At 43.9% G+C, this 144179-nt stretch overlaps 4 protein-coding genes across 13 annotated transcripts in view; 1 reads left to right on the plus strand and 3 right to left on the minus strand.

Moving 5' to 3' along the window:
* Positions 1-980: 980 nt before the first annotated feature.
* On the minus strand, positions 981-73744 carry LOC115480684 (phospholipase D3-like). Of its 5 annotated transcripts, none has more exons than XM_030219516.1 (13): positions 57929-58406; positions 55729-55974; positions 55370-55510; positions 48516-48620; positions 43554-43750; positions 38177-38360; positions 32319-32433; positions 23014-23141; positions 21823-22023; positions 21421-21560; positions 17599-17764; positions 10257-10356; positions 981-2489 (listed from the first exon to the last, which is right to left on the minus strand). In XM_030219516.1, the coding sequence occupies exons 1-13, from the start codon at positions 57986-57988 to the stop codon at positions 2482-2484; spliced, it is 1791 nt and encodes a 596-aa protein (XP_030075376.1). In that variant the 5' UTR covers positions 57989-58406; the 3' UTR covers positions 981-2481. The 5 variants fall into 5 exon arrangements, with proteins under 5 accessions (XP_030075376.1, XP_030075378.1, XP_030075375.1 ...); XM_030219515.1 differs by lacking the exons at positions 981-2489; positions 57929-58406 and adding exons at positions 7647-8747; positions 73707-73744; XM_030219514.1 differs by lacking the exon at positions 981-2489 and adding an exon at positions 7647-8747.
* ZBTB3 (zinc finger and BTB domain containing 3) lies at positions 58539-79019 on the plus strand. 3 transcript variants are annotated; one of them, XR_003943855.1, is made up of 3 exons: positions 58539-58641; positions 66185-68929; positions 79009-79019. XR_003943855.1 is itself a non-coding variant. In XM_030219519.1 (2 exons), exon 2 carries the CDS (start codon positions 66231-66233, stop codon positions 67602-67604), a length of 1374 nt encoding a protein of 457 aa, XP_030075379.1. In that variant the 5' UTR covers positions 58539-58641; positions 66185-66230; the 3' UTR covers positions 67605-69883. The 3 variants fall into 3 exon arrangements, 2 of the variants coding, with proteins under 2 accessions (XP_030075379.1, XP_030075380.1); XM_030219519.1 differs by lacking the exon at positions 79009-79019 and having other exon boundaries at positions 66185-69883; XM_030219520.1 differs by lacking the exon at positions 79009-79019 and having other exon boundaries at positions 58539-58636; positions 66185-69883.
* Positions 79020-79327: 308 nt separating this feature from the next.
* Positions 79328-112791, minus strand: TMEM179B (transmembrane protein 179B). Its single transcript, XM_030219521.1, has 5 exons — positions 112609-112791; positions 111834-112027; positions 98589-98723; positions 81904-81982; positions 79328-81281 (listed from the first exon to the last, which is right to left on the minus strand). Exons 1-5 carry the CDS (start codon positions 112702-112704, stop codon positions 81117-81119), a joined length of 669 nt encoding a protein of 222 aa, XP_030075381.1. The 5' UTR covers positions 112705-112791; the 3' UTR covers positions 79328-81116.
* A 27603-nt stretch (positions 112792-140394) lies between these two features.
* TAF6L (TATA-box binding protein associated factor 6 like) overlaps positions 140395-144179 on the minus strand; it is a 13330-nt gene continuing 9545 nt past the window's right edge. For all 4 annotated transcript variants that reach the window (XM_030219448.1, XM_030219445.1, XM_030219446.1 and 1 more), the window contains exons 5-11: positions 143914-143964; positions 143724-143818; positions 143411-143485; positions 142946-143166; positions 142588-142720; positions 142356-142484; positions 140395-142018 (exon numbers count right to left, since the gene is read on the minus strand). In XM_030219448.1, the coding sequence (XP_030075308.1) occupies positions 141275-142018; positions 142356-142484; positions 142588-142720; positions 142946-143166; positions 143411-143485; positions 143724-143818; positions 143914-143964 (1448 nt within the window). In that variant the 3' untranslated portion in view covers positions 140395-141274. The remainder of the gene's footprint in view (positions 142019-142355; positions 142485-142587; positions 142721-142945; positions 143167-143410; positions 143486-143723; positions 143819-143913; positions 143965-144179) is intronic.

Below are 144179 nucleotides of genomic sequence, written 5' to 3' on the forward strand. Positions count from 1 at the left end.
TTCACATATCGAAAGGACCCATCCTGTTTAGCACTTGAGGGCAATTCGATAATAGTGTGCCTGGTACGAACCTATTCTATAATGGAATGTGAGAAACATTTAGGTATGAGGACTTGCACCAGCCAAAGAGCTGGTGGAAGTGTTCTTACCTAAGTGTCAGAGATATGCAAGTAACGAACAGTATTATATAAGTTATTCAAGTGAGTAGGAGCCCTTTTCAGGCTCTGCTTCTATGTGCGCCCTCTTGCAAATGCATGCTGTGTAAAAATGTGCATATTTACAGAATAAGTCACACATATTCACATAAAGCAAAGTTGCTTACCTGTAGTGGGTTCTCCATAGTCGACACAAGAACCAGTCACACTCCATGTGACATCGCTAATGGAGCCTGTGTGCCCAGTGCACTCCACTAGCTCTGAAAAGCCTGTGTTGTTTTGGTGTGCTCTCTCCCCCTCAGTCTATAACATAGCTAAAGATAGCTGCCTTCCTTTTTTTTTTTTCAGGATCTGCATTTCCCTGTTGACTGCAAAACCCGTTACAGATAAGCAACCTTGCTTTCTCCATAGCAGCTGGAGGAACGCAGGCACACTCCAGACAAGCCCCAAGCTGAGGGTCTCTCTGATGTGATTTTGTGTGTATGTATATATGTATATATATTGTTTGTAATAATTTTTATTGAATTTTGCAGCAAAGAATAAACAAAACATTGATGACATCAGAATATCCAGAGACAAATGATTATAAGCATAATTGTACAATCGTATGTATTCCTTTATGTAAAGACATATAACTAACATGTAACCAACTAACAAAACTGCTGGTGAAAATCTGCCCAATATGAGATATCCAAAGAGTGTTGCATCGCCTTCAAGATTCTGTTTCAAGTAATAATTTATAGTAAAGAGCTATGGATGGGCTGGAGTGTAATTTTAAGGGGTTTCGACGTTAGCTTCAGAACTTAGTGTACAGACCTTTATCTGCCATCATTTACTCTGTTACTATGTTAGAGTGAAACTATACTATTGACATAACGTTTTGAGTACAACCATCCAATGTTACAAAACAGGAAGCAAAGTTCACATTTAAAATTTATGATGTCATTTTCAACATTATTTTTGCACTAGAAATTATGAAGGATAATTTTTAATAAAAGGGTTCCATATTTCCTCAAACCTTTTAATATTATCTTTCAAAGAATAGGTCAGTTTTTCCATTTTTATTGTATCTCATACTTCTTGTAGCCATTCATCCTGAGTAGGTTCCCATCCATGTTTCCAGTGTATATTTTTGCTCTGGGTGGCCCAATGTTTGAAGATGGGTGGAGGAAAGTGAATCTTTACTAGGCAAAAAGGTTATGAAGGACTGCCTGTCCGAAGGCTGCATATCAAGCTGAAACTGAGTTAAGACAATAATGGTTGGTGAAAGTATGTACTGAAGCCCATATTGTGGCTTTGCAGATGTCTGTGACAGAGGCAGACGAAGTTTACAACTGAGATGGTTTTTGTGTGGAGTTGATGTGGGCCAATGTGATTTGGGGAAGGGAGGTTTGAAAGGGTATAACATTGTGAAATATAGTCTGAAATCCAATTAGCCAGGGTTAGCTTGGAAGCGGGAGCGCCTGCATTTCTTGGTTGGAAAGAGACAAAAAGCTGGGAAGATTTTCTGATGTCTTTAGTGCAATGAAAGTAGTAGAGCAGAGCTTGTTTGCAATTTAAGGTATGTAAAGAACCCTCTGCCAGAAAACGTAGACAGAATCATATTTTGATTTAAAAAGAATTCTGATACTACTTTTGGAAGGAATTTAGGATGAGTTTATTTAAAAGATTTATAGCTCACAGTATCCATCGTCATAAGCATACTCAGTAGCACTCTGTTGTAGAAAAATTGAGTATACTGAGGATAATGAACTAGCTCTTGTAATTCACTACTACAACGTGCAATTGTAATTGTTATCAGGAAAATAGGTTTTCTGTGTTAGGTGTTGCATGGATGCCGTTGCTAGGGGTTCAAATGGTTGTTCCATGAGTGGGTAGTACAACATTGAGATCCCATTCTGGAGAGAGGACTTGGATGGGAGGTTTTGTGTTCATGAGGCCTCTCATTAAACAAGCCCCTAATTGACATTTAGTAATAGATTTCCCATGAAGTAAAGTATGGTAGGCTGCTATTGGACCACCCAGAAGAAAAATATATACACATAAAAGGTGACTCTCAGCTTGGGGCTCACCCTACTCTCTGCTGGGGATATCACTTCCCCTCCAGGCCCTCTAAATAAACTCTCATCCTACCTGTGCAGGTCACACTGCAGCATCTTCAGTCTTATTTCTGTACCTATTTTCTTCTCCTGTTCCTTTCTCACATGCCTTGTGAAATGCCTGCACTGTCTCCAACAAGCTTGCCTTCATTCATGACCTCTTTATCTTTCATACTGTCCATCTGCTTGCTCTGAGTCTTTGCTTTTCCCTGAAGACTTTGCTTCAGTTACTGTCCTGTGCCATGGAGGTACAAAAAAAAAAACAGAGGTAGAGAAAAAAAGATCTCAGAACTGTAATGCTCAACAGTCTTCCATAGCATATATCATACACCATGGGTTTTTTAAAAACTCCACTTAAAATTTCAACATTATATAATTGCAAGATTCCAAATGAGTTTTATTGTTTTGTTTTTTTAAGACCCAGAGACCAAAATCAGTTTACTAGTAGGAGAAATACCACTTAGGCAAATGCACCTGCTGCAAAGTTCAAGCATGAACCCCCACCTAAAAAAACAAAATGCACAATGTTTCACTATAGATACTTATCCAATGGATCTTTCATGCAAACTACTCCATCCTCTACAATCAATAGATTATTTAATACATCCCAACAGAAGCTCTATTTTCCCTTAATACTGCATTGGTGAGTGCTTCAAAATGGCTGCTGTTGGCTTAAAAGACACCAGCCTTTTAAACATTACCTTCCTTCCTTCCTTCCTTCTTTCTTCCTTTACTTAATCTCTGTACAATACTAAGTGTTTTTGTTATCATGAAATGACTACCATAACAAACTATGTAAGCCACATTGAGCCTGCAAATAGGTGGGAAAATGTGGGATACAAATGCAATAAATAAATAAATTACATCAAAACCAGGCTCTGCCTACAAAGCACAGCATTTGCCAAAAGGATGAAAAAGGGTTAGTAAAAAAACTCCATTTTATACTCATATTTAGACAACAAAAAAGCAGATCAGTAGTGGGTATAAATGAAATTTATTGATGTTGTAAAAAAATTGCCCGACACAGGCCGTGTTTATGTGATAATTGGAGATGGATAGCTTCAGTAATTCGGATCCTGGCACCAGTTAGGCTGCACAGCAACATGCAGCCATTCAGAAGCCTTCCTGCCTGCTTTTTTAACATTCTTGCTGCTATGCTTGGGGAATCGGGCCTAGAACCTGGAATCCCACGTGCACACTCATTAGGACCCCGTCGGGGGCAATAGATCTCTATAGGAAGCTCAAGACCACGTAACAAAAATGTTTTAATTTGTGTAATACCAGGTTTAAACAAAAATGTTGTGTATTTAATGTTGATGGGTTTCTGGGTGGGGGTGGGCTCTGTAGTGCCAAGGCCGTTAAAAAAATGTTCATATATAAAACTTTTTTTTTTAAACTTGGGCACTGCAGAGACCACCTCCTACCGAGAAACCCATCAACATTAAATATAAATGTTGGTGGGTTTTATATTTAATGCTGGTATGCATCAGGGTGGGGGGGGGGGGAGATTGCGAAGGGTAGGGGAGATGGCTACAGGGATGACGTGATGGGGGAAGGGTAGGGCTGATGCTGGGCTACAGGGATGAATGGGGGTAGGGAAGGGCAGGGCTGATGCCAGGCTACAGAGAGGGATGGGGGTAGGGAAGGGCAGGGCTGATACTGAGCTACAGGCCAATTTCAAAATTTTGGTCCTCTATTCTCAATTGATGAGGGTTAATCTGTGTTCTGCATGTAACCCAGGTGAGAGATTCTGCTTGCATATAGTTTGTATGGGATCTGTATCAATCTGACTTGTCTGTTTTGTTCCAATGGAACACATTGCTGTTGTGTATATTCACTGCTGCCTTTTTAAAGGTGCTGTTATTGGTATTTGTGTGTTCAGAACTGGTGGTATTAAGGTTTGCAACATAGGTTCTAAGTATGTATGTGGTTTATGTTGATGCAGGACAACTGCTGGGCAGACTGTTTATTAAAAATCTGTCATCAAGTGCACTCTAAGGCATTATTTAAGAGTGTCCCAAGAAACACTACTCACACCCATATACATAGTGCCCACCGAAAATGTTAGGTCTAGCTACGCCACTGAGCCAAGGCAGCCGATTCCAGCAGAGAGAGAAAAAAAATTGTTTGACCCTCAGCACTTTAAGCAAGACTGAGCAAAAGGGCTAACAGGCTTTTCTCTGTAGATTTTTCTTTTTTTAATTGGCTGCCAGTTGCACAAAGTGAGAGGAGAGATTTTTTTTTTTTTTTTTTTTGCAGCAAAGAGGGAGGCCACAGAAAGAGAGGGGTAGGACAGGGACCTGCAGCACAAGCATGTCCTTAAGGTGGCACCCTCAGCCAGACACCCCCACACTCAAATGGCCAAAGGACCCAGGAGAACCCCAAGAATCCAGGAGCTGGTAAGGATTCATCCACCACCTGCTAGAGATAGAGATATACTGAGGAGACAGGGAGCTGCGCGTCCAGGGTCACTGCTTTCAGTGTTCTCTATCTCCACCTGCTGGTAGGCGGATACAACCCACCAGTTCTTGGATTCATCTGCTGCTAATGCTAAGGAACAGAAAGACATTGGCACACTCAGGGTGATAGGGCTATAAAGCAGGAAAGCTCCTGGAGCTATAGCTTGGATTAGAGAATGGATGGATTCTATCCTAAAGTAACTAATTTTGCAAGGCAATTTAAGTCTAAGACTACTACTACTATTTAACATTTCTAAAGCGCTACTAGGGTTACGCAGCGCTGTACAGCTTAACATAGAAGGACAGTCCCTGCTCAAAGAGCTTACAATCTAAAGGACAAGTGTACAGTCAATCAAGAAGGGACAAAATGGTACCATCTTGATTCCCTAACAAAATTGGACTATAAGAGCCAAAACCTCTCTCTGTGATACAAGTTCCTGCTCACATCATCAAGTACTGTAAACCAGAATTCAGCATGCCTAAGCTAATCTTATGGGACTCTGTAACCCCAGAAGATATGGGGGAGGATGCGAGGACTGAAATTCTGTCAGGTAACTGTTCTGGAAGGTATCCAAAGCCTAAATCTTATGTTGATCTGTAGCAAAACATGAAAGTAGTACTTTAGTCTCTTGGCTTCACCACTGCAGGTTAATGATTTTTTTTTTAAAACTTTGAAAGCTGATCAAGTCCTAGTGACTGCCCTTACACTTGAACCATAGCAGGAGTTTAAACAAGTAGATCTCCACTGCATTGCTGATTCAGCTACTCAGCCATCCAGAAACCCCTCCAACACCATCCATGGCCCTGGCCATCAGCACAGTATCTAAGTGGGCCATGAATGCTTCATTTTCACTCTCCTCTGCTCTTGCAGTATGATCATTGTTGAAAGAGCTATGAAAAAAAGCCTTGGGGGAAAATATAGCAGCTACTGCACAGAGTAGCAAAAACACAATATATCTGCATTAAGACCAGCACAATCACTTGAGAAGCTGAACTATGAGTCACATGGTGGTGCAGCAGAAGTCAAGAGTTCTATATTTTAGTACAGGTCCTGTTGTTATTGCACCCCAAACTGACCTACCCAACAGGCCTGAGTAGAGGTGTAAAAGAAGTCACTTTTACCTGTTCTTTCTGGTGTTTGAGATGCAAACCTAACGCTTTGCGTTTCTTTGCCATCATTACCTTTGCAATGGCTAAAGATTCACTACAAAACATTCAATTGACATCGCATGAAAAAACAAACTCTTTATTCAAAAGATTTAAAATAGAAAAATACACTTTGAGCAATAAGACACACAAAAGGCAATTTTAAGCCAGGCTCCAGGATACAAGTCAGTTTTAAAATTCAGTGGACCAGCCAGTGTCACAGGGACCTCTTATCTTACATACTTTGCAGATGGAAGACGTTGGAATGCACCAGCTAAAAAAAGCAGGAACAGGGATTTCATGAGCCTGTATCAGCTAGGCCTGTTTTCCCTACAAGGAAAACTACCTGCACTGTTCACAGTGAAGAGGCAAGACAGTTTTCAAAGGGCCCTTCTCCACTCCAACAGAATGAGGCTAAAAAAAAAAAAAAAAAGTAGTAACCTCCTAGAGTTTATTGCTGTTTTCTCAACAACCACTTGTAATTTGAATGTGAAGTTTTACAGCTTTATTTGTTCTTACTATCTACATTTATGTGCCAAGTGGAATGAGGTTATCTTTGAACACAGCAAAGTTAGACTTTTTAGTGTAACCATCTAGCAATTTTCACACATTCAAAAATGTTTCTACTGTAAAACCACCATTATTTGAAGAAGAAGAAAAAAAAGAGAGGTACAAGCTAACTTTTAATGACATCACTGTGATGTAGACTTTTGTCTGGGGAGCAAAGTTGGAGGTCTATCACAAACTCCACCCAAAGTTGCAAATAATCACCAAACTCAAGGAAGCGCTGCATGTGATTATGGGACAGCTTGCCACAGGGACAAATTGACAAGGCTGTTAAGAACTTCCCAAAGTGACTGAAGGCCTGTGTTAAAGCTGGGGTAGACTTAGCATTCACAGCAACTGCAAAATTCTAACACATTGTTAATTGTATGGTTTGTAGAGATTGGCACTGGGACAAAATTTGACCCTATCCCCGTGGGCTCTGTTCTCATCTGCAGAAGCCTCAAACACTTATGATTTTATATAAAATCTTTTTATTAAATTATAAAAAGGATCAATATGCTGTGCAACTGTTATTATTGTTTTCTATTTGTAATTTATACATAACAACGAGCAGCTATAATAACCCTCCCACCACCACCATCTACCCTTCCAACCCCATTAATAGCTGACTTCTACTACCCCAAGGAATCCTAATCCACCCTGTTAAAATGTCCAGGGGTACAAAACACAACCCATTCTGTATGCCTTAGAGGGGAGAAATATGCCCTATGAAGCACTGTTATGATTTGTTAATCTGTGGATAAATAAGAAGTCATCAACAATCTCAGAATTCAGTCTAGCTCTCCTGTCTTCCACAGTCCCTCCTGCAATAGAACAGGTCTTCTTAGAAGATGTGCTGGTAGCAGGATGCACAGGATCGCCCATGCAAAGTTTGCTAGCTGTGGCCAGCATGTTTTCCAAAAAAATACAAATATTGTCATCTGCAAACATAAATAACAGTTCAGTTCATTAACAGACTTCAAAGTAGAAAGTGACACAGGGACAAAGCTTGTCCCTGTCCTCACAGGCTCTATGCCCATCCCCGCCCCGTGGATCTGTCCCCGTCCCCATGTCATTCTCTAGTTTGAATGACATTAATTTACTGTGTTTTAGCTCAAACATTTTTAATGCACAAAAATCACTAGGTAGTAGCACTAAAATGTCAGTAACATCAACATACCTTAAGATAATTAAATATTGTTTAATAGTAATACGTAAATATGAAAACAGAAAAGAAAAACCCTCTAGGGATGACTTTTTTTTTGCCTCACCCTGTACTTGCTGACAGAGAATCCCTTTGAAAATTGCCCTGTTTGAGGTTAATTTTATAGCAGGGAACCTACTAAAAGCACTATTTAAGGCACCTATCTTAAGCCTACTCTAAAAAGAAAAGCAGGCACCTACTTTTCTTTACTAGGGTATTAGCATAACTGGCCAAAAACACAAATTGATTTAAGGTGCACTGGTATAAATGCCCTTCATTGTAAATGATAGTAATTTACAATTTATGTTTGTACACGTATGTTCCACCCGAACATATCCATGTGCATGCCCATGTACCACCAGCAGGCAAACAAGGTATGCTTGTTGGTATTTTATAAGAGGTCATTTATACGTCGATTGAAATACCACCATAAACGTGCATCTTCCTGTGTAAAACAAGGCAGCTCCTTATAAAATCACTTTATGTACAACAATAATAGGAAGGCTTCTTTCATTTGTATGGCTTTGGCACATAAAATGTAGCTTTGGTTTTCGCTAGACATTTCTTGTATTTTTCTTCTCTGTTTTGAACATCTCAGTTATTCTCGACTCCTTTTCTAGAAATGCTGTGGCATTTCCCTTGTTGTACAATTAGAAAAAGTATTGTTTTATGGCATAACAATCTTTTCATTCCTATCACTGACAAATATGGAGAAAAATCTTTTACAGTTGCAAAGTATTGTTTTTTGTTAGGCTTCTAAAAAAAGGTATTCTCCATTCAGCTCTTTTGTTGGATTTATTTTACTAAAATATTAGGAAGATTTTTCTCTGCTTTATGAGAACTTCCTTTAATGTGCCCTTGTACTGACCCCCCTCCCCCCCACTCTCTGTAGCTTCTGAGAAACCACAGTTAACAGGATTTTAGGTTGGTAATGACAGTCATGGGCTTCAGGATTCAGTGTTACAGCTCATCTTGCTGTGCAGGTTTTGTGTGTAACTTGAGTCCCAGTCCCTGTGGAATACAGTCTCTAGTTCCTTCCGCACCAAGGTACTATCCCCAGTGTTGGCTGCTGTCTGGTTTATAATTAATCCAATCCCAGCTGATTTTGTAAAATAATCCTCTGACCAGTTGGATGTTCCTAGAACAAGAAATTGCAGAAAGGTTTAAGTTTAAACCACAATAGAGGTGATGATTTAGACTAGGAACTGGCATAGTCGGTGTGAATCTGGACGAGGTACTAGAGCAAACTGGCAAACTAAATAATAGCAAATCCCCAGGCCCTCAGAAAGAAATGAAATATGAAATTGGAGACCTGATCCTGGTTGTCTGTAACCTTGCAGTTCCTAAAGAAGTCACAAAATTTGTATTTGGTGTTGCGACTACATCAGCAGTACAGGCATTGTTGGAAGGTGGTAAGGGCTGGGGTCATGTAAAAGTTTTAAATGCTAGAAAAGGACTGCAGTCTAGAAAAGCATTTCTTTGGTTGTTCATTAAAATTTAACACAGTATGTGTGCATGCCAGCTTATCTCATGCATATTCATTGCAGATATGCTGAAACCAGATTGCCTGGATGTGTCCTTGGAACCCCTGTATTAAACATACACTTACATTTGCAAGTGCAAGATCCCTCATACAATCAATGTAAAATATCCTAACAAGCATCAAGTTTATAAAAAGGAAAAGGACAGAAGGCCAAAAAGAAAAACACCAGCCATATGCTAACCCAGTGGTTCTAAACCTAGTCCTTGAGCACACCCAGACAGGTTGGGTTCAGGATATCCATAATATGTATGGGACAGTTACATACACTGGAGGCAGTACATGCAGATTTATCTCATGGATATTCATGATCAGGAAAACTGTTTGAAAAGTGGATAAATATCACAAAATGATACTAACCATAAAGAAACTAAGGAGAAGCAGAAGTGCTGGCACTTTTACGTGGAGTGGTGATTAAGTGCCGCCAAATTTCTTTCTGCATTTTGGAGGCAGAAATAAACAATGGAGGACGAAAGAAAACGACTCCCTTAATACCTTGTGTAAAGCCCTGGCTTAAACTGGCACTTTTTATTGTTCTATGTGTGTAGAAACCTGACAGCAAAAATTTTCCCCCATTAAAATGTATTTCCTTAATAAAATGGGAAATATAGGACTAGATTTTTGGCCTGCTTAAAGCAGGCCCAAACCACACCCCCACTATGCCCCCCCTGTGTGGCAAATGTATACAATCTGTATGTGTAAATACCACATGTACAATATTACCAAAGCTGCCAAGGGAGCCAGATCGCCGAGAGAGAGATTTTAGCCATACCCCCAATATCCACCCACTGTACCTCCTGGCTTCAGCCCCAAGCCACCTCCCTCTTAATAAAACATCATCTCTTGCTGCCATGGGACCAGTCTCGCAGCTGTTATTAGGAGACTGACATCTTATTAACATATCTCCTTTCCTGCTCCCAATGGAAGGGGAGGCTGCTCAGCAGGAATGCAAGAGATGTCCTGCAAAAGTGGGAGACTTGGAAGGTCTGATTAGCTGCCAAACAAACAAAACTAAAAAAGTGAAAAAGATGCATCATCTGAGCTTCAGGCTGGTGCCACTTGTGCCTTATTACAGACCCTCCTAGACCATCTGCCCTTTCACCTTACCAATGTATGCAATGCGGTCTGTCACCATGTATTTGTTGTGATTGACTCGGGCGAAAGGAATCTTTTTCTGCTCCTCATCTGCAGGTACCACAAACACTTTCTGAAACACAGGAATGAAATATTTAAACCAGAACATTTTGAGAATTTCTTTGCCATGCAGTTCTGACAGCAAACACTAGTACCTGAGGGACCTTTTTACAAAGTGGCGGTAAGCCCAATGCATGCTGCCTGGTTACCGCCAGGTTAGCGAAGGAGCGCTTACCGCCACCTCAATGGTGGCAGTAAGGGCTCCCCTCAAAATGGCCACATGGCAAGTGCTTCACTTGCTGCACGCCATTTCCTGAAGAAAAGAAAGACCTACCTTTTACCCGCTGTGGTAAAAGGGGGCCTTGGTGCACGTCAAAAACACGCGCTGATGCTAGTACAGGCCCCCTTTTGCCACAGCTTGGTAAAAGGGGCCCTGAGTGACTCGCAAACTGCAACCAAGAGTTACTGGATCAGATGCAGGGACTAGCGAAACTATTTCTTGTGCTTCCAAGGTCCTTGATCTGCCCTGCATATTACTACATGTATTACTTAACAATAGACAATAATTATTAAGGGATATAGAAAATTTCTTAAATATCAGATATTAAACACTTGTATAGAATAAATTTACCCTGGTATTTTACACACACACACATGTATCTTTATTAATCAAAATTAAAAATTTCAAATACACACGTTAAGAGCCACATGTACCACAATCACAAATATCCCCCCCAAAAAATATTTTTTAATCCCTACAGGAGAAAAATCACTCGGTCAATATATACTCCTCCTACAATTCGACATGTCCAGCGCCTTAGACATGGTTAATCATGGAATACTATTGTATATACTAGAATACTTCGGAGTATGAGGAACAGTTCTCAAATGGTTCAAAGGATTCCTGACCACAAGATCTTACCAAGTGACAATGAATGCGGATATATCTCCCATGGACACCCGAATGTGGAGTTCCCCAAGGATCCCCCCTATCACCAACTCTCTTCAACCTAATGATGATACCTTTAGCCAAACTTCTAGCCAACCAAAACCTTAATCCCTACATATATGCAGACGACGTCACAATTTACATCCCATTCAAACATGACTTAAACGAAATCACCAACGAGATCAACCAAAGCCTCAAAATCATGCACTCCTGGGCGGATGCATTCCAGCTGAAACTCAACGCAGAGAAAACACAATGTCTTGTACTCACCTCACAACACAAGAAAAACCACTCCTCCACAATAACCACATCATACTGTTCTCTTCCCGTCGCACAAAATCTAAAAATTCTCGGAGTCACCATTGATCGAAACCTCATACTAGATGCTCACGTGAAAAACACAACAAAAAAAATGTTCCACTCCATGTGGAAACTCAAAAGAGTAAAACCTTTCTTCCCGAGATATATCTTCCATACTCTGGTACAATCAATGGTAATAAGCCATCTGGACTACTGTAACGCACTGTACGCCGGCTGCAAAGAACAAACCATCAAAAAACTCCAAACAGCCCAGAATACCACCGCCAGACCCATATTTGGAAAAACTAAATATGAAAGTGCAAAACCCCTAAGAGAGAAACTTCACTGGCTCCCACTCAAGGAACGCGTCGCGTTCAAGATTTGCACGATTGTACACAAAATCATTCATGCAGATGCCCCAAGCTACATGCTAAACCTTGTGGACCTGCCTCCCAGAAATGCCATAAGATCATCCCGCAAATTTCTTAATTTGCACTTCCCCAGCTGCAAAGGACTAAAATACAAGCTAATACACGCCACCACCTACTCTTACATGAGCACGCAGCTGTGGAATGCACTACCTACATCCCTGAAAGCTATTGACGAAATAAATAACTTCCGCAAATCTCTGAAAACACATCTCTTCCATAAGGCTTACAAAGAGAACCCATAGCCTTACAAAACTACCTTACCTTCCATCCTAACACCTGCCATCTCTCTTCCCTTACTTAATCTTTGCACACCACTAAATGTATCTGGTATAATGGAATGATTATGTCATAACCATACTCTGTAAGCCACATTGAGCCTGCAAATAGGTGGGAAAATGTGGGATACAAATGCAATAAAATAAATAAATAAAAGTTGCTGGGCTTATTAATAAGATTTTCAATTCAAAATTATTGAAGGCTTTACAATCCTTTGAAATCATTCGTCTCCATTTTAACCCAACTCCAAAACATTTATTGAAGACTTTTCAGATCATATACCAGTTTTACCAGCGGTATTGGCCAGCCTCCAACAGTTATTCACTTCACTTGGGTAACCACCGACGTGATGAATATCATCTGCTCTCCTAAACTGTGATAGTAGGGCAGGCATCTCTCCTTATGCTTAAAGCAGAGGTAAAATGCAATCAACGCTCCCAACAACAACCCTGTTGTCCTCATACAGTCTGTATTTTGCCAAGGGCTTCCTCAGGAGGACAAATCATTTAGCCGAAAAACAAATATACAAAAAAAAAAAAAATTCTACAAATAATCCCTGCACAATTCCCCACAAAATTCCCTTTAAATACTCCATAAATCATATTTAAATCGAACATTAATCATACTAACTTTCTGCAGCTTACTGGAAGAGATCGTGACCCCAAGTCATTGTTAATCTATAACCACCACAAAACGCTGTGAATCCGCAGCTTCACTGCACAAATGCCAAAAAACGCTGTGGATCCACAGCTTCACTGCGTATGTTTAAAACTTACTCCAGCCTAGCCTTTGTTGCTGCTTATGGGTACTTTTTGACTAAACTCTCCAATCATATCCCATTTAGAACAGCTGCTTCATCGCATTGTTTAGACACCCCGGGGCCACTGTTCTCCATAAATAAATTGCTGTTCTCTTTATAACAATGCTTTAGATACATCTCCTCCTCTGTTCAACTCCACTTCAATTAGCACCACGTAACGTAAGTCACCTAAAGAATATCCTGCTTTCAACCAATATGCAACCAGAAGATTATAAAGCAGAAGCTGGGGGCACTGTTTGATAGATCTGCCCAAAGGGGTTATCTTCTTAAAGTCATTAAACAAGTATATAAGTGAGCTATGCATGCACATAGATCATGGTTATTTTTATCTCAACCAAAGCAGTGTGAAAATGCACCAGTGTGTTCTCCCATATTCTCAGAATTCATCTATTGTAAGAAAATTAATTTTAAAGTACTGGCATGTTCTGGGCCTGTGGTCACTAAGTATTGTCAGTATTCTACGATAGTTTCCAAAATCCCGATACCACACTCTACATCAATGTTTTATTTGAAGTCTAGTACGAATTGTGCGAGTGACCAGGTGGTTTATTGTGTATTATGTCCTTGTGGCCTCTACTATATAGGCCAGACTTGTAGGAAAATTAAACAGTGACTAGCAGAACACCTGAGTCACATCACATTGCAAAAAAAATGAGGCACCGCTGGCTGCATATTGGTTAAAAGCAGGACACTCTTTAGGTGACTTACATTGCATGGTGCTAATTCAAGTGGAGTTGAGCAGAGGAGGGGATGTATCTAAAGCATTGCTACAAAGAGAACAGAGATTTATTTATTTATGGAGAACAGGACCCAAACGGCAGGCAGAGCTCCGAAGTCTCAATGCGTGGTTGAGACGATGGTGCAGGGATGAGGGATTTAGATTTGTTAGGAACTGGGCGACATTCTTGGAAAGGGGAAGACGGTTCCAAAAGGATGGGCTCCACCTTAGCCGGGATGGAACCAGGCTGCTGGCGCTAAATTTTTAAAAAGGAGATAGATCAACTTTTAAACTAGAATGGGGGGGGGGGGGGGGGGAGCAGTCTTCCAGAAATGCATGGTTCGGTGTGGAGTATCCGCTAAGGATACTACTGAAACAGGACATTTAGGGAACCCCAGTAGAGAGGTTTCAACAATGCTGAAAGTAGGCCAGGTGTGCTTAATGAGAGAGAAGGATAAAGGATGCACATTATCCCCTTCAGCTTCTAAGTAGCTTGTAGATCAAAGGAAAAAACAATCTGAAGTGCCTGAATACAAATGCTAGAAGCCTAAAAAAATTAGATAGGAGAGTTAAAGTATGTAACACTAAATGATGAGGTAGATATAACTGTCCTCCTTCCTCCAAGTCTCTGAGATGCCTATCAATGGAACACCGTGTTAACAGGTTACAAATTGTATCACAACAATAGAGAGCATAAAATTGGGGGGGGGGGGGGGGGGGGGTTGCGCTATATGTTAAAAAGGGAATTGAATAAAATAAAATAACATTCCACATGAAACAAATAGCAGTGTGGAATTATCATGGATAGAAATTCCATGTGTGAAGGGAAGGAGTATTCTTGTAGGGCTGTACTACCGTCCACCGGGACAGAACGAACAGACAGATGAAGAAATGTTTACAGAGATCAGGAAAGCTGGCAAATTGGGCAACACTATAATGGGTGATTTCAATTACCCCAATATTGACTGGATAAATGTTACATCAGGGAGTGCCAGAGAGATAAAATTTCCATATCAACTATTGCTTCTTGGAGCAACTGGTCCAGGAACCGAGGAGAGGGGAAGCCATTTTGTATCTGGTCCTTGGTGGTGTGCAGGGCATAGTGCAAGAGGTTGCGGTGTTGGGTCACCTGGGAAACTGATCATAACATGATCAAGTTTGAGCTACAATCTGGGATGAACCCGCAAAGGACATCTACTGTAGCTGCATTTAATTTTCGAAAGGGCGACGATAACAAAATGAGGAAAATGGTTAAAAATAAGCTAAAAGGATTAGGACACTAAATCAGGCAAGGACGTTATTCAAAAATACCATCTTTGAAACCCAGACCAGATGCATTCCATGTATTTGCAAAGGTGGAAAAAAAGAGAAAACGACAGCCAGCATGGTTAAAAGGTGAAGTAAAGGAGGCTATTACAGCCAAAAGACTGTCCTTCAAAAAATGAAAAAAAAAAAAAAAAAAGACACAAATAATGAAAATAAGAATCATCATAAGCACTGGTAAGTCAGATGCAAAGCATTAATAAAGAAGGCTAAGACAGAATATGAAGAGAAACTTGCCACAGAGGCTAAAACTCACAGTAACTACTTTTTTAGGTACATTAGAAGCAGAAATCCTGCAAGAGAATTAAATTATGAAGGAGCAAAAGGGGCCCTCGGAGGACAAAGCCATAGCGGAGAAACTGAATGAATTCTTTGCTTCAGTCTTTACGAAAGAAAATGTAAGAGAACTGCCTGTACCTTTTCAAAGGTGATGATGCGGAGGAACTGAAAGAAATCTCGGTGAAACTGGAAGATGTACTGAGCCAAACTGACAAATTAAAAAGTAATAAATCACCCAGACCGGATGGCATAGATCCAAGGGTGCTCAAAGAACTCAAGCATGAAATTGCTGATCTGCTGTTAATATGTAACCTGTCTTTAAAATCATCCATAGTACCTGAAGATTGGAGGGTGGCAAACAGGAAGCTAGGAATTATTAGGAAAGGGATGGTGAATAAGACTGAAAATATAATGTCTCTGTATCGCTCCATGGTGCAACCATATCTTGAATACTGCATTCAGTTCTGGTCGCCGTATCTCAAAAAAGATATAGCGGAATTAGAAAAGGTTCAAAGAAGAGCAAGCACAATAATAAAGAGGATGGAACTCCTCCTCTTGTATGAGGGCAGGGAAAGGGAAGGGAAATGGGACTTGATATACCGCCTTTCTGAGGTTTTTTGCAACTATATTCAAAGCGGTTTACATATATTCAGGTACTTATTTTGTACCAGGGGCAATGGAGGATTAAAGTGACTTGCCCAGAGTCACAAGGAGCTGCAGGGGGAATCGAACTTAGTTCCCCAAGATCAAAGTCTACTGCACTAACCACTAGGCTACTCCTCCACTCCTAAAGAGGTTAGGGCTCTTCAGCTTGGAAAAAGAGATGGATGAGGGGAAATATGAGGTCTACAAAATCCAATGAGTAGAAGTAAATCAATTTTTTACTCGTTCCAAAAGTACAAAGACTAGGGGACACTCAAGGAAGTTACATGGAAATACTTTTAAAACAAATAGGAGGAAATATATTTTCACTCAATAAATAGTTAAGCTCTGGAACTCTTTGCCGAAGGTTGTGGTAACAGCAGTTAGCATATCTGGGTTTAAAAATGGTTTGGACAAGTTAATGGAGGAAAAGTCCATAGTCTGCTATTGAAACAGACATGGGGAAGCAACTGCTTGCCCTGGGATTTATAGTATGGAATGTTGCCACGATTTGAGTTTCTGCCAGTTACTTGTGACCTGGGCTTGGCCACTGTTGGAAACAGGATACTGGGCTAGATGGACCATTGGTCTGACCCAGTATGGCTACTCTTATGTTCTTAAGCATTTATGCCATACTCTGTGCAGAGGTAAGTGTGCAGAGTTAAAGATGGAAAAACACAAATGTCCCTAGCTACTTAACTGTGTTAGGTGTTTAATGTGTGCCTTAACACATGTGAACAGTTAACACAGAGTTCCAAGAAATATTTGGAAGTGTGTGAAATACCTACAGGGAATTTCATAATAGGAGGCAGCAAGCGAGCATATGACACACTCAGCATGTCAACTGCTAATTTATTTATTTATTACATTTGTACCCCGCTCTTTCCCCACATACAGCAGGTCCAGTGCGGCTTACATAGTAAAAGAAAGCATCTTACATGTTAAAGAATACAGTAAAAACAAGGAAATGTAGGAATGCAGCACATAATGTGAAACAGTTAAGGACATTGCCAGACTGTGCATTAAGGACATGGCCAATGCACAGTAGCAACTAGTGTCTCCTGTTAGTGGCACAGCTACCTTTCTCTGGGCCTTAATGAGGTCACAGACAACTAACACTGGTACTCATGATCATTACCAAGGAGATGTGCTACTAAAACATGGAATGGGGTGGGGGGAAGCAAACATTTTCAGTAGTACTAACTACATAAAATGTCTTAAGAAAAAAATGACCCTCTATGGCACTTATATGGCTAACTTTGGTCTTTTAAAATTAGTAAATGGCAAAAGTTATCCATTTTAAAATGGGGTATGGTTTGGGGAGGCATTCACAATCATTCTTTCAGCAGTGAATTCAGCAACCGAATGGGTAACGTGTTTATCCCCAAATACATGAATGTCAGGAATAAATATAACTCTTATGTTTTGACTGCTGAAAAAACAGTTAAACCATTTAAAGTTGTACTGCAAATTGACCTCTTTGTAACTTTCTGCTGCTCTCTCATCTGTGACATTTCAATAAATTTCTCCTGGCCCACAGATGTACTGTTTTCTAACATGAGCCAATCATGTCTTACCACTTGGATGGGGCATCCTAAGGGCTCCCGGCTGAGTAAGCTGAGGGACTCTAGAAAGACAAACACTGACATGTCTGAGTGCGACCAGCAGCTAACCAGGAGTCTCACCACAACTCCCCGATCACAGGCTGCGGCACGCAGCCGATCATCAATAGCTGGCCAGAACCTGCAGAGAGACAGAATTAAAAAACACTGGCAGAAGAACATAGCTTTACCTCTATGAAGGACTCCCAACATGTCTTGTGTAAATAGAGAAATTAGGTCTTACCTGATAATTTTCTTTTTGATTAGTCCTTCCCATTATTGTGTCCATCAACCAGCAGGTAGAGATGGAGAACTGAAATTTGAGTTGAGACATCTCTCATAGCATCCAGTCCAGCTCCTCAGTATTTATGTAGACAAAAGCAGCAAGGAGAAACTCAGAACAAAACACAACAATCTTAACTCACTAACCTAACACTAATCAGATGAGCAAACAGGTGTGGACCTCTCTTATCTCTGGACAACTTGTAGAGAACAAGAGATATGCAGGAAGCACCATGCAAGGTGACAGTATTTATTTGACCCATTAGTGTGCACCAACCAAACATCTCAGAAACCTTGACAGGCCTCTGGAATAGTAGGAAGGGTTAATGGAAAGAAAGTTAATAGGTAAGACCTAATTTCTCCTTCCATTACGTAACTTCCCACTATTCCAGAAACCGTGGGATGTCATAAATAGAATCCACCAAGGCCAACCCCACCTCCAGCTGGACATTATGGCTCCCGTCTTGTGTTGCTGACTGCTAACAACACTTCAGGCTTGCTCTTGCCATGAACGTTTGAAGGCCCAAAGAAACTGCTTCAAAGTCTTGTTTCAGCAAGCCTTCTAGCTTCCTATCCTGTAGGTCTTTTAGGGCAATGCCCCCTTCCACTGGCAAGGTCAACTTCTTAGTCACTGCCATAACCAGGGAACCCATCCTAAGAAGCTGCAATTTATCTTTCTCCTCAGGAGGTAATGGGTAGACGCAAGCCATGGCTTTTCCTACTCAGCCCCGCATCCAGCGAGACCCATTCTGCTGTAAATCATAACAATGCATCAGGAAGGCATTAGAAGGACCTCCAAGTCACCTCATGATTGACAATGATAGAACTCCTGACTCTGAAGCAGGAGGCTCCTCAAATAGAAAGCATCACCAGTGCCTCAGAAATAAGAGTACTGGGCTCCTCACTAAGAAACAACCTCAGTACTTTCAGATCATCTCCCTTGTCTAACAGCTCCTTCAATAATGGCTGTTCTGAATAGACTGAGGCCACATCAGATAAGGAGGGAGAAGCAGAGATAGCCTCATCTGCCCACTCCTGGAGGTCTAAATGAGATCTCTTAGGAGCTGTAGGGGCAGCGGGGCAAGAAACTGAAGAACCTTCCCTGCTTCAGTAAATAGGCCTGGTGTAAGAACAATATAAACTCCAGAGAAAACAAACATCCTGACGCAGCTGAATGCCTTGAGGCTGTAAAGTTGCGGCTGTGTCCTATGAGTGATCAGCCAGAGATGGTCCTTACTGCCAGTCGGCCCCGAAAAAATGGCACCCATTCTCCTGTATCAAACCGTGCACTGGCCCTGCTGGAGAGCTCGAAGAACCCAGTATATATGGATGCTGCACCAAATCCAAAGATGTGCTGCCGCCAACCGCTTCATCTGCACCCCACAGGATTCCCAGCTTACACACACTGCAACTTCCTGACACCAGCTGGCAGGTCCCACTGGGAGATCATCACTTAACTGCCTCCACAGGAGTCACCACTCACCCCGTCACCAGCGCAGCACGTGTCCCAAGTGATGAGTTAGGATCCCTCCCCTGCACCAAGTAGAACTTGCAGCCCTCCAAGTGGTTTTGAGACAAAGTTTAGTCGGACTTACCACTGCCAGCTGCTCCACTCCCCTCCCCCCCACCCCCAAAGCTCACAATCTCCAAAGGTCTTACCACAGATTAAAAAGGCTATGCCACGCTCTCCAGCAAACCTCTTTCCTTTTTTTTTTTTTTTAATATTGTTGTGATTGAAAAGGAGAGCGCCACAGGAAACAAGGGAGAGATGAAGGGAGGGAAGAAGTAAATTTGAAGGGCACCAAAGACAGGGATCTGAAAACCTCTAGATATGACTTTGCAGACACCTGCAAAGCTCAACTGGGGACAAGGAGCAAAGCACTCAGAACCAGAATTTGAAAAGTACGTCCATCTACCTGTTGGAGATAGAAAATACTGAGGAGATGGTCTGGATGCCAAGAGAGATAATGTCTCATCTGTTTTCAGGTCTCTATCTCCACCTGCTGGTTGATGGACACAACTATCCCACAGGTTCTGGAATAGTGGGAAGCTATGTAATGGAAAAACTAATTCCCAAAATAGACTACACTGCAGTGTTTCCCAAGTTTGTACTAGAAAATCCCCTTGCCAGTCAGGTTTTTAGGAGGATATCCAAAATGAACACAAATCAAGGTAAGGTATACACAAAGAGTAGCACATGTGAGTTTATCTTGTTGGGCAGACTGGATGGACCGTGCAGATCTTTTTCTGCCGTCATCTACTATGTTACTATGAACCTGCATGAAATTGATTTGCACACACAGCCTCCATTATATGCAAATCTCTTTCATGCTTATTCATTGTGGACATCCTGAAAACCTGACTGACAAGGGGGTACTCCAGGGCTGACTTGGGAAACCCTGGACTACAACAATCATTCATTACAAGTAATCCATCACATAATCCAATTAAATCAACTACTGTCAGCCAGCCAACAACCCCACTGCAAGTATAAAAACTAAGTCATCTCTTAAAACAGTGGTTCCCAAACCTGGTCCTGGAGGCACCTCAGCCAGTCAGGTTTTCAGGATATCCACAATGAATATTCATGAGATGGATCTGCATACAGTTACATGCAAATCCATCTCATGAATATTCATTGTGGATATCCTGAAAACCTGACTGGCCAGGACCGGGTTTGGGAATCACTGTCTTAAACATTTCATCCACTAATCTGTCATTTATGAAATAATAAACGTGTCCAGATGAACAAAATAGAAGGCACAAGGACAAACCAAAATGTTCAGTTTATTTCTTCAAACCAATAAAAGTATTCACAATACAATCTTTGCATGTAAACTGCATGCAAAGATTTTATTGTAAATATGTTTATTGGTTTGAAGAAATAAACTGAACATTTTGGTTTATCTTGGACTTTGTCCTGGTGCCTTCCACTCCTTTTGTTCATCTAGTTATTTTTTTTATGGAAATGTGTTTCCTTTGTTTTGTTTTTGCTAATAAATATGTCCACTATCCAAATCTATCACTTGGTCAGTTTACCAATAAATCATTATTATCAACTAGTAAGGTTACTCTTAATAAATACCTCCATTAACCAATAACAAATCAAGCAGGCCATGTACTAATGCCATAGATCCATCATCTAAGTCATGCACATATGAAGCAATCCAGCTCATCAGTCAGTGAATACATCCATGTATCCATATGTCCAATGCATTCCTTTAACCTACCAAATATACTCACTCATTGATTAAACTTTCATTAGCTAATATAATCTTTCATAAACCAATCCAATCTACCCTCAGCCAACGGCATTCACTCAACAACCCACTGACCAATCTAAACTAACAGAGTAGATACATTTCCTCTGTCTCTTCCCCCCCCCCCCCCCCCCAAAAAAAAAAAAAAAAGTCAGAATCAAGGCGATTTCCTTAGTTTTGTTTCTGGTTTTTTCCCTGGCAGCATCCTTTGCACTCCTAAGCCATTCATGTCCAGCAGTCCATCACCAGGTCCTACCTCACAGGGTTACAGGACTGACACCGGGGCACATAATCCATGACAGAGATGTATATAAACTGCTCAGCATCATCAATAATGCTCAGAATAGCTGCCAGATCATAGGTTCGACCCTCGGAGCACAGTGCAAATGGTGAACTCTGCAAATCAAAAAACAAAATACATCACAAAATTATTCTGGCACCATCTATTCACATCTATTTAACTTTATGTTTCTGTTCTGTCATTCTCCAATGAACTCACTGCTTCAACCAAACTCCAACCCATGTCCTGTGTAATTACTTCCCTGTCAATAATATGAAATAAATATTATAGATACAAACTGTTTAAAACCCCCTTCTGCAGTCCTCTTACTTCCCCCAAAAATCTTGTGCATGAAGGGAAATAAGCAGCCATGCTTACTGAAATGTAAACTTCTGCAGTGTTGTTATTCAGCATCACATGCAGTGGATGAGTGTGGCTTGAATCTGCAGAAAAGGCTCTGGGCCAAGGGTGGGGTATTGACACCCCCTCCTCTCCCAGGTAGCGGTACATCTGGAAGACCTTGTGCAAGTCCTGAGCCAAACAGCTACAGTTATACAGCACCACTCCTAGCTCCTTCATCTGCAAAGCAAAGGCAAATGGCAAAATGTTTTGTGCTATTTCATTAAAGACTTGCTTAACTGCTTTTCACAAGTGAACAAGCAAAGCAATGTATAAATAAAAAAATCAACATTAAGAAAAAAACCCCACAAAATAACAATGTATAAATGTAAAATAAAACAACCCAATAAAAATAAGGGAAATCAAAGCAGGAACAAAATAAAAAGTTAAACGAAACAAAGAACAAACAGCAAGGGGCAGCAGATAACGTGGAACAATAAAGGACACCGCCAGCTTGAGTACTGTGTGGATTAAAGCCAATATGGGTTACAATTAAGACATATTATTTTACCACAAATTCATGCTATTTTAGCATGGGTCCTATTTTACGCAATGAGACTTACTTATCAATAACTGGGGTTAACACTCAAGCATGTCTTAATGGTAGCCCACATTGATAACTCCCCCACCCCTTCATAACATTCAATGACAATAAAAATCAATCACAAAAGGATAGATATTTATACAAACACATCAAAAAAGAAATACAAGAGAGACCACGAGAAGGGAAATACATATACAATAAGCCCCAACATCAGCCCTATATCAAAACCTGTGCAAGGGTGTGTCCACATTCCCAACGCATCATCTTCTCTCATTCGCAGTGGCGAAGCAGAAAGGGTGGAGAAGTGCTAGCAAGCAAGTCCACATGGAACAACTATAGCTCAATACATTCCCGGGCCAACCACCGTAGCCATCAATATCTCTACAGGTTTCAGTGAAGGAAGGTTAACATAGTACTTGTATGGGAGAATATTCAAAACAACTTTGGTCACTAAGAAGGAAAAGACCCTTCTTATCCAACAGAAGTTTGCAGCATCTCCTGAAATACAACCAGTTGGGGCCTGAATTAAAGTGCCAGAGTATAGTAACACCGCCAGCCTGTGCCAGTGTTGACAGCAATTCCTCAAGTCAGTGCAAGCCCCTGTTACTGCTGCTCATCATCATTACCTGGGTTAGAGAGCGCCAATCCATATTGGCACTGCCAATGTAAATATGCTTCTTATCCACTATCCATAGTTTGGTGTGCAGTACTCCACCTGTCAAACGCTGAAAGTCCAAATATTTCACATCAGCACCTACAAAAAATAATATTAATATTGAGAATTAAAATCAAGGTAAGGACAGCACTATTCTTAGCCCTCCCTGTAGAAAGGGAGCCCCAGGCCTGGTTTCCTCAAGGATATTGGATCATGCTAATCACACTCAGCTGAGTTTGGATTTTAGATTTTGTTACTCCCCTTTCTAAATCCAGACTCAAAGTGAGTTGCATGCAGTTACAGAGCTTACAATCTAAGGGTTACATGTACTAATCTATATTAGTGCTATGTAATGCAGGTTATTACTAAACAGTCAATAGTACAAAGAAGGATAAAACCCCAGTGAGGTAGTGAAAAAACAAACAAGCATAAAACCAGTCCAAAATGTCAATAGGCCTTTAATACTCAATTCATCAATCAGCGTTCATGGCACAGATAAAAGAAGTTGACACAGCTGTATTTTGGCAAACAATGCCTGCGTCAGGAGTCATGCAATTCTATGGACAAAAATACATTAACAAATAAGTATAAGAATTAAAATGTACAATTCAATAAAAGAGCGCTGACACTAAAACAAACACAAACTAAATTTATATAACATTAAAAATATATAAAGTGAAACTTAAAGAACTAAAAAGGCATAAATAGCCTTAAATTTAAAAGGCCATTTATATACAGCCATATATGATGTAAATCTGTGAACACCCAAGTTAGATAACTTTCAGAATAATAAAAAAATAAGAAAAAGGGAAGTGACATCAGCGCTGGAAGATGGACGCATGAATACCTTGCTCTGTCGGAGCCGACTGTAAACTGCATATAATCCCAATCCTCCGTGGGTTTTAATCCTCCTCCACTGCACCTCTGTTCGTGCACCGCGATGGCAGCTGGAAAACAACTTGAGAAATACAAGATTCCCGAGATCGCACATCAGGGTCCATGACCGGAGGATTCGGGATCCGATACGGAGGACTATGTGGAGTCTGCAGAAAGTGATGGGGAACTTACAAAGAATGATGTGGTAAGATGGTTCAAGGCATTGAAAGCGGAAATGTCCGAGGTCAGGAAGACCATTCAAGCAGCAGTGTTGGACCTACAGAGAGAGGTACGCAAGATTAGAAATCAAGTGGAACAGGCCGAGGAGAAACTCAAGGGTGTGGAGGAAGAGTTACAAACGCTCCATGCTGAGCTCCAAAAAGAGAAACAAGAACGGGCGACTTTGCAAGTAGCACTGGAGGACTTAGAAAATCAGTCCCAGTGCTGTAATTTGCATTTTAAAGGAATCGCGGAGTTGGTCCAAAATAAAACCTGTGCCTACGTGGTCCAGGAGATATGTACTTTTATTCTGATCCTGGTAAATGGGGAAGTGGTAAATGGGGCTGCGATTGTGGCCACCATTAAGTTGGATAGGGCCCATAGAAGCTTGGGGCCCCAACATGAAGGCCTCCCAAGGGATGTAATTGCCTGCTTTCATGATTTTTCAGTGAAGGAAGCAGTGTAGAAGAGGGCGAGGTCCCTTGGAGAGCTACAGTGGGATAATTGTAAGATCACTGTGTTCCAGGATTTGACCAAGGCCACTCTCCAGCGAACCAGGGAACTCCGGGACGTTACCAAATATTTACAACAATCTGGACTTCATTATCGTTGGCTCTACGGGTTTGGGCTTTTACTAACTGTGGCAGGTCAATCATAGAGGAAAGCTCTATCAAATTCAGGATGCAAGGACCTCTCAAACATGCGTGTCACCAGAGACATCAGCTCCAGAGAAACAAAGACAGAAATCCACATGGCAGAAAGCCCGCCCTAGTCGGGAACTCTCAGTGCAGCTGCGTTCCACTGTGTCAAATGCAACCACCTAAGATTTTGGGCTGTTTTTGGGTCTGCAGATTGCTATACTTTATCATGGTATTTTCTGAAGGGACTTTGAAAGGTGGCCTTTGATAGACATAAGGAATGAATGCATATGTGGCTGCAGTGTGTACGAGTATGGATGGGGGTATGGTTATACATGTGAATGGGAAAATTGGATTATGAATGGTGGGAAGGATGATATGTGGAGTATGAAAGGGGTGGGGGGATGGGGTCAGGGTACTTTTGTTTTCTGTGTCTGTTCTGGCGGCGACGCTCTTCCACAGGGAATTCGCTGGCAAGTGGGGGTGATGGTCAGACAGTACGAGGGATGAGGAGGGGGGGGGATTATGGGAGGGTTGGATCAGGCAGGGATTCGGGTGTGATCAAGGAATATTAATGGGTTAAATTCTTCAGGAAAGCTTAGCATTGTTCATCAAGAGTTGCAACACCTTAAGTAGGATATTCTTTTGCTCTAGGAGACACATATTCGCAAACAGGATGTCTCCCTACTTCACTATAGAGCGTCTCTTTGCCTGTTGCCGCCCAAGTATAACAGTCTGCAATTTGCTCAGTGACCAATTTAAAATTCCCCAGAAGCAGGTTCATCTGAACTGAAACACCATGCTCTCCTCATAGTAGGTGTCAGGAGCTTTGCTTGACCTTCAGCACTGTGCCATTGCAGCATTACTAAGTATTAGGTCACTGACCTTTGATTTTATTGCATAATTTATTTGTAAAAGTCATTAAAATTTAATTATTAATTAAATAATATAAAACATTTACTCCAGTATGGAAGGCAGATACATATAATATGCTGCATATCTGGAATAGCTTAGCGCTATAGGAGATCACATAGCCTATTTGCTTTATGATGCCTCCCTTCTGGTCTATTCTTGTTAAGCTTATTTGGTATTTTTTGATTATCCAAACTTTGTCTCTCACCACTCTTCTTCGGGTTTGTTCACTCCCTTTGCTGTCTTATATTCCCTTTTGAGGAGTGACAGTTGTTCCCTTATATATTTTGTACAGTCTCCATGTTTACTGCTAGCTGATTTCTACCGTGAGGTAAAAATCGCTACCATGGCTGAGTAAAAGACCCCCTTAGCCAGAAGTATGTGACATTATTCATATTTTTAATGCACTTCAAAACTGTTAAGTTTATATTGCCATTTTTGGTGCAATGTTGGAAATTTTTTTAGCCGCCTCCTTTCATGTATAATGGTCTATTCATGTTATATCTGAGGAACATATCTTTTCTTATTATTCTTTAATTACCTAACTTGGTTCACAGGTTTACATTAGGTATGGCTGAATATGTATTGTCTTTTAAATTTAAAGCTATTTATGCCCTTTTAATTATTTAAGTTTTACTTTATATATTTTTAATGTTATACTTATATAAAATTAGTGTTTGTCAGCATTTTATTTTTTTAATTTATACATTTTTATTAATCAAACAGGTTGACAACATTCCGGAACCACAGGTTCCCTCAACATTTCAACTTACAAATATATAAACATTTTTCCACAAGCCTCTTTTTCTCCCCCTCCCCCCTCCCCTCCCCCCCCCCCCCCCCACCCACCCTCCTTCTCTTATTTCTTTGGTTTATCCCACCCTCTTCATTAAATTTCCCCAGCCAAAAAAAAACTTTTCCAAATGTATCCATTCCTCTGCATTGGGATTAAGACGTCCCTTGCGTCTATCTGTCATCTTTTCCATAGCAGCTACCAATCTAAGTTTCTCTACCCATTCTGTCTTTGTGGGTCCCCCGGTTTGTTTCCATTTTAGTGCCACAATTGTTTTTGCAGCGGCCAGACCCATACACATTATTCTGCTTTGCCACTTCTTCCCCCCTCTATTTCCCCAACCCAAGAGACACCATTTTGGATCACAGGGGAACAAGATACCCACCATCTTGGTTAATGAGTTTATTACTTCTTTCCAGAACACCTGTAAAACTGGACATTCCCACCAAATATGAAAATAGGTGCCCTTCTCCTTCTCACATCTCCAAGAGGTGTCTGAAGCATTGGGAAACATTGCCTTTATTTTATCTGGCGTATAATACCATCTACTCAATATTTTATATGCATTTTCCTTGATAAGGACACAAATGGATGCTCTCTTAACTTCCATACATATTTTCCGCCATTCTGCTTCTGTAAATTCGGTCTCCAAGTCCCGCTCCCATGCATACATAAATGGCAATTTTACAAGATCCCTTCCCCTGATATAGTCGTAGAGTTTAGTGATCCCTTTCCCTCTAAGGTATATATCCCCCCACAGATTTTCAAACTTTTCACTTTTAATTGGGCCCTCTTTCATCCCCTTCTCTTTTGTAATACAATCTTTCACCTGAAGATATGCATACATGTCCGTCTCAGGCAGGTCATATTCCCTTCTAAGGTCTGTAAAATTTTTAATTAAACCATTGTCCAGGAAATCCCGGAATCTAATCAAACCCTTTTGGAACCATATAGAAAATTCCCTACAGTCCCTCCCACCTGGGAATCCAGGTTCCTGGATAACCCAAGCATAAGTAGATTTGTGCTGGGTTCCCCGTAACCTTTTCTTGAGCATTCCCCACAGCGTAAGCAGATGAGAAACAAAAGGGTTTAACGCCATCTTCTTATAATTAACTTCTGGAGTAGAGCCCCACAGAAGGGCGTCAAGCCGCCCCCCCCCCCCCGAACAAAAATCTGTTCCAACCTAGTGATAGGCGACAGATCCACTTTGCTCCATACTCCAATTTGTTTCAGCTGAGCTGCCCAGTAATACCAAAGTATATTTGGCATACCCCTTCCTCCTTGCTCCACCGCCCTCCATTGGGTCCTCCGGGACAGTCTAGCCTGCTGCCCTCCCCAAACAAACCCACCCAGCTCTGTTTGTATCTTCTGTAGCTCCCCCTTTGGGACTGGAATTGGTAGGGTTTGGAACAAGAACAATAATCTAGGTAAAATATTCATCTATATGGCTGCTATCCTACCCTACCAGGATAGCCAGCCCATCTTCCATCTACTTAGGTCCTTTCATATTTCTCTGATTAGGGGAACATAATTCTACATACAAGCTGTCTAGGTCACACGGAATCCAGATACCCAAGTATTTAAAACTAGTGGTTACTACCCTGAATGCAAAGTGTCTCCCCATCTGCTCTTTTTCATGTTCTGATATTGTTATTCCCATTATTTCAGATTTGTCGAAATTTACTTTGAATCCCGACAATGCTCCAAATGAATCTAATTCCCGCACAATTATAGGTAATGTCAGCAGTGGTGCTCCCACATAGAATAAAAATGTCGTCTGTAAATAATGCCATTTTGTGATCCCTCCCCCCATCCTAACCCCTTTAACATCCCTTAATTCTCTAATTCTTTGGGCCAGCGGCTCTATCGAGATCGCAAATAGTAGTGGGGACAAGGGGCACCCCTGCCTAGTTCCCCTTTGAATAGCAAATTGATTTGACCAGCCCCTATTCACTTTAATCCTGGCCACCGGTGTTGAGTACAAGCCTTTTACCCATCCCACAAAAACACTTCCTAATCCCATCTCCAGCATTACATCCCATAAATACTCCCATTCGACCCGGTCAAACGCCTTTTCAGCGTCGACCGTGAGGAGTGCTAGGGAGTCGCCCCTTTTCTGTGCCCCCCAGATGATATTTAGAGTGCGTCTAATGTTGTCTGCTACTTCTCGTCGTGCTATAAAGCCTGGCTGATCCTCATGTATCAGGGCGGGAAGTATCTCCTTCAGCCTCTCAGCCATAATTTTAGCTAAGATCTTAACGTCTATATTAATGAGGGAGATCGGTCTATAGGATCCACACACTGTTGGGTCTCGGCCAGGTTTTAACAATACTGAGATCCCTGCTTCTCGCATACTTAATGGCGGATTGCCCTCTACAAAGCAAGCGTTCCCAATCCTCACCAATAATGGCCCTAACTCCTGCTGAAAAACCTTATAAAATTTTGCCATGTACCCATCTAAACCAGGTGATTTCCCTCCCTTTAGGCCTTTTATGACAGACAGCACTTCTTGTAAATCAATCGGAGCTTTCAGCGCCTCCCTTTGCTCCGGTGTAATCCTTTGCAATTCTAAGTCCTGCAAGTACTCTCGTGTTACCTCTTTCTGATGCTCTTTTCCTTTAGTATACAATTTTGTATAGTATTTCACAAATTGCTCTCTAATGTCTTCATCCCTATAGAACATTGCATGTTTTGCTCCTTTTATTTTAACAATTGTGTTTTTCACCCTTTTCTCACGCAACCTCCTAGCGAGCATACTTCCCGCCCTGTTACTAAATTCAAAAAATCGCTGTTGCATCAGGCGCCTCTGAAATTCCATCTTTTTCACCTGTATAGTTTGCAACTCTGATCTCCACTTGAGGAGTTCCTGTAACAGTTGTGTTTCCCCTTCCCGTTGGTGCCTAGCTTCTTGCCTCACCAATTCTCTGCGCACCACCATTTCGTGTTGTTCCCGTACCCTTTTCTGATAAGTCCCCTTTCGAATAAGGTGTCACCCGATCACCGCCTTTAAGGCATCCCATAGGGTCCCCTCCCTCACCTCCCCGTTATCATTGATTTCTAAATACTCTTTAATAGTTGTTCGGATCTCCTGACAGTCCCCCTCCTGATCCAGTAAGGCTTCGTCAAGCCGCCAGACCTGTCTGCCAACACGGCAGCCCATACCCCCCAATGAGATCCATACTGGGGCGTGATCAGATGCATGTATACTTTCGATTTCCGCATTATTCACCACTCCCCATAACTCCCTACTACACCAAATCGCGTCGATCCGGGAATAAGAGCTTTGGGCATGTGAATAGTGAGTGAATGTTTTTTGGGCTGGATGGTGAAGTCGCCACACGTCAATTAGATCTAATTCCCTCATCAATTTTAGTAATAGACGTCTACTATTCCCTCCCCCTCCCATCCGTCCTTTGGAATGATCCAATTCATCGACCGGGAAGTTAAAGTCCCCCCCTCCCCAAAATGACCCTGCCTTCCACAAAGTTCATCAATTCTACTCTGATATGCTCATAAAACTTTCCCTGACCCACATTAGGGGCATAAACATTTATTAATGTGAGCGGACCACTGTTAGTCCTCCCCTTAATTGCAATACATCTTCCTTCCCCATCTTTATAGATGGCCTCTTTGACAAATTGCAAGTGTTCTTTCACGTAAATGACCAAACCTCCTGTTTTACTCCCCCTGGGATCAGCCAGTGTAAAGCCTTCTCCCATACCCTTGTTCAAAATTAGTGGTGTGTCCTGTGTCCTAATATGGGTTTCTTGCAACATAGCTATGTCCCATTTCATTCTGCGTAGTTCTCTAAAGATAATACTTCTCTTTTTTGGGCAGTTTAAACCATTTATATTCCACAACCCCACCCTTAACCCCCCTCCCGCCCCTCCCCGGAATCCCCCCTCCCCCCTCCCATCCATGGGCCTGTCCCGCAACTGGCTGCCACCCTCTCCAGCCAGTTTGCCCTTAAGGAAGTGAATCCCTCCCAGATCCCGGCCATGCAACCTTTGAAATGAAAACAAGCTCTATTCAGCACTTCCCCTCAGATTTCCCCTCAAACCAGAGTCACAAGTGTTCCCCCCTTCCTTACCCTTCCAGCTTTCCCTCTAACCAAAATTATGTCCTTAAAGTCTGTATTCTATACTGTTCAGGTTCCATCTTCAGTCTCAGGGTCCGGTCTCTCCTCACGCTGCGAAAGACGCTCTCGCCGCCCCTGCACCTTCTGCCAGCCATTCTGCTCCCTTCTGACTGGGCTTCGTTGCTGCTGCTGCTGCTGCTGCTGTGTCCCAGCCGCCTCTTTCGGGAGATCCATACATCCCATTTCACTCAGTACTTTCCAGGCCCCCACGTGCGAGTGCAGCCTCCGGGTGATATTGCCCGCTGTTATTTGTATTCCAAACGGATGCAGCCACCGGTACCGCAGCCCTGCTTTCTGCAAATAGGTCGTGATTTCTTTAAAGTCTCTGCGCCTTTGTAAAGTTTTTCGAGCCAAATCCTGGAATACTGTAATTTTCCCTTTTTTCCACTTGACTTCTCCCATGGATCTCGCCTTCCGCCATACTGCCTCTTTAGTTGGGAATTTGTGGAAACAAGCTACAATGAGGCATATTTTCAAAGCACTTAGCCTTCCAAAGTTCCATAGGTTTCTATGGAACTTTGGAAGGCTAAGTGCTTTGAAAATATGCCTCTATGTCTCTCAGTGTTCCACCTCTCTGAGGGCCTAAACTTCTATGCGCCCTTTCTATTGCCACAGTTTCCATATCCACAGCTCCGCTAGAGCTACTGTCCTGCTGGAACAGAAATGTGCAAAAGTCCTTAACTGTTTGCACTGCTTCCTTAAATTGGTCTTCCTCTGGCACTCCCTTAAAGCGCAGGTTGCATCATCGTGTGCGATTTTCTAGATCTTCCAATAGCACCTCCATCTCTTTTGTTGTTTGCTTCTCTGCTTTTAAAGACTTCTGCAGCTCCCTTCACCTCCTCCGATAAGGCCTCCGCCTTTTCCTCCGTCTCTGCCAGCCTGTTCCCGATCTCCCGCATCTCCTCCTGCAGCTCCGCAACTGCTGTGTGAATACTGCGTCTCGTCGTTACCAGCTCCGTTTTGAGTTCTTTGAACCAACGTACAAAATCTTGCTTACTGATCTCTGTATCGCTAATCGCGTTCTCCTCGAGGTCTGGCTCCAAGTCGTATTCCTCGGCCACCATCTTGGTCCCTCGTGTTACCGCCTGAGAACCTGCTGCTTTGCTTGCATTCGGGGCCTCGGATGCGAATTTAAATTTAGCTAATTTTTTCTTTGCTGCCATCGCTTCCGCGATTGTCGTGTTTGAGGGGTTTTCGCTTCGTTTTAGCGGGGAAGCGCTTAAAATCGTCCCGGAGTGGACGGAGCTCTGCAGTTAGGCAGCCATCTCCAGGAGCTAACGTCACTTCCTCCCAGTCAGCATTTTTTTTTATTGAATTGTATGTTTTAATTCTTATACTTATTTGTTTGTTAATATATTTTTGTCCATAGAACTGCATGACTCCTGACACAGGCATTGTTTGCCGAAACATGGCCGTGTCAAGTCCTTTTATCTGTGCCACAAACGCTGGTTGATGAATTGAGTATTAAAGGCCTATTGACATTTTAGACTGGTTCTATTTGGGTTTTTTTTTTCAATACCTCATTGCTTGACCTTATTACTAAATAGTCCCCACTGACAATAATGGGGCCTGCATTAAAGCAATAACAATGGAGAGTGAAGTGACTTGCCCAACGACACAAGGAGAAGCAGTAGGAGAACTGGGATTTGTGTGTGTGGAAGCCAATCACTTTCACTCCCTCTGCTAAACATGTTTTCTACCTTTCTTTGTGAGATCTTCAGTGTCACTCTGGGACTTCTGGGAACTGTTGACAGCAATGCTGAGCTTCACGCCCCTGGACGGCAACTCCAGAAGTTTTTCTAGCACATTCTTTCCCTGTAATACACAGGTAAATTATTGCTACAATATCACTATCTCTGAAGCATTTTCAATAAAATATATCACAGTAATTTAGCTCCATCTTTTCCTCACTTTTCACATTTTCACCAAGAGTGTGGTGGGCACCTGAAATCAATTTTTAGCAACTGTAGTAAAAGCCAAAACCATGGCAGAATTCAAGCACAAACTAAGGATGAAGGGATCACAGTGGCATGAGGAGACCATAGATGGCAAAAGACCTTGGACAGTGTACGTAAAGGCTGAGTGGACCCAGAGCTCCTTTCCTTAGCTAGACACCTTTCCTGTTCCTAACTTCATCAGAAACGAACGCACCTTCATAGTAAATTGATTGGGGTCCTCATGTTATTTCTGCAGCTCTCCAATGAATAACAGTTGAACTGGATCAGGTTGAAGATTCATATCATCCAGCATCATCTGATGAAGTGGGAACAGGCAGCAGGAGCTCCAAGGAGGGCACTTGTAGAGCTAGCCATCCTAACCCTTACCCTTCTGTTTCTGACATTTTTGTTTTGTTTTTTGTATCCCGCGCTTTCCCACTCATGGCAGGCTCAATGCGGCTTAGGTACTTATTTGTACCTGGGGCAATGGAGGGTTACGTGACTTGCCCAGAGTCACAAGGAGCTGCCTGTGCCTGCAGTGGGAATCGAACCCAGTTCCCCAGGACCAAAGTCCACCACTCTAACCACTAGGCCACTCCTCCACTCACAAGGTCTTCTCATTTGCGGAGGCCTTCTGTTAAGTCCTGTGAGTTTGGCTATGACTATTTTGACAGCACACAGTATTTTTTAGTTTAGTAATGACAAATTAACTTGTGTACAATGTTATTGTGACAGAACAGTGTGTTTTAAACCTGTAAAATTGCCTGTATTAACTCAAAGTGCATTTCTCTAGTTTGGCCAGCAGATGGTGCATGTTTTATGTTAAAGCTGTTAAAGAAAAGTGATGCCCTCTTTTAGTTTCATTTAGTGAAGAAATGAATGTACAGTACTGTGAGCAGTATACTTTTAAAACTTGTTGACTGGGCTCTGACTGGCCTGGAGTTTGAAATTACCCAGCAGTTGTTGCTTCAGTCTCAGCCCAGGAGAGACAGATCTCTCAGTGAATTATATGTCCTGATTTCCCAGGTACTGTTTAGACAGTATGCAAATGTTTAGTTAGCATTATAATTGATCCATAATTCAGTTACCTGTTATTGTTTGCTGCTTGCACTATTTTGTTCCACTGTTCAATATTTTTTTTAAGAGAATAAACATAATTGTTTGTTTGCCCTGCTTGTTTGGACTGATAAAGAATCCTGGTAGTTTGTGTGTTGGGTCTGTGAGTGCTTTCTGGGAACTGTGGGACCACTGGGAGTGTGGCCCCAGTAACCTAGAAATAGGGAATAGTTTGAGAGTGGGAGACTCGCCCAGAGGCGGTTATGACCCAGTTGGTGGGAGGAGGGTACGAGTGTAGAGTGGCAGGTGCAGGCTGACCTGAGCTGTGATGGTAACGCCAGATGGGTGACTAAACGTTTTGTGACAGTTATGTTCTTTGTCTGCTCTTGGATTGTGTACATTGGTTGTTTAACACAGATAGAGAGGATAATACAGCATACACAGAAAGTATACAAACAAAAAGAGCAACACTGGGCCTTCAAGACTGGGACAATTGAAGTTCTTTATTGATGACCCGAAAGCACATGAGAGGGTTCTCCATAGAGCTGCGTTTTCGCGATTGCTGCGAACAGCAATTTTCTTTATATCATACGCTGGGGCATTGAATTTGACTTCAAGTACATCTTACTGTGTCCCTTTTTGACCCCTGAAGCAGGCGCTGTTTAGCGCCGAAACACGGCCCGTGTCGGGTCATCAATAAAGAACTTCAATTGTCCCAGTCTTGAAGGCCCAGTGTTGCTCTTTTTGTTTGTGTATGTTGGTTGTTTGCCACATAGGATGACCTAGTGGGATATAAATAATTTAAATTAGATTTAGGGTGCTCCAAACCTGGGGGGTTAAACTGCAGTCTCTTTCTTACCCCACCACCATCCAGTTGCAGCAAGTCTCCCATGTTAATCAAGCCCTCCCCCCAATTTTATTTATGGAAATTTATGTAAGATACAGGAAATAAATGTAACAATTCTATAAGTTAAAAATAACATAGTGGCTAAAGGCCAACTGTAACAAAAGTGTAACTAACATGTGTGTGAGAAAGCTCACTTCAGCTTGACGAGACTAACATAGATAAGGTAGTCTGCGAGGTAATTTAGCTAACTTAACTGGTGTCCAGTATGTTTTATGCAGGTTAACCAGTACTAGTTAACCAGCTTTTGACTTTAGACTTGATTCCCGTTGGCTTTATCAACTGCCCCCTAACTCCCTCTCTCCTTTTTTCTCACGTTTCTGATTTGTATATCTCTAGCATATCTCCCATGAGTCCCCTCATCTGCAAGCTTTTCACACCTAATTTTCCAATGCCATTCTAGAGCCTTAACTATCTTGTTGCCTTCTCTCATTTTAGTGGCTATTTTCTAACTGCCACTGCATACTGGGACAATCATTTAATAGAACAATCCAGGATATCTTCCTTAGCATCCTCACCAGACCAGTCCAGAACTTGTGCATTATGTCCATTGACCAATGGATGGAGAGAAAAAAAGAAATTGTGTGTAAACTGCCCAACAAGTGTGCGTGTATGTAAAAGAAAGAGGTAGGGGATCCACACCAGTAGAACACCACTAAAGAGGATCCTATGCAGACAACAGGATGTGCAAAAAAAGTTTAATAGCTTATACATTCAATAAAAACCACCTAGAATTTTGTCTTGCTTTTCTATCATTTTGTTTTGAAAATAATACAAAACATAGTACGTCATTGACATTTTCTTAGGGTCCTCACCAGACCAGTCCACAACCAACAGGTTGTGCCCCTCAACCAGCAGATGGAGAGAGAAGAAAAAAAAAAGGCCTGCTTGCTTTGCCCAATAAGAGCATTATGCAGCTGAGAGTTCAAATCTTGGCAGCCATCTTAAACAAGCAGCAGTGGCGAAAGTATCAGCGGCAGAGGGTGAGAAAGCATGGGGACTGTTCCTGCACTGAAGTAAGCCACTAGACCACCAGGGTGATGCGAGGTATGTGTGGGGAGGACATCCAGGGCTGGAGGAGAGGTGGATGGGAGGGAGGGAGTTGAAGACAGGGTAGTCTGTTTCCCCTTCCGTTCGTGGGAACCCTGCAGGACCCAGGTCCATCCCCACAGGATCTCTGTGGACCTTGGTCTATCCCCATGGGATCCCCACGGTATCCACAGGAATCCAGCTATCTCAGTTCAGCTCTCTACTGTGAAGTTGGTACTCCAAACCTTCAGCTCAGACTCCTCTATTTTTCTATGGTCCAACTCAGACTCCTACTGCTATTAGGCTTTAAATTTTTTGTTCTGAATCTAAAAGTACTGGTAAATATATCTTTAGATCCAAGACAAAGAAATATATATAAAAAAATAATTATATATATATATATATATATATATATATATATATATATAAATTTACTGTATATTGTGTTTTTATTTTGGAGTTGGAGTCAGTACATTTTTACTGATTCCATCCAAAATTGCTGCTGACTCCGACTCCTTAGCCCTGTTGGTAAGGACACTAATGAAAGAGAAATTAGGTCTTACCTGATTTTCTTTCCTTTAGTCCCACCAGATCAGTCCAGAGGCCCTCCCTAAGGTATTTAACCACTTTAGTATACTTTAATATTGCTATTTTCACCCTTTTATCAACAAGCTGTTTTCAGGTTCAATGTTCAATTTTCTCTAACAGTTCAACTGTAAGGATTGTTTTTGTTTGTTTGTTTTTTTAAACAACGAGGTTATGATAAGTGTTTAGTACAATGACTTAAGTGAAATAAAAACGAAAGGTCCATTGCTTTATCATTCAAAATACTGAGCATCTAAGGATGCACAATTCCCGTAAATAAGCAAAGCAGGTAGGAATTGTTTTCTTCACCATCTCCACCTACTCTTCGACCAGCACAACCCACAGGTTCTGGAACTGGTCTGGTGAGACTAAAGGAAAGAAAATTAGCAGCTAAGACCTAATCAGGCTTATTTTCAAAAGAGAAGGGCACATCTTTCGACACAAATCGAGAGATGGGCGTCCTTCTCCCAGGGTCGCCCAAATCAGCATAATTGAAAGCCGATTTTGGGCGTCCTCAACTGCTTTCCATCGCGGGCACGACCAAAGTTCACGGGGGCGCGTCGGAAGCGCAGTGAAGGTGGGACTGGGGCGTGCCTAACACATGGGTGTCCTCGATCCATAATGGAAAAAAGAAGGGCATCCCTGACGAGCACTTGGGCGACTTTACTTGGTCCTTTTTTTGTTACGACCATGCCTCAAAAAGGTACCCGAACTGACCAGATGACCACCGGAGGGAATCGGGGATGACCTCCCCTTACTCCCCCAGTGGTCACTAACCCACTCCGACCCTCAAAAAAAAAAAACTTTTAAAAATATTTTTTGCCAGCCTCAAATGTCATAACCAGCTCCATCACAGCAGTATGCAGCTCCTTGGAGCAGTTTTAGTGGGTGCAGTGCACTTCAGGCAGGCGGACCCAGGCCCATCCCCCCCTACCTGTTACACTTGTGGTGGTAAGTGTGAGCCCTTCAAGACCCACTAGAAAACCACTGTACCCACATGTAGGTGCCCCCCTTCACCCCTTAGGTCTATGGTAGTGGTTGGGGGGGGGGGGGGGTTGGGGGCTGAGCACACAAGGTAAGGGAGCTATGTTCCTAGGAGCAATTTATGAAGTCCGCTGCAGTGCCCCCTAGGGTGCCCGGTTGGTGTCTCGGCATGTCAGGGGGACCAGTGCACTACGAATGCTGGCTCCTCCCACAACCAAATGGCTTGGATTTGGTCGTTTCTGAGATGAGCGTCCTCGGTTTCCATTATTACCGAAAATCGGGGATGACCATCTCTAAGGTCGACCTAAATTTCACGATTTGGGCGTCCCCGACTGTATTATCAAAACGAAAGATGGATGCCCATCTTGTTTCGATAATACAGGTTTCCCTGCCCCTTCTCGGGGACGTCCTCAGGAAAACTTGGGCGCCCCTTTTGATTATGCCCCTCAATGTCTTCTTTGTAGTTCATCAGCAAGCTTTGTTTTGATAAGTCATACAAATTGTGTTTTGTCTGTAGATTCTGCCCCCATATCATTTCTGAATACCTTGAGTAGCATTTCCTTAGCCCTGATCCTTGTGGAACTCCACTATTTATATTCCACCATTGGGAGAAATTACCATTAATTCCTGCATTTCTCTCTCCCCCCCCCCCCCCCCCCCCCATCTTTCCCATGTTTTATCAGTTGCAAATTCTGGGCCACTCTTTTCCTCAACACCATAATTCTGCTCTCCATGATCTACCCCCAACAGCCAGCAGGGACAACCCCTCAGTAGTAGTTATGTAGAGAACTCCAGTTCACTAGTGCCAATCATACAAGAATGTTTAATCAATATGCTAGATTTTAAAACTTGTTTCATTTAAAGACATTTTATGATAGGGATAGAAGGCTCCAGGACTTGGCAGTTAAGAGGAATACTGGGACATGAGCCCTTCAGCTTTGTGTAGATCTTACCCTTTTAGTCCTGTATCATCCTCCCCCCCTTCCCCCACCACCCAAAAGAAGAGGGAACGAGAGAATGGCAACACTGTAATAATAGTCTTACTGGCGCTGTGCACATTTACCTGATGGGATGAGGGTGTTTCTACCTTAAGGTCTGTGTCTCGGAGGGTAAAGTAAAATGCTGCAATGTCAACACTGCTGTTTGCCCCTTCCAGAAGCTCCATCCAAGCCCGATACACTGAAAGGTGGTGTACTGCTTCCTGCTCATACTGCAAATTCTCTGGAATACTCTCCACCAGCAGGAACCTAGAAAAGGGGGAAAGGCATTCAGGAGACACATATAACATGCAGGAGATTTGCCCTCTCAGAAAGGGTTCCACTCTCTAATTCTGCAGAAAAAGAGAGAGACAGACAAGGGTATTCAAGTTTACTAATCACTTGATATACCACTCGGGGAACAGACCATCGGAGCAGTTTACATCTTAATCTATAACAATCAACCAGAGCGGAGAAGAACTCCATAATATAGGAAAGAAATGGGGATACGGAGAAGGAAAAGAAAGCCAACAGGTGCCAATGAGAGAAAGTAAGCAACAGTAATTTGTGGGAACAGTCAGCTGTATCAAAGGTCACCAAGTCTTTAATGAGAAGAATCAAAGGCCTGAGAATAAAAGTAGGCACTGAATAAGCTCTGCCTCCATGGAATCTTCTCCCCCATGATAGGAGGAAATGAGTCACCCATCAAAAACAGACAAGTAGTTTTTAATGGAACATGGAATCCCACATGCCAAGACTGGCTCATGACTATGCAAACTGTACTACTGATTAATCAGTCAAAAATATGGGAAGACAGCAAATTAACAAAAGAGACAAGTTTGACAGTTTCTGTTCTTTTGAAGATGAGAGAGAATTTACCAGATGCACTGGAAAACAGTACAAAGCAAGAATTAGATCTTGCCTGCTAATTTTATTTCCTTCAGTCTCAATAGACCAGTTCAGAACTTGCAGGTTTGCAGTCATGAACCAGCAGACAGAGATTGAAAATACAGAACTATGTGCACTGCCATAAAAGCAGCTGTTGTGTAGCTCCCACAGCCCAGTATTTCATTAACAAAGCGGTGGAAGTTACTGAAGGATTACCAAATATGAAATGTCCCTCTTTCTTCCCTATACCTCTGTGAAGTAAAAAAGTTGCAATCTTCTTCTCGCTTGCATATCACTTTTTTTAAACTGCTGTTAGAAGAACTTGAAATCTGAACATAGAAGATAAAATAGCTGAAGCTGAACACAGCATTGTATACTAAAGCAGGGTGGGTATCTAGACTGGTTTGTTGAGACTAAAAGGAAAGAACATTAGCAGGTAAGATCTAATTTTTTCTTCTTTAGTATCCCTAACAGACAGGATGTATTAAAGCAGTTCTCAAGTTGAGCGGAATTCAGAAACTCATGCTATCAGCTCCAAGGCTCTTAAGGAAACCTCCTGTCTAGCTTTTATAGCCAGTCTGTAATATTTAGCAAATGTGCGAAGTGAGGACTGTATTGCCGACCTACAGATTTCTGCCAGTGTGACAGCTCGCAACTCTGCCTAAGAAGTCGTAACCCTACTTTCAAAATAAGATTTTATAATGGAAGGTTGTTGTTTCCCCTGCAAGATGATATGTGAGTGTCTATAATTAAGTTTTATTTCAGGTATACTGCACTATTTCCCATCCACCAAAACTCTCTTTTTCCTATCAGCCACATGAAGGAATTTCTGGCTGGTCACATGCTCTGATGGGGGTCTCATGTTGCTAAAGCAACTCAGATACCTGGTATATCCTGTTACAAAAGTTATAAGGTGTGGCAAGGACAAATTGCAAGCTTCCAGTACATAGGAAAGTCCCAATTACAAGTCTCCAGCCCATGTGCAGCACCTATGATTGGTCCAGGGTAGAGGAGAGGTGGATGCTCACAACAGCCTATAAAACCCTGCTGCAGACAAAGGAACTCTGAAAAACCAGGCATGCTTGGAGAGAGAGTTTCAGATCCGTCCAATGGCCTATGGTTTTTCCCAAGGGGGTTTTACTCCCCCCCCCCCCCCCCCCCCCCCCCCCTTGATAGAAACTAATTCTCTATAGCTATGAATCTTTCTTTCATTCATTCATTCTTTCTGTCTCTGCCTTCTCCCTGCTTTCTCTCTGTTCTGTGACCTTTGTATGAGGAACAAACTCTTCTTCCTTCTTTATCTAATTAGTCTAATTACTTATAATTACCAGAGGTACTAATGTTAAATTGTTGTAAGTTTGTTATAACTTGAAACTGATGTCTGATGCTGTGCTGGTGGGTGAGTAATTAAAAAGACTTTTAATTCTCTCTAATTCCTGTAAATTATTTCTGTTTTATTTTGTGATATTTCATAAGTGTTTTAGCAAGTAGCAAACCAAACGCAGCCTAGAACAATATGGTGACCCACAACGGCTACTGAAACTTCTATCTGCTCGTCAGAGAGAAGATTGTAGTTTAATTTATAGAAATCTATTTTTAATGATTATCCCAGGTCTTGCATTTCTAGATAACAATTTTGGTTTCCTGATAAACTTGCTAAGAATTCTACAAAATTTATTTTCAGGATATTTAAAATATTAGGAATATTCCAGTATGAAAATTTATGGTATTTTTCCCCTACTTCTTTTGAGAAACTATAATGAAACATGTACATGTGTGTCTTAAAAATGACGTAGCTAGACCAGTGGAATATAAAGAAATATTTTCTTTTTTAATTATTTCAATGCACTCCACTGAGATTTCTGATCAGCTGCAGAGATACAAAATCTCAATGGAGCATTTAAACAGTACTACTGTACATTTTTTTCCTACTTCTGGGGTAGCTGTGCCATGTCCTATATAATAATTCTCACCTCCAACGTTCTAATCTTGCTGCCTGTGTCTGTGGCTCCTTCGGAGTTGCTGAGCTAGGCTCCGTAATCAGGCTGATCCATGTTCAGCGACCCTCCTCTCTCCCCTGCCCCCCCTGCAGCCACTCATGTCCAGCGACCCTCCTCTCCCCCTGCCCCCCCACTGCAGCCACCCATGTCCAACGACCCTCCTCTCCCCCTGTCCCCCCACTGTAGCCACCCATGTCCAACGACCCTGCTCTCTCACCTGCCTCCCCTCCAGCCACCCAGGTTGTGTAGCGAATTCTTCGGGGCAGGCAGGAAAGATCCCCGGTCCTGCCTGCCCGCTGCTGGCGTGGACCCTCCACCGTTACTGGATCACTGTTCAAAATGGCCACCGACACTTACAAGGGCGGCCTCCAAGACTACAGCAGAAGTCTCGCAAGTCCGCCATTGGAAGTCTCGGTGGCCATTTTGAACAGCGATCCGGCAGCAGGGGAGTGTCAGCGCCAGCAGTGGGCAGGCAGGATCAGGGATCTTTCCTGCCTGCCCCAAAGAATTCGCTACACAACCTGGGTGGCTGGAGGGGAGGCAGGTGAGAGAGCAGGGTTGCTGGACATGGGTGGCTGGAGGGGGAGCAGGGGAGAGAGGAGGGTCGCTGGACATGGGTGGCTACAGGGGGAGAGGAGGGTCGCTGGACATGGGTGGCTGCAGGGGGGGCAGGGGAGAGGGAGGGGGTGAGGGGGGTCCTGAGAGAGGGGGGATGGGGGCATACACTCACTCACTGTCTCTCACATACAATCTCTCTGACACACCCTCTGTCTATCACAGTCTGTCACACACACACACAGTCTCTCACACAAACACACACACACTCTGTCTGTCTCTCTCATTCTCTCTCTGACACACACACACTCCATCTCTCACACACACTCCCTCTCTCAAACATACACTCAGAGGAAAACCTTGCTAGCGCCCATTTCATTTCTGGCAGAAACGGGCCTTTTTTTACTAGTTATTACATAAGAAGTACTTCTAGCCGTAGGACACTGTTTTGGTAATTTATCATACATACTTGTGAATAACACCATGTTTAATTTAAAGGTTATGCCCAGTACTGAATTCCAATACATGATCTGATTTACAACCTCTTAATTCTTTGTCTTTTATTTGTTAGTCTGTCTTTATATTACCCCCTTATTGTATTGTATTGTAACATTTATACCCCGCGCTTTCCCACTTAATCAGTATAAGTGATCACTTTTGTCTTTTTTCCAATTTTGTGGGTAATACAATCAGTACATATAAAATGTTTCTCTCGAGTACAAATCAGTTGTATATGCAATATAACAAAAGATTTATTTTCTGCATTCCATCGTAGGCATGTTAACTACTTATATTCTGTCTCTTAATATTTTTAAATGCATTAGTTACATCTAAAGTGTAATGTTTTCACATTCAGTACAGAATTGCGGTCTCTTTTTAAGAATAAACTTTTCTTTAGAGATTACTTTTACTTGGAAGATATCTTTGCCCCATCTTGATTGTACAGACATGTGTGCTATATTTCTTGCCTAATCTATGTGAATCTTCGTAAAGGTCAGTCAAGGATGCAGCTTTTGTCTTTCTCATTAGGATTTTTCTTTTTTTTTAAGCTGATTTTTGTTGCATTGCATTCAAAACGTAACATGTTTTCATACAAGGATAAATCTTACATTAACTGAGATTTACTGTAAGGTTCCTGCCAAACTTTTTCTGTTATGTCTACATGCTACATACTTTTACACTTTAAACTTTGTGATGCAGTTTTATTGTTCCCATATGGTTGCATTCTATTCCTCCCTAATATCCCTGAGCAATCAGCTGTACTTTGTAAGTGAGATTCATCAACACAGGATTTACCACAGTCCTGCTGAAACTTGTGTTTTCCTAATGTGATTTCTGCAAGGAAACTTTTGTCTACTGATTTACTTAAGCTGTTTAGTTCATTACTCTTACGATTAAAAAAAAAAAAATATATATATATATATATATATATATATAATTTCTATGGGGACAAACTTCGGTTTAGTGCACCACTGATAAGTGCAAGATTCGCTTATATGCATGGTTTAAGTCCGCTCCTCTGCAGGAAAGATGCCGCATAAGCGCGCACACTGAATATGGAAGCCGATTGGCGCGTGACAACCAATGAGATTTCAAATTTACCGCCCCTTTAACTGCCCCAGGCAGAATAAGCAAAAGAATGTTAAGAGTGTACACTGGAGTCGTCGTCCTCACTCAACTGTAAGACTTTAACACTGGCTGAACAAATAGAAATTCTTCAAAAATTAGAAAACAAACAAAGTCAAGCATCTATTGCTAAAGAATATGGTGTCAACTCCAGTCAAATTTCACGTATCTTGAAGCAGAAAGACCAGCTTCTGAAAGACTGGAAAAACAATACAAATCCACACCGGAAATGAAAACGGGCGGGAAAAGCTGAGGAGGTAGAAGATGCTCTTCTTCGGTGGTTTCTGGTCACCCTAAACGTTTAAAAAAAAAATAAATCTATGCCTACATGTGATTATGGAGGCTGCAAGCCAACACAATCACAGTCCAGGAATTTGCTTATAAAACCACTTACCTGCAATGAGAACTACACCCTTCCTTCCGCTGCCACTTTCTCCAGAGCAGAGCAAAGGCACTCCAACCCTGATGCATCTTTGCAGGGACCGCCAAGAGGCTTCTGGGAGTGCCAAATTCCCACAGGTACCAGCTGGCACCTCCCAAAATCAGCAAACAGGGGAGGAGGTAAGTGCAGACTGAAGTCCATAAGACACGCTAATAAGAAAAAAATAAAATAAAAGTGTTAAGGAAAGTCCCCAGACCTAAGAGTGAACCCAAGGTGGCACAGAAATCTTTTCAAAACTAACATTTCTACCTTCACAGAGTCAAACCTCTTGCACTCCAGAGACTAATTCAGAATATTACAATTTAACTTGACCCATAAACTTGATGATGTTACATCACTGCTAAAGATGCTCACTGGCTCCGTGTTTAGTTTAACATTTTACTCCTGGAGGAATTATGTGCACAATTTTTGAAAACTCTGCATTGTTTACTTGTAGTGTTTTTGCACAGAATTTCTCCATCATAGGGCCTGAAATTCCCTCTTGCCTTTTCCCTCCTCGAGCTGCAGCCTCCCTTGTTACATCTCTCCCTCTAACTCCCAGCAAGACCCCTAACTCTATTCCCAAAGTCTTTTCCCATATGCAGTACCCCACCTTTTATTCTCCCACCCTCCCCATGCTCTGCCTCCCCACAACACACTCATCTCGCTGGAGGAGGAGGAAGTTCATATACACAGTTCATATACACAGGTGGGTGTAAGCTGGAGGAGGAAGAAGTGACCCAATGCGCAGTGGTTCACTTCTACCTCCTCCTGCCACATGATCTCTGTGGAGGAGGGAAAGAGAGAGAGCAGCTGATGCTGGCAGCTTCACAGAATTTTGCATAGCATGTTCAGAATTCTATACATTCCGTGGAGGTGGAAAATTCTGCACAAATTCTGCAGTGTGCAGAATTCCCCTAGAAGTAACATTTGATATACCACCTTTCATAGTTGGTTAAAATACAATAAAATGATTTACAACACAATGAGGTAAAAGGAGCATCACATTTAAAATATCAATGCTGACTCAAAGCATTCTATAGTGCCTTTCCTAACTATTTATTTGATCTTCTTATGCCTTCTGAACTGGGCTTCCAAGATGGTAATTTCAAACAATGTCCACGCCCGATTTAAAATCCTAACCTTTCCAGATGCTCCTTTTTGCTTTTTATTTTTTTTTACCATTTTTATCATAGTTACTCTTTCAAAAGTTAAATGCTGCTACAGTAGATTTCCTCAGTGTCTTCACTCCAGTTATTAACTCAAATTTGATCATATTATGATCACTATTCCCCAGCGGGCCCAGCACCGTGAAGGCAGAAATTTTCAAAATTGTCCTGGGGGAACCTCAGCCAGTCAGGTTCTCGGAATATCCACAATAAATATGTACGAGATTCATTTGCATACCAAGGAGGCAGTGCATGCCAATTGATCTCATGGTTATTCATTGTAGATATCCTGAAAACCTGACTGGCTGAAGTTCCTCCAGGAAAGGTTTAGGAATCACTGCACTAAGGGCTAGATCTAAAATAGCTCCCTCTCTTGTTGCTCCAAGAAGCAGTTATTTATTTCATCTAAGAATTTCACCTCCCTAGCATTTCCCAACATGAAATTTATCCAATCAATATTTTTATTTTCCTCATATTTTTATTGAGATTTATATCCAATCAATATTGGTGTAATTGAAGTGACCTATTATTATACTGTTGCCAAATCTGCTAGATTCCCTAATTTCTGTTAACATTTCTTCATCTGCTCATTCTGCCCTGGCGGATGGTAGTATAACCCTACCAGTATTGTCTTTCCCTTCACATATGGAATAAGGATTCCATGTTGCTATCTGTTTCCTTTTTCTTTTAAGGCTCAATTCCCTCTCTAACATATAGTGCCACCCCCCTCCAATTTGATCCACTCTATCATTGCGATATAATTTGTACCCTAGTAACAGAGGGGCATTTTCGATATGACATCTAAGTCCGACTTTGGATACTTTGCTTAAAACTTTCAGAATCCAAATGGCGAATATTGCAATTTATGAAACAGCAAAACATTTTTTTTCCCGAAAATGGCCGCTTGCTAGATTTTGTGCTCTGTGCATTTATCTTTTTGGTTCATCTTCGGGAGAAAAAAAAAAAACCATCAAAAGTGAAAAACACACAAAATCAAGCCATTGGGATGTAGGGGAAGCCAACTGGCCACACAGAAATTCCAACAAAGCAGTGGGACACCCTAGGGGGCACAGCAGTGGACATCACATAAGAGCTCCCAGGTACACATCTCACCGTTACTCCCTTATATTGTATGGGGAGCCCTCCAAAACCCACTTTACCCAACTATACACCACTACAATAAGCCCTTAAAACTGCAAATGTCACCTTATTGGTGTACAGTAGGTTTTTGGTGGGTTTTAGGGAACTGATACTTTTCCACAAGTGTTAACAGCTACAGTAGGATATGGGCCTGGGTCTGCTTTGCCACAGTGCACTGCACCAACCACTAGGCTACACCAGGGATCTGCTTGCTGCTCTAATAGGATTGGCCATAAATCTGAACCTGTCAGAGGCTGGTATGTACGGTTTCTTTCATATCTTTGAGGGGTGGGGGGGGGGGGGTCATTCCTCTATTCCTCCCATGGTTATCTGATCATTTAGGGTACTTTTTTGAGGCTTAGTCATAAGAACATAAGAATAGACATACTGGGTTAGACCAATGATCCATCTAGCCGTTTCCAACAGTGGCCAAGCCAGGTCACAAGTACTTGGGAGAAACCCAAATAGTGGCAACATTCCATTCTACCAATTCCAGGACAAGCAGTAGCTTCCCCCATGTCTGTTTCAATAGCAGACTATGGGATTTTCCTCCAGGAACTTGTCCAAACCTTTTTTAAACTCAGATACACTAACCGCTGGTACTACATCCTCCAGCAACGAGTTCCAGAGATTAACTATTTGTTGAGTGAAAAAATATTTCCTCCTATTTGTTTTAAAAGTATTTCCATGTAACTTCCTTGAGTGTCCCTGAGTCTTTGTACTTTTGGAACAAAAAAAATAATAATAATAATTTCACTTCTATTCATTCTACATCACTCAAGATTTTGTAGACCTCAATCATATCTCCCCTCAGCCGCCTCTTTTCCAAGCTGAATAGCCCTAGCCTCTTTAACCTTTACTCATATGAGAGGCGTTCCATCCCCTTTATCATTTGGGTCACTCTTCTTTGAACCTTTTCTAATTCCGCTATAAATTTTTTGAGATACAGCGACCAGAACTGAATGCAATACTCACAGTGAGGCCGCACCATTGATACAGAGACAAATTATTTTTGGTCTTATTTACCATCCCTTTCCTAATAATTTCTAGCATCCTGTTTCCTTTTTTGGCCACCACCGCACACTGAGCAGAAGATTTTAGCATATTACGACATTTAAATCTTTTTCTTGGGTGCTGACCCTCCAAGGTGAACTCAGGTAACTATGATTCAGATTATTCTTTCCAATGTGCATCACTTTGCATTTGTCCACATTAAATTTCATCTGCTATTTGGATGCCCAGTCGTTCAATTTCCTATTAAAACAATAGGTCTAACTCAAAACGTCTTAGCTTTAGTCCTGGACGTTTTTGTTTTGTTCCATTATGGCAGAAAGATGTCTAAGTGTTATAAACGCCCTAATCCCACCCCCAACCTGCCCCCTTGTGATGTGGGTGCACTGCAGATAAAATACATAGATAAAATGTTTGCAAAATAGGTTTTGAAAATAGCAATTTGAACATTTTGGCAAGCAAAACATCCAAATGCTGCTTTATGCCACTTATTAAACATTTTTCTCTTTTGAAAATGAGCCCCACAGTGTCCCATTGGTTGTCCTCCTTCCACCAGGTCTCTGAGATGCTTATTCTATCTACCTATCTTTTCATTTAGTGCTATATACTCAACGCCCCCAATCACATTTTTTAGGCTTCTAGCATTTGTATACAGATATTTTAAATTGTGTTTTTTCTTTGTTTCTACAAGCTGCTTAGAAGTTGACAGAGAATTTGCAATCTTTACTCTGCTCTCCCCTTAAGGGTTCCTGGTCTTTTTTCACCTTTGTTGCAACCTCGCTGTCGGGATTCCCTAACTTCCCTGTTTTGATAATATCCTTCAAAAGATAACTCACTCCAAACCATGTGCTTCTGAGCAACTGTCAGCCCCCCCCCCCCCCAATTCTAGTTTAAAAGTTGCTTTATCTCCTTTTTAAATATTAGCATCAGTAGCCCGATTACATCCTAAGGCAGAGCCCATCCTTTTGGAATACGGTCCCCCTTAACCAGAATGTTTCCCAGTTCACTATCGATAAGAATGTAAACCACTTTGATTGGTGGACACAAAAAGCAGTATAGCAAATCTCTAAACATGGAACTGCCCAAAATAGTAATGAAATAGCTTATCCATGATATCCATCCAGAGTACATGAAATGCCTTTGAAACATCGTTAACAATAATAACCTGAGACTTATCCACTTGTACAAACAGGGCTGGCCCAACCTTTAGGCAAAACTAAGCATTCGTCTACGGCAACATCTTCTACTGGGGGGGGGGGGGGGGGGGGGGGGGGGGTGCAAAGAGCCTGTCAATCAAAACAAAACAGATCCTGACAATCACACAAACTAAAAGAAAGAACAGGAGGTACCCTTATTAGAGCCAGTTTAACCAGATTATTTTGGGATGGATGGTACTGGAGTGATCTTGATTGATGGAGGGGTCCAAGAGGCCTAAAACTTAATTGCAAAATTGAAGTTTTGCCTAGGACACCTAATATTCTTGGCACTGGCTTTGTGTGCATCCCACATATATGTGCATATATGCATAGGCTTCCAGAGCCTACCACTGAACAGATTTTTTAAAAATGGTTCCACAATGCATATAAGCTGAGCAATCCATCACTCCCACATTTACCTTCTGTCCATCTCCAAGCATCCTCTTCCTGGAGGCTGCAGTGTCCAGAGGCTTCAGGATTCTTCTTTCTCGCAGCATGCGCCAGTCAGTACCTGGGGTTAGCAACTGAAACATGCCCAAGGACAAGTTTTAGCATCGATACTTACAGAATTATTCATCACAAGCAAGACACAATTCATAAGTGAACTCAGAACCAAGAACAGCAGCTATTAGGCGGTGATGGCAAACATATTTCAGGTCATCTGGGTACCTTGGGTTAAAATATTGCACAAAGCCTGGCATTCAGGTATGTGTATATCCAAAGAGGCACAACAAACGGAGAGAATTGTACATCGTCTGTCAATAAGCTTAGCCCTACCCAGTACCACAACCCCTCAGGTCCCACACACTCACTGCCAACAAACTGAATCCCCTCTAGTGCTACAGCTCCACACTGGTAGCAGCCCGAGTCCTTCCAAATGCTAGTTCCACTTTCAGGGTCAGCATTACAGGGGGGGGGGGGGGGGGGGTGTGCAAACAGGACAGTTGCCCTGGCCCCCTCATGCCACAGGGGGCCTAAAACTGAAGGAGATAAAGGCTTTGAGGCTCCCTTCTAAATTTCTGCCAGGGCCCGAGCATGCTCAACACTGGTCCTACCCACACGCCTACAAAATGGAGTCTTCCCTAGTCTTATAGCCACACTGGTCTCACACTCACTGGCTCCAAGCTGGGTCTTCCCTAGTGCTACCGTCTCTCAGGTCCCACATTCACTTCCCCAGTGTTGCACTCTCCTCAGATACAAGGGTTTAGAAAATTAGAATATGAAAGCAGATAAATGGTAGCAAGCTATTCAGCTGTGTAATCTGGCCTTTGTCCTTCCTGATGTAATAATATAGATTCAAAGTAATTTCTGGTCTTCACTTCTTCTTAAGGAGAAATTAGGTCTTTCCTGATATTTTTCTTTCGATTAGTTCTTCATACTATTCCAGAATGAGTGGGATAGTCATGTCCATCGACCAGCAGGTGCAGATAGAGAATACAGAGTTGAGCTGTAGCCTATATACTCAGACCCAGCTCCTCAGTAAATACTACCCATGCATGAGACCTCCGCCATGGAGCCCACTGAACAACTGAGACCATTAAAGAAAACAACCACTGGGCTGAAACACCAAGGGGCCTGCCAACAGCGCTGCCCCTCTGGTTGGGCTACCGACCCACAGACACTTCCAGCTGACCCAACACCAGCCCTACTGGCAACCTGCCCACAGCGCAGTCCCTTCCAGAAACAAGGGTGGGCTTCTGGAATAGTGTGAAGAATAGAAAGAAAATTATCAGGCAAGACCTAATTTCTCCTTCCATTATGTATCTTCCCACTATTCCAGGACAAATGGATATCAGAGCCAGTCACACTCAGAACCGCAGCACCGAAGGCAGCGTCTCTGCATGCCGCCACATCCACCCAATAGTGTCTTGTGAAGGTATGCAGTGTAGCCTACGTTGCCACCCAGCAAATGTCCGACGGAGTGGCACACAAGACCTCAGCCCATGAAGCCACCATCCGGTGTCGAATGCGCCTGCACCACTGGCAGAGGCTGCCTGCCTGCCTGCCAGCAAATACGCTGTTACCACCGTCTCCTTAATCCAATGCACTATCGAAGTCTTAAGAGACCACCAGGGCAAATTCTGCTTGCCAAACAGAACAACCTGTCCGACCTCCGGAAGTCATTTGTGACCTCGAGATACTGCAAGAGCACCCTGTGCACGTCCAACAGCCTCAATGAAGCTATCTGAACCCACGTGCTCCTTCCTAAAGGACAGACATGGAAATGGGACTTGATATACTGCCTTTCTGAGGTTTTTGCAACTACATTCAAAGTGGTTTACATATATTCAGGTACTTATTTTGTACCAGAGGCAATGGAGGGTTAAGTGACTTGCCCAGAGTCACAAGGAGCTGCAGTGGGAATTGAACTCAGTTCCCCAGGATCAAAGTCCACTGCACTAACCACTACGCTACTCCTCCACAGAAAACTAAAATAGAACAGAAAACAAAAATGAGAATGTTATAATGCCTTTGTATCGCTCCATGGTGCTACTACACCTCGAATACTGTATGCAATTCTGGTCACTGCATTAAAAAAAAAAAAATATATATATATATATATATATATATATATATATATATTGAATTAGAAAAGGTACAGAGAAGGGCAACAAAAATGATAAAGGGGACAGGATGACTTCCCTATAAGGAAAGGCCAAAGCGGCTAGGGCTCTTCAGCTTGGAGAAGAGATGGCTGAGGGAGACATGATAGAGGTCTGTAAAATAAAGAGAGGAAAGGAATGGGTGGATGTGAATCACTTGTTAACTTTTTCCAAAAATATTAGGACTAGGGGCATGCAATGAAGCTATTAAGTAGCAATTTAAAAATATATATTTATTCACTCAATGTGCAATTAAACTCTGGAATTCATTGCCAGAGAATGTGGTAAAAGCAGTTAGCTTAGCAGGGTTTAAAAAAGATTTGGATAACTTCCTAAAAGTCCATAAGCCATTATTAAGATGGACTTGGGGAAAGTCCACGGCTTATTTCTAGGATAAGCAGCATAAAATCTATTTTACTGTTTTGGGATCTGGCCAGGTACTTGCAACCTGAATTGGCCACCGTTGGGAAACCGAATACTGGGCTTGATAGATCTTCGATCTCTCCCAGTATGGCAACACTTGTGTTCTTATGATTTCCATTTTGCCTGGGAAGGACCTGGTAGAACTAGTCTGTGGTAATTTAAGGAATGTAAGATCCGGGGAGAGGAATGTAAGGGATTATAAAGAGAAGATAGATAGGTTGGTGGGCCTGAATGAAGTGTCTTAACAGTCAGGATTAGTATTTTGAACTCTGTCCTATAATGGATAGCAAACTAATGCAATTGACAAAAGAGTGGAGTAACATAGTCATACCTTGTTTATCTTATGCATAATCATTACCCCACATAACTCAAGGTTGACTCAAAAACTAGTTGTATTAATATCTAAATCGTTAACTGTATTAATGTTACAAATTAGTTTCCTTTATTAATTCAATTACAAAATACCTATAAATTTGCATCAAATGTATTACATTGTTATAAAATACAATCAACTCTTCCCAAACAATCAGCTCATCCCAAACATACATTCACATCCATAATACTCATCCATACCTGTAAACCACATTAACTACACACAAAAAGGGCTAATATCACTGTGAACATCTAAAACATATAGCCTACGCACTATATGTGGGGTCAGGTGTGCAGGGACAGGAGGGAGAGGTGTGGCATGGAGGAAGACAATTAATACACTGACTAAATTAGGGTATGAGAACATTTACTTAGAGAAGAAATATCCTCACCGTGTACGTGTATCACTCCTCCCTCCAAACACAAATTTATTGGGGGGGGGGGGGTCAAGGCCCAAAGCTCCCCCCCCCCCTTAGGCTATGCTTCATCCTGCTTGAAGTAGGCTTGGAGCCCTCTGTGGCATGAGGGCCTAGGGTAACTGCCCTGGCTGCCACCTCCTATCAATGTCCCTGCAGGAGGAGGGGTAGCAGTTGAAAGTACAAGAAAATCCAGAAGGAATTTTAGATTTCCCAAGTGCCAATTTAGGTGGCCCTTCTCTAGCCCACTTTTACTGTCTCTATCCTTTTGAAGGTACCAGGTCCAGAACGGAACAAAATGACAAAGCCTCTTCTGAGACCTTATTTGGAGTAGTCTCTCTATTCATTGTGAGAATATCCTCAGTCAAGATGAAATTGTGCAATGTTAACACAGGCTCATGAGAAACTAAGACCTAGGACTGACCCTAACGGAAGGTAAGTCTGGAATAAGGTTTCCAACTGGATCCAGATTTGCCCAACAGGGTTCGAGTCCCTTCACCCATTGTGGGTGGCCAATCTCTTCCCTTCAAAAGATTCACTTAAGATTCTGGGCATTTTTTAACGCCAAGGTTCTATTGTTAGCTCATTTTTTGCTATGCATAGCATTTGCTGTTCACCCTTTTCTCTCTTGTCCTTTAATTTGCACACTTCTCCTTGCCTTGGAAATAACTCACCTGGATTACTGCAACTCTCTCTATGCCAGAATTCCTCTCTACTCCTTCAAACGTCTTCTTGTACAATCAATTACTATTAAGCTTCATTATTCACATCGCTGTGATCATACTACACCTCTTCTCCATACAGAACACTGGCTGTTTCTGCTCGCATAAAATTCAAGGTCCTTTTCTCTGTGTACACTATTAACATTCAAAGTTGGTAAGATTCTCATTCCGTATACTCCCTCCTGCTCTCGCTGCTCCTCCAACAGCAATCTTCCTACTCTCCCTTCCCCACTTCTATTCACCTTAATATCTCGCACGAAACCGCATTCAGCTATCTGGGTCCTATGTTATAGGACAGTCTCCCTCCCCACGTGGACTCAAACCTCTATTACAACATCCATGTCATCACTCAAGACATATCTCGTCTACATAAACCGCACCTTTTCCTTGGTTCCATCCATTCTCCCTTCTTTATTTCTCTCTCTCCCTTTATTATGATTGTCAACTGCATAGATTTATTTATTTATTTGGTTCACTTGTATCCCACATTTTCCCAGCTTATGCAGGCTCAATGTGGCTAACAAAGTTACTGGAAAATTACATAACACAACAGGATAAATTTGGTCCAGTATACAAAGGTTACAAATTTAAGTACAAAGTGGCTAAAATAAGAGAATACGGATGGGAATACAGGAGCAGCAAAAGGGAAGCTGACAGAGGGTGAAATGCGGGTAAACTAACAAAACGGGAAAAAGGGGGTTAAGCAGCATTGTTGACTTTGGGGTAGGCTTTACTAAACAAATAAGTTTTTAGTAATTTTTAAAATGTTTGATGATCCAGTGTTTCTTTCAGGAGCCTCGGCAAAGCATTCCAGGTTTGCAGGCTGATGAACGAAAAGGAAGAGTCTTGAATTTTAAATTCCTGCATGAAGGGTAGTGCAGATTTAGATAAGTTCAAGATGACACCAAGGAATTTCTAGCAGGTAAATCAATCAAATCACACAATTAGATGCCATTTCTTGTCCCTTGAGGTATGTACGTACATAAATACAGTAGACCCAGGACTGGGTCAACCTTTTTGAGTGAATCTGGATTTAGTCTGAATTGAGTCTTAATGCTATGAAATCACAATGGCAGCAACAGGAACTAGAATGAGGGAGAATAGCAGGATCAACATAGATTGAATTAATAACCTGAGGTCACTTACCCCTCAGAAACTCATACTCAAGTTGCAACAGAGTCTATCAATCCCAAAACAGCTTCATTGGTCATCTTTCTTTAAATCCACAGATAAAACAATCATCTTTGACCATAAGGGGCTGCCAGAGAGCAACAGCCTTCTCTCCCTATATGCCCAGCAGGGAGCAGCCCTGTTTAGCAACCTCATAATTATCAGTGATCACCTCAATAAGTTACCTCCTATTTGAGACACATCCCATCATGTACTGCTCCCATGGAGTTCTGCACCAATTTGCACTGCATCTTAGCTACAGTTAAGAACATAAGCCTAGCCATACTGGGACAAACCAAAGGTCCATCAAGCACAGTATTCCGTTTCCAACAGTGGTCAATCCAGGTCACAAGTACCTGGCAAGATCCCAAAAGAGTAAAACGGATTCTATGCTGCTTATTCTAGAAAAAAAAAAAAAAGTAGTGAATTTTCGAAAGTCCCATCTTAATAATGAATCTAAGAACATCACTCCAAGTTTTATTATCTTCATTGTAATGATATTAATATTGATATGTTACACGCTCATGACTGTATATCTAGTGGCACACAGTGGACATACAAAAGACAATACAGTAAACCCCATCCCACCTAGAACTGTTGTAACCCCCTTTTCTTAAAGGGGCAACAAAGTCAATCGTCATAAACTATATCCACAGCACCTAAACCCCACTTGGAGTATGGTGTTCGGTGTGGAGGTCATATCTCACTAAAGACATAAAAAGACTAAAAGCAAACAAGCTACCCCATGTGTCAAATTGCAGGAGTTCTCTGCTGGGAGGGAAGGATGTAGGATATGTTTCAGTACACTCCAAAGATGGCCAGAGGTCATCATATTTACATTTTGAGCACCAGTTTATAGAGAGGTTTGAGTGGGATATGGGAGAAGTAAGATAGCTGTAAAATCAGGATCATAGATCGGTTTGTTCATGACAATCTAAATACACTTGACTGTTCACTGCACGATTGTGTATGTTGTAATGTTGTGTTGCTATAAAGCTTGTTCTTGTACAAGTTTGATCCTGAATAAAAACTGTTTGAAATTAAAAATGACTAGAAGCAGTTCAGAGAAAGGCAATAAAAATGCTACACGGTTTGTGCCCAAAGACACATGAAGAAGACCTGAATATAATATACCGGAGAGATGATACAGATGTTTACTTGAAAGGTATTAATATACAAGCAAATCTTTTCCAGAGATGGGGAAGCAGGAGGACACAAATTGAGGTTTCAGGGTGGTAGACTTAGGAGTATCGTCAGGAAGTACTTTTTCCACAGAGAGGCTGGTGAATGCCTGGAATAACCGCCCTGCAACCACTGAATTGAAGATGCTTCACTATCCTTTAGTAGTGGCATTGTCAAATTCTGTAATTACCAGCCCTGATCACTGATTTTATTTTATGAAAAGGCATGACATTAGCCTGTCTCCAGAATGCTGGATTAAACAGATCCATCGGCAGATCTGCCAGAACCTCTGTGCTCCCTAAACATATCCCTGCCTGATCCCCATACTCTGTGTGAACCCTCTCTTTTGTAAATGGTGTGGCATTTACTCCTCTGACAGTTTTACCTTCTCTTTCATTCTGAGGTTACCGCTATAAACTGGAGTCGATTGCGCAATGACTTTTCTCTCTTCCACCACATCCTTTTTCTTCTCTTCCTCCTCTCCTTTTTCTGGAACCTCCAGCCGTTTCAGCACCACACGAGGAAACTAGATGATGAAAATGAATGCCCTTGTTAAATATCCTTTGTCTCCTTAAAGCTCAGGCAGAGACTGGTGTGTCAGTCTCTTCTCCCCCCCCCCCCCCACCACATGTGCTTACGCTAGAGGCCCCACCATGCAGATGCACAGCCAGCATGGCTCAAAGAAACAGATGCTTCCTGTTCCATCAGTAGACAAAGAAAGGGCTCCCTGACTACACAACTCACACTCTCTGGGCCTTCCCCTGGTACTGCCCGATCTTTTCCCTCTAGGAATTCCTGCAAGGAGTTCTTCTTGGTTCTGGTTGGAGTAGGGGCTGGCTCCTCCTTTAAAACAGGCTGTGTGGGCTCAGTTTCTGGCTGGAACTCGGTTACAGCGGGCAGCAGCCTGTGAGCCTTTATACTGCTCCGTAGGAGGATGATGGGGTCATCTTGCTCCTCGACCTCAGCATTATTCCTCATTTCTTCTGAAGTCTGAAAAAGGTAGAACCATTAGTTAGTATACAAGTATTGCCATACTGGGACAGACCAAAGGTTCATCAAGCCCAGCATCCTGTCTCTAACAGTGGCCAACCCAGGTCACAAGTACCTGGCAAGATCAAAAAACAGTACAATACATTTTATGCTGCTTATCCAAGAAATAAGCAGTGGATTTTCCCTAAGTCCATTTTAATAATGACTTATGGATTTTTCTTTTTAGGAAGCTATCCAAACCTTTTTTAAACCCTGTCAAACTAACTGCTTTTACTACATTCTCTGGCAACGAATTCCAGAGTTTAATTACACATTAAGTGAAGAAATACTTTCTCCAATTCACTTTGTAGCTTTATTGTGCACCCCCCTAGTATTTTTGGAAAGTGTAAACAAACGATTCACGTCTACCTATTTCACTCATTGTTTTATTGCAATAAAAATACTTTAAGGCTAAAGCTTCAGCCTACTGCTAAAAAAATCTTTACTACAGGGGAGGGGGCATTAGTCACATGACCGGAAGCCTGGTACATACATCATTTTCTGATAAACAAGCCACTTGTTTCCACTTTCCCTTCACGGACCTTACCCTTATCAAGGTTCTCACAGTGTAGACAATTAGGACAATTTGTCCTGGGCACCAAGTTGTCCTCTTTAGTCAATTTTTGAATATACAAGCAGGCAAACATAAAAAAAAAAAGGAAGAGGGGGCCATACCTGTCAAAAGCTGCACCCTGTTCAGACAGGGCTTCCACATCCAGCACCAGGCTGAGAATGAGCTACTACTACTTGACATTTCTATAGCGCTACTAGGGTTACGCAGCGCTGTACAATTTAATAGAAGAAGGCAGTCCCTGCTCAAAGGAGCTTACAATCTAAAGGACGAAATGACAAGTTGGGGTAGTCTAGGTTTCTTGAATAGTGGTTAGGTGCCAAAGGCGACACTGAAGAGATGGGCTTTGAGCAAGGATTTGAAGATGGGCAGGGAAGGGGCCTGGCGTATGGGCTCAGGGAGTTTATGAGCTAAGGGCTTTCCTTCTTTTCTAGAAAATCCAGAGAATATTTTGCACTGGTTTAAATGCATCTGGACTAAAACCACACCGAGATGGTTATGTCTTGGTTTTCAGAGGCATACAATGTGATACTAAAAGAAGCAGTGGTATTCATTAACTGGTTACTTTTGTAACTTTGCACCAAGTTTGTAACCACTTGTTGCCATATTATCTCCACTCTCATCTCTCCCTATATTCCTCCCCGGGAACTCCGTTCACTGGGTAAATCTCGCTTATCTGCACCCTTCTCCTCCACTGCTAACTCCAGACTCAGTTCCTTTTATCTTGCTGCACCATATGCCTGGGATAGACTTCCTGAGCCAGTATGTCAAACTCCATCTCTGTCCGTCTTCAAATCCTTTTTGATGCTGCTTTTAACTCCTAACCCTTATTTTATCATCCTCACTTTAATATTCCCTTATCTCTTGTTTGTCCTGTTTGTCCTAATTAGATTGTAAGCTCTGTGGAGCAGGGACTGTCTCGTCACGTTCAAGTGTACAGTGCTGCGTAAGCCTAGTATCACTATAGAAATGATAGATAGTAGTAACTGAAACTGGTTACTTTTGTAACTTTGCACCAAGTTTGTAACCACTTGCTGCCATATTAACTCTCCTTGTTCTGGACAAGCAGACTGAAGAGTAGTGGCTGCGAGATCCCTGAAATGAAATTTCAGGATACAGAAAGATGCACCAGGAGGACCACCCAATACATATCCAACTTTTTAGTTTATTTTTGTTCACTTTATTTTCTGTGCTCTAGGGAATACTAGGGTAACACGCTCCCGTATTTGCTACAAATTCATCCTGCCTCCTCTCCAAAGCCCTCCCTTTTACCCCCCACCCCTCCCCGGGCAACCTTTCTCCACCTGCTGCATGACAGGAGACAGAAGGGGAGCTGACACTCACCACTTCAGGCTGGAGACGAGAAGATCTCCTCACAGGCATCTCTGCTTCCTTCTTTCTCATTTTTAAAATCAGGCACGGCCCTAGCCCTCCTGCAAGGTGGGTGAAGATGGAAAGCGAGCCGCGCAGGATCTGGCGGGCTGCGACCAAGCGTTATGATTCAAATCTGTCTCCTCCTCAGTCACAGAGCTCAGCCTCTTTGTGCCCAGCCCGCTGAAGAGCTGCATTTCCGCTTCTCGCCGCTAGAGGCGCCAGCAGAGCAGCGAATCTCTTCGCATTCGCTGCCTCCTTTGCCGGCGAAGGGCAAAGACGAAGCTTTTGAAATTCAAAAACATGCTCAAAGACCCTGCGATGCAGTCCGGGGTTTATCGCTCCCTCCTCGTGGCATCGCAGGGGCATAGCCGTAGCGGGGCTGAACCGCTCTGTTTTTACCCTAGACCTATCCAGCTAAGGAGGTTGTACCCAGCAGCAGCCGGGGAAAACCATTCATCTAGGGGGCGGGGCTTAGCCCCAGGCTGACCTGCGCGACAGCAGCACTTCGAGCCACTGCACTGACGACGCCGGCACCGCGCGAGCATGCTCGGTTCGGCCCGCCAGATCGGAGCATGCTCGCAGCGCCGGCCGTCAGTGGCCCAATGTGCTGCTGCTGATTGCTGTGTTCTGTCTCTCACCGGGCTCCGTATTTCTTCAATTGGCGGGGACCCTTGCCTGGTAAGGTAGGTTTTGTTTTAATTTTGTTGGGGGACTGGCAGAAGGCAGGGAAGAGGAAACGGGGTGCCTAATGCTCACCCATGTTAAATATTGTCCCTGCTCCAGAAACATTAATTTCTGATTAGGCCAGTGCTGCATACATGTGCTGATATGAAGAGCCCAGTTTTTTTTCTGCAACATGTGTCCTTTGCTAGAGGTCCTAGGACTGAAAACGCTCCTCTGACTGAGGGTCTGCTGGTACTTGTGATTTTATTTAAGGAAGAACAGCACTGTACAGAATAAAGAGGCAGACTGGATGGGAGGATTGTTCTTTTTACTCTGTCATTTATTATGTTTGAACTGGTTCATCTAGTCCTGGTTTTTACCTTATTGCATTCATCATATTTTAGTTCTGATTGTCTTGGGGATAGCAATGGGACAAACAGAATTACAACTTCATTCATGCAATGGAGAAAAAAACAGGATTGAATGAATCGATGTGGGGTAAGTTGATAACACTAAATGGCCCTTGTGGAATCACAGAAGTCTATACCCTATATTTCCTTCCACATCCACCCATTTCTCATCCCTTGCTGCTGTTCAAAGCTGGAAAGAAGCAGTGCTTCAGGTTGTATTTTCTTCTTCTAAACCACTATTTCTGGGATAAGCAGTATAAAATGTTTTGTACATTTTTGGGATCTTGCCGGGTATTTGTGACTTGGATTGGCCACTGTTGGAAACAGGATGCTGGGCTCGATGGACCTTTGGTCTTTCCCAGTATGGCAATACTTATGTACTTACATACTTATGCACAAAGCTTACTGTGCTGTTAACAGTTGCTTTACACTGGTTCTAGCCAGTCTAAAGCAAATGTTATTTAGCGAGCCATGCATAAAAGGGTTTTCTATGGCTCTAGCATGTGCTGTTAGCAGCCACCTAGAACCCTTTGCAGATGAGTTTATTAGTATTTCAATGAGTATTGCTGGTGATGCACAGTCCTAATGAGCTAAATTTTTAGGCTGCTCTGGAGCTGTTGGAAGAGGAAGGAAACACAAGCAGGCAGCTACAAAGGCTGCCTGTTTGTGCTCCCTACCTTTTCCTTTCCATGCAGGTGGTGGTCTGGTGGATCCCAGACCCCCCTCACACCCTCTGACAAAATTTCCTGGTGGTCCAGTGGACTGCACACCCTCCCAAGCAACTGACCTGGTGGTCTAGCAACTGTCCACTTAAAAAAAAAAAAATTAAAAGTTGGATGCACCGGGTGGGGCTAAACACACTCATAGTAACATAGTAGATGACGGCAGGAAAAGACCTGCACGGTCCATCCAGTCTGCCCAACAAGATAAACTCACATGTGCTACTTTTTGTGTATACCTTACCTTGATTTGTACCTGTCCTTTTCAGGGCACAGACCGTATAAGTCTGCCCAGCACTATCCCTGCCTCCCAACCACCAGCCCCGCCTCCCACCACCGGTTCTGGCACAGACCGTATAAGTCTGCCCAGCACTATCCCCGCCTCCCAACCACCAGTCCGGCCCTCCCAACCACCGGCTCTGGCACAGACCGTATAAGTCTGCCCAGCACCATCTCCACCTCCCGCCACCGGTTCTGCCACCCAATCTTGGCTAAATTCCTTAGGATCCATTCCTTCTGAACAGGATTCCTTTATGTTTATCCCACGCATGTTTGAATTCCGTTACCGTTTTCCAAGCATCCACTACTCTCTCCGTGAAAAAATACTTCCTGACATCTTTCCTGAGTCTGCCCCCCTTCAATCTCATTTCATGTCCTCTCATTCTACCGCCTTCCCATCTCCGGAAAAGATTCGTTTGCAGATTAATACCTTTCAAATATTTGAACGTCTGTATCATATCACCCCTGTTTCTCCTTTCCTCCAGAGTATACATGTTCAGTCCACACCAACTGTCTTGACTTCATGCTTATTCCAAACGCCGAGAGCCCAAATTTAATCTAGTTGCTAGTCAGGGGGAAAGTAAACCTTCTAAAACAGGATTTTTCACATCCCTATTAATTCATAATAAACCTAAGGCAATAAAAGTGAACACACAGATATGGGGTAATTTTATAACTATATCTAGGTCAATGCTGGAAAAAAACAAAGAGCATTCATTTTAACCCTATTTATAAAGGTGCTATAGGAGTCATTCCGTGTCAAGTGGACCAATTTTAAAGGTCGTCCCCACCTCACCATCTCAGATTTTGATGAAATCATCGATACTCCTCGATACCCTGTCCTCACTTGGATTCCAGGGCTCTGTCCTTTCCTGGTTCTCTTCCTACCTCTCCCTCTGCACCTTCAGTGTTCACTCTGGTGGATCCTCTTCTACTTCTATCCCGCTGCCTGTCGGCGTACCTCAGGGTTCTGTTCTTGGTCCCCTCCTCTTTTCTATCTACACTTCTTCCCTTGGCTCATTAATCTCATCCCATGGCTTTTCCTACCATCTCTATGCTGATGACTCCCAAATCTACCTTTCTACTCCTGATATCTCACCTTGCATCCAAACCAAAGTTTCAGCGTGCTTGTCTGGCATTGCTGTCTGGATGTCTCAACGCCACCTGAAATTAAACATGACCAAAACCGAGCTTATCATTTTCCCCCCCAAACCCACCTCCCCACTCTCCCCGTTTTCTATTTCTGTTGAGGCTCTCTCATTCTCCCTGTCTCCTCAGCTCGAAACCTTGAAGTCATCTTTGACTCTTCTCTCTCCTTCTCTGCTCATATCCAGCAGATCGCCAAGACCTGTCGTTTCTTTCTTTACAACATCCGTAAAATCTGCCCCTTTCTTTCCGAGCTCTCTACCAAAACCCTCATCCACATCCTTGTCACCTCTCATTTAGACTACTGCAGTCTGCTTCTTGCTGGCCTCCCACTTAGTCACCTCTCCCCTCTCCAGTCGGTTCAAAACTCTGCTGCCCGTCTCGTCTTCCGCCAGGGTCGCTTTACTCATACTACCCCTCTCCTCAAGTCGCTTCACTGGCTCCCTATCCGTTTTCACATCCTGTTCAAACTTCTTCTACTAACCTATAAATGAACTCACTCTGCTGCTCCCCAGTATCTCTCCACACTCGTCCTTCCCTACACCCCTTCCCGTGCACTCCGCTCCATGGATAAATCCTTCTTATCTGTTCCCTTCTCCACTACTGCCAACTCCAGACGTCGCGCCTTCTGTCTCGCTGCACCCTACGCCTGGAATAAACTTCCTGAGCCCCTACGTCTTGCCCCATCCTTGGCCACCTTTAAATCTAGATTGAAAGCCCACCTCTTTAACATTGCTTTTGACTCGTAACCACTCACCTCCACCTACCCTCCTCTCCTCCTTCCTGTACACATTAATTGATTTGATTTGTTTACTTTATTTTTTGTCTATTAGATTGTAAGCTCTTTGAGCAGGGACTTTCCTTCTTCTATGTGTAGCGCTGCGTACGCCTTGTAGCGCTATAGAAATGCTAAATAGTAGTAGTAGTAGAGTGCACCGGGCAGGGGCTGGGCACCGAGGATGGAGGAGAGGTAGCTAGACCACCAGGGTCAGTTGTGGGGGTGTGTACAGTCTACTGGACCACCAGGGAATTTTGGAGGGGAGGGAGGTCACTAGACCACCGGTGTCAGTTGTGGGGGGGGGGGGGGTACGGTCCACTGGAGTACCATGGAATTTGGGAGATGGGTTGTGGTCCAGTGTATTAGAGCTGTCAACTGCATTTGGAGTGTTAATTATCAGACAGTATGGGACTTTGTTATTATGGGAGCCGACTAAATAATTGTGACAGCAATTAGCATTGATGTGTGAGAACAAAACTTATTAGAAGTAAAGAATGTATTAGAAAAAAAAAGTATTCATTTAAGTCAGGAAAAACGAGGCCTTGCCAGGTTGTAAATAATGAACCATATACTAAAGTATAAACACAGCTGTAAGGTATCTAGTTGAGCCAAATGTTTTGGCCTTCACCTAGGGCTCCTTTTACTAAGGAATAAAATGGGCTTCTTAGCATTTAGCGCACACTAATTGATACCACAGCTTAGTAAAAGGATCCCCTAGTCTTGGTTTAAAAAAAAAAACCCCACCACAGGTAAACCTTTAGCTACTGTCTTACCAATAGGAAAAGTAATACAATCAGTAATTAGATTAAAGCTAATTGTAATAAGGCATGAATGTTATAACAGACAACAAAAATATAGATTCTATTAATAATAATTCCCAGGAGGGAAAGACGGTATAGTACAAAATCAAAGAGAACAGGAGAAGGGCACCACCACTAGCAACACCCAGGGATTAGGACTGGGAAAAGAACAGTGTTTCCTTTCAGACTTCTATGAGCTATTTTGGTTTGATGTCCATAGCTTTACAGAATAAAGGTTCACACAGTTTCTGTTACATTTTTGTTTGTTGTTTTCACTGCCTGGAAAATATTTCCCAGGGATTAAGATCCCTAAGTTGTGTCAAGAAAAGATAGTTTCGATCACACATTTCTCTCTGCTCCCCTCTACCCCCTCCCCGGCAGTTTTTTCATCACTCTTCCCTTTCAGTCTCTCTTCCTCTCCTTTTTTGTTTCAGAGCAGCTGCTGTTGTACCTTTTGCTGCTTCCCAAAACAATTGACTAGAATGACTCAGTTGGCTCCTAGGGGCAGGAAAGGGGTAGCAGAATGGTGTGGGCTACTGGGGCCTTGGCCTGACTAAGGGTCCTTTTTATCAAATGGCAGTAAAAGATGGCATCATTATGTGAGATTGCCGCACACTGAGGCCACCTTTTACCACTGCTGGTAAAAAGGCCTATTGTTTTAAATGGCCAGTAAATGACCATGCAGTAAGTGCTGGGGCAAGTGGAGCTTTCATATATCACCGTGGCACAATGACATCAAGTCCACAGCACCCAAAGATACATCTCTAGTGTGCCAGTAATTGAAATATGCCTGGAGAATGGCACTATAACAAATGCTCAACATAAATAGAATTCACGAGTCTTTGTGTTGAAACCCAGAGATTTCCCAACTGTGCCCCTTCTATCAATATCTTGTTTGCTATCAGAATCATTTGTAGAGTGTTTATTGTAAGTGACTTGACTAGCTTTGACATATCTCCAAGATCAACCCAAAAATTTGAATCCTCTTGGTTTTGCCCTGTTGTCTGCATACGATAGGCTATAGGTCCCCAACACATGGTACACATACCCCAAGAAACATTAGCAGGAAGTATGCAGCACACAGTGCCCAAGTGCTGCCATCCCTTCCCTGCCACCATATGCTTACTGGCCGGACTGCTGCCTTCCCATGTCTACAGCAGCAAGAACAAATAGAAACTGCATCCTTCCCCTCCCTTCCGCCTACCCATTTGCTCACCTGCTGCCTCCCGTGCTTCGTGGCTTCAAGAAAACCAAAATGAAGTGCAAGACCATAACCTTGTGTGCATTGCTGGCAGCTCAGGTGGGTCCTGCCCCCTATGATGTAATTTCCTGTTTTGAAAGGGCAGGACCCACCTGAGCTGCCAGCATCATGCACAAGGTTGTAACACAGTGCCTCATTTCGGTTTGCTTGCAGTCAGAGAGGCAGCGGGAGGGGAAGGATATAGTTTCTATTTCTTAGTGCCAGTGCAGGCTTGGGAAGGAAGCAGCCCGGCCAACGAGCATGTGGCGGAGGGGGAAGGGGCAGTGGTGAGTAGGTGAGCGACAGGGTGGATAGAGGTGTTGATAAAGGGATGAGGTAATGGAGGGAGATGGGTAGGGGAACAGAGAGATGGGGCAATGCTGGATGGTGGGATAAGGGGAAGAGAGATGAGGTGATGCCACTACCAGAATCACCTCATCTCTCTTCCAGTAGTGGGAGATGGGAGGAAAGAGAGCTAGGACAGTTGTGGAAGGGAAGAGAGACAGAGGGGTGTTGTTGGAAATGGGGGGGAAGAGAGAGAAATGGGACAATGCTGAATGGTGGCAGGAGCAGGACAGAGGGGGCAGTATTGGATGAAGGAAGAGAGAAAGCCAATACTGGATGGCAGAGGGGTGATGTTGGGTGGAGGAAAGTGAGAGAGAAAGAAAGAGAAGCAGAGAAGATCCTGGATGGCTAGGGCAAGAAGGGGAGAAAGAGGGCTGATGGTGGGAGGAGGGAAGAGACAGAGAGGATATGTTGGATGGTGGGGAGTGGGACGGGAGACGAGAGGAAATGCTGGATGGCATGGCAGGAGGGAGAGACAGAAATAAGATGCTGAATGGTGATGGGGGGGGGGGAGATACAGCAAGAAGATGGTGATGGGGGGATACAGAGAGGAGATGCTGCATGGCAGGGGTGATACAGAGAAGAGAGCTTGAGGGGAGGGGGAGAAATGCACACAGAGAAGATGCTGCATGGCTGGGGACACACACACGATGCTGCATGGTTGGGGGGAGAGAGACACATACAAAAAAGAAGAAGGTGCTGCATGGCTTGGGAGACACACAAAAAGAAGAGATGCTGCAGGCTAGGGGGAGAGAAACACACCTACAGAGGAGATGCTACATGGCAGGGGGGAGAGAGACACAGGAGATATGGGGAAAGAAAGGAATACAGAAAAGGGACATGGATGATGGAAATGGAAAGAGAAGTGTCAGCTGGACTAAAGACCTTGGCAAGAGAGTTAAGAGAAGACAGAAGAAAGCACAAACCAGATATTGAGACCAACATGACTAGAAAAATAAAATGACCGGACAACAAAGACAGAAAAATATATATTTTTTAAATTAAAATCTGTTCGTTTTTCAAATGTACATGATGTGCCAGAGCTGATCAGAGGTCATGGGTACTTGGTTGAAATTTATTTGACTTAGGGGGTACTTGGCTTGAAGAAGTTGGGAAACGCTGCTATAGGCAAACCCCACCCCCCAAGTGGGCTGAAAGAGCATTAGACTGACAGTGAGAGAGCCTTCAAATGAGTGTGACACTCCTAATGAGTGGGACTTGACATCTCTGCTGTGAAGGTGTTCACAATTCAGAAAAAGGGGGAAAGCTATGACATACAATGTTTGGGTACAGGTTGTGGTAATAAAGTTGTTAGCAAAGGTTTGATGGCACTGGGGGGAGGGGGAAGCACTCCCAAAAATAACCCCAATCCAGCCACAGACTGCTGAGCCACAGTGTCGCTGCTGGCATTTGGGAGCCGTATGACATCATTCCGTGCAGCATCTTCCTCCATCCCTCCTTGTTAACACAAGACAGTATTATTTCAGGGCTTGAGATATTTTCCTCCCTTTCCCCCTGGGGGGGTTTGGGGCTATAATTTGGCTTTCTGTTAAATCCTGTTTAAAATCTAACACTGTTGGAGGGATCTTACAGTAAGGCTCCAGGAGTCCTCTCATCTGTTACCCCAGGACCCTATGCCCCTCTTGCTTTTAACTCACCACTTTTAATCCTGGTACTCAAGAACCCAGCAATGGTCCCCACTAGTTTTGGTCAGGCTAGATGTTGAAAACCACATGCTAGAACAATTTTGATATGGGGTTTGTTGAATTTTCTAGCCAAAGGATTATGAAGGTTTGAGCTTGTCTGCTGTTGAATTCTACTCTCTCTCTCTCTTTCTGTCTGGCAGAGGCATGCTGGCTGTTGCTCTGAACTTCTGAAGGTGTCTGTCCACAATGGAGTTTCCTGACCACAGCAAACAGCTGCTGCAGAGCCTGCGTGATCAGAGGCACCAGGGTTTCCTGTGCGACTGTACCGTGCTCGTCGGTACCACCCAGTTCCTTGCTCACCGGGCAGTCCTAGCCTCCTGCAGCACTTTCTTTCACATGTTCTATAAGGAGCGCCTGGACAAGAGAGACTTGGTATTTATCAACAGTGAGATTGTCACAGCACAAGCCTTTGGTCTCCTCTTGGAATTTATGTATGAGGGCATGCTCTCCTTCCACTGTACCCCTGTGGAAGATGTTCTGGCTGCAGCCAGCTACCTGCACATGAATGACATAGTTAAGGTGTGCAAAAAGAAGCTGCAAGCACGAGCCATGACTGAGGCTGATAGCACCAAACGAGAAGAGGAGCCAGCGGAAAGCTTGGAGATGTTGCCCAGCACCTCCAGGTACAAGAGTCAGAGCCAGGAGCAGCAGTCCTGTGAGGCACTGAAAAGACAGAAGGAGGAGGCCAGAAGCACCTGCTCTCCAGAGAAAGCAGAGCCAGTGGTGCTGACGGCTGACGCAGCAGACACGACACAGCCTGGCATGGAAGTGGATTCTCCACAGGTTCCAGTCACACAAACGTCTTTTCCTACCATGCCAGAGGTCTCACTCTCCAGCCCTAGCAGCTCCACTGAAACCGTGCCCCCCAATTACTTTCCTCCTGCCAACTCAGAGGAAATGCCACCCGCTGCAGACACCGCTACCGAGGGCCCAGCAGCAGAGCCCAAGCCACCCCACCCAGAATTTTATCCGAAGGGGATTGAGCCTGAGCCCATTAAGGTTAAAGTGGAAGCCATCGTAATTTCTGACGAGGAGACGGATGCAGCCGAGCAACTGCGCTACAGGAATATGGAGATGAGGGTTGAGAACATCTTCCAGCCTCCTGGGGGGGAGGGGGCATCAGGAGGCAGCTGTGGAAGGCAAGTGGAGAGTTTTGAACAAAGCACAGCCATGGACGAGGTACCTTCACAGGAAGGGTTCCTGGCCCAGGAACACCTCCCATATCACATGATCTCCGTACCAGGGACGCAGTCCTATGCCAGTATGGTGACACCCCCACTGCATGAGCAAATATATTTGCAGGATTATGAGGGGCACCCCAATTTTGGTGTGTTCACAGACGATGTTCCTACCTGCAAGACATGTGGTAAGACTTTTTCCTGCTCATACACGTTGAGACGCCATGCCACCGTACACACACGAGAGCGCCCGTACGAGTGCCGCTACTGCATGAGGAGTTACACACAGTCTGGGGACTTGTACAGGCATATTCGCAAAGCCCATAATGAGGACTTGGCAATTAAAAAACCTAAATCAGACTTGGAGGAGAGTCCCTTGTAAGGTAATAAGCCTTGGGGCTCTGTGAAGCTCTCTCTCTGGCTTTTTTCGTACACTGATTTTTTAAGTTGGATGAAATTTGTCTGTGTCTGCCTCTGGCAGGTAGATTGCTGAGTAACAGCAGTGCTTCTGCAGGTGGGGCTTGTCCAGAAGGACAAAGCAGCCCAGCAAGATCGAAAAGGCAGAATGCTGTTGTCTTAGGCCAACCCACCTTCCTGCTCTCCCTCCCTCTTCCAGAAAAGAATATTCCAACTGTTCATGCGGAGGAGAGGAAAGAAGGTAATATTTAGCTGGCTCCATTTTGGTGATCTGAAACAAAACGAAACAGTAAGATGAAAAGACTGCTTTGGCTAACCATTTGGAGTCATTTGAACCCTGTTTAATCTTCACATATTTACTGCAGATGACAATATTGGTGATTTTATGATGAACCTTGAAGTGTAAACTAAACAAGATGCTGATGCTATTCTGAGCAGTCTGGCTAGAACCCAGGGCTTTTGTTCCGCAATCATTGAAGCAAACATGGTTAGCTTCCAGTAGCATTAACCCCCATTAGACAGAGCAGTTCCTGAGCCTGGGAGAGCAACTTTCATAGGGCTTTTATTTATGTAAAACAAAATGTGTTCCCCATATTAATTGGCTGTCTGAAAATCACTCCTCTCCTCCCCTTGATGTGCCAACATGCAGTTTTCCACAGTTTCCATCCTTTTAGCTGTACTGAAGGGATGTGTTTCTGGAGAAGCATTTAAGTTGGAGAAGGAAAATAATAAGTGCAGATGGCATTTTCAACTTTACACTTAACATTTTTCTGCAGACAAAATGTGCAAAAATGCAAGGATACCTTGCACCTGCCCCAAGCTTCATAGTGAAAGTATGCATGAATTTTGTTTTGAAATTGGCCCTTTTTAATATCCTGCTCCTTCCAGTTTGGATTGTTTTAAGTGTTATACCGGCAGTGCTAGTCAACTGTTCTGGTCAGTCATACTAGGTAAGGGCCAGCTCTACAATGTTGAGGTAACGTGATGATTTTTTGATGCTGCCAGTTCTAATTAATAATTTTAATAGTTGGAAGTGGAGGCTTATCGGTGGTGTGGGGGATAGGGAAGTTGGTATATCCACAAAACCTGAAACAAAATTCAAACTATCAAAATCAGTGTATTGGAAATGTGATAATAGTGACACTGAGTCTTTTACTCCACATGAGCCAATAGGCTTTAGGTTCAACCTTTCAAATATAAATCATTAGCCAAACAAAATCCACACTCATCAAACAAAACTGATGTATCAAAAAATTAACTGTTTTTCAAACAGCCATTTACCAATATATGGTTCATTCAAGGTCGTATCTCAGATCCCCCAAAAAATGTGTATCTCAAAATTATAACAATGCTCCAAAGACTTTAACAATATTCCTATATGAAAATACTTCATTCATCTGAAAACAGAAATAGAAGATTCTTGTTGTTTCATTTAAAAAATGTGCTCCAGCTATGCCACAACATTGGGCTGGGGGGAGGTTAGTATGCTTGGTAGTGAGTGGATATTGAAAGGGTGATGAGTACCAGGGTAGAGGAGGGTGGCAAAATCCATCAAAAGAGAGGTTCCACAATATTAGTAGGGTTCCATTGCTTAATGAAAGATATTGCTGGAGCAAATGGCTGATAGCAGGCTGCTCTCCACTTTCCTGACCACACGACTTCACTTTAATTGTTTAAGTTCTTTAGGGCAGATATGGGGCCAAAGGGGACATCTGATTGGAGAGGTGGTGGTGGCTCTATTTATAGGAGATTGCACAAGTAGTGTAAAATCAGTTAACGCTAATTATTCAGCCTGATGGGATCTCTCTACGCTGTCTCTGTTGGGGATTTCACAGAATACAAGAGCTTTGGAGGGGAAGGGGGGGGGTGAAATTCTCAAAAGGGTTGTCACTATGATCTGCTTGCCTTGATTTTCTGCCAGGATGATAGTTGTCTGTTTTCTGAAATATTTGGGTTTCATTCTCTTTCTGTGATCTTTCTTGATGGTACAGTAAACAGAATTGGTTAGTTTGTATTTAAAAGATTTTTCAACTAACTATTAAAAATTATCTGTGAAAGTTTATATTGAAGAATGAGTGATGTCTGCTCACTAGTACAGGACCAATACAGAGCCAAATACAGCACAGGTGACACCAAAGTATGAGCTAGATGTATAGTTCATGCAGAAGTTTATTTCAAACATCCAATGGACTCAACACGAATCGTGTTTCGGCCACAAAGGTCTGCCTCAGGAGTCTCTTCAGAATGGATGCGTTCAACACTCTAGTCCTCTATAGCATTTAATGTCAATATAGCTTTACATATACAGTGTGATCGCTAAAGCTGTCATAGACACAGTGGCTGTGACGGTTTTAGCGATCACACTTTATATGTAAAGCTATATTGACATTAAATGCTATAGAGGACTAGAGTGTTGAACGCATCCATTCTGAAGAGACTCCTGAGGCAGGCCTTTGTGGCCGAAACATGATTTGTGTCGAGTCTGTTGGTTGTTTGAATTAAACTTTTGCATGAACTATACATCATCTAGCTCATTCTTTGGTGTCACCTTCACTGTGTTTTGCTTGTTTGTTTCATTTGTGCGAGGGATTTTGTTCTGTTTCCATCGATCTAAAACATATGTGTATTAGGTAGCCTAATACTTATTGGAACCAATGTTTATAACCAGCTCTGTTCTTCCTAAAAAGCAGCACTACCCAGGCTGTCCCGCTGCTTTCAGATTTTTTTTTTTAAATATGTTGAGTCTATGCGAGGAACTTACGCTAGATAATCATGCCCCTCTTGCTGTCAGAACCTACACACCCTGCCAATCTTCCTTTCCAGGCCCAAAGTTCATGTGCACAGCCAAGGACCATGGAGAGAAGCCTTGCAATCACAGCTCGTCATGTACTAATGTTGAGAGAAGTTCCTTTAGTACTATTTTGTGTCTCCTACACTGAGGGCAGTCGAGTTTCTACGCTAAACTAAGAATGCTTGGATACTTTTATCCCACAGTGGCGGATATACTGGATAGTGGATGCAAGAATGGCGGCAAGGGCTCACTCGCAATTTTGCAGGGTGTTTTCTTGGTGTTGGTGTTAACATGTCTAAAATAAACCAGAAAATGCCAGCAGGAAGCATGAGAAAGGTTGCCACACTTGTACTAAGTGAGGCCAGGGTTGACACTGTTGGGGCAGGTGCCCTTGGATTTATGCACATTTTTTCGCAGAAAAATGTTAAGTGTAAAGTTGAAAATGTTGGAAAACAAGACAAGGTATCATTCTTTGCACTACTACTACTTATCATTTCTATAGCGCTACTGCATTTGTTTCTGTGCCATGCAGTTTAGGAGTGGCAGTGACCCCTCTGTAGTCTCATCCCCACCTTGCTGCTGAGCTCTGTATGAGGCAGTGCCAGGCACTTACATGCTTACTCCACCTTTGTTTGTATTTGACTCAAAGAGGCAATTCTAATACAATGGATAAGAAGCAAGCCATCTGCATGTATTGCGGCTGTGTAACCGAGACAGACCCACACTGCACAGTTCTTCCTGTTAAGGGCAGATTCCAGTCACCAATTGTAAGAGTAGGACCACAAGTAAGATGTCTCCTTCTTCACTTAATTCTGTCACTTTCTTCTTTCTACTGTGGCACCTTGGATAAATAAGTATCAAAAGGTCCCCCTTCTTCCTTCCCCTGTGTTCCTACAAAGTTTTCTAACAAATTTAACCAGTCACTATTTAGCTAGGAGCTGACTGTCGGGGGCTAAATTTGACCCAGATAGTCAATGCCACCCATGTCTGGGCAGTGGCATTAAATATCTGGGTATGAATGGACTTGTTCTAGCTGCCGGCACTTACACAGGTCCAGGTTGAATAAATCAGTCAGGAGCCACCTGAGGGACTGTGTAACTTCTTTTCTTTCTGGTTGTCTCCTCCCCCTCCCCCCCCAGAGGACTCAGATCCTTATGCACAAAATTCCAGAAACACTGGCTGAACACCGAGTTGGAATTACTACTACAAATCATTTCTATAGCGCTACCAGTCGTATGCAGCGCTTCACAATTTAATTGTGAGTGGAGGAGTGGCCTAGTGGTTAGGGTGGTGGACTTTGGTCCTGGGGAACTGAGGAACTGAGTTTGATTCCCACTTCAGGCACAGGCAGCTCCTTTTGACTCTGGGCAAGTCACTTAACCCTCCATTGCCCCATGTAAGCCGCATTGAGCCTGCCATGAGTGGGAAAGCGCGGGATACAAATGTAACAACAACAAAAAAAACACGAAGAAAAGACAGAATTACTGACCAATGTTGAACACTTAACAGCATGCAAATTATATGCACACTGTGTTTTGATCATTGGTCAGTAAAGGGGTCCAAGCCGTAGGCATAGCTGTTGTGGGGACATCGCGCGATGATTAGACCCCCTAAACCTCCTTAGTGGTCCAGCAGACTTCCCACCACCTCTAAAAAATCGCTGTTAGCACTCCCTCCTCCCTCCCCTACATAACTCAAAAGCTCTGTGGTGGTATAGTGACCTCACCATACGTCTTGTGAGAATTTGATGCAGGCGGGCAGGAACAACGCCTACTCCCTCCTGTCTCTGGGCCTGCCCTTCTCAAAAAGGCAGTGCGCAGGGGCTGGGCCATTTTGAGACGGGCAGGCCTAGAGGCAGGAGGGAGTAGGCGTTGCTCCTGCCTCCAACACTAACATGAGGTATGGAGAGGGGAAGGGGGTCATTAGACCACCACAGAGTTTTTTTGAGTTTGGGGGGGGGGGGGGGTACTAGACCACCAGGGATATTGTGCAAAACTTAAGGACAGCTCAAGACCTGCCATTAGGTTTTGCATGTTAAAAGGTAAGTGCTCAGTGCATGGAAATGTCTCATCAGTCGAAATGCTCATTTTAGTACAGAAGAGCTTGTTATATATTTGCATAGGGTTATCGATAGCTCCTACGGGGAATGGTGACAGAGATGTAGAACCCCTTTGTGCAGTAGATGCTAAATAACATTTGCTTTAGACTGGCTACAACCAGTCTAAAGCAAACGTTGCAAGCAGTCAGCTTTGTGCATCAGGCCCTCAGTGCCATTCCAGCGCTTCCACCCTCCCCCCAGCCACATTCTGGACCGCCTGATATGCCCCTACCCATACACCTGAAGGTCCTCTCTGGCTACTTTATTATCCCTTCTGGGCAGGAGTGATCCACACTTGCTCCTTCCAGCTTCATCCTCAAAATAGCTCCTGCAACCTCCAGTGGTAGACTCACAGGGGAGCCTACAGGTGGGTGGATGCTTCTGGGGGGGGGGCTCCAGAATGGGGTGTGGGAGAGCACAGGCTGTATTTCGGAACTTATGTGGATGCTGGCTGATATTCAGTGTCGGCACCCTATTAGCTAAACACCCACAACTAAGACAGCTATTGGTGTGGTTGTAGTAGGACGCTCAGCTATGCGGGCACTGTAGATCACCAGTAACCACACACCTCCCATCTCCTTCCTGACTTTGCCCAGAGACTTCCCCTATAGTGGCTGCTTTTTTATTACTCGGTTAGAGCTGATCTTCACTGGCACTGCCCGGTTAAAATTTCAAATTTATTATTTGATTTACCGCCCTCTAGAGACCTTCAGAGCAGCTTGCAATTTCTAAAAGATTGTTAAAGATAGAGATAAACTACTACAACCCGAGACAGGGTAGGGGGAAAGATGGTTTAAACAGATCTGAGACATTGCTTGGCATGGATTCTTCTCACTTGTGGGCTGAGGTAGTTATAGTTGAAAGGCATCTCTAAAGAGGAAAGTTTTGAGGTCAGATTTAAACTACGTAAAAGAGTGTTGAAGGCATAAGCCAGGGGAAAGGCATTCCATAAGGTGGGGCCAACAACACCGAGACCCCCACATTCAGAAGCAAATTCGGGTGCTAGAGGCCATTATTGCCAAAGTAGTGCCCACATTTGCGATTGCTGAATGCTCAAGAGGGCTCTAGCAGTGACTGTGCCAAAGGATAGCGCAAGTGGCATTCTAATCACAATTAAAGTGGGTCATTTTCGATTCACTCTGATGCTCAAAGAATGGCTAGAATAAGAGCGCTCTTACCTGCCGGGAACCTTACGCCAGCTCAGAGCTGATGTTAGGTAAGCAGGCTGGCAAGTATGAGATATAAATCCATCCAGGAGACCGATGGTTAAAACAAACTGCACGTTTCAAGTTCTGCAGGGTCTGTTTCCTGGCTTTTATCTCTTGCTCCTGAGCCTCACCACAGTTTCCTCCCGCTTCAGCCTGGACCACCCTCCCTCTCCAGCTTGGTCCAGCAACATTTGACTGCACTTGCTCTTTCCTGCCCCAGACCACATTAATCTAAGGCGAAAGAATCCCAAAAAGGAAGGGATCAAGCCAGCTTCGTGGAAGGTGGCAAACTGCAACCCGCAGCTCCTCCTTCTCCCACCTTTGACGTTTTTGCTCCTAAACTGGGCATGAGCACAAGAGGTTTGCTTACCGTGCAGCTGTTATGCGCATGCCCCAGGAAAACAGCTTCCTAAGCTGCACAAGAGCTCACGTATGTTTGCATCTCATTAGCATTGCGCATTAGGGAGTTGTTTTTTGGCACTGTTCCGGTGCTGTAATGCTTTGAGCATCGGGGCCTGAATATCTTTGGTTGAACGGAGTCAAAAAGACTCAGGGATAGTATAAGGTGATCAGCGGGTGTGGATCTGAGATTTCTGGAGGATCAATAAGGTATAAGTAGACAGAAGAGGTAGGAGGGAGTGCCTGAATAGTGGGTTTTATGAACTAGAGAGAGGATCTTAAAGGACATTTTTTGTGTAATTGGTAGCCACTGTTGTTCTCGAAGGAAGCGGGTGATATTTCTTAGAACCAGTGTTGTTTGCCATGTTTTGGACAAGCTAGAGCTGACAAATTTCTTTGACTCATGAACTGTATAACAGGGAATTAAAATAATCTAAGGCAGCAATTTATAACAAAAGAGTGTGTGAGAATTCTGAGTACTGATCCTTTGAAAGAGACTGGGACGACAGGAGCAGAATGACCCTTTCTTTCTATTAAAAGACCACAAGATTTGTCAGGATTTAATCTGAGTTTAAAGGATTGAAGCCAATCGGTTATTAGGGTAAGTTTATTATTTAAGATAGTTAGTTCCTAAGGGCTGTGTAGTCAAGCATATCTGCTCCCAGCCCACTCAGCATGGTTTAAGCAGGCAAAAGCCTCTCTTCCCTGTTTAAACTATGCTGAACATGGATCCTTAAGTATCCGCCAGTAAGTGTGGCCACTGCACAGGCATCTAGCCTCATCTCTGCCCTGCAACACCTGCCAGCCAGAAACAGATGCTAGTTTAATTCCTTCACAGCAACCTACTCTAAAACAATCAACTGATGTCAGCTGAACCCCCCTAGTCCCTTAGATTCCCTGTAGAATCTGCCAGACCCGCTTCAACCAGTGCCTGTGTTTGTGGAGTTAGAGCAGTGAGCTGGGAACCAAGTTTGATTCCCACTGTGGTTCCTTGTAACCCTTGGCAAGTCACTTAACCCTCCATTGCCCCAGATACAAAAACCTAGATTGTGAGCCCACTAGGGCCAGAGGACATACCAACTTTCCATTCTCATAGATTACCTATCGGCGATTACCATTTCAGCAGTTTACAATAAAACAAAAGATTAAAGAAAGGAAATTACACTCTAAAAGCAGAGAAGCAGAAAACATAGATGGACTAGTGTTCGTATTAGGTATTTATAGAATCCAACAACCCTACCTAAGCAAAACATATGGTCCCTTTCACAAAGGCACACCAAAAAGTAACCTGCAGTAGTGTGGACGCATGTATTGGACGAGTGCTGGACCATTTCTCCACCATGTCTGGAAAAAAAGGGGGGTTTGGGGGGAAGAAATGGACATGCGGCAAAATTAAAACCAGCGTGTGTCTATTCATGGCTTGAGCCCTTAATGCCATCTATTGACTTAGCGGTAAGGGCTCACACGTTACTGTGCAGTAACAGTGTAGCGCATGCCAATTGTTGATTACCGCCGGGAACGTCCCCGTGGTAGGAAATAGAAAATTATCTTCTACCACAGGTTTTTGGCGCGCACCAAACTCAGAATTACTGCCAGGTGCACACGCTAGCTGGACGGTAATGCCAATTTGATGCATGCTACACATGTGTAGGCCCTTACATGCCTAGTTATCAAATGATTGTCTAAAAAGGAAGCCCTTCAATTTACATTAAATTAAGGTGGTTTGATTGGTAGCTTCAGTGGCAGGTTGTTCTAAAGTTTGGGACCCAGCTCACCAAAAATTGCAGAATGTACAGATTTGAAACAAATTTGGCAATAAGATGGACAGTTAATAAGTGATCTTGAGAAGATCACAAAGAAAGAGGCAGTTGACGTGAAGGGGCATAATCGAACGGGGACACCCATCTCTAAGGGCGTCCCAGCAAAGGGGCAGGGAAACTTGTATTATCGAAACAAGATGGGCGTCCACCTTTCATTTTGATAATACGGTCAGGGACACCCAAATCTCAACATTTAGGTCGACCTTAGAGATGGTCGACCTAAATGTTGAGATGGTCGTCCCCGGTTTTCGGCCATAATGGGAATCGAGGACACCCATCTCAAAAATGACCAAATCCAAGGCATTTGGTCATGGGAGGAGCCAGCATTCGTAGTGCACTGGTCCCCCTCACATGCTAAGACACCAACCGGGCACCCTAGGGGGCACTGCAGTGGACTTCACAAATTGCTCCCAGGTGCATAGCTTCCTTACCTTCGGTGCTGAGCCCCCCAAAACCCACTCCCCACAACTGTACACCACTACCATAGCCCTAAGGGGGGCACCTACATGTGGGTACAGTGGGTTTTGAAGGGCTCACATTTACCAGCACAAGTGTAACAGGTAAGGGAGGGGATGGGCCTGGGTCCACCTTTCTGAAGTGCATGGCACCCACTAAAACTGCTCCAGGGACCTGCATACTGCTGTCAGGGAGCTAGGTATAACATTTGAGGCTGGCAAAAAATATTTTTAAATTTTTTTTTTTTAGGGTGGGAGTAAGGGGTGGTCATCTGGTCAGTTTGGGCATCTTTTTGAGGCTTGGTCGTGAAAAAAAATGGACCAAGTCGACCAAATGCTCGTCAGGGACGCCCTTCTTTGTTCCATTATCGGCCGAGGACGCCCATTTCTTAAGCATGCCCTAGTCCCACCTCCGACACCCCCCCGTGAACTTTGGTCGACCCCGTGACGGACTGCAGTTGAGGGCACCCAAAATCGGCTTTCGATTATGCCACTTTGGGCGACCCTGAGCGAAGGACACCCATCTCCGATTTGTGTCAAAAGATGGGCGCCCTTCTCTTTCGAAAATGCCCCTGAGAGTGTCATCCCACCTAATAAAAATAGAAGAAAACCTAAAGTAAGAGTGTTGTAAACCAGAGTTATAATCTTGTATGGCATTCTTGCAGATATTGGCAGCCAATGTTCTTTTTCAGTAGAGGGGTGACATGATCACATCACTGTCTATATTATGTAAGCTACTTTGGGTACCACAGTAAGGTTATATATTGCTGCTCATGTCACTCCTCCCACTGTTGCTGGTAAAATTTCTGAGCCTAGTTTGATTATTCCTCCTTTAGTGAAACTTTACTGTCACCATGTCCTTTGTTGTGGGCCATCTTAGCTGTTACTTTTTCTACATGTTCCTCTTTGGAATGGGTTGCTAAAGACACAAAAGAATCTCAGCAAAGCTTGGACACTTCGGAAGACCAGACTGCTGAACCTCATAAAGTTCAAGTGGCGTTGATTAAAGATAAGGACATAATCCATAGGAAAAATATGGAGAATACAATTCATTTCTTCATTTTCACAAACACCCTTTGATGTCACCTCAGATTTTGTTTAAAAAGTGTATAGAACAAATTTTGCATATTCCAAAAGATTGTTTACTTTCTTTTTCTAAGTAAAAGCTAGAGATCAACAAGAAATTGCAGCAAGTGGTCCAACAGTCGTTAATCTACAAAATGTTGCTGATCTTTCATAGTTTGGACTTAGTGGACTTTTTGGAACAGTCTGCTATTGAAGCTGGCCATCAGCCTTCTCTTATTGTGACATTTGTATTCCCTCACGATTGAGATCATGTATTAAAATTGTTTTGTTTTTTTAAATAGCTCCATGGCAAAAACTACACAAAAATGGAGGAGAACATTTCTGAGTATATGGTACTTTTCAGTTGCATTTTCCTTTTAAATGTGTGGTGGTTATTTCCTAAATAAGATATGTTCTATGAACCAGAGCACTTGAAGTTTCTTTTGTATGCTAAATGGCTGGAATTTCATTTAGTAAGTCACTGTAGATTTCAGGGTTATTTGAGGCTATATTTAATTCAGAAGTACTTTTGCCTTCCTTAGTTCATTTGTCCTTTTCCATTTTTTCTCTCTCCCACCTTCAGGGATTTTCTAATTTTGGGTCTCCTTATTGTGGTCTGAGTAGCACTTTTTTAATTCCCTGATTGATATCTACTTTGTTAATCATGATTGTCTACATCAAGTGTTATATGCTTGAAGTGTAGTCTTAATTTGATTAAAAAAAGGCAGTATGTCAAATACATGACCCCTTCCTTCTAACATTTCATACTGCAGCTTTGCAGGGGCAGGGAGGGGGTTGCTATGCTGATTTTGACAGTTAAGGTGTGTGGAGGGGGGGGGGGGGGAAGGGGCCATGGATCTGATATACTGCATTTCTGTGGCACAACCAAAGCACTTTTACATAGGCTATAGGGGTACTTTCTCTGTCCCTAGTGGGCTCATAATCAAAGTTTTTGTACCTTGGGCAGTGGAAGGTTAAGTGAGTTGCTCAGGATTAGAAGGAACCACAGTACTCTCTCTGTCCCTAGAGAGGCTCACAATCTAAGTTTTGTTTTTTTGTACCTGGGTCAATAGAGGGTTAAATGACTTGCCTAAGGTCACAAGGAGCTGCAGTGGGAATTGAACACAGGGTACCAGGATTAAAGCCCGCTGCACTAAGCATTAGGCCACTCCTCCACTCCACACAGTGAGAATCAACCCACTGCCTTAACCATTAGGATATTCTTACAGACCTAGGGGTCCTTTTACTAAGGGTCACTAAATGATAAGATGCCCATAGGAATATAATGGGCATCATCAGCATGCGCAGAATCCATTAGTACACGTTAGTAAAAGGACCCCTTAAGTGAGGGTCTAATCGTATCCTAAGAATATATTTTCCAGAATAAACCATCTTCCCACTTGCAGTGAGGTCTGTCCTCATTTTGTCTTACAGGAATAGCAGACTAGAGAAAGCTACATACTCGGCCTTAGGCTCAAGTGAGTCAACTCTGGCAGAGGTCTAGTCCTCTAAGATGAAGTCCACCATTAACAGTCCCTGTTCTGGGATAGGTAGCAATGTCCTATTGAGGACTGCTAACTGGTTAAAAGATAAACAGGGAAAAGTGACTAAATAGGTCCATTTTCCAAGGGGAGAGAGGTGAATAGTAATATATCCCAGGGATCAGTACTGGAACCAGATCTTAATATACAGTATTTAGAAATGACCTGGAAACAAGAGTGAAGTAAAGCACCAGCAATTGGAAAGTGTTACAGAAGGATAGTGCAAGGTTGGGTGTCTAAATGGCAGCTGAAACTTCAATGTGGCCAAGGGCCCGGTGATGCAAATAGAGAAAAACAATTCAAACCATAGGTACACAATATGAGATTTGGTATTTACTTAGCAGGTGGTTCATTAACTGTGGTTTATATTCTGTACTTTGGTTATTTTGCCAATGTATTTATTTGAGTTCAGTGGTATGCTGATTTATCTTTTCTGTAAAAAAGCAGTAGATTGTTAATAAATATTAGAATTCACTGGTCAACATGTTGAAATCCTCAAAACATACAATTATTATATATTTTTTTAAGTGAGAGATATGCTGAAAGTAAATAGCATGGCTGGATTTAAAAGGGGTTTAGACAAGTCCATAAACCATTACTAACCACGCAGCCTGGAAAAATATTGCATATATGAGAGATAAGAAAGGAGCTCCTTGGGCCTTGTGACCTGGATTGGGAAAGCTAGGATGGTGGGCGTAATGGACCTTTCATCGGAGCATGGCACATGTTATGTCGGGAGTGTGCAATTCCAATCCTGGAGGATTACAGGATTGCTTCTCAAGATCTCATGCATATTCATTAGAGGTATGTTTTGTATATGGTGCGAGCAGTGAATTTTATTTCACACAACTTGAAAACCTGACTAGTTTATAGCCCTCCAGTTTCATACCCTTGTTTTTGTTAAGCTATAGGATACATACAAATAAAATGGGAGTCTCCATTACACACATGTATATCCCACTGACATAGTGCAGACTCCTCCCACTCCTGTGGTGTCATGGCCAGGGATCAACATCTCTGCATGAATGAAATCGAGTGTAATTTTATTAGTATATAAAGAAAGCTCATTTCCTGCATCGAGAAGAAAGGCTTGAAATAGTGTGTTAATAAAGAAATCTAGTCTCCATTATTAACCAGAAACAATAACAATACCCTTCCATTTCTTACTGAAATGCAACTCTACACTAGAAGCTTGTTTGGCATTTCAGGCGGAGAAGCCTACTCCAAACACAGTGTAACAATGTCCCAGAGCTCTGCCAAGAAGAAAGCCACTGTCTCCCTGTATAATCAAAGGCAGTAAAGGTAAATCTTTTACTGTGATAACAGAGTCCCTACAAGCCACCTGAGCAAAGGAGAGAAGCAGAAGCATAGACTGGCCATACTCATGAAAATACTGTAAGACCTCATGGGAGGTGTAGTCCTAGTAGTATTTCCTGCTACCTGTGTGTTGCTAGAAAGAATTAAGGCATTTGTATTGATGGTGGTACAGGGTGAACTATAATCTGCAAGCCATGAAAGCCCTGGTGTGTAAAAGAGAGTGTGTGGGGGATAATGCATGGGCTTATTAGGTGAGGTAGCCAGGATTCAACAACTGAGCATGCACCCACTTTCCTTCAAACTAAAAAAAAAAACTAGCTAACTACTCCCTCTCACCCATAGGACTATTTGTCTGTAGAAACATTGTTGCAAGAAGGTTCTACCTTTCTGCCTTGTGTAAAACTTCAATAGTCAGAGAAGGGACAGAAAACAGATGAAGATAAAACAGCCAGAAGCAGCAGTATGTAGGGGAGGGCCTGACAGCACCCCCTATGGCACCAGAACTGGGCACAGCCTGGTAATTCTTCCATGTTTAGCCTTGGCTCCCTAGCACTAAACAATTCGAGTGCACATTCTGTACCTCAACTAAAAATATCTTGGCACATGTAGTCTCTGAATTCTGCTGAAGACTAGCTTTTCCAGTTCCAGAGAGCTCCTGTTGAGTCAGGCACCCTCAGCTTTTCAATCCCCTAAAAGAGGTTCTTCTTTCACATCCAGGTTCACTTACGCTCACCCACTATCCCGGTGCAGTGTCTCTTGCACTCAATCATAATTGGTCCCCGCTCAGGATCGCTGGGGTCCAATGATTGCCTCTGTTTCACTGGTTGTCCACTCCGGGTCCATGCCAGACAGTGGCTGAAAGGGGGCCAGACGGGAAGACAGCCTCCTCTGTACCGAAAGCAGAACCACAACCACAATCCAGAAGCAGAAATTCACCCAGGCAGCCGACTAGTATATGGGGGAAAATAAACAAAAAGCTACCATTCAGTTACTTAGGATAAATAAAATGACACACCAGAGGGAGTGCAGTTACTAGTTAAAAAGTTCCACTGATGTAAACAGTGTACCAAACAATCACAGAGCGATTATAAAAGTACTGCAAGGCATTTGAAAGATTTGCTAGAAAGTCAAATCTTGCTGTTACAGCACTGCCCCGCCACCCCTTCCCCCATGGGCTGGTTCACTTTGTCCAGGCAAAAATCACCACATGCACCAAATGCAAAAGGGAGCAGTTTTACTTTACCATTTTACTCTAATATACAACAAAATCCAGCTAAAGTTAACCAGGTAACTTCACTTAGCCAAACGGAAGGATCATTTTATTCAGATAACTTCAGCAACACTGGTAAGCAGTTAATGCCACTGAATCTAGATAAAGATATCCAGTTATCTTAGTTGCTCGGTGGGTTTTTGAACGTGGGCTTGTGTATCTTTCTATCCTCATTGTACACAGTACACTGCTTACAGTCACATTGTATCTATACATAACACACACAAAACACGGTTCATCACCAGCTCTCGGCCATCCACCCTCCCTCCCTTTGTCCCTCTGCCAGCGGCAGACACTGACCTCAGCGCTGTAAAGATTTGTGTAAAACTTGGAACCATCGTATGGAACAACCCAGCCTGAGTCCTGAGCCTCAGCACACCTGAAGACAAAAATTTCTCTAAGTCACCAAGATCTGCACATTTTACAACAGGGGTGGAAAAATACTTAGCAAGCTGGGCACCATCCAAAATCTTTAAGAGACAGAGAAAATGGTTTCGTTTTATAATTTGTTTTACAATTTTGCTACCTTGTGTATGTGGGCGGGGGGGGGGGGGGGGGGGGGGAGGGTCCAATTTTTTGTAGAGCTTAAAATCAAGCATGAATGCTTTTGAAAACCTGTCCAGCCAGAGGCATGACTTTGTTCAAGCAAAGTAATTGGGCTCAGGCTTTGTGTGAAGGTCAACCATGGGCCCCAAGACCCAAAATCACTGTTGCAAAATGCACAAAGGCCAGAAACATGTTATTGATGTCTTTCAGTTGCTGGGTTGTCCAGCCTTAGTGCTCAAGGATGCAATCCATTTGGGGTTTCAGGAGTTCCCCCACTGAATGCAAATAGATCTCATGCATATTCAATGGGGAAATCCTGAAAGGCCGAGGTTGTGAACAACACAACATAACATTTAGACTAAAGTTAATGAAACACTAGGTTTTGTATTTTTGTGGGTGCATTTTGCTCTTTGTCTTACAATAACAAAAGTGAAAACTTGCCTTTAACTAGACCAATTCAAACCAGTAAGTTATATACCCCAACAAACAGAGGCAGAGAAAAAACAAGCTCCAGTGATATCACCAGTATAAGATGGTGAAGCCTGGAGCTAGTCAGTATCTGTCTGCCTCCAGTGGATGCAGTGCAGCTGGTTAGGATTTTTTTGTTTAGGACCGATGTCCAAAGCCTAAGCTACAGCTGGGGGTCCCTGTGGTTGAGTATGTATGGGGATCATTTTCAAAGCACTTAAGACTTACAAAGTTCCCCATTACTATTAAACAGGGGCGTAGGCACGGGTGGGCCTAGGCCCACCCACTTAAGCCCAAGGCCCACCCAGGAATGGTGCACCCCGAGTCGTGGCATTCCTCCTTCCCTCCCTCGCCCGACCCGTCAGACTTCCTCCGCTCCTCCTCCGTTCCCCCCTCAGTTCCGTCCGTCCGTCCGTCCCCCGTCCCCCCCCACAAATGTTTTTAACCTGTCCTTTTTGTTTAAGCAGCGACCGACGTGAAGACACTGCTTCAAGTTCTCCCTTTCCTCTTCACTGTGTCCGTCCCGCCTTTACGATGACGTATTTCCTGTTTCCGCGAAGGCGAGACGAACACTGTGTGAAGAGGAAAGGGAGAACATGAAGCTGGCGAGCGTTGCAGTGCCTTCACGTCGCTCGCTGCTACTGAAAGAAAAAGGCCAGGTTCGTGTGCGGGGGGACGGAGAGGACTCGGAGGGCTTTTGGGGAACTTAGGGAGGGCAGGGAGACTCGCTGGCCATGGATGGGAGGGGAGGGGGGAACAGAGAGGATTCGGAGGGCTTTTGGGGAACTTAGGGAGGGCAGGGAGACTCGCTGGCCATGGGTGGGAGGGGAGGGGGGAACGGAGAGGATTCGGAGGGCTTTTGGGGAGCTGAGGGAGGGCAGGGAGACTCGCTGGCCATGGGTGGGAGGGGAGGGGGGGGACGGAGAGGATTCGGAGGGCTTTTGGGGAACTGAGGGAGGGCAGGGAGACTCGCTGGCCATGGGTGGGAGGGGAGGGGGGAATGGAGAGGATTCGGAGGGCTTTTGGGGAGCTGAGGGAGGGCAGGGAGACCATTGCTGGAGGGAAGGGGACAGAGGAAATTGCTGGACATCAGGAGATGGATGGATGGAGGGGAGAGAGGAAATTGCTGGACATGGATGATGGGAGGGCAGGGGCAGAAAACATAAGGACACAGGAGGATGGTGGACATGGTGAGTGAAAAAATATCAAATAGAAAGAAGACACTGCATAAAACAGAAGACACTGGGACCAACGCAAATAGAAAAACTAAATGATCAGACAACAAAGGTAGAAAACATTTTTTAATTCAGAATTTATTAATTGGAATATGTCAGCTTTTGGAAATGTGCATCTGTGATATTTTGCATGTAAGTTTCAGTTTTTCTAGTATTGCTACATGCTGAGTCTGACTTCTTGAGATAACTTTCCAGTTCAGAAATTTGCCTTCATATCTGTTGTGTCATGTGTTTTTCATGTGTGATCAAGGTGCAGTATTCTGCTAGCGTGTAGTATTTGCAGCCTTTTTTGTTTCACTAGGTTGTGTACTGGTGTTTTAGAGCCCGGTGTAATTATAGTGCTGCCTTTCCACGCATAAGGTTGTAGCTCGTCCTGTCCTTGGAATTAGTGCTGTTATGGTTTGGTAAGGTTATAAGTGTGTTTTTGCACAAGTTTGTGTATAGTGTTTTGCAGTGGAGTATTTGTGTATTGGCCTTACTGAGATGGCACCAAAACATCAGAAAGGGTGTAGAGCCTAAATCATGACACACTACCTCTTGAAGGATCTATATATGGTCGTTAATAAAAGGAGCTCATTGTGAACACTATCCACCCTAAAAAGGTGTTTTGTGGCTGTACATGAGAATTGTGATATGATCCCTTGTTTCATATTGTTGACGGTCTGCATTTTCTGTATCGGTATATTGGTGTATTAGGGTCTGCCCAATGTAATATTTATGGTACAGTAAGGTTCTGAGTGTGTTTTTGCACAAATTTGTGCATAGTGTTTGCAGTTGAGCGATTGTCGCTTTGATTGATGCTTTGATCAACCACTTTATTCTTTGACATACGATACATATCTAATATCTAAATTTATTTAAAGGTATTAATTGTCAGTGGGGTGGAGCTAGGGAGAGGTGCCAGACCATAGACTGGAGGCGTGGAAGGAAGAAAAGTGCTGGACCGATTGGTATTAATTGCCTTTGGAGAAAGTCTTCAGCTAACAAAGCTTGAGGATCCTCATTAGCTAAAGTATTTATATTTTGAGATGGAGGTATGTCGGAGCAGTGATAATTTTGTGCCCACCCACTTTAGGCTCAGGCCCACCCAAAATTGGCTGTCTGGCTACGCCACTGCTATTAAATGCTTTTAAAATACATAGTAACATAGTAGATGACGGCAGAAAAAGACCTGCACGGTCCATCCAGTCTGCCCAACAAGATAAACTCATATGTGCTACTTTTTGTGTATACCTTACCTTGATTTGTATCTGTCATTTTCAGGGCACAGACCATATAAGTCTGCCCAGCACTATCCCCGCCTCCCAACCACCAGCCCCGCCACCCAATCTCAGCTAAGCTTCCGAGGATCCATTCCCTCGGAACAGGATTCCTTTATGTTTATCCCATGCATGTTTGAATTCCGTTACCATTTTCCTCTCCACCACTTCCCGTGGGAAAGCATTCCAAACATCCACCACTCTCTCCGTGAAAAAAATACTTCCTGACATTTTTCTTGAGTCTGCCCCCCTTCAATCTCATATCATGCCCTCTAGTTCTACCGCCTTCCCATCTCCAGAAAAGGTTCATTTGCGGATTAATACCTTTCAGATATTTGAACGTCTGTATCATATCACCCCTGTTTCTCCTTTCCTCCAGGGTATACATGTTCAGGTCAGCAAGTCTCTTCTTATACGTCTTGTAAAACAAATCCCATACCATTCTCGTAGCTTTTCTTTGCACCGCTTCAATTCTTTTTACATCCTTAGCAAGATACGGCCTCCAGACCTGAACACAATACTCCAGGTGGGGCCTCACCAACAACTTATACAGGGGCATTAAAACCTCTTCTCTTCTGCTGGTCACTCCCCTTTCTATACAGCCTAGCAACCTTCTACTTACGGCCACCGCCTTGTCACACTGTTTCGTCACCTTCAGATCCTCAGATACTATCACCCCAAGATCCCTCTCCCCATCGGTACCTATCAGACTCTCACCGTCTAACACATACGTCTCCCGTGGATTTCTACTCCCTAAGTGCATCACTTTGCATTTCTTCACATTGAATTTTAATTGCCAAACCTTAGACCATTCTTCTAGCTTCCGCAGATACCTTTTTCATGTTTTCCACTCCCTCCCGGGTGTCCACTCTGTTACAAATCTTAGTATCATCCGCAAAAAGGCAACACTTTACCTTCTAACCCTTCAGCAATGTCACTTACAAATATATTGAACAGAATTGGTCCCAGCACCGATCCCTGAGGCACTCCACTACTCACTTTTCCCTCATCCAAGCGAATTCCATTTACCACCACCCTCTGGTGTCTGTCCGTCAACCAGTTCCTAATCCAGTTCACCACTTTGGGTCCTATATTCAGCCCGTCCAGTTTGTTCAAGAGCCTCCTGTGGGGAACCGTGTCCAAAGCTTTGCTGAAATCTAGGTAGATTACGTCTATAGCACATCCCTGATTTAATTCTCCAGTCACCCAGTCAAAGAATTCAATGAGGTTCGTTTGGCACGATTTCCCTTTGGTAAAACCATGTTGTCTCGGATCTTGCAACTTATTGGCTTCCAGGAAATTCATTATCCTTTCCTTCAGCATCACTTCCATTACTTTTCCAATAATTGAAGTGAGGCTTACTGGCCTGTAGTTTCCAGCTTCTTCCCTATCACCACTTTTGTGAAGAGGGACCACATCCGCTGTTCTCCAATCCCATGGAACCTCTCCCATTTCCAATGATTTATTAAACAAATCTAAGCTCCTTTAATATCCTGGGGTGGATCCCGTCCAGTCCCACGACTTTGTCCACCTTTAGCTTTTCAAGTTGTTTATACACACTCTCTTCCGTGAACGGTGCTATATCTACTCCATTTTCATTTGCACTTTTGCCAGTCCATCGCAGTCCTTCTCCAGGATTTTCTTCTGTGAAAACAGAACAAAAGTATCTATTTAGCAAATTTGCTTTTTCTTCATCATTATCTACATAGCGGTTCGCAGCGTCTTTCAGTCTCACAATTCCCTTGTCTTCCTCCTTTCACTAATATACCTGAAGAAATTTTTGTCACCCCTCCTTACATTTCTAGCCATTTTTTCTTCCGCTTTCGCCAGACGTATCTCTCTCTTGGCTTCTTTCAGTTTCCTCCGGTATTCCTCTCCGTGTTCGGCTTCTTGAGTTTGTGTGTATTTCAGGAACGCCAACTCTTTAGCCTTTATTTTCTCTTGCTTGGAGAACCATATCGGTTTCCTTTTTTTCTCTTGCTTTTATTTACTCTCCTTACATAAATGCTTGTGGCTCTATTTATAGCTTCTTTCAGCCTGGACCACTGTCCTTCCACTTCTTGTTCGTTCTCCCAGCCCATCAGCTCCTTCCTCAGGTATTCCCCCATTTTACTAAAATCAGCACACTTGAAATCTAAGACTGAGTTTTGAGTGGCCACCTCCCACTTCAGCCGTCATATCGAACCAAACCGTTTGATGGTCACTGCTATTACTATTAAGTGCTTTGAAAATATGCCTCTATAGGGGCAATATACTCCCAAGGGTCGGCCCACAGGTTCCCCTGGTTGAAATGGAGGTACTGTGTTTAGGATGTAACCCTCAATTCTGCTCTGAACCCTAGCCCATGGGTTAGTGTTCTGCGAGGGGCCTGGCACAGGTCCTACAGGGCTCCTGCCAGTGGGGCTGTGGGCCCTTCTGAGGCAACCCTTCTTCCCTACCAGAGCCTCTAGGGAGCAAGCACAAACAAAAACTGTTAAGGGTTCTTTGAGCCAAACAGTCTTACTGGCTGTCTGCTTCATAAAACTTATTAGAGAAAAAAACCCAGCAAGTTTAGCTCAGCAGAGGCTCTGGAGTAGGAAGGCGGCCAGAGTAATCTCAATCAGCAGTGGTCCAGGTGAGTGGGTCATTTGGGAAAAGGCAGTGCAGGCAACTCAAAGCAGTTGGTGGCTTTCTTCAATCCCTGGCTCTTCCTGCCCCAATTGTGGAGTGGGATCCTCTGGGCAGTGGCTGAGGGTGCCAAAAAGGGCTTGCAGTTGGCAGCAGGTGGTCAGACTGGTTTAGGCCCCCCCCCCTCCCCAGTTTTACAGTACGTTCCTGGAGACATGTTTTTAGTGTGAAAGTTGGCCATCTTTGATTTGGACCAGCTGTTTCCTGCATGGGGGCTGGTTGACTCAGGGCTGAATTCAGAAAACTCCAGAAATACCCCCTCACCCTCTTTCCTCCTGGACAAAGCCTAAGGGGCCCAGGATTTGATTTTAGTCCCCAGCTGGTGGTGGCCATTGTAAAGGGGTTGGCATGATATGAACCTTCCGGTTCAGGGCCTTGCAGGGGTGGCCCCAGGAACCGTGCCTTCCTCCTTATGTCTCAAGTGCCCTGGGGCTGCCAGCTCGGGGGTTGGAGGAGGAAGTACCAGCCCAGCTCCCTGCTCTCTCCCCTTGCATAGATCCAGGTTCAGGGGATGACTCTACACCCCAGGGGAGGACACTGTCTCCAGTGGTTCATCGCTTGACGTAAAGAGCTCCCTGCCCTGATTGACCAGGTGGTGGCAGTGGCTCTGCATACTGCAGAGGGCCCCTTGGAGGTGGGAAGAGACCTCATCCTTTAAGTTTATCAGACGCTCACAAAGGCTTTTCCACTTCACCAAACTCTGTTGGAGATGGTCCTCAAGGAGTGGGGGGTCCCTGGGCTAGTCTCATGCAAGTCTGAGCTCACGGGGAGAACAGAGTTGGAGACCCCATTTTCCCCACCTAAGAGTGATACCCTGATCACTGCTTTGACTAAAATGATGATTCCAATGAAAGGCAGCTTGGTCCTCAAGGGCCTTCATGATAGGAAAGGGGAGATGCTTGTATAGCACCTCTTCAGGATTATGGCCCTGGTGATGCAAGCTGTCATTCACGAGGGCTGTGCAGCCAGTGTTCTGCACCGCTGGGTACAGCAGCTTTCTCCTTCCCTGGAGTCTGCAAGCCTAGAGTCATGAATGCTTTCTCATTCAATGTCCTTTATGACCTGATCCAGATATGCTCAAATGCCATAGCCTTGATGTCCAATGGTGGCTCTGGTTCAGAAACTGGACAGCGGACTCCATCTTTAAGATGCACCCCAGCAAGATGCCCTTCAAGGGCCATTTGCTGTTTGGCCAGGAGCTGGAGAAACTGGTGAAGATGAGGTCCCAGCACTTATCTGATGACAAACCTTGGGAAGCAGCAAGATCATTAGGTGGCAGGAGTCACACTTGCACATAGGGTCATTTTCAACCCGTTAGGAAGTCAACTCCCAATGTGTTGGTAGCAAAGGGCCAGCCCTTTCAAGGAGCAAGGCTATCCCCTGGTTCTGTCTTTCCTCCAGGAATGGACCCTCACAACCTTGAACCGGTGGATCCAAGAGGTGGTGCACGATGGCTACACGTTAGTTTGCCAAACCCATCTCAGGCGCCTTTATGGTATCCCCCTGCAGTTCACGTCTCAAATGTCAGGTGATAGAAGAGTACTTATTATGCCTGTTTCAGCTGGGGGGGGCATGCAAATTTAACTCATGAATATTCTTTGGAGAGGAGGATCCAAGATGGCGATTAGCATGGACGTGTGGTAGCAGCTCCGACCCTTTCATAGTCAACTGCTACACGGAAGTTTTCTCTGACCCGAAACGGTGAAGAGAAAAGGGAAGCCCAGCATGCCTACCTCCACAGGCCGGGTTAATCCCCCTTCTTTGCGGCAAAAGACTTTAGAAGAGTCGGGTCTGCGACCGCCGGGACTGCAAGCTGGCGCTTCGAGTGATCCACCGGTGTCATCGGATCTAAGCACAGAGGGAGTAACACTGAGTTCTCCCTCGTTGACAACACCTCCGAGGCCCGGGGGAGAGCTGATGGCTACGTTGGAAGTGGTGCCCCAGTGGTTGTGTGTGGCGACCCCATGGCCACGTCCTCGCCAGTGGCAACAACGAAACCAGGCAGGATTGGCGGTACAAACTCCCCTGCCTTAGGTAAAGCTGAGCGAGCCCTCCGTGAAGCTAGGAGTAATAGTAAAACCTCAAGTTGTCACAATGGACCTGTTACGGGAAGCTATTCAAGGATTAAACACCACCTTACAATAGATTGCCGGTTCGATACGTGGAGAAGTGGCAGAATTATCTCAAGTTCAAAATTCGCTGACTGGTAAGGTGGAGGAGCAGAAAACTACAGTGGAAACCCTTGAAGATGAGGTAAAATCTATTAAATCATCTGTAGTGGTAATTATAAAAGATAAAGACTTCCAGAGATGAAAAATTGATTATTTGGAGAATAAGAAGAAATAATTTACGTTTTTTGAATTTTCCTAAATCTCCTCTTATCCCAGATAAAGATATGTTAAAATATTTCGTGGAAGTGTTGGCTCTTCCTCCTGAAAGTTTTCCTCCAATAACAAGACTGCAATACATCTCTGGAGCTGGAATACGAAGACTACCTCAAACTATTCAATCTGATTTAAACTTAACACAATTTCTTGAAAGCTCTCTAGAAGTCATCTGAGAAAGGACAACACTATTGGTTACTTTTGCTCTGGAACCGGACCGCAATAATATATTTAGACTCTACTTCCGCCACATTCAAACTCCATTCCTGGGATCAAAAATACAAATTTTTCCTGATCTTTCAAGAGTAAAAGAGAAGGAAAGAATTTATGCTTTTAAAAGTAAAAGTTCTCCAATTAGGAGGGACTTTTCTACTTAAATTTCCATGTAAATGTTATATTTCCTTACAATCCACTAATTATATTTTCTTTGACCCAGGGAAGCTTTTGGAATTTAGTTCAACTAAAGAGGTAGTGTGAATATCTCTTTGACGCGCTATTAGTTGGCTGCACTAGCTTTAATTCCTTCCATGTCTACATATAATTTCTTATAATTCATTACAATACTAGTAAAAAAGGCCCGTTTCTGAAACCAATGAAACGGGCGCTAGCATGTGGTTTTTTTTGTGTGTGTGTGTGTGTATGTGTCACAGAGTTATTTTTTGTGTGTGTGTGTGAGGGTGCGGTGTGTGTGCAGGTTGATGATGATGGAGGTGGTGCGTCGGTGTGCGGTTGTTTCGTTCGTTTGGCAGCCAGTCTCCAGCGATTCCTAGGCAGGGAAGGAGTACTCCTCCCCCTTCCTTGGTCACTGTTTGCTGCTGGCTGGGTTGCGGGTAATCCTTCCAGCTGGGCCGCAGCTTGTCCTGTTCGCCCACGTCCCAGATGGTGACGGGCACGTTGTTTTCCGGCTCCTCTGACTCCATGTCAAGCGATCCCAAATATAGTCTGTGCTATAGGCCCTCTGGCACTCTTCAGTACTGGCATTAGGCATTTAAAAATTCCCCCCCACCCCCCTGGTCTATTTTTGCACATACCCACAGCAGGAATATTCTTCTCTCGTTCCAGCGGTGGTTCTGTGCTCTCCGTGCTGCACAGATAATGAGCCATTCTGCTGGGGAATGCTCCTCCCTTATTGTCACGTAGTTTCCTCTGATTGGTCTGTCTTACGTTGCCTAGTGTTGCCTGGGAACGGTGTTGTGATGGTCCTTTGTGTTTCAGAATGTTGAGGGTGTTTTTTCTGATTGGTCCGTCATGCGAGGGCGGGGCAGAGAGACATGGTCAGTGTTCTGGCTTCACCACCATGAATCCATGAACCCTTCAGTGAGTGACTGAGTGACTTCAGAACGTTGTCTTCAGAACGGTGAGGGTGAGTTTTATTATAGTAGATTGTGTAATTTTTCTTGTTCTTGGATCACTAATTGTGGACTAAATTTAATTTAGAAATATGATGGAGGCTGATCAAGATGGCAGCACGAACGATTCCTCGTAAATGACTCACCTCAGTCTGCTGGAGATATCCTCTTTTTTCTTGCTATAGTAGCGAAAAGCTTTATCTGTTTTTATTTTCTTGGTTGATATGCCGCATAAGAGGAAGGGAGCCGTTAGAGTCGGAGCCCCGCCGACACTAACATCAACGCCGATCCAGCACTCTTGAGGGTTTCATATCGAGGCAATCCACTTCCATAGGGACCGGAGACCCCGTTGACTCGACGGCTCAAGGAGACGCCGAGATTCAGGGGCAGGACACATCGTTGTCCCCTCCGGCTAGACCCCCACCTCCGCAACCAGCTGTATTCAGCGGGGACGAAGCTTCCCTGAACCGCAAGTCGGAGTTAGGAGCGCTGTGCCGGGGCTCTACCGCTGGGTTATCAGCTGACACCTCAATTCCAACTGAGGTTGAAACCGCCGTAATGGCGTCGAGAACAGGAACAACTAAGGCTTCTCTGGTGAAGGTTACTCTGGAAGCTATTTGGGAAACGCTCCAGAGTGTGGATCAAGCTGTGAAAACTTCCACGGGTAAAGTAGAAACTTTATCGAACAATGTCCAAGAATTGACTGAAGTATTTGCAAAGATGAAAGTAGAGATAAATGAGAAAGTAAATTCTATAACGGAAGAAAATATAAAACAGAGAAATTTCACTGAAACTCATTAAAGATAACACTCTGATACACAACAGATTGGAAACTTTTGAAAACTATAATCGTAGATTGAATCTCCAGTTGTTACATTTTCCAAGAACACCAGTTTATTCTCCTCAAGAAATCTTTAAAAGATATTTGGTTGAAAATTTAAAATTTTTGCCTGAAAATATACCACCCCTGAACAAGATATATTATTTACCAACGAAAAAGAATAAAGAGGAAGAACAACAGATTGCACAACCACAAGGAGAATTGAATGTATCAGAATTATTAGATACTTCCTTATCAACAGCTATAATGGAAAGACAAACACTTTTAGTATCATTTATTTTCCATCAGGACTTAGAAGCAGTCAGAAAAATGGCGTTAAAGAACTTACAAGTACCATTCTATGGTGGGAAAATCTGGGTATTCCCAGATGTGACTAAACAGACCCAACTTAGCAGGAAGGAATTTTAGCTTTAAGAATTGCTACAGTAGCTTTGGGTGCAACGTTTAATTTAAACTATCCTTGCAAATGCAATGTTAAATATATGGGGATAAAATATCTTTTCTTTAAGCCTGAACATTTAAAGCAATTTATCGAACAGAAACAAGTATTACGAACCTAGCTGGGAAAAGCAACTTGACCATGGGTTTATAAAAAAGAAAATTTAAGTGGATTTAGTGTTAAGCAATTGCTTTTACATATTTCTTTGTTTAAAATTGTCTCCTGAGATATATGGATTAGTCTTCTCTGTATGGTGGTCTAATACAAGAGGGCAAAAGATTTTCCTATGTATATTGTAATTCAATATTACTTGTTATTTCCTGCTTCTATTTAATCTGTGTTTTCCTGTTTCAAGTATTAAGCTTGTAAAATTTGAAAATTTAATAAAATGATTAAAAAAAAAAGAAATTGCCTAAATATGATATAACTCACTGATTTGTATTTTTTTTCCATATTCCTGATTTATGTTTATTGCATAAATGTAAAGTTGAAAAATTCATAAATACAATTTTTTAAAATATATATATATTCTTTGCGGATATCCTGAAAACTTGACTAGCTGGGGTTTCCACAGGACAGGTTTGGGAACACTGTTCTGGGACAACTGAGCTAGGTGATCCCAAGTCACCTTTCCTGGCACAGAAACTAGAATACCTGGGGGGGGGGGGGGGGTCTGTCTTCCTCACTCAAGAGAGAATGGACAAGCTCCAGGCCCAGAAAAGGGTGTTTCATGCCCAGTCAGCACCTGGGGGGTTGATGGCAGAATTCTTGTGCGGGCTCAAATATACCCTTACAGAGGGCACTGTTACCACACTGGAGTCTCAAGTCCCATTACTTCAAGATCTGTCTGTCTCCATCTGCATCCCTCAGGTCTCTTGCTCCTGGATGGTGGTAACCACCAATGCCAGCCTGAAAGCCTGGGGTGTTCACTGCCAGGATTGGTCCCTTCAGGGGATGTGGATAGTGGTGGAGGCTGTCTGGACCATCAATTCCTCGCACTGCAAGGATTTCTCCCACTGTTACAGGGAAAAGTGGTGCGAGTGCTCTTGGACAATATGACAGCGATAGCATATGTCAACAAGTGGAGCCAAGAGCAGGGTGGTAATCTAGGAGATCTGCTGGCTATGTAGTTGGGGCGCAGTGTCACCTTTCAGTGATGCACAAAGCCGACGTGGACAACATAAAAGTGGATTGTCTCAGTTGCCAGGTTCTGGGCCAAGGAAGGTGGGAGCTAACCACGTCAGCCTTTCAGCTCATTGTGGAGCTTTGGGGTGCTCCCAAGTTCAGTCTCATAGAATATAAGAATAAGAAGTGTCGACTCTTTCATCAATTGGGTGTCTTTCCATTGCTTAAATCTGAATGAGGAAAATAAATATATGGTATTGGACAGGCTGCATAGTTCTGTTTCAAACTTCAGAACTGATATTAGAGGGGACTAACTACATGCTGGAATCGCATCTAAAAATTTTGGAAGAAATGCTGGATAATGAATTATGTTGGAACTACATGTACAAGTAGTCAGTAGGACAGTCTTTTGGATGTTAAGAAAATTGAGAGATCTATGGTTGCTTAGAATTACATCTATTTAGATTAGCTGTCCAGTCACCTATACTGTCACAGCTAGATTATAGCATCTTACATGAACCTCAATATGTATACGCTGGAAGAGAGGCAAGAGAGAGGAGATATGATAGAGACATTTAAATACCTCAGTGGCGTTAATGTACAGGAGGTTTCAAATGAAGGAAACCTCTGGAATGAGAGGGCATAAGATGAAGTTAAGAGGAAATAGGCTTAGGCTAAATCTGAGGAAATACTCTTTCACGGAAAGGGTGGTGGATGTGTGGAATGGCCTCCCAGTGGAAGTCGTGGAGACGAAGACCATGTCTGAGTTTAAGAAGGCGTGGGACAGACACGTGGGATCTCTTAAGGAGCAGTTTGTGGTTACTGAGAATGGGCAGACTGGATGGGCCCATTTGGCCCTTATCTGCCGTCATGTTTCTACGTTTCTATATGTGGGCAAAACTGCAGATCCTTCAAAACATCGCCACAAGATTTCTATGCTCAGCAGATAAATTTGATAGAATTATACTACTATTTATTAAACCCCATGGGCTCCTGATACAAACTAGGTCTGTTTTTTTAATTTGTGAACATTAGTGTCTTTTACATTTCAAGGATAGGCTCATTATTCCCCAAATTCTATAAAAAGCATTAAAAATTGCACACGAGCATATTTGCATGCACACTGTAATTGAATGAGCTAATTAGCACCATCTTAACAAATGGCATTAATTAGAATTAAAATGTACATGTGTGAATTTAGGCACAGGATCCACACCTACATTTTACATACGAGTCGAGAAAAGGGGGCGCAGGTCACGGGCAGATCGGGGGAGGGCATTCCTTTCAGTTACGTGTTTAATTATAGAGTAAGGTGGGATGTGCTCCTAATTTAGGCATAAGTGTTCGCACCACATTTTCACTGGTGAAAGTAGCCATGCCTAAATGTAGTCGCGGTTCCTGGGCATAAAAGCTATTCTATAAACCACACCAAACTTAAAGCACGGTTTATAGAATAGCACCAATTTGGTGGTGGGGGGGGGGGGGGGGGGGGTCAGCGCTGATTTTTTTTTTTTTAGGAATATTTATTTCACTCAAGTACAAATTGTGTCTGCTCATGGAGACATTATTTAACCCTCCATTTCCCAACTCCCTTGTAAACCGTTTGACCATTTGATAAGTAAAGGCAGAATATAAAGATCTAATAAACAAAACATACATGTTGGCATTTTCCACCATTTTGTTGCTTGAATGTCTATAGCAGTCTATGGACATTTCCTCCAAGAACTTGGAACTTAACTGCCGATACCACATCCGCTGGCGACGATTGCCAGAGCTTAACTATTAAAATAGTTCCTCCTGTTCATTTTAAAAGTAGTACCATGTAGTGAACTCTCAGGGATGTAGAGCTAAGAAGAGATTCTTTAAGTTGTGGACTCCACATATGCACACTCTCCCTACGCAGGTACACTCTGCATTTTTGAATACTTTAAAATTTGTGACTTTATGAGACTGAGGCATATTTTCAAAGCACTTAGACTTACAAAGTTCCATAGGGAACTTAGGGGGTCTTTTACTAAAGCTTAGCTCGAGTTATCTGCAGCTGGGCCCATAGGAATAAAATGGGACCTGCTGCAGATAACTCAAGCTAAATTTTAGTAAAAGACCCCCTATGCTTTGAAAATGAGCCCCTATGCCTTCTAAGATTGGATGATCCAGATGTCATGTCTTTAATTCTTAAGACTTTTGGTCTCAGAGGCGCTGAGGGAGTGGTCAGGATGGACGAGTTTACTGTGCATGGGATTACTGAGATTGGATACCTGATTGTCGTTGTCTTTTAGCATTTTACTATTTGCAGTTGCAATCTCTTATTAGTTGTACTGAGTTACCTATCATTTTAAATCCTCATAATATTTTCTCATAAAAATAGTACCATGTAACTTCCATGAGTGTCCCCCTAGTCTTTGTACTTTCTGAAAGAGTTAAAAAAAAAAAAGTAAATTTACGTTTACTCGTTCTACATCACTAAGTATTTTGTAAACCTCTATCATATCTCCCCTCATCTGTCTCTTTTCCAAGCTGAAGAGCTTGAGCTCTAACCTCTTAAGCCTTTCCTCATGAGAGGAGTTCCATCCCCGTCATCATTTTGATCACCCTTCTTTGAACCTTTTCTAATTCTGCTATATGATATTTAAGATACAGCAACCAGAACTGCACACAATACTCATGGTGTGATTGCACCATGCAGCAATGCAGAGGCATTAAAATATTCTTTGTATTATTTTCTATCCCTTTCTTAATAATTCCTAGCATTCTGTTTGTTTTTTTAACACAGTGGGCAAAAGATTTCAGCGTACTGTCCATGATAACGCTTAGATCTTTTTCTTGGGTGCTGACTCCTAAGTTGGACCCTAGTATCAATTAACTATGATTTGGATTATTCTTCCCAATGTGTATCACTTTGCACTTGTCCACATTAAATCTCATCTGTCATTTGGATGCCCAGTCTGCCAACTTCCTAAAGCTTTCCTGCAATTTCTTCACAATCTGTATATGTTTTAACAATTTTGAATAATTTTGGGTCATCTGCAAATGTAATCACCTCATTCGTGGTTCTAATTTCTAGATCATTCTTTTCTGAAGCACTACAAACTTTATATATGGGCTTGTGGCAACAGCGCCTTTGACAGGGCAATTGTTCACGGAGTTTTTGTCTTCCTCCTGCTTGGATATATAGAGCACTCTGGTACAGCCAACTGGTTTGGACTGGTCTAGCTGGATGATAAGAAAGATGAAATTAAATTTAACCTGTTAATTTCCTTTCTTTGAGTCCTGCTAGACCAGTCCAACTTCCTGTCCTGGAAGACTACAGGTTTGGGGATCATCTCTAGCAGCTCATGCTTTATATTTTTGGTTACTTGTTCAGTTGTTATGCGTTTAGTTCTTTGGGGGCCTTAGTGTGTCCTGAGGAATTCCACTTGGCTTTGGTACAGCATATCAACTAGCTTCAGGCTACACCTTCTCTTATATTGGTGATGCTGGAAGACCTTGTCTTTTCTCTACCTCCTTATGCTGGTCAGGGGATATAAACACACTGGTTTGGACTGGTCTAGCAGTACTCAAGGAAAGGAAATTAATAGATAAGATTAAATTTCCCTTTTCCACTTCTTCCCTCCAACCAGCCACACTCACCCCCTTCCTCTCCCATGCAGTAAGAATAGCGCTAAGCTTTAACAATTCTTGGGCATGGGCTGGCACCCAGGCGCCAGGACTTTTCCATCCTCATCTTACAGTGTTCAAGCAGCAAAGGCTCAGATGCAGTGCAGGACCCAACTCCCCCCCCCCCCCCCCCAAAAAAAAAAAAAAAAAAAGAGAGAGACAAAATGCAAATATACTCAAGTGTGCCCCAATACACAGACCAAAAACATAAGTATGTATATCTTGGTACACAAAATTATGTTTACAGGGTTGGAAACATAAGAACTTAGATGACAAAATGCTTTCCTTAAAAAAAACATAAATAAAATGAACAAGAAATGTTTTCTATTATTAAGAGCATATAAAAGTTGTTTCAAACTCGGATCTATACTTTCATTAAAAAAAAAAAAAAAAAACCTATACAAAATTTTTCTGTATAACTCAACCAATTTCAATAAAATTTGGGATATATCATCCTGAATAAGTTTGCAATAAGCCTATACTACACTGGCAACATCATCATCATCATCACTGATTATCATCACAATAAGTGCAGACACCATTTTACTTTAAACACATTTACCATGGTTTTCAGTCAGGAGGATCTGATCCTTATTACAAAATTTGTATCTTGAGAAGGGTTATGGTTCTCAAAGACTGGGTTCAGTGCAAGAGTTTCAAAAAAGTGGAAGATGGTAGTGTAGAATATGTTTTGAAGAAACTGAGAAACGGGCTCAACTGATTGCTAGACAGAAAACGGCAGGGCCCAATCAGTTTGAACTGAAGAAAACATTGCGACAGTTGAAGAATCAGGTGGTGAAGAGAAGACATTTAGGAGGGGTGGCCGGCGTGAGTGTAGGCTTATTGCAAATTTATTCAGGATGATATCTTAAATGTTATTGAAACTACGCTTTGTACAGTTTTGTTTTGTTTTCTAAACACAGTGTATATTTATGCATATATGCAAGTCATGCACACATAGAGGAGGTGCACACAATTATTGTGTAAAACACACATATTCATACACCTTTCTTACTTTTGCACTTGCTTGGTCTTCATGATAGAGTCACAGAGGATGTTCGTGCCAACCCGGAGAATGCAGGCCGAGACCAGCAGGAAGAAAAGGATTAGAACCGAGACAACTACAGAAATGTTCAGCCACCGGGTGCCCCTTGAGTAAAAGGAACAGCATGAATTTGATGTTATTGATATTTTACTACATAGTAAGGTAAAATTATGTATCATACCTGATAATTTTCTTTCCATTAATCATAGCTGATCAATCCATAGACTGGTGGGTTGTGTCCATCTACCAGCAGATGGAGATAGAGAGCAATCCTTTTGCCTCCCTATATGTGGTCATGTGCTGCCGGAAACTCCTCAGTATGTCGATATCAAAGCTCCATCCGCAGGACTCAGCACTTAGAGAATTACACCCACAAAGGGACACTCTGCCCAGCTCACCACCGCCGAAACGGTGGAGGGGAATTAACCCAGCTCATCCCCACACAAGTGGGGGAGGGGAATCCGTCCAGCTCATCCCCGCAGAGCGGGGGAGGGACACCACCCCGCCGATGCGGGGGGGATCTGGCTTATCCTGCAACCGCAACCGCGGAAGGAGCTGACTGACCCTAACACCGCCGAAGCGGGAGGGGTACAAAGCTGCCCTACAGCCGCACGAAGCGGGAGGGAGCGCCGGCCACTGCAATGGCTTCCTTGACCCATCTTGCCACTGTAGGCTTAGCAGCCTGCAGACCCTTACGAGGACCTGCAAACAGGACAAACAGATGATCCGACTTCCGGAAATCATTGGTCACTTCCAAGTATCTGATGATGACTCGTCTCACATCTAGATATTTGAGAGCAGAGTACTCCTCTGGGTAGTCCTCCCTACGAAAGGATGGGAGACAGAGCTGCGGATTCACATGGAAGCGAGAAACAATCTTGGGCAGGAAGGAAGGCACTGTGCGAATAGACACGCCTGCCTCAGTGAACTGCAGAAAAGGCTCTCGACATGAGAGCGCCTGGAGCTCGGAAACTCTTCTGGCTGAAGTGATAGCCACCAAAAAGACTGCTTTCAACATCAGGTCTTTCAGAGATGCCCTCGACAAGGGTTCAAACGGCGGCTTCTGCAAGGCTCTTAGCACCAGGTTGAGATTCCACGCAGGCACCACTGAGTGCAGAGGAGGGTGCAGGTGCCTGCGAAGCCAGGGAAGCACCCTTCAGGCGGCCCCTGAAGCAAGCCAGAGCCGCTACCTGGACTTTAAGGGAACTGAGCGACAGGCCTTTCTGCAGACCTTCTTGCAGGAACGCCAACACTGAAGAAATTGGAGCAGTGAAGGGAGAAAGTGAGCCTGCTTCACACCACGCTGCAAAGGTACGCCAAACCCTGGCGTAAGCAGTAGAAGTAGAGCGCTTCCTCGCTCTCAGCATAGTGGCGATGACCTTGTCCGAGAAGCCCTTCTTCCTCAGACGCTGCCGCTCAATAGCCAGGCCGTAAGACCAAAGGGGGAGGGATCCTCCATCACCACGGGACCCTGATGCAACAGGCCCTGCTCCACTGGCAGTCGCAGAGGGTCGTCCACTGAGAGCCTGATCAAGTCCGCATACCAGGGACGTCTGGGCCAGTCCGGACCCACCAGGATTATCTGGCCCGGATGCTTTGCCACCCGGTCTAGTACCCTGCCCAACATGGGCCAGGGTGGGAACACATAGAGAAGCTCCTGTGTCAGCCACTGTTGGAGAAGAGCATCTACTCCCAGAGATCGAGGGTCCCGTCCTCTGCTGAAGAAGCGCGGCACTTGGCAATTGGCCGATGACGCCATCAGATCTAGGCTCGGCTGGCCCCAGCGCTTCGTGATTTCCAAGAACGCCTGAGCCGATAACTGCCACTCTCCGGGATCCAAGGTATGGCGACTGAGAAAGTCCGCCTTGACATTCATGACTCCGGCAATGTGGGCCGCTGACAGCTGTTCCAGGTTCGCTTCCGCCCACTGGCATAGATTCATGGCCTCCTTGGCTAGAGGGGCGCTCTTGGTACCTCCCTGGCGGTTGACATAGGCCACAGCCGTGGCAATGTCCGACAGGACCCGTACTGGCTTCAACGCCAGTACCGGGAGGAACTCCAAAAGCGCCAACCAAATGGCTCCGAGTTCCAGGAGGTTGATAGACCACTTTGCCTCTGCAGGAGACCAGAGCCCCTGCGCTGTCCTTCCCAAGCAGTGGGCTCCCCAGCCCGTCAAAGAGGCGTCCGTCGTGACGACAATCCACTCCGGGGTCACAAGAGGCATTCCTGCAGACAACTTGTCTGTCTTCAGCCACCAGCTCAGCGCCTTGCGCACTGCTGGGTCCAAGGGAAGGCGCACAGCATAATCCTCCGACACTGGAGTCCAGCGCTGCAGCAGAGAGTGTTGTAGTGGTCTCATATGAGCCCTGGCCCAGGGCACTACTTCCATCATGGCCGTCATAGAGCCCAACAGCTGCACATAGTCCCAAGCCCGAAGAGGAGAGGCTACTAGGAACTGGTCCACCTGAGCCTGAAGCTTGACAATCCGATTGTCTGGCAGGAACACTCTGCCCACTTGGGTGTCGAATCGAACTCCCAGATACTCCAGGGACTGAGTCGGGCACAGCTGACTTTTCTCCCAGTTGATGATCCACCCCAGGGAGCTCAAAAGAGCAATCACCCGGTCCACAGCTTTGCCGCACTCTGCATAAGAGGGGGCTCGGATCAACCAGTTGTCCAGATAAGGATGGACTTGTACTCCTTCCTTTTGCAGGAAGGCCGCGATGACCACCATTACTTTGGAGAAGGTCCGCGGAGCAGTAGCCAACCCGAACGGGAGGGCTCTGAACTGGAAGTGTCGGCCCAGGACTGCAAAACGCAGAAAGTGTTGATGAGGAGGCCAGATGGGAATATGCAAGTACGCTTCCTTGATGTCCAAGGATGCCAGGAACTCCCCTGCCTTCACTGCCGCTATAACAGAGCGGAGAGTCTCCATGCGAAAGTGCCGCACTTTCAAGGCCCGATTGACCCCTTTGAGGTAGAGGATAGCCCGTACAGAACCTCCTTTCTTTGGTACCACAAAGTAAATGGAGTAACGTCCCTTGCCAAGCTGATTTTCTGGCACCGGAACGACCGCACCCAGGCGGATCAGATTGTCCAAAGTCTGCTGCACTACCACAGCTTTGACCGGAGACTTGCAGGGAGAGAGTACAAACCCGTCTCTTAAGGGTCGGCAGAACTCTAGCTTGTAGCTGTCTCTGATGACTTCCAGCACCCAAGCGTCTGAAGTTACCCTGGTCCACTCGCCCAGAAACGAGGACAGTCGTCCTCCAATCTGCACTGGGCCATGGACCAGGGCCCCGTCATTGGGTACGAGACCCTGGGGGAGGACCGGAGGGCGCACCTCCGGGACGGCGGTCTCTGCGAAAGGAATGCTGCTTGGGGGAGAAGTTCCTCTTGAAGGAAGAGGGGGCAGAGGAGCCCGACTTGCCCGGGCGGTACCGACGGGCTTCCTGAAACCATCCTCTGGAGTTACCAGGGCGAGCACTGGCCCGAGCCCTGACCTCTGGTAACCTCTTGCCCTTAGACGTGCCGAGATCGGTCACAATTTTGTCCAGCTCGACCCCAAAGAGCAGCTTGCCTTTAAAAGGCAACTTAGCCAGGCGGGACTTAGAGGCGTGGTCAGCAGACCAATGCTTCAGCCAAAGCCACCGCCGCGCAGAGACTGTCTGAGCCATACCCTTAGCCGAGGCTCTCAAGACATCATACAGCAAGTCTGCCAAATAAGCCAAGCCCGATTCCAGGGCCAGCCAATCAGCCCTCAAGGAAGGATCCGAAGGGGAAGCCCGCTGCACAATCGTCAGGCACGCCCTGGCCACATAGGAGCCGCAAACTGAGGCCTGCAAACTTAAAGCAGCCACCTTGAAGGACGACCTTAAGGCCGCCTCCAATCTTCTGTCTTGGGCGTCCTTTAGGGCCGTGCCACCTTCCACCGGCAACGCCGTTTTCTTAGTCACCGCAGTGATTAAAGAATCCACGGTAGGCCAAAGAAAGGCCTCCCATTCACTTTCAGGCAGAGGATAGAGGCGGGACATAGCCCTAGCCACTTTAAGGCTCGCTTCCGGGACATCCCATTGAGCCGAAATCAAGGTGTGCATGGCATCATGCACATGGAAGGTTCTAGGCGGGCGCTTCGTTCCCAGCATAATGGCGGAGCCAACAGGGGCTGAGGGAGAGACGTCCTCCGGAGAGGAAATCTTCAAAATGCTCATGGCCTGCACTAACAGGTTGGGCAAGTCCTCTGAGTGAAAGATCCGCGCTGCAGAGGGGTCATCCGCTCCATCCGAGCGGGAATCCGTCTCCGCCAAGGAATCCCCAAAGGACCGTTGGGAGAACCCAGATACGCTGCCCTCATCTACATCAGAGGAGACAGAGTCCTCTAAGGCCTGGAAATCCACCCGAGGGCGTTTACTTCCGGGGGCCTCAACCCCTTTATCGGACAAGGGAGCAGGGGCAGCGTTTTGCATAAGGAAGGCCTGATGCAGCAGCAAAATGAACTCGGGGGAGAAACCCCCCAGACTGTGCACTTCAGCAGCCTGGGCCACAGCCCTAGACGCACCCTCAACCGGCGCTCGCAAGAGCGGGGGAGAAACACACTGCGCATCCAAAATGGCATCCAGTGCGACACTCCGCAAAGGAGCCGCGCGGGAAGAATGGCACTTAACTTTGGCCGCTTTTTTGCTGTCGCCCAAATCGAGGGCGGCCATAGTATTAACGTCACCCACCTCAAGGGCGGCCCAAGAAGAAGCCGTCCGAGCAGAGTGGCCGGCCAAGATGGCGGAGGCTAGCAGCGGGGGATGGGCGTTTATGGCGGGAAAAACCGCCGCACCGGAGGAAGAACCGGGACACTGACCGGTCTCCAAACTGACACCCAACAAGGGCGAATCAGACTTTAAGACCCCCGCATCCCCGCTAGAAGCGCACACGCGGTCCGGGGAGCGATTCTTTGCGCCCTCGCCCTCCGACGCCATAGGCCACGTGGAGACCGATCGGGGAACCCCCTGCCCGCTACAAAAAGGTAAAAATTACCTGCTTCTCGCTCCGAGCTGTAACGAACTGGTGTCCCAGTGAGTAGCTGCAATAAACGTTGAAATAAACGCCCTTAAGGACGTCCAAATTTTTTTTTTTTTTTTTTAAACGGAGCCAGCAGGAGGGGGGAGAAAAGGAGGGACCTGGCACCACCAGGTTTGCACTTACTCAAGAAGAGCCCTGAACCCCAGGTACTCAACAAAACCTAAAAATTAGGCTTGGAGACCTAGCCAGAGCTGCTGCTGTGTGTGACCACCACCTGCTGAGATAGAGAACATACTGAGGAGTTTCCGGCAGCACATGACCACATATAGGGAGGCAAAAGGATTGCTCTCTATCTCCACCTGCTTATAGATGGACACAACCCACCAGTCTATGGATTGATCAGCATGATGATATGGAAATGATTGTTCATTCGGTTTTCCCCAGTTGAGATTTGTCCTCTGGCTTCCTATCACTTAGGTAGATGAGAACATAAATTCTCATATGCAAATCAACACCAGTTCTGTGTCTCCCCCTGGCTAACATCTCAGCCCTTTTCATACCACACCACTGCCTTCTCTCTCTTCGACAAGAATGGCCAAGGTCAGTTCTGTTGATGACAAGAACTGGTAAGTCATTTCAAGTCGTGTCTTCTCTACTTTTTACAAGAACAACACATAATCCAAAACACCCTCCTGTATCTCATGTTATAACAATCTGTTCAGCCACCCAAATTAGTCAAGTTGTCCAAAAACATCCAGCCTCCGCATGCTCACCGATAGTCTAGTTTTAACTATGGTCACTCCATGCAGGCTGCCCCACCTTTTTAGGAGGCTAATGCAGTTACACCATTGCTATTAAAGTTTTACTTCCAAAATGATTCCTTCTTAAAGTAAAGTGATGATAACTCAATCTATTTAAAAATTAGTTCCTTTGCTCAAAGAACCGTTAGACACTTGGTGGAAATCTGCATACATAATTTAAATAAACAAAGTCTCAAACGCTCTGAGGAAAGTCTTGGACTTTTTAACAAACCTCAATAGGGATTCAATCATAGGCTTCCATCCGGTTGAAAAAATAATGGTGGAAAACTCCTCCCCAATTATAACTAAGACATATTTTAAGAGGAGAAAAAACCACCACGGAATAAACCAACACAGACACACAATAAATATCAACAACCAACATGTCAACTTAGTTCCATTGCAGTCACATCATTAGTTCATAAAGAAAAGCCTAAACGGGACAAATAAAAATGCAAAGAAACCCATTTAGCTTTCCCTTTAAACAGGGATAACCCATTCAGGCTTGGCTTTTCTTTATGGAACTATCAATAAAAGTGACTGTAACGAAACTAGAGACTTGCTCGGGATTCCCACGAGGACAGAAGCCGTTCCTGCAGGGTTCCCGTGGGGGTGGAAGTTGTTCCTGAGGGGTTCCCATGGAAGTGTACTCTGCACTTGTGTCAGCCTCTCACCGAGTACCAAGTTCTTTGCGTGCTGTCTCCTCCTCCTCGGAGGGAGTGGAAAGCATGAATAAAAGATCTGCGGAAGCTAGAAGAATGGTCTAACGTTTGGCAATTAAAATTCAATGTGAAGAAATGCAAAGTGATGCACTTAGGGAGTAGAAATCCACAGGAGACGTATGTGTTAGGCGGTGAGAGTCTGATAGGTACGGACGGGGAGAGGGATCTTGGGGTGATAGTATCTGAGGACCTGAAGGCGACGAAACAGTGTGACAAGGCGGTGGCCGTAGCTAGAAGATTGCTAGCCTGTATAGAGAGAGGTGTGACCAGCAGAAAAGAGGTTTTAATACCCCTGTTTAAGACGTTGGTGACGCCCCACCAACGAGAATGGTATGGGATTTGCGTTGCAAGACGTACGAGGAGAGATTTGTTGACCTACTACTACTATTTAACATTTCAAAAGCACTACCAGGGTTACGCATCGCTGTACAACCTAACAAAGAAGGACAGTCCCTGCTCAAAGGAGCTTACAATCTAAAGGACAAAAAAGTGCAATCAAATTGGGGGCAGTCTAGATTTCCTGGATAGAGGTACAATGGTTAGGTGCCGAAAGCGACATTGAAGAGGTGGGCTTTGAGCAAAGATTTGAAGATGGGCAGGGAGGGGGCTTGGCGTATGGGCTCAGGGAGTTTATTCCAAGCATAGGGTGAGGCGAGGCAGAAAGGGCGGAGCCTGGAGTTGGTTGTGGTGGAGAAGGGTACTGAGAGGAGGGATTTGTCCTGTGAGCGGAGGTTACAGGTAGGAGCGTAGAGAGGTAATGAGGGGCTGCAGATTGAGTGCATTTGTAGGTTAGTAGGAGAAACTTGAACTGTATGCGGTACCTGATCGGAAGCCAGTGAAGAGACTTGAGGAGAGGGGTGATATGAGCATATCGGTCCAGGCGGAAGATAAGATGGCCAGCAGAGTTCTGAACGGATTGAAGGGGGGATAGATGGTTGTGGGAGGCCAGTGAGGAGTAGGTTGCAGTAGTCAAGGCGAGAGGTGATGAGAGAGTGGATGAGAATTCGGGTGGTGTGCTCGGAGAGGAAGGGGCGAATTTTGCTGATGTTAGAGAGAAAGAAGCGACAGGTCTTGGCTGTCTGCTGGATATGGGCAGAGAAGGAGAGGGAGGAGTCGAAGATGACTCTGAGGTTGCGGGCAGATGAGATGGGGAGGATGAGGGTGTTGTCGACTGAAATAGAGAGTGGAGGGAGAGGAGAAGTGGGTTTGGATGGAAAGACAATGAGCTCGGTCTTGGCCATGTTCAGTTTCAGGTGGCGGTTGGACATCCAGGCAGCAATGTCGGATAAGCAGGCCGATTCTTTGGCCTGGGTTTCCACAGTGATTTCTGGTGTGGAGAGGTAAAGCTGGGTGTCGTCAGCATAAAGATGGTATTGGAAACCATGAGATGAGATCAGCGAGCCCAGGGAAGAGGTGTAGATTGAAAAAAGAAGGGGTCCAAGGACAGATCCCTGAGGAACTCCAACAGAGAGCGGGATGGGGGTGGAGGAAGATCCATGAGAATGTACTCTGAAGGTACGGTGGGAGAGATAAGAGGAGAACCAGGAGAGGACAGAGCCCTGGAACCCAAATGAGGATAGTGCAGCAAGAAGTAAATTATGATTGACAGTGTCAAAAGCGGCGGATAGGTCGAGGAGGATGAGGATGGAGTAGTGACCTTTGGATTTGGTAAGGAACAGGTCATTACAGACTTTAGTGAGTGCCGTTTCTGTCGAGTGTAGAAGGCGAAAACCGGATTGAAGCGGATCGAGGATGGCATGAGAGGAGAGAAAATCAAGGCAGCGGCTGTGAACAGCAGCGCGTTCAAGTATCTTGGAGAGGAAGGGTAAGAGGGAGATGGGGCGGTAGTTGGAAGGACAGGTAGGGTCTAGTGATGGTTTTTTTTGAGGTGTGACCACAGCATGCTTGAAGGTGTCAGGGACAGTTGCTGTGGAGAGAGAGAGATTGAGGATATGACAGATGGGAGGGTGACAGTAGGAGAGATGGTGTTTAGTAAGTTGGTGGGGATGGGATCAGAGGAACAGGTGGTACATTTTGAGGAGGAAAGAAGGTGGGCGGTTTCCTCCTCAGTGATATCAGGAAAAGAGGAGAAGGAGGCCTGGGTTGGTTGGTTGAGGGAGTGGGTTAAAGGGTGAAGAGAAGGAGGTGGCTTGGTAGTGAATTTGAGGTTCATCTTCTGCACCTTGTCACGGAAGTAGTCAGCTAGTGATTGAGGAGAGAGTGAGGGGGGAGTGGGAGCAGAGGGCACTTTGAGGAGGGAGTTAAGGGTGGCGAAGAGACGACGAGGGTTGGAGCCGAGAGAATTAGTCAATTGGGTGTAATAGTCCTGTTTGGCAAGGAATAGGGAGGCCTGGAAGGAGGATAGCATGAATTTGTAATGAATGAAGTCGGTATGGGTGCGAGATTTCCTCCAGAGGCGTTCGGCAGATCGGGCGCAGGAGCAAACGTATCGGATGCAAGGGGTCAGCCAGGGCTGGGGATTAGTACGCCTTGTGGGACGGGAGATGGATGGTGCAAGTGTGTCCATAGCAGTGGAGAGAGTGGCATTGTAAGCAGAGACAGCCTTGTCGACAGACTCGGAGGACATGATGGAAGGGAGGAGATTAGAGATACAAGAGGATAAGGTGGAAGGGTCGACAGCCTGGAGATTCCTGAAAGTAGTGGTTAGTGTTGGGCGGGACTGAGGGAGAGGGTGATGAAGTGTGAAGGTGATCAGGTGATGATCTGAGAGAGGAAGAGCAGACGCGCAGAAATTGGAGGGTGAGCAGGTAGAGGAGAGGACGAGGTCAAGACAATGGCCAATTTGGTGAGTAGAGGTGGTGGAGCTCAGCTAGAGGTTGAAGGAGGATGTCAGAGTGAGGAACTGAGAAGCGTAGGAGTCGGATGGGTCATCAGCATGTATGTTAAAGTCTCCAAGAATGAGGGACGGAGATAAGGGTTCAAGAAAAACAGAGAGCCAGGCATCGAAGTCAGTAAGGAAGGAAGGAAGGGAGGGAGGGACTTATCGGTGGGGGGGGCGGTAAATGACTGCAACTCTGAGTGGCAGCGGGTAGAATAGACGGATAAAGTGAACTTCAAAGGATGAGAAGCAGTGAGACTGCGATGGGAGGAGGGGTTGAAAACTACAGGAGGGCGAAAGTATTAACCCGACTCCTCCTCCGCGGCCAACTGGGTGGGGAGTGTGAGAGAAAAGATAACCTCCATGGCACAGGGCCGCGACTGAGGCAGAGTCGTCGGGGGTGAGCCAGGTTTCAGTTAGGGTGAGCAGTTGGAGGGAACGGGAGATGAAGAGATCGTGGGTGAAGGAAAGTTTGTTGCAGACCGAGCGGGAATTCCACAGGGCACACGAGAAGGGGAGGGAAGAGGGGGGAGGAGGGGAATAGAGATGAGATTGGAGACATCCCGGAATCATTTGCATGGATAGGACGAGGACAGGTGTGGGGGACCTGGATTGGGATTGATGTCTCCCGCGGATAGCAGGAGAAGGAGCAAGAGAGTGCGGAGGAGGGTGGGGGAGGTAGGGCGACGAAGACGGGATGTGCTTAGGAGGAATGGGGATGGGTTAATGGCAGGAAGGAAGTGATGAAGGTTGAGAGCTAGGAAGGAGGAGGGGGATAGGAGAGAGGGTGAGCAGGAAGGAAGCGATAAAGGTTGGAGGAGGGGGATAGGAGAGATGGTGAGGTGGTGAGGGATGGGGGTGGGTAGGGTATTGTAGTAGTGAGCAGGACGGGAGAGGACATGGATGGGCAGTGAGTTCCTGCGGTAGACAGCAGTAGGGGGAGGGGGGAAAAGATTAGGAAGGGACAGGGCAAGGAAAAGAATGTGTATAGGGGCCATGAGTAGTGACTGAGATGTTAAGCAACAGATAGAGTAACTGGGAGAAAAATAGATGTAAAGGGCACCTAGAGCGGAGGCCCTGAGTGGATCGGAGCGGACCTGGGAGTCACCCCATAGAAGACTGAAAGGATATGCAGATGAGGTGCAAGTCCTCTACAGCACCTGAAAGGCAGCCAGTGGTAGAGCTGGGTACCTCTCAGCTGAGGAAAAGGCTTACCAGGGGTTAGGCCGAAGCCAGCATTCCTCCCCCTGAAGGTCGCCTGATCCTAGCCAAAAAGCACCTGGAAACCCAGAGCACTTGGAGCGAGGGCCCTGAGAAGATCGGGGTGGACCTGGGAGTCACCCCGGATACAGCTGTGAGGAAATGCAGAAGGGCTGCAAGTCCGCCACAGCACCTGGCAGGACCGCTGGGCACCTAGAGCAGAGGCCGAGTGGATCGGAGCGGACCTGGGAGTCACCCCGGAGAAGGCTGAAAGGATATGCAGATGAGTTGCAAGTCCTCTACAGCACCTGAAAGGCAGCCGGTGGTAGAGCTGGGTACCTCTCAGCTGAGGAAAAGGCTTACCAGGGGTTAGGCTGAAGCCAGCATTCCTCCCCCTGAGGGTCACCTGATCCAAGGGACCTGAACATGTATACCCTGGAGGAAAGGAGAAACAGGGGTGATACGATACAGACGTTCAAATATTTGAAAGGTATTAATCCACAAACGAACCTTTTCCGGAGATGGGAAGGCGGTAGAACTAGAGGACATGAAATGAGATTGAAGGGGGCAGACTCAAGAAAAATGTCAGGAAGTATTTTTTCATGGAGAGAGTGGTGGATGCTTGGAATGCCCTCCCAGAGGAGGTGGTGGAGAGGAAAACGGTAACGGAATTCAAATATGCATAGGATAAACATAAAGGAATCCTGCTCAGAAGGAAGGGATCCCCAGAAGCTTAGCCGGTGGTGGGAGGCAGGGCAGACTTATATGGTCAGTGCCAGAGCCGGTGGTGGGAGGCGGGGCTGGTGGTTGGGAGGCGGGGATAGTGCTGGGCAGACTTATACGGTCTGTGCCAGAGCCGGTGGTTGGAAGGCGGGGATAGTGCTGGGCAGACTTATACGGTCTGTGCCAGAGCCGGTGGTGGGAGGTGGGGTGGGTGATTGGGGGGCGGGGATAGTGCTGGGCAGACTTACACGGTCTGTGCCAGAGCCGGAGGTGGGGCGGGTGGTTGGGGGGCGGGGATAGTGCTTGGCAGACTTATACGGTCTGTGCCCTGAAAAAGACAGGTTCAAATCAAGGGAAGGTATACACAAAAATGGCACATGTGAGTTTATCTTGTTGGGCAGACTGGATGGACCGTGCAGGTCTTTTTCTGCCGTCATCTACTATGTTACTATGTTAACAGCACAGATGCAGAAAGTCTCCGTTAAGGATGTGGTAAAGACACAAATGGTGACGAAATTCAAAAGGCTGTAGGATGAACACAGAGGATCTCTAACCTAAACTTAAATAGCTGCATGTCAGTGGATGTGTCAAGTGACGCTTAGATGGTGACTCCAGCTGTGATAAACTAAGGCCTATACCGGGCAGACTTGTATGGTCTGGTCTGTGTCTTATATATGGAAATCTGCTTTAGGATGACTGGAAAGGGCTTAGACAGCAACTTTAGTGGCTAGAATATGAGGACGGTGCTGGACAGACTTTTACGGTCTGTTTCCCGCAAATGAGAAGACAAATAGGCTGGAGTGGGCTTTGACAGCAACTCCAGCAGTTGGAACATAAGGATAGGGCCAGGCAGACTTCTATAGTCTATGGACCAGAAATGCCAAAGAAAGACCATAATCAAGTATATATCACATTCATTGTTGATTTAATTATGAGTTGACTATGAGCATGACTATTGGGCAGACTAGACCTTTCAGGTTTTTATCTGCTGTCACTTACTATGTTACTAATAATCCTCTCTGCTCCCAGGCTGATGCACGGACCTCAGCTCTGACAAAGGCACAAGCATCAGATGTCACCTCACCTACTGGCGCATGCATGCGGCAACCTCTCAGCACACAGTGCTAGTGAATCAAAGACAAGTCTTACATGGAACACTCTGGTGCGCACAAGTTCCAGCTTCTGTTCTGTCCTTGCCTGCAGTGCTGCGGCTTGAACCCAAAGAGAGAGAGAGACAGAGAGCTGACCGGAATTTTTTTTTATGTACCATTAAATTCTTGCAGGGACAGGTGGGGATGGGTTAAATTCTTGCGGGAACGGGTGGGGATGGGTAAGATTTCTGTGCCCATGCAACTTTCTAAATGGAACTGAGTTAAATGATACTTTGGTTGTTGATCTTTACTGTGCATCTGTGTTTTTTTTTCAGCGATGGTTTTTTTTCTCCCCTTAAAAAATGCTTTAGTTATAGTTGGGGAGTTGTTTTCCACCATTGTTTTTTCAACCGGATGGAAGCCTATTATTGAATGCCTACCAAGACTTTCCTTGGTGTGTTTGAGGCTTCGTTTATTTAAATTATATACGCAGGTTTCCACTAAGTGTCTACTTTAACAGTTCTGAGCAAAGGTACTAATTTTTAAATTGATTGTATTAAAGTTTTAGCCATCAGTTTTCCCATGTTGTAAAGTCATTTGTACTTACTAAGACTGACATCTCACAGTGTTAATACTGGTCATATAATATGATCAAAACTTAGCACAGCATGATGTCATTATGTTTACAATGTGATATAATAATAGGTGACTATGGATGAGGTCTGCACATGCATATCATAATGGATAATCACAGGTGATATTATTGTCATGTATTAACATCAATAATTCATACGACATTATCAAACATGAACTTCATAAAAGCTCACCGAGTAACTTCATCAATACAGCTAACATAGACCCAGTACAGCATGATGCAAAAACAGTAGAGGGCAATAAGTAAGGATATGACAGAGACAAAATAACAAAGGGAGGAGTTGCTGAAGGATGAGAAAGTGAAGGCTTTTCTTGTGCTGTTGTAACTCACATCACCATACAAGAGGCAGTGTCCCTCAAACTCCCCCTGAAAATAAGCAACAAACGAAAATAAACACCAATCATGAACAGCTATGTCATTCTCACTCAAACTGGGAATAAATAACACAGTGGTTAGGTTAGTCCACATACATAGTAACATAGTAGATGACAGCAGAAAAAGACCTGCACGGTCCATCTAGTCTGCCTAACAGTGAGAAACCTGAGTGCCCTCTACCATCAGCGACATAAAAATAGAACTAAGATTATAAAGTGATACCTTTTTATTGTACTAATTTAGACCCCCCATATAACACAGACTTTAGGGATCTAAGATAGTTGACTGCATTCTGTCATTAAAACAAAAAAAGAATCAGGATTCAACACACAAAAAAAAAACTCGATCCTGGCTCCAAACCCTTGACTGTATTAGCAGCAATCTCACGTTGTTTCAAGTCATGATTAGGAAATCGGAAGAAGGGGGGTGAATAAGAAGTAGGCGAACTACAGTTGAGATAAGATTTAGAACTATAAAGGTGGAGTCGCGGGAGTGAATAGTAGGAAACGCGAAATGTACTCATTTCTTTACACAAGAGGAAACCTCACCCTCTGCCCACACCCTATCCTAACCTGGGCCACAGCAAGCGCGGCAGCACTCACAACACCACATATAAAGGAAGCTCCATAGAGCAACAACTCCACTCGCTCCAGCCAGGCCAGCGCCATTGCACCCAAACACCCACGGGTCAGGAAGCGAGCGACGCTCCCTTCGCCAGTTCGCCTGCTATTTGACAGCTAATAGCACGTGAGCCAAGAAGGGCACTGGGCGGAACTACAGGTCAGGTGGTCTGTGTACAGATGTCACGTGAGTTGAAGGTTTGGCGGCAAGCTTTTCCGCGTTTTCCCAAGTTTTAATAGCGACCAAGTGACGTCAACACGTTGAAACCAATTGGGTTAATCTCTGTTTCCGCTCCCCAGCGCAGCCGTCATCTCTAGTACATTCAAAAGTGAGCTGCTGCATCCGAGTAGTAGTTCTTTATTGTTGGTAGTATTTTTATTTAATCTCACTTATATTTTCAAACATGCCGGCTTGTGCTGCATACAGATGTACACAGAGAAAGTATAATAACAGAATAATTTTTCATAGGTAGATTAGTAATTTATTATAAATCGTAATCAATGTGTCATTTGGAGGTGCTAGTTATAGGGACACTGTAGCGTGTGTTATATTCACACATTTTTTTTCTCCTGGTAAAGGGCCACGAAAACAGGCAACATGTTATGAGAATCAGGAGCTCAACATTCAGAGTTTCTATTTATTTATTTACTTACTTACTTATATCCAACATTAAACACGAATTAGGTTGAAACCTGTGTATTTAAAATATTTTCTTTTGCCTGTGCCTACATCAAAAGAGAGATAGTGTGTGGGAACTTGCACCTTTTGTTTTGTGGAAAGCAGTGGTATCATAGGCTAGCTTGACTGTTTCATTTGGGGGGGGGGGGGCAAAGGAAGGGGCAGGGCATATTAGCATATTCATTTGCATATATGTATATGCAAATTATGCTAATATGGAGGAGGGAAGGAAGGGAACAAGAGCTGGCTTTTTTGGGGGGAATAACCATAATGAATATGTATGAGATATCTCATACATATAGATTATGGTTATTCCCAAAAAAGCCAGCTCTTTCTCCCTTCCTTCCTTCCTTCCTTCCTTCCTTCTTCCCTCCTTACCCAGCACTCCCTCTTCCTCTCCAGTAGTATTTCCCCACCCCCTTTCCCATACCACAGATGCACATTTCCAAAAGCTGACATATTCCAATTAATAAATTCTGAATAAAATACTTTTTTCTACCTTTTGTTGTCTGATCATTTCGTTTTTCACCACTTCCACCTCATCAGAGGTCACACGGGAGTTGCTGTCACCAGTACTGGAGATGCAGGTCGATGTGCCATCCAGGACGATGCTGGAGAAGGAAACGTGGGGATAGTCTGGACAAAGCAATGATTTCAGAACTCCTATGATGTAGTGGTACAACACATCACACAGCACCACCACATGGCACGCTGGGTCAGGGTATAGCTTCCGAAAGGCAGCCACACAACTCTTCACATCTACAGATTTGCGCCCAAAGACGTACATGATGGGTAGCCTGGTGCAGGGGCTGAGACGCGCCGGTCCATAATGTACCACAGCATCAGCTCCTACGTGTTCTTCTGCGGCCACCTCATCTACGCAGCAGCTGCTGTAGGAGGTGTCGCCAAGAATGTACACTTTGGTACCAGAAGCTTTTTCCAGTTTTGTTGCAACAGTGACTGAATCCACCAGCAGCTCATCAGGGAACTGGAGTGCCACCTTGCTACACTGATGCTGTGCAATGAATGTAGTTGTTCTCTCAATTTCATAAACCTCATCAAGCTCCTCAGGAACAGTCAGACTGTTGCCCACTGGTGTGGCAATCAGGGGCCGCTGGATTGCGTCTGCACCATCACTGCTGAACTGCATTGCCATGGATACCTCAGCACCACGTTTGTAGACTCTCCACTAATGAAGTGTGAAATCCGCCGTGTAGAAGCCGGAAACGAACAGCAGTGACTTAGTGCACACAGAAACCGCTGACTCCCTGTCTCCACTGACCGCCATCACCTCGCTCGGTACAAAACAACTCTATTCCCGCTCCACCTTGCGCTCCCTCACCGACCGTCAACAACACCGCACATGCGGGAGTCCCAGGACACAGCGAGCGATGCATAAAAGCAGCAAACAAGCAGCCAGCTCGACTCCGTCCTTCGCTTCCTGAATCCTGCCCTCTGTGCGTCCTGCCTTCCTCTGATGTTATTTCCTTTTCAGGCGGGCGGGACGCTGAGAGGGCAGGATTCAGGAAGCGAAGGACAGAGTCGAGCCTGGCTGCTTGCTTGCTGCTTTTACGCGTTGCCCGCCCGTTTGCCGCTGCGGGAAAGTAGATTAAGTCGTCTTTGTCGTTTGGGGGGGCACTGCCCCCCTCACCCCTCCAGTCTACGCCCATGAGTGGTATATTATGAAAATGTATTTAATATTATTACTACTATTTAAAAGAAAGACATTAAATAATGAAGGCAAAGCTAACCTTCATGCAGAAGTCCAGAGTCAGTCTAAATGTGCCAACATTTTCCAGTTCTGTTATATATATTTATTTCTTCTTCAAGTCAGTTTTCAACATTTTGTCAGTTATTATCCAATTGCAAACACAATTATAATGTTAATTAATAAGTTTTGGATGTTACTAAATTAATTTTATTTATTTATTTATTTATTTATTTATTTATTTATTTATTAGGATTTATTTACTGCCTTTTTGAAGGAATTCACTCAAGGCGGTGTACAGTAAGAATAGATCAAACATGAGCAGGAGGCAATTAGAGCAGTAAAAATATTTGAACAACAATACAAAGTATGGCATGGTATACTACTTTAATGCCTAAATAGGGACCACTGGTGAAATATTCTGATTCTAATGTTGTATTACCACGTGGTGTTCAAAATATTCTGCTTCCAACAACTGCTGCTGTAAATCACACTTGTTTATTCTTACTTTTATTAAGAGGACCTCAGATCTTCCCAGCTTGGCTGTTCTATTCAGAACTCTTTTGCATAATACTTTCTTACATGCGCTCAAGCTGTTTTCTGGAAGTATTTATTATCACCGGTCCTATATTTGCTATCAAATTCTTTCAGAGGTCAGGATTCTAAATCACTGAAAAAAACTGAAAAAAACAGACAAAAGAGCAATTCAAAGATCAGAGATTGATGATATCTTATAGCAGAAACACTAATCTCCAGGATACATTATGTAATTCAGATGTGTGGTCGAAATATGAACAGAAACTGGGAATCCACAGGAAATGTGGAAGGTGCAGTGTATGTCAGAATATGATTGAAGGTTCTCAATTAATATGGAATAATGGAAATAAAAGCTTAACCATCAGAGGAACCACAGATTGTGAGTCCATGAATGTGATCTATGCCTGTGTATGTCCATGTGAAAAAATCTACATAGGACACACTTCACGAAAGTTTAAGACAAGAGTGATAGAACACAGACATGGCATAACTCATAGAAGACCGGAAGCACCAATGTCACAGCATTGCATTACAACAGGACACACATTTGATCAACTGAAATTCATGGTGATTGAACAGATACAACAGGGAAAGAGAGGGGGGGATATAAAATCAAAATTATGGCAAAAAGAACAAAAGCTAATTTACCAGTACAACACAATAGAACCATATGGTTTAAATAAAAATGTAGAATGGAAAGCGTTTTTCTAGAAAGTTGATTTTCAAGTACTAGAAGTGAAAGCAATAGCCCTTTAAATATAATGGAATAGCTGATTGGATAAGAACAAGCTCGAGCGTTTGTTACAAAAACCGCGGCCATTTTGAAAAAATGCAAGGAGGATGTCAGAGATAGTGTTTCCTTCCTGACGCAGCAGTGAGAGCAGCGAAACGAGACGTTCTTGTTGAAGGGACAGAAGGAATCAGAATACATCATAATGGGAAAGAGGAAAGAAGCAGTGACATGCAGCTTGTAGCTGGTGGTTCACGGAACAGCTTGTAGCTGGCGGTTCACGGAATACCCTGAAGCTAAGTACAGACTGTTTATGTTTGGGGAGAATAGAGATCCTACAAACAAAAAGCTGTGAGATTGAGCACTGCATTTAACCCTATTTAAATGTAAATGTAGGACAGAATCAGTTGCAGAAAATATTCTGCTTGACACAAGGGGAAGCTGTGTTTCAGAGGGCAGGAATCACTGGTTTTTCTCCGAGTGGGAGTTTTTTTCAGTGATTCAGTTTTTTTCAGTGATTTAGAATCCTGACCTCTGAAAGAATTTGATAGCAAATATAGGACCGGTGATAATAAATACTTCCAGAAAACAGCTTGAGCGCATGTAAGAAAGTATTATGCAAAAGAGTTCTGAATAGAACAGCCAAGCTGGGAAGATCTGAGGTCCTCTTAATAAAAGTAAAAAAATGAGCACTGCATTTAACCCTATTTAAATGTAAATGTAGGACAGAATCAGTTGCAGAAAATATTCTGCTTGACACAAGGGGAAGCTGTGTTTCAGAGGGCAGGAATCACTGGTTTTTCTCCGAGTGGGAGTTTTTTTCAGTGATTTAGAATCCTGACCTCTGAAAGAATTTGATAGCAAATATAGGACCGGTGATAATAAATACTTCCAGAAAACAGCTTGAGCGCATGTAAGAAAGTATTATGCAAAAGAGTTCTGAATAGAACAGCCAAGCTGGGAAGATCTGAGGTCCTCTTAATAAAAGTAAGAATAAACAAGTGTGATTTACAGCAGCAGTTGTTGGAAGCAGAATATTTTGAACACCACGTGGTAATACAACATTAGAATCATGGTATACTACTTGCAATGACAACACAATATGTACTAGAACATTATAATTGGTAGTGAGGGGTAAGGTAAAGTTGTAACATATAGATGAGTAAGAAAGTAGGAAGAATTAGAAAGTAAGGTGATTGATTTGAAGAAAGTTGCACGTGAGGTCAGAGAGATGGTTAAATATTATCTCAGCTAGGGTAGGAGTGGATAAACATGTCCTGCTGCAGTATGTGCAGCCCAAGTCAATCCTTGTGTGTGTGAGTGAGACTAACAAGTTAGTTACTTCTGCTGTTAAAGGCTTGGTTGAAGAGCCAAGCTTTCATCTGCTTCCTGAAGTAGAAGTAGTCTTGTGTTAAGCGGAGCCTTTCAGGCAATGTATTCCAGAGTGTGGGGGCTACTCCAGAAAAGGCTCGCTTGCGGGTATCACATCGTGCAATGTCTTTTGGAGAGGGTGTAGTTAGTGAAAGTCCTTGGTGGTGTGTGGAGGATCATCCTATTCTTCAGATACTCGGGGCCATTTCCTTTCAGGGCCTTGAAGATCAGACATAGAGTTTTAAATTTAGCTCTGTATTGTACCAGGGGTGTAGCCACAGGCGGGCCTGGATGGGCCCAAGCCCAGCCACTTTTGCTCCAGGCCTGCCCACCCTAACTAGCCCCAACTCAACCAGTGGCACAGCTCTCCCAAGCGAGGCTCCAATCTTTTCCTGCCTCTTCTGCTTGCTCTCCCCATCTGCGTGGTCTGCTCACTTTTACTGCCCTGAAGCACTGTTCTCCCTCCAGCGATTCCCATAGCTAGCCTTCTGCTAGCGTGCGTCGTCAGGGTCTCTTCTCAGGCGTGTCCCGCCTACTCTGCAACTTCCTGTTTTCCGCAAAGGTGGGACGAGTGTCTGAGAGGCCCCAATGACGCACGCTGTCAGAAGGCTGACTATGGGAATTGCTGGTGCTGGAGGGAGAACGGTGCTTCAGGGCAGTAAAAATGACCAGAACTGACCATGTGCAGGGGGCTGTCGGCATCTGGAAAAACACTGTCAAATGCCCTGGGTTTGAAACAGTTCAATGGGTGGGGGGGGGGGGGGGGGTGAAGGAGGGCAGCAGGTGGAAAGGAAATGCGAGGCCCGTGCCCACCCAGTCCACCTCCAGGCCCATCTAAAAATTGAACTCTGGCTACGCTACTGTATTGTACTGGCAGCCAATGAAATTTTTGCAAAAATGGTGTGATGTGGTCACGTCGCTTGCAACCTTCTATGAGTCTTGATGCTGCATTCTGAATCAACTGGAGCTGGTGCAGGCCCTTTGTAATCAGACCATTGTATAGTGCATTGCAGTAATCCAGTCTTGATGTTACCATGGCATGCACAACTGGGATAAGATTTACCTTCTCGATGTAAGGAGAGAGGCAGCATAGCTGTCACAAATAGTAGAAGCAGCTCTTGAAGGTTGCTTGGATTTGGGGAATCAGAGTAAGTGTTGAATCTAACTTGTGATAAAGTCACCTCCAGGATAGTTGGGTTAAGGCAGTTTCAGTCTGAAATACAAGTCCCAGAAGGCATGGCAGGCAAGGATCCAGAGGGAGAGATGAAGAACCCGGACTGGACTCCTAGCTGCAATCGGGGAAGACAGGGGTGTAAGCTGGCAGGTTGTGTAGAGTTGCTGCCACTAGGTGGAAAGAGAGTTAGGAAACCCTGTGTGCAGGAGCTCATCATTGGTCTCATTAGTCTAATGCTTAACTCAGCTGGTATGGGTGTGGGGAAGCTAATGGAAGGAGAATGATTAGTTGTGGTAGCTGAAGCCAGGGATTGATTAGGCAGGTGGGAAGGAGCCTCAGCAGTTCAGTTCAGTAGAGAGAAACAGAAGGAGAGAAGCAGTTGCAGGCTGAAAACCCTTGGGCAGGGAGGTCCCTAAAGTACTGAAGCAGGCTGAAATCCTTTGGGTGAGAGGAAGTCCCAAAAGTATTGAATTCACAGTGAAGCTGATGCAGGGGGGAACCCCTTGGGTACAGGGAGTCCCTAAAGTATTGAACTCTTCTGAAGGTAAAGAGGATAGAAGGTAGAAACTGCTGCTTGGTGACTGAACTGTGATGATGAACTGAAAGAACTGTTTGTCTTGGGAATTGAACTACTGTTTATTGTGCACTAGATAAAGATCCCAGACTGGAGCTAACTGTAAGCCTGTATTGAATCCTGGTATGTGCTGATAGCCTGCTGCTTAAGGGGACTGTTGGCCACACACTTTCAGGTGGCTTATATGTGCTTAAGATTGAAGGTGAATGCTGCTGTTGGAACTGTGTACTAGAAACCTGCATGGAATAAAAGTCCTTAAGATTGAAGTTACTGGTGGACATCTATTTCTTCATTGTACCGGGAGCCTGTGGCTGGAGGCGATTGTTCTATCAAAAGAAAGGTACCTGAGATCCAAGATGGCGGCTGTTAGAGCAAGTTAAACGGACGCACCTCGAAGTAGCTCCTTCCTTGGACTTGCGTGAGCGTCTTCCCCGTCGCGGTGATGGACAAGAGAAGAGGCAAAGTTCGGGAGGCTCCCTCTGTACCGGACGGCACCTCTCAGCCACGCCAGACAACGCTGGATCATTTTCGTCTTGTGTCTGGTCCCGAGTTGGCGTCGACTCCGTTAGCCGGTGCTAGCGCCCAAACGCTAGACAGCAGTGGAGACGGGGCTTCTCTAAGCCCCGTCGAGCGTGCAGCGCCCCCACAACCCGGAAGGGAAGCTATTGTTGCAAGTCCTGGGGCCATGGCATCGAGAGGAGAACCAGGTGATCAGGAAGGGAGACTGCACGAGCGGACAACTGGAGCCACATTGCAAGCTGAACCAGGATTAACAGCTGCTCAAGCCTTGGAAAAGACTGTGAGTACTCTGGAACAGGCTGCCAAAGCCCCCCTACCGGTTTTTTCAATGGGAAGAGTAGAAAAACCAGCTGTAGTGACTTTGGAGACACTGTGGGACTTAACTTCATCTACCCACTCAGCTTTACAAAACTTGATTTTGAAAAATATGGAGACGATTAAAGTTCTATCTGAGACTGCTCTAAACCAAATTCAAACTAGTGAATCCCAAGCGACCGAGGTTAGAAGGATGTCGGAAAAAGTTGAGAAACTTGATCTTGTGGGACAAACTCTAATTAAAGATAAAAACTTCACCCTGAGACGCTTGGAATATTTAGAGAATTATTCAAAAAGACTGACCTTGCGTTTTATAAATTTTCCTAGGTCCCCTATGGTAGTGCCAATCCAAATGATCAGAAAATATTTAATGGAGATTCTGGGAATGCCGGAAAATTCCTTACCTCCTATAACAAGAGCTTATTACATACAAATGGATGCGAAATCATCTGAGAATCAACAGCAACAAGGTGTAATGGATCTCACGGCATTTCTTGAGTCTTCTTTAGAGGTCATAACCCAAAGAACTACCCTTTTGGTGACATTTGCATTGGAAATAGACAGAGATGCAGTCCTTAAACTTTCCCTCAGACATTTGGATTCTCTGTTTATGGGATCAAAGGTTAGGGTATTCCCTGATTTGGCTAGGGACACTCAACAAAGGCGTAGGAAATTTTTGACTCTACGTCCCAGATTAATAACAATAGGTGCAGATTTTGTTCTGAGATACCCATGTATATGTAGAATAAAATTTCAATCTAGGCAATACCAATTCTATGACCCAAAACAGTTGGAGGAATTTCTGTTAAGCAGAGAAGTGGTAAATGTTAAAGTTTAGTCCCGCATGCACCACTGTAAGGCAGCTAAGAGTCTGCCACTTGAGACGTAACTTGCTCTTTTGATTTATTTATTTGGTGATTATGCTTTATATTTAAGTGTTTGAAAATTTACTATAAATCTTGGATCATTACCTAATTTGTGATCGATAGTAGAATATATCATTGTGACTATTAGAATATTTCCTTTTGTTTATAAATTGTTGTTTTGTGTATTATCACTCATAAGGATTTATTATGTATGATAAAACTGTATAAATAAAAATGAAAAAAAAAAAAGAAAGGTACCTGGTTACAAACTGTAAATTCTATTATTCTGTCTCACTGTATTTCCAGCTTTGGCACAGTAGAAAATCATCACAAGGACAAAATATAAGAAAACCAATGGACTGCATTAGGGGAGATCTGCATGAAAGAAAATATTTATTTTTATTATTTTGATTTATGAAAACCACTTGTCTCTGAAACATGCTTAAAAAACCCACCAGAATAATCCATTTGTACAAAAGAAATGAGCTGAAGATTTGATTCCATGTGTCCCAATGAAAGGAGAGTTTAATTTTACTTCCAATCTATAATACCAGGCTTCCCAAGGCAGATTACAACAGTTAAGATGAACCCATCAGTAGACAGGATATCATCACTGAAATTTGGCCATGTATTACTGTATTGTAACATAATAAATGATGGTAGATTAAGACCTGTATGGTCCATCCAATCTGCCCAACAAGATAAACTCATTTTACATAGTATGTGATCCTTTATATGTATACCCGAGTTTGATTTTGCTTCCCAATCACTGGTGTTGCCACCCAATCTCCACTAAGATTCTGCATATCCATTCCTCCTAAACAGGATTCCTTTGTGTTTATCCCACGCATGTTTGAATTCCATTACCGTTTTCATCTCCACCCCCTCCTGCGGGAGGGCATTCCATGTATCCATCACCCTTTCCATAAAAAAGTACTGCCTGACAATGAGTCTGCCCCCCCCCCCCCCCCACAACCTCAATTCATGTCCTCTAGTTCTACCGCCTTCCCTTCTTCAGAAAAGATTTGTTTGTGGATTAATTCCTTTCAAATATTTGAACGTCTATATTATGTCACCCCGTTTCTCCTTTCCTCCAACGTATAAGTGTTCAGGTCAGCAAGTCTCTCCTCTTACAGTTTGCAATGCAAATCCCATACCATTTTTGTAGTTTTTTTTTTGCACTGCTTCCAGTCTTTTTACATCTTTAGCAAGATACTGCCTCCAAAACTGAACACATTACTCCAAGTGGGGCCTCACCAACTTATAGAGGGGCATCAACACCTCCTTTCTTCTGCTGGTTATACCCCTCTCTATGCAGCCTAGCATCGTTCTGGTCATGGCCGTCGCCTTGTCACATTGTTTTTCCACCTTCAGATTCTCAGACACCAACACCCCAAGGTCTCTCTCTTATCTCTCCTTGCCTATTCAGTATCTCTCTTTTGGCTTTCTGCACCCCAAGTGCATCACTCTGCACTTCTTGGTATTAAATTTTATGTTTCAATGATTTTTATTGACAGCATATCAAGTACAATAACAACTCTTTGGAAATTACATGGTAAGCCTGTGCTGTCTAACATTTTATCTATGAACGTCCCCCCTTTTCCCCCCCCTTTTCCCCCCACCCAGCCTACCCCCCTCCCCCTTTCCCTTTTAACTAAAATACAACAATGACATCATCAAGGAAGAGTATTGAGTTTGAGTTTAATTGGCAAGTAAGTTTCTCTTGGCTGACGGTTGCAGCGTATTCCAGAGTCTGCCCCATGTCTGTCGCAACCGCCTTCTGTCTTCTAGGTTCTGGGCGGAGACCGCGCATCTTTCCAGTTTAGATAAGTCAATCATCAATATTCTCCATTGGGTGATATTCGGTCCATTCCGGTCCATCCACCCATTTAAGATCACCTTTTTTCCAATCATAATCGCACGTTGCAGAAATCTACGGTATCCCGGCAACGCCGGCTTGGCATATTTGTATATTCCAAATAAGAGTAAGGGCTGTAGCTCTATCCTTCTGTGCCAGCATGTCCAGATTGCTTCAAGCACTTGTTTCCAGAAATGTTGCACTCTCTGACAGGCCCAAAACATATGTCCCAGAGTGGCCTTTGGCGCATCACACTTTAGGCAATTTCCAGTTGCTCCATACCCTGCTTTCTGGGCTCTGTGTGGTGAGATATGTAAACGGAGCACAAATTTGTATTGTAATTCCCAGTATCGCGTGAATGGCGATGTGTTGAGTATAGAAGTCAAATAATTTTGTATCATATTGTCTGTCACCTCCGCTGACAAATCTGCGGACCAGTCCTGTGCCCTCTTCTTGTAGTCTATGTCCTCTGTTGTGTCCAATAAATATCTGTGATGGTACCTTAGCGGTACTTCATTTTGAGATCCCAATGTTAAGGCTGTGCTCAATGTATCCTGAACATCTTCACACAAATTAATCCAGCCTACTGATGTAGCATAGTGTTTCACTTGAAGGTAGGCGAACACATCCGAGGCTGGCAATTTGTATTCTCTCTGCAAATCTGTGAAAGGACGCATTTGCCCTTCCACATTTATTAGTTGGTATAGGAATTGAATACCCTTTCCCCGCCAACGGGCAAACACTCCGGAAGTTGTTCCCGCCGGGAAGTCTGGGTTGTGGTATATTGGCAGAAACGGTGTAGAACTCGCTGAAAATCCATGCCGTCTGCATAGCCATCTCCACGTTGCTCTGGTTGATGTCAAAAACAAGTTCTTAGATATTTTAATGTCTGGGTTTTGTTTGCCTGTATGCAACAACCAACCAGGGTGCAGCTCTGGGAAGGCCAATACCTCTATGTGAGTTGCTGTGAATTCTTGGCCTCCCACTAGCCAATCCCTTATATGCCTCATGGAGCACGCTATTGTGAGGTACCTTATACTTAATAGTCCCATTCCTCCATGCATCCTAGGTTTGTGTAAAACATCTATTGGGAGCCTCGGTCTCTGGCCTCGCCACAAAAAGGTCTGGATTACTCTAGACAGGACCCTCTCCTCTCTCTGTCTTAAATATAACGGGAGCATTTGAAAGGTGTATAGCCAGCGAGGGGCCACCATCATATTAAACAGGGCAATTCTAGCTGTAAGGGAAAGCGGAGCCCTCCCCCATCTTTGTAACGTACGTCTGGTTTCAGTGAGCAGTGGTATCACATTTTCATTGTAAAGCTGCAATGGGTCATTTGGTATCTCTACCCCCAGGTATTTCAACCGCTCGGTTCCCCATTTCAGAGGAAACTGCCCTTGCCATTCCGTTTGAACCTCTTCCCTCGTCGGCATGGCCAGAGATTTTGTGTAATTGAGTCTAAAGCCTGATACCTCCCCATAGTTCCCCACCTCTTGGAGCAGGGCTGCTAGTGATGTCTGAGGGTCATCTAGGAGAAGCATGAGATCATCGGCATACGCCAGTAATTTAGTCATGTGTCCAGGTAGTTGTGCTCCTTTGATTTCTTTTGTATTTCGTATTACAGATAGAAGTGGTTCTAGTGTAAGCACAAATAATAATGGGGAGAGCGGGCACCCCTGCCGCGTCCCCCGCTCAATCCTAAACTCCTTTGTCCTAATGCCATTGACCAAAATGGAAGCTGTTGGCGATGTATAAAGAGCCTGAACTGCCTCAAAGAACCAACCCTGAACTCCCACCCAACGCAATGTCTCAAACATGAACGGCCACTCGACTACATCAAATGCTCGTTCTGCATCTAAGCTAACCAATAGTCTGTTTGTGTCTGTCTCTTTTGCATGCATCAGCGCCGCCAACAGCCTCCGCACATTAAGTACCGATTTTCTACCTCTGACGAACCCCACTTGGTCTGTATGAACAACCTTAGGTAGACTCTGGGCCAGTCTATCCGCCAGGATTCGAGACAGGATTTTGATGTCAACATTGATTAGTGATATTGGCCTATATGTGCCGGGCTGCATGGGATCTCTCCCGGTTTTGGGGATCAAGCTGATCAGAGCTGTATTTGCGTATTGGGGAAAGGCGCCCTGCTGGACCGCTTCGTTATATACATCTATCAACGGCCCAATCACCTGGCCTTGGAGCATCTTATAGAACTCGCTTGTATAGCCATCTGGCCCCGGTGCAGTGTGAAGTCTGAGTGTTTTAATACCTTGACTAATTTCTTTTGCGGTTATTGGGGCGTTCAGAGCCTCTATCTCCTTTGTAGAGAATTTCGCCATTCCCGATCTTTTTAGGTATTCTGCTGCTTTGATCTCTAATGTTTCTTTTTCCCCTGCTTTTTTATAGAGTGATTCAAAGTGCTCTTTAAATAATTCAGCTACCTCATCCATATTAGTTGCAGTCTTGCCGTCTGGTGTGCGCAGAGCTGTGATAAAGTGTTGTTTCCTATTGTTTTTAACTACTTTAGCCAGATAAGCACCGGCTTTGTCTCCAAATTTCTGGAGCCTAAATTTCCGATATACGAGGGAACGTGTCATTCTCTCATGTAAGAGGCTGTTAAGTGCTGTTCGAGCTACCATAAGGGTATCATAGCATGTTTGAGTGGGTGTTTTGGTATATGCTCTCTTTGCTTCCCTCAGCTTACGTTCAAAGGCTATGACTTGCTGGTTGATTTTACGGTTGCGCCTACACACATACGCTATGATATCTCCCCGTAGCACTGCTTTTGCCGCTGACCAGAATAGGCCGGGGTCATCTAAATGACACTCGTTGTTCTGCTGGTATTCCTCCCACCTTTCACATATATATTTCTTAAAATCTGGGGAGGAATAAAGGTATGTGGGGAACCTCCATCCCGCGGGTTTCTGAAAGAATGCCTGTGCTTCCATATCTGCCCATATCATTGCGTGATCGGAGATTTCCTCCGGGCCTATCTGGGCATCCAGCACCTGGGGAAATAGCGTTGGGGACAAAAAAATGTAATCTAGCCTGGATTGTGTTCGGTGCACTCTGGATGTGTGCGTATAGTCTCTTTCTTCCTGGTGCAGTAATCTCCAGGGGTCTATTATCCCTGCTAGTGTACAGAAAGACTCTAATATGGTTCCTCCTGCTTTATCACCCTGCGGCATGCCTCTGGACCTGTCTATCTGTGTATCATAAACCTGGTTCATGTCTCCTGCTATTACCAAAGGCAGATGTGTGTATTGCTGACATCTGTTTAGCAGTTGCGCAAAAAAACTTCTGCTTTTAACCAAGGGCGCATAGACTGCCACCAGTAATATTTCTTTCCCTTGTAGGTTTATTTGTACCCCCAGGTACCTCCCTTCTCCATCTTTGAATCTTAACTTGGCTGTGCATGCAAGGGCTTTATGTATCAATATTGCTACTCCTCCCTTTCTTCCCATGGCTGGTGAGCAGAACACCTCTCCCACCCAATGTCGTTTTAACTTGTCATGCTCTTCTCGAGACAGCCTCGTTTCTTGCAGGCAGGCTATCTGAGCTCCATGATGCTTAAGGGCAGCTAGGATTTTTGTGCGTTTTACTGGGGATGTGATACCACACACGTTCCACGAAACCAAACGTGTCTTTTTGAGTCCTGATCTAGCCAGGGACTTCTCCATAAGTTACATTCAGCTTATTTAGTGCATAACACCCCCGGGCGCCCAGCCTCACCCTTAGGGCTCTCTGTTCCGTTTTATTCTTTTCATTGTCTTCCACTGTTTCCTTTACTAGACCCATATTGTCTCTTCTTCCATATTTCTTCTTAAATTCCCTTCCTTTCTGTCTGTTCCTATATCCTATTCTCCCTCCCTCCCTCCCCGAACTCTCCCCCCCTCCCCATCCCCCCCTTGAGTACTGCCCCAACTGTGACATTAGAGGACACTTCCTTGCTCGAGGCCCCAACAACTTACATATTGTTAAGTAAAACTTAATAACCCGCAGCAGTATGTTACCCGCTGCCTTACCCTACACATTCAGCCAGGCAAACCTTGATACAGCGGCTTCAGCTTTCTGCTGCGTTGTTTTTATTCTCATTTTGTTTCTTTTCAATGCTGCATACAAATTCTTTTGCTTCATCTATGGATTCAAAAGTTTTCCAGGTGTTCTCCTGCTTGATCTTAAGTATAGCTGGATAAAGGAGCATAAATTTAATGTTTAGTGCAACCAGCTGCTTACATACTGGGGTAAATTGCCTCCTTTTGTCTTGTAACTGGGCAGAGTAGTCTTGGAAGATATGTATCAAGTGTCCGTCAAACTTCACCTCGTCTCGCTTTAGTCGGTACCCCCGCAGGATCTCTGCTTTGTGGAGGTAATTATGTACTTTTAAAATCACCACGCGAGGTGACTGTCTGCCATCTTTGATTCGTCCCACGCGGTGCGCGCGTTCCAGGCAGAGCGGCCCTGAGGAGTCCGACAAGGCAAATTCTGAAGCCAGCCAGCGTTCCAGCGTTGTTGCTAATACACGGTCTCCGATTGTCTCCGGCAGCCCCACAATCCGCAGATTTGATCGCCGGGATCTATTTTCTAGGTCGTCTATTTTCCCGGTCAGGAGTTCCACCGTACCAGTAAGTTTTTTAAGGGCTGCTTGCATCGGGTTGTTAGCGTCTTCTAGCTCTGATACCCTTTTTTCCACTTCTCCGGTTCTCCTCATAGTCTCCGAGAGCCGCGTTTCAAAGGCTTCATATTGAGTTGCCAACTTTTCGAATTTGGGCTCCAGTGCTGTGATTACCACCTCTGTCATCTGCGCTAGTTGCTCCGCCGAAAAAACCGGCCCAGCACAAGATGGCGACTTCTCAGTCCCAGCCTCAGTTGCTCTCATTTTCTCTTTGTCTTTTTTAGCTCCTCTGTTCGCCATTCCTTTCGCTGGCGTTTCTAAATATTTGTCCATAAATGTTCGGCTGTTTGCCTCTGGCTTTCTGTGTTATAATTCCGGCGTTAGCGGGTTATTTTAGAAGTTTAGAATGTTGGGGCCTCGGAGAGAGCAGAAAACGCGTCTCACCCTCTCATCGCACCACGTGATCCCCCCGGTATTAAATTTTAACTACATACACTATCAATCACAGCTATGAACAATTGCAAACTTTTATTATCAATATGTAAACATTATCCTACTACTTGCATAAAATATACACGATACTCCAAACACATTCCACTCTCACCACTCATCAAACTTCAAACATACATCAACTCGTGTCATCAAATGCTATTAACAGTACTGTAATCAATAAATCTAATCATATAATAATAGACACAACTGGCAGTAAAACACAGAGAGACTTATGCTATATCAATAGCAATTGTCCAGCCTATGGCAGCGTACTTGCTGGAATACTCTCAGTGCGTTACCAATTCCTCCTTGATTGTACACTTTTAGCCAATCAGGCAGTTCTTAAAAGTCCCGCTATAGATGTTACGAACTCCACACGTTGTACCCCTCACACGGCACAGCATCAAATCACCACATCTCTTGATAATGTTCTATGACTTCCAGCAATGTGTCTCCAAAATATGGCTATTGCCAATCATGGAGCCATAAAGGTCTTCAAACTGTTGCAATATTTCTGGCATCCAATACACCACACCTCTCCGCTAAGACCCTACACGGTCCGTGTTTCGCTCATACGAGCATCTTCAGGGGTCTGTGAAGTTAAAACACAATTATTAGATCACCCATGCACCACCACATTCAAACTAACAATTAAGTATCTTAAATATCTAAGAACATACATAGAAAAAAGTATTACTGACCTGAACGAGTGACCGAAAAACACAAATCAGGGTCCCATACTGGGCTGCGAGAAAAACGCTTTGGAACAGACACACATGCACATAAGAGCATGGCGGGAAAATTCTCATTAAATACCCTACACATCACATGACTAACCACTCTATTTCTCTATTTAGGGCCACAGTGTTCCATTGAAAAATCATCCGCTGAATTCTATATAAATTTATTTTCCTAGTTCTTGGATCACTAATTGTGGACTAAATTGTATTTATATAATTGCCTAATTTTGATATAATTCATTGATTTGTATTTTCCTTATTTCAAGATTTATGTTTATTGCATAAATGTAAAGGTGAAAATTCATAACAAATTAAAAAAATGAAAAATCATCCGCTGTTCCTTTCTCACCAATATCAATGGAATATTCCCACCCCTAGGAGCTGACACCATCTGTAAAACTACAAACTTTAGATCTTGTATCTCGTGACCCATTCACTGACAATGAGAAATGAGAGGAGCCTCCATGCACTGTGACCGTATGTTGCTTAAATGCTCCGCAATGCGAGACTTGATCTTGCATGTAGTCTGACCAATATGCCATAAACCGCAGGGACATGTAATCCCATAAACACGTCGGACTGAATTATAATCAGTCCAACTATGCAGATGGAATACATGCCCCTGCATATGGGGAATAATCACTTCCTTAGTTTGTAATGCATGTTTGCAGTAAATACACCGCTTGCATCTATAATGACTCCTCATACCTTGATTATCTTGTGCACGTACACTGGAATCCCTTATATGAGAAAACAATCTATCCCCTACATTCCGCCCTCTAGCAAAGGCAAACATGGGCACTTGCTGACATTATGGATGTATTGTCAAAGTTCCCCAATATTTTCTAATAATCTGTACAATAGAGGTGGATACATGTATATAGGGTAACACACAAGTGAGGCGAGAACATCAGGTACATAAGTAATGCCACACTGGGAAAAGACCAAGGGTCCATCGAGCCCAGCATCCTGTCCATGACAACGGCCAACCTGGCAAGCTTCTCAAATGTACAAACATTCTATACATGTTGTTCCTGGAATTGTAGATTTTTCCCAAGTCCATTTAGTAGTGGTTTATGGACTTGTCCTTTAGGAAACCGTCTAACCCCTTTTTAAACTCTGCTAAGCTAACCGCCTTCACCACGTTCTCCGGCAACGAATTCCAGAGTTTAATTATGCGTTGTGTGAAGAAAAATTCTAATTTGTTTTAAATTTACCACACTGTAGTTTCATCGCATGCCCCCTAGTCCTAGTATTTTTGGAAAGCGTGAACAGACGCTTCACATCTACCTGTTCCACTCCACTCATTATTTTATATACCTTTATCATGTCTCCCTTCAGCCATCTCTTCTCCAAGCTGAAAAGCCCTAGCCTCCTTAGTCTTTCTTCATAGGGAAGTCGTCCCATCCCCGCTATCATTTTAGTCGCCTTCGCTGCACCTTTTCCAATTCTACTATATCTTTCTTAAGATGCGGCGACCAGAATTGAACACAATACTCAAGGTGCGGTCGCACCATGGAGCTATACAACGGCATTATAACATCCTCACACCTGTTTTCCATATCTTTCCTAATAATACCCAACATTCTATTCGCTTTCCTAGCCGCAGTAGCACACTGAGCAGAAGGTTTCAGTGTATTATCGACGACGACACTCAGATCCCTTTCTTGGTCCGTAACTCCTAACATGGAACCTTGCATGACGTAGCTATAATTCGGGTTCTTTTTTTCCCACATGCATCACCTTGCACTTGCTCACATTAAACGTCATCTGCCATTTAGCTGCCCATTCTTCTAGTCTCGTAAGGTCCTTCTGTAATTTTTCACAATCCTGTCGCGAGTTAACGACCTTGAATAACTTTGTGTCATCAGCAAATTTAAATACCTTGCTAGTTACTCCCATCTCTAAATCATTTATAAATATATTAAAAAGCAGCGGTCCTAGCACAGACCCCTGAGGAACCCCACTAACTACCCACTAACTACCCTTCTCCATTGAGAATACTGCCCATTTAACCCCACTCTGTTTCCTATCCTTCAACCAGTTTTTAATCCACAATAGGACTTTTCCTCCTATCCCATGACTCTCCAATTTCCTCTGTAGCTTTTCATGAGGTACCTTGTCAAACGCCTTTTGAAAATCCAGATACACAATATCAACCGGCTCCCCTTTGTCCACATGTTTGTTTACTCCTTCAAAGAATTGAAGTAAATTGGTCAGGCAAGATTTCCCCACACCAAATCCGTGCTGACTTGGTCTCAGTAATCCATGTCCTCGGATGTGCTCTGTAATCTTGTTTTTGATAATAGCCTCTACCATTTTCCCCGGCACCGACGTCAGACTCACTGATCTATAATTTCCCGGATCTCCCCTGGAACCTTTTTTAAAAATCGGCGTTACATTGGCCACCCTCCAGTCTTCTGGTACCACGCTCGATTTTAAGGATAAATTGCATATCACTAACAATAGCTCCGCAAGCTAATTTTTCAGTTCTATCAGTACTCTAGGATGAATACCATCTGGTCCAGGAAATTTGCTACTCTTCAGTTTGCTGAACTGCCCCATTACGTCCTCCAGGTTTATCGTGAAGTCAGTAAGTTTTCTCCGACTAATCCGCTTGCATCTGTCTGTGGGTTTCTTGTATATAGATGTTTGAAGCTGTTAGTTCTGAAACCTCTCGTACACAAAACTAACAGCTTCATATATGACACCACAGACTTTCTGAATAAATTGAAAGATATCAAGCAACTAACACCTAGCACCCTTCTGGTCACGATGGATGTAGAATCACTATACAGCAACATTCCACATGCGGATGGCAGAGCTGCATGTGGAAGACTCCTAAAAAATTCCACACTGGACCATCAATACTCACCAGAAACTATTACAAAATGAAACAAATTCATTTTAACTCACAACTACTTCCGCTTTAACAATGATATCTATCTGCAAATAATGGGCACTGCGATGGGCACCAGGACAGCACCCCAATATGCCAACCTTTTTATGGCTGAGCTGGAAGAGACATTTCTGAATACACACCAGACCAAACCTCTAAAATACTACTGGTACATCGATGACATTTTTATGATTTGGACGGAGGGTGAAGAAACTCTGAAACAATTTTATTCTGCCTTCAATACATACCATCCTACAATCAGATTCAAAATTGACTACTCCCCAGAAAAAGTCAATTTTTTGGACGCCACGGTCACAATCAGTGATGGCTGCATACAAACATCTATATACAAGAAACCCACAGACAGATGCAGCTACCTCCACAACTCCAGCTTCCATCCTTCACATACAAAAAGATCCATCATTTACAGCCAAGCCACAAGATACCACCGTATCTGCTCTGACCCAGGGGACAGAGACAGACACCTTAAAAGCCTGACTGCATCCTTCAAACAGAAAGGCTACAACCCCAAAATAATCTCCAAGAATATTGCCTCCTCCCTCAAAACACCCAGGGAGAATCTGCTACAGTACAAGAAGAAAAAATCCACAGACAGAATCCCCCTTGTAGTGACATACAATCCAGAGCTGGAAAAACTGAGGAAAATCATAAGAGATCTACAACCTATACTCCAGGAGGATGAATTACTGAAAGAGATATTCCCATCCCCACCAGTACTGGCCTTCCGACAGCCACCCAACTTAAAACACAAGCTAATCAGAAGTAAACTTCCATCACAGACTGAAAAGGAACAGAAGGGCCCAAGTCCCTGTAATTTATCCAGTTGCAAACTATGCCAAAATATTTCACAGGACCCCACAGTTATCCACAAAGGAAAGATATTCAACATAAAGGGATCTTTCACTTGCTCATCTTCCAATGTGGTATATATCAGTGTAAAAAATGTAAGGAAGGATGCTATATTGGAGAAACAGGCCAGATGCTTAAGACAAGATTCAATTTACATAGACATCACATGAACAATACAGCCAGTAGGGCCCCCACCCCGGTGGGACAGCACTTCACAGAACCAGGACACTGTACCAGTGATTTCACAGTGAGAATACTGAAAGGTAACTTTAAAACCATACAAGAACGTAAGACCTTTGAAGTCAGAATGATGAATATTTTAACACCCAACAGAAAGGACTTAACAAGGATCTGGGGTTCCTAGCCCATTATAAACCATAAAGCTGTATGTCTCTGTTGATCACCCCACCCCTCACCTATCCACACCCATCCTGTTATAATATCAATGATATGCTTTGATGTCCCCATGCATACCTCCGACCCACCCCCATCCTCCCACCCTGTCAGACTGTCACAGTAATGCTTGAATGTTTTCACTTATATACACTGTCAGCTAGCACATTTGCTTATTTCCGATCTGACGAAGAAGGGCAACCTTCGAAAGCTAATCAAGAAATGTATTGTTATGTCCAATAAAAAAGGTATCATCTTATTTTCTTTTCCATGTTTTATTTTGTTTGATTTCTATTGATAACCTTAAGAGTGGACTAACACGGCTACCACTCTCCTCTACTTGAGGTATCCTTGCAAGCTACCTTATCCTGAACCATGCGCTTTTGAGCGACTGTCGGCCTTCCCCCCCCACACACCCATTTCTAGTTTAAAAGCTGCTCTATCTCCTTTTTAAATGCCGATGCCAGCAGCCTGGTCCCACCCTGGTTAAGGTGGAGCCCATCCTTTTGGAATAGGCTCCCCCTTCCCCAGAATGTTGCCCAGTTCCTAACAAATCTAAAACATCTAAAACCCTCCTCCCTGCACCATCTTCTCATCCACACATTGAGACTCCGGAGCTCTGCCTGTCTCTTTGGCCCTGCGCATGGAACAGGTAGAATGCTACCCTAGAGGATCTGGTTTTGAGCTTTCTACCTAAGAGCCTAAATTTTAACTGCCAGCCCCTCTACCTTTCTACTCCCTCCAGGGTATCCACTCTATTGGCTATCTTCGTGTCATCCGCAAAAAGGCAAACCTTTCCTTCCAACCCTTCAGCAATATCTCCCAAAAATATATTAAACAGAATCGGCCCCAGTATCGACCCCTGAGAAACTCCACTACTCGCCTTCCTTTCCTCCAAGTGGATTCCATTTACCACCATCCTCTGTCACCTGTCAGTCAACCAGTTTCCTATCCAGTTCACCACTTTTGGTCCTAAGTTCAGCCCTTTCAGCTTATTCACGAGTCTCCTATGGGAGACCGTATCAAATGCTTTGCTGAGATCCAAGTAGATTACATCTAGAGCACGTCCTTCATCCAGTTCTTTGGTCACCCAGTCAAAGATTCGTTTGGCAGGATTTTGCTTTGGTAAAGCTTCTGGAACGCTCTCTGTGCTGTAAACTTGTTGTTGTTGGCCAGGTCATTTGTCCCCAGGTGAATTACATCAGTATTTGAAGCCTTGCTCTCTTCTCAGTTCACTTTCAGTATTTGGTCTGTGCATCTGGTAGCTGAAGATCTTGGAAGGCATTTCACTAGGTTGGAACCCTTGAACTGTGTTCCTAAGTTTAATGCTTCTGATAAGAGTCTCCGAGCAGTAAGAAATTTCTGCTTTTCACCAATCTGTCATTGTTTGGAGGGTGTTTCTTGGGTTGTGCCACTTTCATTGCCTCTGGCTCCACCACAGTATTTCTTTTTTCAGCATAATGATGCAACACAGCAGAAGAATTTAACAGGGCAAAGGTTGGGAGGGTGAGTGCTTCTGTCACAGATCTTAGTCTACCAGAGGCTACTGTTTCATTCTCTGTGGCAGTGGTGGTGGTAAATTTGGCTAGGAATTGAGTAATCCTGGATGCTTTCTTAATCGTAGCTGATTCCTTCTTCAGTTTGTTGATCCTATCTTTCAAAGCTGATATTTGGAGACAGGACAAGCTCTACGGTTCCATATAGTTTGCCTTAGGATTAAAGCAGAACATGTATTGCACTGAATGAAGGTCATATCAATGTGGTTCACAACTGTGAAAAGGTAAACTGATAGGGGATAACAAGTAGGATTGACCAGTTATGGTGTAATGAAGACACTTGTCCCTTGATTGCCCTAAAGGGCATTGTATAGAATGTAGAAAAATGAGCACAAAATACAGCCTTTATATGTACTGTTTCCACCTGCTACAATAATATTTGAAGCTGTTTTAGTGATATTCAGTTTTGATTTCATGATATTTATATCTACATATGGAAACCTTTCAAATAAATAGAAAAGTTGTCAAATAAGTAAAAAAAAAAAATCTTGTCCTCCACCTTTTAAGGCACTGGCTATCCAACTGGAAGAGCTTTTGACTTTTTACAGATAAGACCGCAAATAGGCAGTCTATTATTTCTAATCTTTTACTATTGCTTTCAATAGCGTTTGCCATTATTTTGGGTGTACTTGTGACTCTGCCTACTGCCAGCAAGCTACCCCCTACTGGCTTTAACCCATATAATGGGCTAGCCTCATACCCAAGGAGGTTTAATAGACAGGAGACCAGGGGGCCCTTTTACTAAGCCAAGGTAGGCTCTATGCACGTGCAGCATGCGTCCAAATGAGACCACTGCCAGGCCAGCACATGCCCCTGGTGGTAATTTCAGTTTTGGCATGTGCCCATAACACCTGGATGAATTATTTTGTCCCATACGGTAATTGGCAGTTGGCGCACCCTGATCACTGCACATGTAGTGCTTGAGTCCTTACTGCTACATCAATCGGTGGCGTTAAGGGCTTAGGCCAGTTTTAGCGCATACCCTTTTCCCGTCACATTATAAAAAACAACAAACAAAAACACTTCTGCAGGTGGTAAAAACTAGCCCGACGCACACTTAATACACACTCCTACACTGCCGCAGACCACTTTTTACCACGGCTTAGTAAAAGGGTCCCTAAGACGTTGAAACTAATGTTTCCACTCCCCTGTGCAGCCGTCATCCAGTACACTCAAAACAAAACAAGCAAAACTATGAGCTGCTGCATCCTTGTTCCTTATTATTGGTAACATTTCCTTCTAACCGGCCACACATAACTGACCACTTTCTAACCGGCTACATGTAACTGGTGAGAAGGTAGCCAGTTAGAATCTAGCCTATATGTTTTACACCCAACACCGCTTACCAATTTGGTAGCTACCCTCTGGACTGATTCATGTTTATATCTTTCCATAAGTGCAGACTCCAGAATTGCATGCAGTACTCTAAAGTGGGGCCTCACCAGAGACTTATACAAGGGCATTATCACCTCGTTTTTTCCTGCTGGTCATCCATCTCCTTATGCACCCAAGCATCCTTCTGGCTTTGACTGTCACCTCTACCTGTTTGGCCAACTTAAGGTCATTAGACACAATCACCCCAAATAAATCTGTTGCCTCAGGCTGCTTGCTATGTGAATATTCCATCGTTTCATTATTGCTACCACATATTACATAGTGTGGGCATTTGCTTTAAACTTTGATTGTTTTGTTTATCCAGACCTTACATGCACATGGTTTTGCTTTTTAAACCCAAAGGTGAATCCTAAGGGTGGTAGAACAATTAGGTATAAACTGTGTTGTTTCTGACTTTACTGGTTTGGAGTGCTTTGAGTCCTGCTCATCTATCTGTATATCTGCTGTCTGGAATTGTGGAAGGAAATAAGGAAATAAAAATTCAATTTTGGATGTACTCGGTAGAAGTTGTTTACTTTTTGCAATGTGATGGATGCCTGTTCTGGTGTGTGCGTATGATAATTTCTGAATAACTACCTATACTTACGGCTATGATTTCTGAACATGTGGCATCATTAAAGGACTTTAAATGCCCAGTTGGATATATATGCCTCGTAATAATTTCTTAAACATAACATTTTTATGAGGCAGATATTTATGCAAAGAACAACAGGTGCAGATGTGTGCTGACACATTTGTTTAGACATATGCAGTTAGTCACCCTCACACCAAATCTGTCTATGCATGTGTCTGGCAGGCTTCCCCAGATTAGCGTCCAAGGACTGTGCGCTTAAAATTAGTATGTCAACTAACTACATTTTTATTTTGGGGTAGAAGCCATGTGTTTGACCATCTACCTGCAACTCTACCACATGGATTTCTGCATCGACCCCCAAGTGTTTTATGTGTAACCCAGTTGTAAAACCCCCCCCCCCCCCCCATTGTTGTGGTAGCATTTATGGCAGACAAGATGGAATGGGCTAGGACGACAGCCTGCAGTTCTTTATGAGGGAAGAGTTGGGTAGAAAAAAGGGTGCACCCCAAAGCAGTAATGTGGAGCTCGGATTGAATGGGTCCTATTTTGTTCAGACATCAGAATGTGAGCTGTTACCTTCCATCTGTCTTTTTGTTCTGGTCACTGAAAAGAAGACAAAACTGCTATTTAAACCACAAAAACTGGCAATATTATTATTTACTAGTAAAAAAGGCCCGTTTCTGTTTTAAAGGAAACAGGCGCTAGCAAGGTTTTCCTCGGAGTGTGTATGTTTGAGAGTGTGAATGTGTGTGAGAGTGGGTGCGAGTGTGTGTGTGAGAATGAGAGTATGTGCCAGGGTCCCCCCTCTCTCCCAGTTCCAGGGGTGTCCCCCCTCCCAGTTGCAGGGTCTGTCTCCCCCTCCTTTTGTCCAGTGGAAACAGCTGTAAAAACGGCAATGAGAAGCAGCTCCTAGGTTTCCTCTTTTTTGTGTATAGGAATGACGGCTGCTTTGGGGAGTGGAATCAAAGATTAACCAATGGGCTTCCTTGCTTACCATAGACTTGTTTGTTCACTTCCATTCCTGTCTATTGAACATTCTGCAGCATGTCATACCAGCCAATCAGTGGCACTTCAGGAATGATGTCACTTATCTACTCCACTTTCCTTTTCCACAGTTCCAGGCAGCCTCAGAACGTTGGAGGTGAGAATTATTATATAGGATATTTCACCTTAGCCAAGGTGGATTACAATAATACACTCATAATATCAAACACACACACAAAAAAAAACTTTCATACATGAGAATTTAAAACAAAATAAAATAACTGTACAATAAAATGATACAAAGACACATACATTGGCTAATCACAACTCTTCACTAAATCCTCTTGTCCAACCCCTGTACACTGCCCCAGATCTCTTACGTTGTGTGCACGTTAAAAGCCATTTCCTTCTGTGTATTGCCGCAGAATACTTAGGACTCATTACCATTCATTTTAACCCTTTTGTGCCCATAAATGCTCATGCAGTATGTGCCCATGTGTACATAAGTTAACTCCAAGTAAATCACTTTCTTGAGGGAATTAATGTTCATTCCAAACAGGATTCTGCACCAATTATTCCAATGAACATACCCTCATTGTCCTATTATTTTATTCATATTTATCTGGATAAAAGTGTGGTAGCCGTGTTAGTCCACTCTTAAGGTTATCAATAAAAATCAAACAAAATAAAACATGGAAAATGATACCTTTTTTTATTGGACATAACTTAATACGTTTCTTGATTAGCTTTCGAAGGTTTAGAATATCAGTGATATGCTTTGATGTCCCCATGCATACCTCCTACCCACCCCCATCCTCCCACACTGTCAGACTGTCATAGTAATGCTTGAATGTTTTCACTTATATACACTGTCAGCTAGTACATTTGCTTATTTCCGATCTGACGAAGAAGGGCAACCTTCGAAAGCTAATCAAGAAATGTATTAAGTTATGTCCAATAAAAAAGGTATCATCTTATTTTCTTTTCCATGTTTTATTTTGTTTGATTTCTATTGATAATCCGGATAAAGGGAAAGAAGATGTACTTATTTCACTTAATTTCTCTGTGGCATTTGACTTGGTTGACTAACTTCATAGATTATCTGAGCTTCATATCACTAGGAATGCTCTTAACTGGCATTGATCCTTTCAGGAAGATCTTTTAAGGTTTACTGGTTAAGTTTTTCCTCTTCTTATTCTTTACCTTGTGGGGTACCCCACGGTTCTAGTCTTGGGCCTTTGCTTTTCCTTGATCTGACACTTCTTATTCAAACACCGGTACCTGTATGCAGATGACATTCAATTGCTGGTTCATTTTGATACTCACTCCTGTGTTTCCCTCATCTCTAAACTTCAATCTTATAGCAATAGCAAACTGGATAAAAAAACATTAAATTTAATTTCAAAACCTGAAGGTATCATTTTCTCTTGGTGCTCTTTCCAACCAGGAACTCCAACTTCCATTATTCTTGGGACCCAACTCCATCTTAATGGCTCTGTTAAGATGACTGTCAAAGATAACACCTAGAACCTTAATTTTCATGCACATTAACTTTTAGCCTAGCCGAAAAACGTTTTTTACTCTTAGGCAATTACAGGCGATCTGTCTTTTCTTGAAACAGTTTGCACTTCACCTTCTACTTCTCTCTCTGGTATCATTGTGCTCAGACTATTGCAATTCTCTTTACCAAGGCCTGCGCCACACCCAACCTCAGCAAGCTCAAATAATTAAAAATACTTCTGTTAAAACTTCTTTATGGTGCAAAAAAAATATGCTTGAGTGACTCCCCTCCTTACTTCAGAATATTGGCAACCTGTTACATATCATCTTCCTTATAAGATTCTTACTTTGAATCAACAAATCTTTAACTTTGCCTGTCCTCCATTTCTTTTCACCTTGCTAGTTCCCTACAAACCATTCCCCTCTGCTACAGTCCGCTACCCAAAACCTTTTGGTTATTTCATCACATCTCTTAATGTATATCTTGATAGTATTTGCTTTTTTTTATTTTAGAATTTCAACATAATATTCAAGGATACACTTGAAAAAAAGGATACAGAAAATCCACTTAATAAAGGAAACATTATTCATTAGTTATTACAACATACTCAAAAAATTGCTTATATTTTTATAAATAAATTGTAGCCTAGGTTTTCTTTTATTTCCTGTCCAACCCTCCTCATATTTCATCCTTGATTTTAAATTTGTACACCCTTTAGATATTTTCATTTTTTTTTTTTTTTTTAATAATGTGGCATATGTTTACGTTTATTGATTCTTGATATACCACTTTTACTAACCAGGAGGACAAATATATTTATATCAAATATATTAAACCATAACTAGCAGTCAAACTCTTTCTGCACTGTGCGACCAGCAACATTCATGTACACCCCATGCTAACCATGTGCTCTGACTCACGGTAGCTTTCTGAATTATTCCCTTGATCTGCACCTTTCTTCAACCCATCCATCCCCTCCACTGATGCGGAGGGAGCTGGAGCTAGTTTCTGCTGAGACTTCCAGGACTGTACCTGGAGGTTTCTGGTGTGCCCCCTTAGGCCCAGCAGTTTATATACATTTCTAAGTTGTTCTCAAGTATGGCTCCTCTACTGCCTGTGACATCCCTTTCTAGGAACACTTTATACCAGTTCTGTTGTTACTCTATTACCATGCATAGTCTTGCTTTTGGAGGAGTGGCCTAGTGGTTAGGGTGGTGGACTTTGGTCCTGGGGAACTGAGGAACTGAGTTTGATTCCCACTTCAGGCACAGGCAGTTCCTTGTGACTCTGGGCAAGTCACTTAACCCTCCATTGCCCCATGTAAGCCGCATTGAGCCTGCCATGAGTGGGAAAGTGCGGGGTACAAATGTAACAAAAAAAAAAGATGAATAGGATGTTTTGAAAGTTACTTAAACAAAATAAGTTCTTTATTGGAATTTTCAAAAATTGACTTACGCTTTTTTTTTTTTTAAGAAAGGAGCTTTATTTAATTTTGAGTGTAGCCACTGCATAACACCCTTGTAATGCTTACAGCTTTAAAGTTGGATTGTATTCGCCAAGGTTGATGACAGTTCACGCAGTTCTGTACAAAGTTATTTATGAAAAATGTGTTCCACTTCACTTTTTGTGTAGTTCTTTTGAAATCACAACATGGTGTCAGATAGCAGCCCTCATTCTCTTCTACCTATAATAGCCCCTCTCCCCCCCCCCCCACCTTATTCCCTTGACACCTAAGTCTCTCCATAGCATCCTCTCACTCTTAACTCCCCCAGGAGCTCTGGCTTCACTCTCTGTCCACCCACCAACCATGTGCATCTATAAACAAGGGTTATACCTTAAAATAAATTACAAAAATAAAGAAAAATACTTCATTTTGTGGACTTTCTACTCGTTTCATCTGATACAGGGACAAGAACAGATTATAGTGAGAGTTGCCAGCTGTAGCACCATCAGCTGTAGAAATAGTGCCTTTTCAGAGCTGATGCCCTGTTTTCTCCTGTTCTAACACTATTATTAAGCAACAATTAGCACAGATCTGCCAGGTAGTTCTTAGTAATGAAAACTGGCCACTCAGGATGCTGGACTTGGTCACCTTTGACCTGACCTAGCTTGGCACATTTTCAGCGCTGGATGCAGCCTAGTACGGCATGGTATAGGACTGAATCTTGTTGGATGCAGTAACGGCAAAAGACAACAGATCTTTTCCCAAATTGGGTCAACCTCTACCATGGCCATGGCTGGCATTCAAGGGGGAAACTCAGCATGGAGTTACAATGGTAGATACAGTGAGTTCTCCGAGTGCACCCACTTTCTCACAGGCTTGTTGGTCCTGCCAATAACAGGCAGCTTCTGGGCATAGCGCGAGACATGACTGGGCCCATGGTGCTGAGGGAAAACTGTTTGGAACAGTCGACCCTGGCACCGGCGTCCTACCTGCCGCCCTGCAATGATAAAGCTAAACTGGGGTGACCGAGTCGAGAAGCGTGACTTTTGGAAGACATCCCTAACGCTAGGGGCTCGATGGCCCTGACGGGAAGTGCTACGAGAGCGAGCCACACTGCTGGCAAGTTGGGGTACTGCTGGCCTCTGCTCTGGCCTAGGGCTCTCCTCTTCCCGAGGGCTGATGGTGGCATGAGCTGTCAGCTGTGGCATTTTCCGACCTGTGTCAACAAAGGGCTCCTTCTTCACATCTGGGGCTCTTGTGATAACACTGGTGCCTCTCTCTGAGCTCCAAGGCCCTGAACCTGTGCCAAAGCGTACAGCAAGGCTGTCTCCAAAAAAGTCATAGAGCTGTCGGTACATCTCTGGCAGAGAAATAGATGGGGATTGACTGGGGAGACCAGAACCTGAAGGCTGCAAGTAACCACCGATTCCATAACCAAACTCGGTCTGTGGATCCTGGAGAGGGCTCAGACGGGGCGAACGCCCTAGAAGGCTCTGATCTGGGCATGCTCCATCTCTTCCTGCACTAGGGCACTTTGCTCTCATCTTCAGCAATCGTTCAACTGCAACCTGCCAGATAACAAAACAACGTAAGTTCAGAAGAGAACAGGACTTCAATGAAACCTCTAGATTACTGCACTGTCTACAATGGCACACACCTTGCTATTGTCAGTCACTCTGCCATGCCATGCCACTGCCAAATACTGTCACAATGGTTCTTCCCAGCACTGCCACATACTGTCAGTCACACTGCACCACTGTCACACTGATGATGCTGAAGTGATGGGTTTGGCAGACTGCTATTGTCACACCTGGAGACCCTGTCACAGTTGTACCCTGCTCCACCCCTGTTCCCTGCAGCAGTGCTCTGACCTTCAGGGAAGGGATGGAGATCAGAGGAACTCACCAGAATGGCTCCATATACTTTATGCCCGTCTGCTTTCACTTGGGCGTTGGATACAGAGTAATCGTCCAGCACAGCTTGCAGGTTTGACCAGTACGTGGCGAGGTGGGGATACAGAACACACTCTACAGCCTATGCAAGCAAAAGACACAGAGTCAGATATACAGACCTGTAACTGTTGAGCTTCCTCAGTGACAGCAGACACAGCAGGGGTCTGCATCATTGGGCTCCTCACCTTCCACCCGAGAGCATGGAGTCCCAACACGGCTCCATAGTGAGAGCACAGCGGCCTCACTGGATCCACGAGCACCTTCTGGAGGGACAGGAGGATCTGATGATACAAGCCACTAACCAGGTCACCATGTGTCCTTTAGAGAAAAAGCAAAAAAAAAAAAACAAAAAAAAAACTACACTTTAATCCCAATGAAAGTAGACTTTCCCATAACCCTTTAAAAGTATCAGATACAAACAGTTCTTGCACGGATTTAAGCAGCACAGCAATGTTTAACTCAATCCTTCAGAACAGGGGCTAAAGAGGTCTGTATCTCAGTGTGTTTGTGTGTCTGACTGGGAATAGGCAAGCAGTTCCTCACCAGAAGATGTGACTCAGAAGCATGGCTGCATAATCCCTAAGAGTCCAGTGGTCATTGAGGGGATTGATGGAAGCTGCAAGTGGCTCTAGAACACAATACATGACGCTGGAAATGAGGCTTTTCACATAGGAACCGAGGGAGAGGAAAGGATTCTGAATCAGACTCTTCACGATGTGCAGGAGACGGTTCAGCTGTTCCAGGTCGTGACTAACAGATTTCACCTGGCAGGAAAACAGTGGTTTATGAGCAGGGTTTTTAACCCTTACAGAATCCAGACACAAAGAAGGAAGAGGAGATCCCTGAATACAGTCCAGAGGACAGTAGTAGGGAAGGTGGCGAGGCCCAGACGCAGAAATGACAGAAGACAGAAAGGAAGGAAGAAAAATACCACAGAGAAAAAAAAAGAAAACAAAAGGGAGAGCACAGCCCCAGACACAGAGCCAATGGCAGAATCTAGACTCTCACCCCGCTTACGACATATACAAAATACGGTAGTAAGGCTGCTATCTTGGAGTTTGTACGCAGGTCCTGCAACGCAACCTTGGAGAAAAGGGAAGGGAAAGAAAGAGAAGATATGTCAAAGGAGTATGTGAAGTCCCTTTCTTCCCCTAACCTGTTTTCAGCCCTGTGCATCTCCTGCTGCTCTCTTCCTATTCTACCACAACCCTTCTCTCTTCCTCATACACCTTCCCTTCACCTTCCACAGCCCTACTACCATTTCCTCCTGCCCCTTCTCCTCACTCTCTCTCTGGGCTCATCTTTCTCATTCCTCCTTCACCTTCATGAGCTGGGGGTCATCTCCCAGCACAGCGCGAGTCACGTGTTGGTAATACTTAAGCAGATCATCTGTCAGCATAGAAACAGCACTGGGAACTGCAACAGAGCACAAAGAGGGGAGGCTAACCTCGAACAGGGATACCTGAGACATCCAGCACAGCAACATGCTGTAGAAAGGAATGGGTTCTTACCAGAGCCTTGAGATTCCAGATTTCCCTTTCCGTCTAGATATGAAACGTGAACTGGAAAATGGAAGAAAAAAAGAGTGTGACAGACAATATTCTCCAAAATACGATACCCCTATTCACATTGACAAACGAATATGACAGTGACCTTGCACCAACATCAAAGTAAAATACTGAAAGCTACTGTTAAGAGCAAGATTACTGGACATAGGTAAACATCACTTAATTAAGAAGAGCTGGCATGGATTTAGCAAAGTGAGTTTGTGTCTAAC

Source organism: Microcaecilia unicolor, chromosome 11 (genome assembly GCF_901765095.1).
Source record: "Microcaecilia unicolor chromosome 11, aMicUni1.1, whole genome shotgun sequence".
Lineage (NCBI taxonomy): Eukaryota > Metazoa > Chordata > Amphibia > Gymnophiona > Siphonopidae > Microcaecilia > Microcaecilia unicolor.

Coding starts and splice junctions, on each gene's coding strand:
- LOC115480684 (XM_030219514.1), bottom strand. CDS start 57,988: ATGAGAAAGAAGGAAGCAGAGATGCCTGTGAGGAGATCTTCTCGTCTC. Junction 23,142..32,318: donor TGAAGATCTCACAAAGAAAG/GTAGAAAACATG, acceptor TATTTTTTGTAG/GTGCTGATGTGAAATATTTG. Junction 10,357..17,598: donor TAGGATGCCCCATCCAAGTG/GTAAGACATGAT, acceptor CCTGTGTTTCAG/AAAGTGTTTGTGGTACCTGC.
- ZBTB3 (XM_030219519.1), top strand. CDS start 66,231: ATGGAGTTTCCTGACCACAGCAAACAGCTGCTGCAGAGCCTGCGTGAT.
- TMEM179B (XM_030219521.1), bottom strand. CDS start 112,704: ATGGCGCTGGCCTGGCTGGAGCGAGTGGAGTTGTTGCTCTATGGAGCT. Junction 112,028..112,608: donor CCGCGCTTGCTGTGGCCCAG/GTTAGGATAGGG, acceptor GCTTATTTTCAG/GGGGAGTTTGAGGGACACTG. Junction 81,983..98,588: donor AAGACCAAGCAAGTGCAAAA/GTAAGAAAGGTG, acceptor TTTTGTCTTCAG/GTGTGCTGAGGCTCAGGACT.